Consider the following 144,179-nt stretch of genomic DNA (forward strand, 5'->3'; position numbering starts at 1 on the left):
TTATACCTTAATAAAGTGATTTTTAAAAATAATTTCTTTTTGAGTCATATATTTCATCATAAATGTAACCTTTAGAAAGCATAGGTGGAAGTAGAATATTTTTGCATGTTACATGTAAATGTATTGGTGTATAGTTGAAAAGTCTCCTCCAGGAGAAAGGTTCTTCTTGAGGAGTTGGGCTGATCATGAGGGAGGCAGGAAGCCAAGTAATGTGCCTCAAGCATATTATTAAGTTGTCCATAACAAGTCATGTCCACTATGAAATTTACAGAAGCTAGAAGCATGGCTAATCAAGAATCCAAGTGAATAGATGAAGAGGTGTATTTAACTGGAGAGCTAGAGACATCAGCGAATCATTGCTGATAGGTGGGATATTGGAGTTCAATCTTTAAGAACGGATAGTTGTCACACAACAAGGGTAGGGAAAGAAGTGGCAAGAAACAAAGTAATATGAGGGAATTATATCCAGTTGTTATGGCTCATGCTTATGGAAAAGTGCATATATATAAAACAAGAGAGGAGATAAAAGCTACTAGCTTTGGGCCAGTACAAAATGCTGAGGAATTTATTAAGTTTATAGAGTTGTTTGGATATTTTTATACCATATTTTTCTTTATCAATTTACCTCTTGACGGACACTTAGGTTAATTCCATATTGTGGCTATTGTGAATAATGCTGAAATAAATGTAAGAGTGAAAACATCTCTTCTACATAATATTTTCACTTCCATTGGATATATACTCTGCAGTGGGATTGCTCAATCATATAGTAGTTCTATTTTTTTACTTTTTTGAGATCAATCATACTGTTTTGCATAATGCCTGTAGTAATTTACATTCCCAAAAAGAGTGCAAATGTTCTTGTGTCTCCACATTCTCACCAACACTTATTTTTCATCTTTTCGATACTAACCATTCTAATGTGTGTGGTGATATCTCTTTGTTATTTGAATTTGTATTTCCCTGACAATGAGGGATGTTAAACACTTGTTCATACATCTATTGACCATTGTATGTCTTCTTTGGAGAAATATCTATCAGGTCCTTTGTTCATTTTTAATTGGGCTATTTATTTTCTTACTATTGAGTTCTTTGAGTTCGTTATATATTTTAGATACTAACTCTTTGTCAGAAAGGTGGTTTACAAATATTTTTCTCCTGTTTACTCTGTTGATTGTTCCCTTTGCTTTGCAGAATGTTTTTACTCTGATGCAACCTCATTTGTCTATTTTTGCCTGTTTTTGGGGTTTCATCCCAAAAGTTATTACATACACCAATGTCATGAAGTATTGTTTTCTTTTAGTAGTTTTACAGTTTTAGGTTTTAAGTTTTTAAGTCTTTAATCCATTTTGAGTTTATTTTTGTATGTGGTGTGAGATAAACGTCTAATTTCATTCCCTTGTGTGTAGATAAATGGTTTTTCTAACACCATTTTATAAGACTGTCCTTTCTCCACTATGTGTTCTTGGCATCTTGTTGAAAATCAATTGATAATAAATGTGTGAATTTATTTCTGTATTCTCTATTCTGTTCCATTGGTTGATGCATCTGTTTTTTATTCTAGTAGCATGCTGTTTTGATTATTTTGGGTTTGTAGTGTATTTTAAACTCAGGTGGTATGATGCCTCTGGCTTTTTTCTTTATGCTCAAGATTGCTTTAAGTATTCAGAATCTTTTATGCTTACATGTTAATTTTAAGCATGTTTTCTCAACTTCTATGAAAACTATCACAGGAATTATGATAGAGATTACATTGACTCTGTAGATCACTTTGGGTAGTATGGACATTTAAAAATATTAATTTTTCCAAATGAACATTAAATATTATAGTTTTATTTACTTTTGTCATGAAATATAATTTCATGTACTTGTGCCTTCTTCAATTATAATTAGAAAAGTGACCTGATCAGGTTTATCAACATATCTGTATTTCCTCCCAGGACAAGACTAAATTTTTTTAGGTAGACCAGAGAAACAATGGCATCATGCATAGGAGAAATAATTTGTGTGTGTATCTGCAGGTAGATTAAGTTGCTCCTTAAAAAAATAAGAACCTTGGGGTTCCATGAACATCTTTTAATAAAAGAACTATTTCAGTTTCAGAAAAGCCTTCTAAACTGATGTGTCATATTATGTTCCAGTTTCAACTATGGCTAAAACTTTCTCCTGAGTAAGAATAGTTGGAGGGACTCTGGAAAAAAAATATTATTGTCAGTCATAATGAGGACCTAACTTACTATGTAATTAAATAAAATATTACGCTATTTTCATCTTGAGAAATTTCTTATTACTTTGAGTTACTTATTGAGCAATTAGCTGTCAATGAAAAATGTACACAGTATGGACTGCTAACACTGGAGGAAAAACAACAATAAAAAACTCTTGAATATTACAAATGTGATGAAAAATGTACAAATAGTTTTTGGTGTAAGCAGATCAACACTCCCTATAACTATTCCAAGTTGATAAAATATTAGATTGGAATGTCATATTAGACTTTATATGAAAAGCAAGACAATCCAACTTTACACAAATATTTAATAAACTGTGAAATATCAAAGGATTATTTAACTGAAATTTTCACAAAAAATCATTTAAAATAAAAGATATAATTTAATATGTTGGTGCATTATAAACAAAAGAGGATTTAAGTGTCTTTCATTATAACCTGATCCAAGGTAGGCTCTTAACAAATAACACCTTCATAATGCAAGCCTTTGTTGCTTCTCTGTCATGAGGAACACATCTACTAAATCTGTAATTCAACCTGGCTTCCATGGCTCTCCCTGTTATTATAGCCAAAATTGGAAATATCTATCCTTGAGATTTCTATTATTTGACCTATTAAAGAATTTATTTCTTATATCCCAATGAATCAAGTAAAATACTCCACTTTCCACAGTGACATCTTTTATAAATTAGCAATTTTCTGTATAAAAATGAACGCTAATAGATTAATATAGCCTCTATAATGTAAAATTTGGGTCCACCATTTCTGGGTTCAAAATTTGGCATCATAATTATTTGCTGTTAACCTTTGGCAAGTTGCTTAAGCTCATTGATATTGTCAATAAAAATAACAATATCTAACATGAGACATTTGGGAGGACTGCACAACCCTGTAATACTCTGGAAACAGTGCAATGCACATAGATGTAACCATCATTATCATAATTATCATCATCATTTATAAAGTATTTATCATGTATTGACAAATGTCTTCGTCCTCTTATTCAATGTCCTGAAGATAAAACAATAAACAGAAATAGATAAAACTACTTTCTTCATAAAACCTATATTTTACTAAGGAGGGAAAAAAGACAAAAAAAGAGAGCTATAATAAAATAAATACTATGTAAGCAAGTTAAAGGTACTCTGGAAAAAAATTAGTAGGAAAGAAAGTAGGGGTGTATGCATGTATGTATGGGTGCAATTCTAAATAGGGCAGCCCCACTGAAGTGACATTTAGAAAAAAATAAAACACAAATGAGGTAACAAGCTATTATTGTTTGGCTCTGTGTCCCCACTCAAATCTCATGTGGAATTATAATCCCCATGTGTCAGGGGAGGTGCCTGGTGTGAGGTGATTAGATCATGGGGGTGGATTTCCCCTTGCTGTTCTCATGATAGTAAATTCTCACAAGATCTGATGGTTTAAATGTGTGTGGAATTTCTCCCTTTTCTCTCTCTCTTCTGTCACCATATAAGACGTGCCTTGCTTCCCTTTTGACTATGCTATGATTATAAATTTCCTGATGTCTCCTCAGACATGCAGAGCTGTAAGTCAATTAAACCTCTTTTCTTTATAAATTACTCAGTATCATATAGTTATTTATAGCAGTGTGAAAAATGAACTCATACAAAAAAATTGGTATCAAGATTTTGGGGCACTGCTGTGAAGATACCTGAAAATGTGGAAGCAGCTTTGGAACTTGGCAATGGGCAGATGTTGGAACAGTATGGAGGACTCAGAAGAACACAGAAAGATGTGGGAAAGTCTGAAACTTCCTAGAGTCTTGTTGAATGGTTTTGACTAAAATGCAATATGAACACAGAAGTCCAAGCTGAGGTGGTCTCAGATGGAGATGAGGAACTTATTCAGAACTGGAGTAAAAGTCACTCTTGCTATGCTTTACAAAAGAGACTGGTGGCATTTTGCCCCCATCCTAGAGATCTGTGGAACTTTGAACTTGAGAGAGATAATTTAGGGTATCTGGCAGAAGAAATTCCTAAGCAACAAAGTATTCAAGATGTAACCTGGCTGTTTCTAAAAGCGTATGCTCATATGAGTGAAGAAAGAGATGGTCTGAAATTGGAACTTACATTTAAAAGGGAAGCAGAGCATAGACGTTTGAAAAATTTGAAGCCTGGACATGTGGGATGAAAGAAAAAAAAATTTTCCTGGGAGAAATTCAAGTTGGCTGCAGAAATTTACATAAGTAACAAGGAACCAAATGTTAATAGCCAAGACAATGGGGAAAACGTCTCTAGAGCATTTCAGAGATCTTCATGGCAGCCCCTCCCATTACAGGCCAGGAGTCCTAGGAGAGAAAAATGGTTTCCTGGGTCAATCCCAGAGCCCCAGTGTTCTGTGCAGCCTCTGGACATGGCATTCTGCATCCCAGACACTCCAGCTTCAGTTGTGCCTAAAAGAAACCAAGGTACATCTCAGGCCATAACTTCAGAGGTTGCAAGTCCCAAGCCTTGGCCGCTACCACATGGTCTTGGGCCTGCAGGTGCACAGAGGCAAGAACTGAGATTTGGGAACCTCCACCTAGATTTCAGAGGATGTATGGAAATGCCTGATGTCCAGGCAGAAGTCTGCAGCAAAGGTGGAGCCCTCATGGATAATCTCTACTAGGGCTATGCAAAGGGGAAATGTGGAGTTGGAGCTCCCACGCAGAGTCCCCACTGATGCACTGCCTAGTGGAGTTGTGAGAAGAGGACCACCATCTTCCAGACCACAGAATGGTAGATCTTCCAACAGCTTGCGCCATGCGCCTGGAAAAGCCACAGGCACTCAACACTGGCCCATGAAAGAAGCCACAGAGTCTGTACCCTGCAGAGTCACAAGGGCAGAGCTGTCCATGGCCTTGGGAGCTTACCTCTTACATAAGTGTGCCCTGGATGTGAGACATGGAGTCAAAGGAGCTTTATTTTGGAAGTGTAAGATTTAATGACTGCCCTGCTGTGTTTTGAACTTCCATAGGGCCTGTAGCACCTCTGTTTTGGTCAATTTCTCCCTTTGGGAATGGGAGCATTTACCAAGATACCATTGTATGTTGGAAGTAACTCACTCGTTTTTTATTTTACAGGTTCATAGGCAGGAGGGACTTACCTTGTCTCTGATGAGACTTTGGACTGTTGACTTTTGAGTTAATGCTGGAATGAGTTAAGACTTTGGGGGACTGTTGGGAAGACATGATTAGTTTTGAAATGTGCAAAGAACATGGGCTCAGGGAGAGGTCAGGGGCAGAATGCTATGGCTTGGCTCTGTGTCCCTATCCAAATCCCATGTTGAATTGTAATCCCCACATCAGGGGAGGGGTTTGGTGGGAGGTGATTGTATCATGGGGGCAGTTTTCACCCTTGCTGTTCTCATGATAGCAAGTTCTCATGAGATCTGAGTTTCAAACATGTATGGCACTTCACACTTCACTCTCGCTCTCTACTGCCACCATGGAAGATATGACTTTCTTCCCCTTTGCCAACTGCCATTATTGTAAGTCTCCTGAGGCCTTCTCAGCCATGTGGAACTGTGAGTCAATTAAACCTCTTTTCTTTATAAATTAACCAATCTCAGGTAGCTCTTTATAGCAGTGTCAAAATGGATTAATATGCAAGCCAACTATATTAGTCTGTCCTCATGCTGCTAATAAAGGAATACCTAAGACTGGGCAATTTATAAAGGAAAGAGGTTTAATGGACTCACAGTTCCACATGGCTGGGGAGGCCTCACAATCATGGCAGAAGAAGAAAGAAAAAGTGACATCTTATATGGCAGCAGGCAAGAGAGCTTGTGCAGAGGATCTCCCAGTTATGAAACCATCAGATCTCATGAGATTTATTCATTATTATGAGAAGGGTTTGGGAGAAACTGCCCCCAAATTTCAATTATCTTCACCTGGACCTGCCCTTGACATGTGGGGATTATTACAATTCCAGGTGAGATTTGGATGGGGACACAGCCAAACCATATTACAAACTGAATATTTAGAGAGCAAGTTTTTCATTCAGAGTGATACAACTGATCCAAGTTGAAACTTGTGGGCCTAATTTGTTCAAAGAGTAAAGAAGAAGCCAGTGTGGATAGAATAGATGTAAGGAGAGAGGAGGAAAAGATAAGTTGATAGGCATTTACACAAAATTAGGTCATCTTGGACTTTGTCCTTTAATCTAAGTGGAATAGAAGGTCATCTTGGATTTTGTCCTTTAATCTAAGTGGAATAGAAAGATATTGGAGTCTTTCAAGAGAGGAGTCAATTACATTGTATTTTATTTGGAAAGGATTATTCTGACTACTTATGTGGGCAATATATGATAGGGAGTAGAGGTATGTGGGGTACAAGAAGAAACAGGAAACAACTGCAATAACCAGATGAAAAATGATTGTTGCTTGGATTAGGGTAGCAAAAGTTTGTGATGAGAAGTAGTCACATTCTGGATATGTGATGACAGTGGAACTGAGAGGAATTGCTGAGGTATGTTGCATGGGAGAGAAAGATTGGTATAAGGATTTAGGCCTACAGAACTGGAAGAAATGAGCTCAAATTTACTGAGATATGAAAGACAGATGAGTAGGCTTGAGGCTGGAGGAAAAGAAGAATTTAATTCAGATAGTTAATGATATATAATGCTTAGACACCCAAAGGACAATGTCATACTAAGAAGTGAAGTCTTGAGATTAAATGAGATAGCATGAGAGAGAAGAGGAAAAAATGATAAGTAATGAAGACTGAATTCTGAAGCACTTAACCTATTTCCCATTTGGCCCAAGGATACTCACTGGTGGTTCTGGTGGCTTCAGCATTTACCCTGAGATGGAATGGAGTGACAAGAAGGAGGTCACAATGCTGTCATCACTGCACAATAATACTTTGATTGAAGTAGACAACAGAAATGGAGGGAAAACTAAGGAGCCATGTCTCATTGCGTATTATAACGAGAATCTGGGAGCACTGGACTCGGCTGAGCAGATGCTCACTTCTTATGCACCTGAACACAAAAGGCACAAGGTTTAGTAGAAGAAATTATTTCACCACCTTCTAAACATTACAGTTCTGAATTCCTACATCCTATTCAAGAAGGACAGTCCTGAGCACATGATTAGCCATGTAAACTTCAGACTGCCATTGATGGAAAGAGTACTAGAAAAGCACCACAAGCCAGGGCAGCAATGTCTTCCAGGATGTCTGTGCTCTGATGATGCCATACCTCTTCACTTGCCTAGAAGACATTTCCCCAAGAGCACACCACCAACATCAGGGAAACAGAAACCAACTGGTCATTCCAAAGTTTGCTGCTTTCACAACAACAAGGATCGCAACAAGATCCAGAGAGAAACTTGATATTTTTGTCGGAATGTTGTGATGTTCCTGTTTGTGATGTTCCTTGCTTTGAAAGTTTAACACACATAAAAAATTTTTCAATACTGGTCATCATATACATTTACATTACATTAGAATTAGAGACAAGTTCTGGTTAGAAATAACTCCAATAACTTTTTTTTTGTATTTTATTTTCACATTCAAAGTCAGTCAGATTTGCTTCAGCCTCAAAGAGCATGTTTATGTAAAATTAAATGAGTGCTGGCAGTGAGCTGCACTTTTTTTTTCTAAATGGGAAATTTTAAATGATTAGCATTTTTTGCCATTAGAAGGAAGCAACAAAGGAAACAGAAGTAGGCAGTGAGGAAGCACTGAAATGGAGTATAAGCTGTCCTGAAAGTCAAGTGAAAAACGTATTTTAGGGAGGAGAGAGTAATCAGTTGTATCAAATGTTATTGCTAGTTAAAACAGAATAAGGACTACATGATCACTGGATGAACCCACTGGACATAATCAGTGTTCACTACATTTTTTTTTCCCCGAGACGGAGTCTCACTCTGTTGCCAGGCTGGGGTGCAGCGGCCTGATCCCCTCGGCTCACTGAAACCTCTGCCTCCCGGGTTCAATTGATTCTCCTGCCTCAGCCTCCCAAGTAGCTGGGATTACAGGCCTGTGCCACCATGCCCTGCTAATTTTTGTATTTTTAGTAGAGATAGGGTTTCACCATGTTGTCCAGGATGGTCTCAATCTCTTGACCTGATGATCCACCCACCATGGCCTCCCAAAATGCTGGGATTACAGGTGTGAGACACCGCGCCGGCTTTCAAAGTAAATTAGTGACCTCAATTCAGCAGTTTTGTTGGAATAGTAGGTGTGAAAGTCAGATTGAAATGGGTTCAAGAGGAAATGAGAAGGCAGGAAGTGGAACATCAATGCTTGCTATAAAGAGAAAAGCAGCAGGAGTAACAGGGCAGTAGCTTGAAGGCATTGTGAAATTAAGAATTATAATGATTTTAAAAAGGATGAATAACAGTATGATTGTCGGCTGAGGAGAGTAATTCAGTAGAGAAGGAAAAATTGATTAGGAGAGAAGGGAGGGATGGCCTTCATAGGGGTTAGCATAGTAAGTAGTGCTCTGGTGGAGAGGTTGACCTTAAATAAGATCAAGCTTATTCTATCTATGGGGACAGCACGCTGAGACAGTGAATCGCATAGATAAAACTAAGTGGATAAATGCAGGAGTTGAAGCATGTTGATGTTTTCTTCTAAATTCTCCTGTTTTCTTACTGAAGTAGGAAGCAAAGTCATTAGCTGAGAGTGATGATGTGGAAAAGAGATGTGTGAGGTTGGAAGAAAGAAGCATTGTAGAGCATCGCTAAGAATGCCTGGCATAAATGTGGTATATCATCACCATCTTCTTATTATTGTTGTTGCTGTTATTACTAGAACCACTATGTCTACAAATATGTATTTTTAAACTAAACTACCTGAAAACAGTATTTCAGCTACAAATAATGACTTTAATAATAGTAATTCCAGATATGATGGCAAATATTAGTGGGGGAGATATTTAGAGGACATTTGGACATTACTGCATTTCTGAAATTGTGCCTACTCACAATTTCTGAGAAGACATACTTCTCTTCCTATTTTTTGTTAGCCTACTATTGCTATTGTTTTCAGCTTCTCAAAACCTACCTTGGATGCCTTGAACTGTTTCTACAGGAATAAGTCCTACATTTACATTCTACTTGGAGGCAACATCCTCATAATTGAAAAAAAATTCAAAAATAAATCCAAATTGCGATTTCTTAAAAAAGATGTGTGCTACTCTGAAAGAAGTTGGAAAAGCAATTACTATAACATAAATTATATTTATGTTTTCTGTTAGTACCAACTCTATTTACAAAGTGTTATATTCACTTTAAATAAAAACTTAGAAATGTGTACTTACGCATGCAAATATAACCATATTTTTATTTAATAGCTTAAAATGCACTTGATTTTCCTGTGCTTGTGTAGAATATCAGTCACGTATTTTTCCTTTTTTGCCAAGAAAGGTTAGAAAACAATTTTCTTCAGCTTCCACAGTTCTTTTTTTTTCTGGAAGTAATTTGTGTGTGTGTCTAGAGGGCAAAAACTCTATAGACAATTGGGTCAGTGAATAGATCTGAGTAAATTTAGTTTTTAAAATATCCCTGGTCCCTGGGTTTTAGTTGTTCAACCACTTTCCACTTTCTCTCATGTTTAGGTTGATGTAGGTGGGAGTTACTCATATCTATTTCTTAATCCCTCTTATTTTATAGCACAAATAATATGGAGAACTTCATTATTTAAATTTACTATTTTAAAAACTTACCGCTTAAAAGTATTGAGAAAGAAATAAGTTGTTGGCTAATATTTTTTAATCCTGTTGTTTTGAATTAATATAGGAGTATACAACTTTATCTCCTATTGTCCTTCACATAAATGTTTGTGTTTCAGTATTCCCTATTCCCGCCTAAAATCCCTGCAGAACATGCACACCGCCCCTCAGTTTGAAGGTGGATGCTATGAGAGCCTCCCACTCATTGGAAATACTTCTACAGAGTGCTTCCTATGGAGTTTAACAAATTTTCACGCACTGATATTCTTGTGTATTATCATCAATAGACAATATTTAGACTGCTGTCACTCTAAGTCTCTTACTCTATAATGTGGATCTTTGGCATAGGTGAAGTGAATAGCATTTTTTCATGGCCACAAAGGGTGCTAAATATATGACAAAGATAGAAAGGTGACAAAATTTGTAGTTTCAAGAGATGGTAACAAAAATTTTTTAAAAGTGTACTGGACAGTATTGCTGTGAGGCTGACGGCCAAAGAAATTTACGGTCACATTACACAGGGTCAAGGAAATGTTAAATTTTTTTTGGCTAGTATCAGCTAGCTCTCACATCTCAAATGGTGATACGGCATGAACAATGCCAAACTTTCAGATGGGACAGGTTCTGTAGATCAAGAGACTGCAGAAGTATTTTTAAATACCTGCTAAGTGTTATAGAGAAAAAAGGTTATGTGTAAGAGCAGATTTTCAACATCAGTGAGTCTGGATTGTTTTACAACAATGTTGCAAATGAACCTATATTTCAGGTGATAAAAATGTTGAGACCAGAGGCTAGCAGGAACCTAATTCTGTGTTTTCCTTAGCAAAGTTCAGTATTCACTAATTGAGTGTTTGCAGTGACCTTATAAACGTAAAACTCTGCTGAGTGAGTGTTTCATTCTGTCTGTGATAGTATCAGTGATGATACTGAGAAGTTTTATTCCAGTGTACACAGCATTAATGGATTTCGTTTACTTTATTGTTTTGCAACATGTCAACTTGTCTAGGCTGAACTAAAACCCATGAAATTCCCTTTCTAGGGTGTTCCCAGTTAGCATGGGAAGCAAGAGGGATTCTTCAGAGTTGAAAGGCTGAAGGAATCCATCGGCCGTTTTATATCATACACATATCTTCCCCCAGTTAGTCAATCAAACTTTAGGTGCTACTGGGAAAAGACTTCACAGATGTAATTAAATTACCAAATCCATTGATTTTAGTTAATCGAAAGGGAGATTATCCTGTGCTGACTGGCTTAAAGCTCTTTAAAGGGGGACTAAAATTAGAGGGTCCACACAACAGAAAGAAAGAACACTGTAAAACATTTCTACATTCTGGTACCTCATCCATCACTTAATTTTTGCTGATCTTCTGACTCACATCATTGAACTGCATTAAGCAGCAGCTGGCCCTGCAATTGTTTTTCTTTCCTTTACATCTTTCCTTTCTGACCACCTGCCTCAGAACTTTGGGCTTGCTTTTCCAGCCATCACAATTGTATAAGATAATTTCTGTAATAAAATCATCTATCATCTATCTATTTCTCTATCTACCCTATTGCTCTATCATTCTATCTCATATACAACTCAATCTATATCTGTATTTATAATCTCCCAATAATTTTGCTTTCTCTGGTTAAAGACTTAATAACATAGTTTTCAACCAAATATTTCTTTCCCTATTTCTCCATGTTCTTGCCTGTAATGCCTAGTTTCCATCAATGTCCTTGTTCTCTAAACATCTTGATAAAAAATCTAATTGTTTCTTTCCCTCCTTCCTTCTTTCTCTTTTCTTCTTTCCTTTCTTCCCTCCTTCCTTGCCTCCTTCTTTCCCTCCTGCCTTTCTCCTTTCCTCCCTTTTTCTTTTATGTTCTACAATATCTTTCTTGCCAACCAGTCTTTCTTATTCTCAGAATGACATATCTTAAATAATCTTTCAGATAACAACTCTTTGGCTCAGCAACTGCAAGGCAAAGAATGCAAAATGACTTAATCTTAAATATGTATAAGATATTTGTAGGAAAACAGAGGGGCTGAAGAGAATAGTTAAGATGGCATTTCAGATATTTTCTAAATCATAAAAGCATAAAATATAGCATAATGCATTTGAGAGTAACAGATAACTGTTGTGGATAGAACAAATAAATCTGTTAAAGACAATGGAAAAATATGAAGCTGAAAAATAGAGGGCACATCAAGAAAGACTTTGGATACCAGATATGAAAGGGATATTTGACAATCTCTTTTTATTTTACTCTTCACAGCTGTTTAAGGAGATTTAGAAAGCCTCTTCCTGGTAACCCGAAATTGAGTTTATTTCAAATAATTTTATGCATTAGTGAAAAAAGTCACATATATTACATGTAATATATGTAAACCAAAACTAAAATTGTAAGCCTCACAAACCATCTGAATGGACTCCTCCTCTCAGTCAAGGGCATTCCAAAGTTAACCTGAAAAACTAGTTCAGGCCATGATGGAAAGTGTAGGTTGAACATACCTCATTATTCCCTCCTCCCTTTGGGAATTTGGGCACAGATGACCAACATTAACATTAAAACAGATTTCAAGACTGACAAAGGAGAACTTTTGTAGCAATAAGATATCAGATTCCAGCCTGACTCTAGAATAGCATCACATGGCAGATAGCAGACCCAGAAAGAAATAAAAGTATTTTACCACAAATTATCTTCTTTGCCATATCTGGAAATAGTCCTACAAAGCTGTCTCTTGTGGGGAAAGTCTACATCTGAAGAGAATCTCTTTCATTTTCTAAGCCTTTTTCCTGATCCAGAAAGGATCAACTCTGATAAGAAACATTTACAATCTGTTCTTTCTGAAGCTTTCCAGATAGAGGCTTCCTCTGCATAATGAGAACTTTGGTCTCCACAACCTCTTATCTTAACCCAGAAATTTCCTTCTATTGATTGTGTCTGCATAATGGGAACTCTGGTCTCTACTAACACAGACATTCCCTTCTACTGAATCTAGGTCTTTAGACAATAACTGAACTCATTCAACCACTTGCAAATCAGAAAATCTTTGAATCTACCTATGACCTGGAAGCTCCCCCACCCTGCCTTTCAATTGTCCTGCCTTTCTAGACCAAACTAATGTACACTTTAAATGTACTGATTGATGTCTTTTTTATTTACTTTTATTTTTAGTTTTGTTTTTTGAGACTGAGTCTTGCTCTGTTGCTCAGGCTGGAGTGCAGTGGCGCAATCCTGGCTCACTGCAACCTCCACCTCCTGTTTCAAGCAATTCTCCTGCCTCAGCCTCCTGAGTAGCTGGGATTACAGGTGCCCACAACCACACCCATATAATTTTTGTATTTTTAGTAGAGACAGTGTTTTACCATGTTGGCCAGGCTGGTCTGGAACTCCTGACCTCAGGGGATCTGTCCCCCTTGACCTCCCAAAGTGCTGATTGATGCCTCATGTCTCCCTAAAATGTATGAAACCAAGCTACAGCCTGATCACCTTAGGAACATATTCTCAGGAGCTCCTGGAGCTATGTCATGGGCCATTGGTTACTCATATTTGGTTCAGAATAAATCTCATAAAATATTTTATAGAGTTTGAATCTTTTTGTCGCCATAGATTTCACAAAAAGACAACATAAGTAGTCACTTTTAGTCTGGGCAGTTAAGGACAAGTGTTTTTCATATGTCCTTTATTCCTATTCTAGAGCAATCTTGGAGGACACCAAACATTCATATAGTGTAGCTGCAGATGGAGGAGAGTACTGACCCATGTTGGATTTCTATGAGTGAAAAATGAATGTCTTATTTGGTTAATCCCCTGAGAGCTGGGGTTAATTTGTTAATACAAGGCAACTTAGCTTACTTTGACTAATGGATCATGATAAGATGCTTGGATTTTATCATGTAAAAGATTAGCGACCATTAAAGAATGTTAAGGAGACAGGCAGCATGAGCTACAGCATAATATTTGGATCATTCCGATTTTGAATAAGTCAGTAACAGTAGTTCTATCTCTTTACCATGCACTGATTCAAGAGTATCCTTACAGTTTAGTTCAGAACTGCTCATATGGAGAAGAATTTTCAAAGACATTAGGTTGAACATGTAGCTATCAGTTAGAACATTATTATAAGGTGAGAAATGACAGTGTTTGAATGATGACCACACAAGTGGAGATGGAAGGAACAAAACACGTTGAAAGATATGTGAGAACATAATTGAAGATCCTATCTTAATTTAAATGGCTGAGAAAATTAAGAGTAGACGTCTTCTCCCTGGTATATACAATGATCATCTACTAGCAAGGTAATTTAACCTGTTCACACCTAATGTCCTCCTCATTTTCACTATTTAACTATATATATACATACGTATATATGTGTATATATATATATACATATATACACATATATACGTATTATATATATGAATTTTATATCTATATATATGAACCTATATCTGTTCATAGTAATTCAAATCACACAGTATGATTTTCCAGTAGTGCTTCTCAAGCCCAGAAATGTAATGATGGGCTTTTAGGAGGTGAGACAAATGTCAAAGTGGTAGAACTATGGTACCTCTACCATCTGCTTCAATCAAGTTAATACCTCCATGATATGTTTTTATATATGAACATTTCATGTAAGCTTTTCTTCCTATAACTTCTGTGTCAGTAGGGAGACTCACTTATCATTTTATAATTTTTTTTTCACTGGTGGAAACTAGAAGATATTTGCCCTGTGCTGGATAATTTTTTTGCTTAGAAGTACTGCCAATCAAGAATCTCTAGGCTGGTCATTACTGTGTCTGCTTTTACCTCCTATTTCAGGACATTTTTCTATTCTTTTTGAGTATATCAGAATAGGAGGTTTCTATTTTTGTACTTAACTGTGTAAGTACAAAAGACTACAGTTTATCATATTTTCCAACTTGGGAAGTTACAGAATTTCCCTAGGGGCTCCTCGGGACTCCACGCACAGAAAGGCCTGTCAGAATCTAACCCTAACAAAACTGAAATGCTCAGGTTCCTGGGATGAACAAGCCAACTAGGACCCCCAACAGAGGTTAACACAAACACACACACTTACAAAACAAACTGCTGTTTGGTTGAATCTTCTGTTTATAACACCGGGAACAATGTCTGTTACATAGTAGATCCTAAAGAAATATTTAGTAAACCACCACTTATTTAGCCAATGTTGATTGGGAATCTTCTCTGTGCTAGGCACTGTGATAGGGTGGAGATATTGAAAAGTGATGAAAATAATACAATGCTTTGTCATTTTCATGAAGACTATAATAACTGTTACAAAATGATAAATGCTATAGAAAGTCTGTCTACAGATATCATATACACTTATCTAAGCAAGAAGATATTTGAACCAAAATTTAAAGGTTGAGTAGGAGTTCACAAGATTGAAAGGCACTGAAAAAAAGGTAATCTAGGTAGATTGAACATATGTGAAAAATTGTAGGGTAACAAAAAGAAATGTTAATACTTCTGGATTAGAGATTGAGCACCACATGTACATTTTTTTCCAGGCAGGGACACCTTATCCAACATAGTCTGTGGGATAAAGTTCTGGAAGACATTAAGTAGGTATCTGAAAAGTATTTATATGTTTTAAAATGGAATTTCTGTCCCATATCAGGAAAGTTATCTTTTTCTTTTTCTTGTGTATAGTAGGGCACCCTAAGTCCCTCGTCCTCAAGGGGTCAGAGATAAAAACTATGTCAAGGAGGGGATATCCTCAGTGTGTTAGGGGACTGAATTGGGGCAGGGACTCTGCCAGCTGTGAGCCTCTCTCTTCCTCTCATACTCATGTTGGGTCTGATTGTTCAGGGGGCTCTTATTTCATGGAGGCCAGGTAGGCCACAAGGTCCACCACCTTGTTACTACAGCCAAATTCACTGTAACATCAGGAAATGAACTTAATGATATAGTTGTTGAAGAAAATGCCAGCTCAAACATTGAAGGTGTAAGAGTGGGTTTTACTTTTAAAGCTACAGGAGACAACCTGATCTTCTTCAGCTTAGCCCAGGATACCTTCTGGGTGCCCTATAATTCATGCTTCCCCACCTTCTTGGTGCTATTATATTTGGCAGCTTTTCCAGATGAAAGATCAGATCCACAACCAACACACTGGGTGTGGGGATACAGAAGTGCATGTCAGTGAGCTTTCCTTTCAGCTCAGGGTTGTCTTAGTCCACAGCCTTGGCAACAACAGTATATGCAGGAATGACGTTCGGAGCAGTCTCACAGGTGTCATGCCACCGTTTCCCAGAGTGTCTTCTGGGTGGTAGTAATGGCATGGAATGTGGTCATAAGTTCCAACATAATGCTAAAGTTGTCATGAATGAACTTGGCTAGGGGTGCTAGGCAGTTTGTGGTACAGGAGACATTGCTGAAGATCTTGAGGGAAACGCCATGTTTCTCATGGTTCACACTCATCACAAACATGGGGCATCAGCAGATGAGGCAGAGATGAGGACCGCTTTGGCTCCACCCCTCAAATGATCATCAGTCTTCTTCAAGATACTGAATACCCCAGTGAACTTCACAACATATTCAGCACCAACATCACCCTATTTGATAGTGGGATCTCACTCCTGGAAAATAGACATGGGCTTCCCTTTGATGGCAAGCTTCCTGTTCTCAGCCTTGACTGTGTCATTGAACCTGACATAGATAAAATCATACTAGAACATATAGACAATAAAGTTGAGACCAGTGAAGGAGTCATTGATGGTAACAGTATCCACTGTGACAGTGATAAAAACAGCCCTGGTGACCGGGCACCTGATATGGCCAAATCCGTTTACTCCAGCCTTCACCATCGTGTCTCAGGGCTGCAGTTGGCACTACATAAGAAGTTGCCACTGTCTGTTACACAGGTATCAGCAGAAAACCAGAAAGTAAAGCCTTGAATGACACTGGTGAGCCATATTTGGACTAGTTATTAGGTTTTGTGTAAGGTTAGACTGCCTGAATTCCCTTTCCATTATGTTCATGAAGTCCCCAGTTTAGGTTCACAGTATTTACTTGCTGCAGTTGTAATTTCTTTTTTTTGTTTGTTTGAGATGGAGTCTTGCTCTGTCACCCAGGCTGGAGTGCAGTGCAGTGGTACGATCTTGGCTCACTGCAAGCCCCGCCTCCCAGGTTCACACCATTCTCCTGCCTCAGCCTCCCTAGTAGCTGGGACTACAGGCGCCTGCCACCACGCCCAGCTAATTTTTTGTATTTTTTTTTTAGTAGAGACGGGGTTTCACAGTGTTAGCCAGGATGGTCTCGATCTCGTGACCTTGTGATCCGCCCGCCTCAGCCTCCCAAAGTGCTGGGATTACAGGCGTGATGTAGTTGTAATTTCAAGTACCCTCTTGAGGCTACTGCATCCCCAGTTGTAATTTTAGCCAAATTCTGGCCAGAAGGAAATGTCAGGGTTCTTGTGGGGCTAGGGAAGTGAGGAGGAAAATAGTTTATCCTATTTATCCTATTCAACCATACACGAATGAATGAACCTTGAGTAGCAACATTTATAATACCAGCAAAAGAACATTTACAGTGATTTCAATATTAGATGTAAAAGTATGCTGGCTTTTATTCCTAGCACTGCACTATTAGAAATAATCTGGTCAGATCTGCTCAGCACCAAAAGCACTTGATAATTCTAATTAAGAATGACCAGTTTCCAATCAGATTATTGTATTTAATGAGGCAACTCTTTTATCATGTATTTAAATAAGTCGTTTCCACTAAACAGGAATTAAGACTTTTGGGGTATGTATGATATTTAAACTAACCTCATTAATATTACAAATCATCTCAGCTGCTCTATGAAATATTTGATCTGATTTAGTATTCGCAACAGTGTTATCAACTAGTATTATACTTCTATTTGAGTTACATTTTTAAAAACTGACAGAGTAAATTTACTTAGGAAATGACAAAACCAGAAATACTCCAACCTTTTATTATCAAATACAGAGTTGTATTCACTTTTCCATCAAGCCTTATCAACTGGATTGAAATTTGAAAAGTGGTCCTCAATTTAATGTTTAAAAAACTATTATATTGAAAAATATTATTCATGTTTTATTTGAAATTAATGATGCTAATTCCAATGTTCAACTATCATAATAGTTTTCTCCAACTTATTTATTTTTATAACTAGTAAGAAAGGTTATATAGGATACCATTTTGGAGCCAACATATACAATGTCCAAATAATCACATTTAAATATCTAACCTGCAATTGATTTTTTAGTAGCAATAAACAGTGACTTCTGGTAGCAATTTGTGGACTCTGTGCATAGTATTTAATAGACTTACTGCTTGAAATAAAGCAAAAGGACAGATACGACTTAAGGGAAAAAGAGAATTGAAATGGGAGATGGATTTGGCATTGTTAAGAGTCAAGACAATAAAACCTTAAAGTATAATTTAAATAACAGCTCCAGGTAGTTAAAAAACCTTCAACCTAGTAATCAGATAACTGCTATGATTGTTACTGAGCCTGACAGAATAATTGCCTTCTTAGTCATGAAATACAAGCTTTAACATTTAGTCTTAGGCCCAGAATTGAAAGTAAACATTCTTATGAGCAAATCACAATTAATACGAAGTATTTGCAAACAATGTGTACTCCGTGAAAACAACTATAGATGTTCACATGGTGGTTGAGCTCACATAGATTTCTTCTCTGTACACTTCCCATGCTTCTACCCAGGCAGGGACGCAATTAGCATATGCCTTCCTTCAACTGAAGAAACATTTTAAAGACCCATTAATTATTGTTAAATTTTTCATTATTCTTAAACTCACTGATATAGAGAGATTGGAAGTGAAACTACAATTTCCAAGGTTGAAAGCCATGACTATTTTATTATTTCTGTAGCTTTGTCAGAATTTTAAGAAAAAGTTGAGCCAATTCTGTAATGCATATTTGTGTATTCATAGAAAAGGTTATTTCAATCTTATTTTCACAGTTAAGTTTTATGACTTCATTTAATTTTGTTTTGTTAATAAAATTTTTATTCTTTGGATAGTTAAGAAAGTCACAAATTTTTGTTATTCATCATAATGCCTTTGTTGGTTTTGTAAAACCTGGGTATTAGATACACCAATATTTTAGTCGATTTCATAATTGTTTACCAATTTTTTATAAGCCTACAGCACCCAGTCTCCCATCCAAGTACTAACCAGGCCAGACTCTCCTTAACTTCTGAGTTCAGATGAGACTGGGCACATTCAGAGCGGTATGGTCATAGACAGTAAATTATTCACTTTTAAATGATCATTGATTCATATTTAGAAAACACTCAATTTTGATATTTCAAGTAGTAATCAAATATTACGTGTGTTTTTATAATTTCTTCACATTTACAATGTTGAAATTTACTTGAGCCCTCTCCTCCTGAAAACAATAGTGATTCAGAAACTCCCACCCTTTTGAGTTCCAGGATATAGTTTACTAACTATTTACATTTTTTGCTAGCTTTTAAAATCTTTTGTTGACTCTTTGATTAAATAGGTAGCCAAGTATTTTGTTAGTCCAGAATCCAATTTAATCAAGTTTTCATACCTTCTTACAACTTTCGATATTTTCGCTTTCTCAAATCAAATTCTAAGTGATATCTTTTGCAGATAAAATTGTCTTTGAGAGTTCCCAGAATGCCCTAGGAATCAGAAATGAGTTGTTCTTTTACCTTTTAAAAAGAAAGGTGCTACAAATAATTCAGATTACTAGACATATTATAAGTTGCAAGGGAGCTATTATCAAATCAGATGAGATGGTAAGCATTCCCTTGGTTAAATTTATTGTATGGAGAAAACATTATTAAAATAAGTATTTCAGAAATTGTATGAAGTTCCTCAAGACTTACTGATGCCCTTGCCTTCGATGATATATTTCTATTTTTCAGAATCCTGGTGCTGCTTTGCTTGATATTATACGACAATATAGTGTTATCATTCATACTTGCAGTTATTTATGTTAATTTGGTCTTAGTTTCACTTCTTCAATTTGAAACCAGTGTATTCTGGGCTAATAGTTTTCAACGGGGTATTCAGGTTACTTACCTGTGTCATTTAAAAAAATATATAGATATTTAGGACCTACTTCAAACTTACTAAATCTCTTTGTTTGGAAATATTGAAGTATTCTTTATATATTCTAGCTATAGATATTCATAATGTGTCTCATAATTGTTAGACATTGTATTTGAAGATGTTTTTCTCTGTAAAGAATATATTCATTTTTATAAGTTAGATGTAATATTCACTTTAATTTGAAAATATAGTTGATTATTATGTTTATAGGTATTTTGTCTAAAACTATTTTGGATTGACTTTATTTCACACACATGCCTCAAAAAATATTCTGGTCAGTTGCATTATTTTTTAAAGAACTTTCAATAAATTTTCTACTTCTAAAAATTATCGAAGTTAACCATAACAACTTTTCAGTTTTGTGACACTATAGAAGGATTTTGGTTTTAGTCTGATGCTTACCTTAAAGTGCTTGCAAATCAGATACCTGTCAGAGTGCTTCATTTTTAACAAAGAAAATTGCTGCAGAGACTCATGGAAAGGAATTATGCCAGGTACTCCCAGACATAAGGTTCTTATGGCATTATTTAAACAACTTTAAGACCACACCATTGGACTGAGTCAGGATTTCCAGAATTATAGTGGAGAAGCAGATGGACACATGGGATTGCTAACTGAAGACTGAGTGGAATAAGACTTAAGTACACAGAATTGAATTAAATGATGAAGGATGATTATAGATTTTGTCTGGAATATTGCCAATATTTTAGTGTCCTATGTTCTGTATATAAAAAATATTTTTTTGTTTACTCAAGTTATGTATAACTCATGACATTTGTAGACTATGCTTTTGTACACAGAAACAAAACAAAACGAAACAAAACATTTGTCTTTTCTCCATGACCAACCCCTCCAGAATTCATAAACTTTTTTTTTGTCCAATTTCATTATTTGCAGAGATGCTTGTCAAACAGAGATGATTGGAAACACTGGTTCTATAATCACAGCTTTGTCTAGAAGGCCATATTGGACAATGTTGCTTATCTAATCAGATATGAACAGTTTGAAGGAAATACGGTTGATTTTTTCTTTAAACGGAGCCAAGGTTTACAAAGCTCTTGTATTAGTCAGGGTTCTCTAGAGGGACAGAACTAATAGGATATAGGGGGTTTATTAAGTATTAACTTATATGATCACAAGGTCCCACAATAGGCCATCTGCAGGCTGAGGAGCAAGGAGAGCCAGTCCAAGTCCCAGTGTTTGAGGGCAGGAAGGATCCAGGATAGGAGAAAGTTATAGGCTGGGAGGCTAAGCCAGTCTTGCCTTTCCATGTTTTTCTGACTGCTTTATATTCACTGACAGCTGATTAGATTGTGCCCACCAGATTAAAGATGGGTCTGCCTTTCGCAGCCCACTGACTCAAATGTTCATCTCTTTTGGCAATACCCTCACAGACACACCCAGAATCAATACTTCATATCCATCAGTCCAATCAAGTTGACATTCATTATTAACCATCACAGCTCTCTTCAGAAAATCAGCCTGAAATTTGTCTTACAATGTTCCCAGTCCTACAAATGAGTAAGAATGATAACTTCTTGCAAAACCTGGGAATCTTAGGATATTTTGATGACTTCGGGAATAGAGGAATTCATCCAAATTTATAGCTACTGAAGGTGAAATCTAATGGCAAATTATTGGCTTAGTCCTAACCTTAAGAAGCTTTTAAAAGTCTAATCTGAGATTCCTTATAAGAATTTCCAACAATGCAAACTTCAAAAGGCTTATATAGGAAATTATTTTTGTTGAACTTACATAAATAATCACATCAATTCAGAGACAGGCCTTATTTTGTGATAGAGAAAAATCTTTCTGTAAGATTACATTTGGTCGGAAAGAAAGGGTGATTGTAGAGAGGCATTTTATGTTTTAATAGAAAACTAGAGCTTATAATACTAGGTAATCATATTCTGGCCCTGTTCACTGTCTTTAGGCTATTTTTCCAGGTTTTTGTAAATTGCAAGTAACTGATATGCAAACTCTGTTTCATAGAGATTCAGTTGACTTTTTCTACTGTGAAAAAAACAATTTTGTTACCTACTTATAATTTGGATTAGATAGTGTCACTTGTATAAATTGGCAACCATTATCAAATTCCCAATTATGTCAGTTCTCTTCAATATCTCGTTAAAACCAAACTAATGCTTCCAATATTTCTCCCCCACTCCCAACTTGTCCTTACAGGAAACTAAACCCTGAATGTTCATATTTGTAATGGCCCCTGCAGATAATCAACTGACTATGAAAAAAAAATCCCTCTACTCCACACATAATTCTTTTCAGACTTGTTTACTTGTTCTTATTAAAAAGTCCTTTCGCTCTCATTTTGAGACTCTTGTAAATTTTGAGATCAGAACATTCTCCCTATTGCAATGATCCCTGGCCCCCAATTTCAATAGTCTTTTTGAATAAAGTCTCTCCTTACCCAAGTCTGTATTTATTTTCTGACACTCTCTTCTAGTATGTTACTTTTACCCAGAACTATCTTTTCGTTCACTCTCCTATAGTTGAAATCCTCCACATTTAAAACTTAAATCAAAAGACACATTATTTCTGAATATTGTCCCTATCTGGTAGTCAGAATTAATTGCAAGGTATTTTATTTGAACTTTTATTCATCACTTATTCATCCTCTCTTTATAAGAATGGTTTACCGAATTTTGTCTAAAATTAAATTTTTAGTCACTTAAAAGCAAGAAATCTATATTATTCACTTTCTTTTTTTATAGCCCCTTGAAGAGAATAAATACTCTATGTGTGTCTTTTTTATTTTTTTAATATAGAGTTACCACACTTTTACTATCCCATAGCAAAAGTGGTATTTTAGGCATATTCTGAGCCATGTTTATTCACTAATTATATATATTTGAAAAAATCAAGTTTTCACTCTACAGAACATTAAGTAGAAATCATAGAAGTTACCTTATAATCCCTCATGTAGGTGCCCTTCCACTTTACCTCAATATGTTCACATTAGTTTTGCCATTAACATACAAAGATTGTTCAGAATTTCAAATTGTGTACATAAGATTTTAATTATTTGACTCCAGTCAATTTTTAAATTATATTCTAGTTAACACAAAGTAGGTAATTTTAAACCATAATACAGTATGTGTACATAGACATTTCTTGGTCTTTCCATGCCCCTTTATATTACGTGCTATGATAGAGTAAGAGAATAAACAACTGGCTTAGACTGAGTTCATGTCTGTAATGATCACATCATTTTCTAAGATGTGCTTTGAAAAGCTTCTTATTCCTTTTTCTTGTGTTCCTTATATTTGCTGGCAATAGTTTTCCTTCTATTTGTAGTTTCAGCACCATGCCTAATTATGAGAGTTATTGTTTCAGACTTTAGTTGGTTTCGCTGGTAAATCCACCATGGTTTACAGTTACCAAACAACAAAATCCCTGCCGTGTTCCCATATGCTTGATCATTTATTTTCTGAAAGAATAGAGTAGTAGGCAGGAATGGGATTAAAGGGAGTAGTTGCAAAATAAGCAAAGAAATCACAGGTTATATCCTGTTTAGGCATAGTCCGAACACCAAGAATATTTGACCTAGCTCTTATGCTGTATAATTGAGTGGTCAGGCAAGTTGTTGTAACAAAGAGCCCCCAAACTTGGTAGTAAAAACAGTATAAAAACATTCATCTTGTACATAAAGAACAGAAGTAGTAGGTCCAGATTTGATATGGAGACTTCCATCTTTGTTCAGGTATCTATTTCAAGGGCAGCTATTTTACACCATCTTTAGGCCACTGGATATTAAAAGAAGAGTCAGAAAAGCACACAAGTTCTTCTGCAGGCATACCTTACAAGTGGATATCACTTCTCATATCCCATTAGGCAGAAAATATATATGTTTATAGCAAAACTGCATAGGAGGCTTGGAATTGTAGTCTCTAGCCAAGCCCATTTCTGTCATTAGAAAGGGGAAAGAGGCCGGGCGCGGTGGCTCACCCCTGTAATCCCAGCACTTTGGGAGGCTGAGGAGGGTGGATCACGAGGTCAGGAGATGGAGACCATCATGGCTAACATGGTGAAACCCCGACTCTACTAAAAACAAAAAAAATAAAAAAATTAACCAGGCGTGGTGGCAGGTGCCTGTAGTCCCAGTTACTGGGGAGGCTGAGGCAGGAGAATGGTGTGAACCCAAGAGGCAGAGCTTGCAGTGAGCCGAGATCACTCACACGCACTGCACTCCAGCCTGGGCAACTGAGCAAGACTCCGTCTCAAAAAAAAAAAAAAAAAGAAAGAAAAGAAAGGGGAAAGATAAATATTAGTAGGCAATTATGAATCTCTGTTCCTCAAGCCAAAACAGAGAGACAAAGAACTTGTGATTTAAATCAGTATGGAAGAGTTATGCCTACAAATAATCTATTCAGCATACAATTCAGCTGTGGATCCATGGGAAAAGAAAGGGGTACAGAAAGGTAAGATGTGCAATAGAGGAGGAATATCTTAATCTGCTTTGCTCTGATTATTTGACTATTCAGAAAGGCTTGTGAAAATATACAGACTAGGTTAATTATCTTGGAAGTGGGTGATTTAAGGACATACACACACACGTTTGCGCAAGTGCACACACAATACATGCTCATTACTTTTCTGGTTTTATACTTCATTTCTGATTAGATATACAGGCTTCCATCAGCTCCCAGAGATTAGAACTTCAAACTGAGAGGATTATACAGAATTTATTTTACTGAAAGATGAAACTATGGTAAGCTTGAGTAAAGATAGTTTATTCTTTTAAGTTTGCAAAATCCCACCAGAAATATGGAGATCTAAGTTTGCATTAAAGGTAAAATAGAACAATACTAATCTAATTTCTTATTAAAACTGGGCCCCAAAGTCCAAAAACTATGCTATTAATTAACATTGTGGCTGTGATATCCATTGAGGTAATATCTTCCCTTTAGCTTTATTATTCTATCATAAAATATTGAACTTACATAAATATCTTCAGACCTCAACAATTTCAATATAATACGCTCGAATTTTCCCCAAAATCTAACTAAACTCAAGTGTTAGCCATTAAAACTAAAATTATACTCAGTTGTTCTTTCATTTTATGTGACCTATTTCAGTAATGATTACATCTCACCATTCTTCTTGTCTTCTTGAATACATCTATTAAAGATTACACCAATGAAATGTCAAAATAATCCATTTGGTTAGGAGATAAAATAAGCTTGAAGAAGTTATTGAAAGCGTATGAACACATGTTTAACTTTCTACATATTATTTTGAAGTTCTCTGGAGTATACATACAAATACTCTTAAATTTTCAAAACTTTAAAATAATAAGCAAGTCAGGAGACTTCTGATATTTGATAAAATAGTGACCAGCACATGCTTTTGGTTTTCTCCCATATAATCTACTCCAGAGAAATCACAGAAGCAATACAGAGAATAGATTTGAAGAATTAATACTAAAAAGTGGGAAACCTGGGAGATCAAAGGCTTCTGTGAATTAGTGCATGTAAAAGAGAGAGAGAGCAGAGACAGAAGAGCTAGCATGTGGGTTAGCAGTGTCCTGGGAGAAAGGTGTATTGCAGTGTAAGACTGAAGGGGGAGAAAATTTTAAAATTCTAACCTTAGAACATGATCTTGGTAATGCCATTGTTTGTCATTACCACATTAATATATAGCAACATCCTAAGCATTGACCCTGATGGCCTGAATTGCTGCTGGAGCAAGGTGGCAAGTTAATTGATTCATGTCTACCTTCTTCAAATTCAAGAGTTGGTGACATGGCATTTAGAAAAATAAGTATTCAGAAAAGCCTTCTTATCTAAGAGTATTTTTTAGAAGAAATTACTAACCATCTACCAGGATCCATTCAAAGTTTCTTTAATTATTATTATTTAATTATTTATAATAATTATTTAATTATTATTTAGGCTCTATTGAGCCTAAATTTTAGTAGTGCACAAGTCTTCCCTAATAGATAATGTATTTCTAAGCTTTCTTTGGAACTAAGTGTGCCTATATGATGCAATTCTGGTCAATGGAATAAGTGCAAATTATGTTTACAACTTCTAGATTAAGCCTTTGAAAAGAAAAAAATTATATTTTACTTTCTTTTTAGCATATACATGACAACATCTATAGCAACAAACTTGGACCCAGGAACACTTTTGATCCAGATTCTTTTAATTACTTTTTGGTGAAGAAATATCCTAAGACTTGCCAACTCTGAACAACTACCTTTGAAACTATTAAAAGAAAGGAGAATAAAATTCCATTGAATTTATGTCATCGTAACGATGGGTCTCCTTGATACAGAAATTTAACCCCAGACCATAAGTGCTATGGTTTGAATATGGTTGGTTTGTCCTCACCTAAATTCATGTTGAAATTTGATCTCCAAAGTGTTAGTTTTGGGAGATAGAGCCTAGTGAAGGGTATTTGGGTCATGGGAGAAGATCCCTCATTAATGATGTGATGCTATGTGATAGTGAGGTCTCACTCCAGCAAGACTGGGTTAATTCTACAGAAATAGGTTAGTTGTTATAACGCAAGGCTTCTTTTCCTGTTTGGACCCTCTGCACATGTATCTGCTTCGCCTTTGACCTTCTCCACCATGCAATGACCCAGCACTGAAGTGAAAGCTAGAAACAACGCATGAACTTCTAACTCTGCAGAACCATGAGCTAAATAAACCTCTTTTCCTTATAAATTACCCAGCCTCAGGTATCCTGTTACAGTAACACAAAGCAGACTACGACAGAAAAAGTAGCTCAGAATATAAAGAGGAATCCACTACCAGAGTACTCAGATAGAATGCCAAGGCATGGCATTCTAAATCAAAAGTTTTCTAAGGTTAAGAGTGTTGATTCTGAGTTCATTTCCTAAATATCACTTTGTTTCGCCAAGAAGGACAAAATAAGGACCCACTTCCTATGAAACAATTACCAGAAGAAGTGTAGATGATACCACCAGGTCAAGATAAATGCACAAGACAAAATAACCTGATATCTGAGCAGTAAACTCATTATAAAGAAACATAATAAATGAATGTAACACACAAAGCTATACTTTTGTAACAGACAGAATAAGAATTTAAACTAATTATAATAAATTTCATGGAAGTTTATTATGAAAGAATAGAAGGTAATTTTAAAAACGGAAAAGAAATAATAAAGTAAAAAATGTATGATGGATGAGATAAAATCTGGTTAGAAACAGTTGAAGAATGAACAAGTGATATGGAAAATTATATTTAGAAACTTTGCAGAAGGCAACTGGAAAATATGGAGATGAAGGGTTAGAAATTGGGGGAAATAAAGTAGAATTGCCAGCATTTGGACACAGAATGCCAAAATAGTGCAAATATCTGAGGAAATAGTAATAATAAGCACATAAAATTAATGGAGTTTAACATCTCACAGTAAAAGGACTTACATAATGCCAAACATTCATGTTAGAGCAAATCTATACCTACACGTGTTGCATTGAAATTTAAGTTTGTCAAGGTACAAGGAGAAATTCTAGAAATTTCCAAAGTGGGAGAATTTTTGCAAATGTTTTTCAAAAACAGAAAAAAAAGCTAAAGATAGTAATTTATTTTATGAAACACAATCTCAGACAAGATAGACAATACAATAAAGAAAACTATAGGTTCAAGCAATACTTAAGTGAATCCAACAGTGTATTAAAACTAATGTATCATACTATAAAATTTATCACAAGAAGGCACTGATGATTCAACGTAAAAATCTGGCATTATAATTAATCACATTAATAGACTAAAATACAAATGTATGATTATTAACAGATGTAGACAAACCATTTGATAACATTAATACTTGAAAATAGTTAACAAACAATAAGGAGATATTTCTAATATGGCAAAAGTTATTTGTCAAATACCTATTTAAATACATTCCATTTAGTACCAAGAAGAGGGTAGGGAATTTCATTATCATCACCACTCTTTAAGGTCGTATTGGACGCCCAGGCTATGCTGTAAAATAATGGAAGGAAGGAGGGGGTGGGTGGGTAGATAATGAGAAATAAAAGAAGAAAAGAAAGAAAGGAAATAATTAAAATATAAAGTTTTAAAGGAATTAGATTAAAATATTATTTGCAAATGATATCTACATAAAAATGATAGCATCAGAATTTACTAGAATTAGTAAGATAGTTGATGGTCTACTAGACTCAAAATGAGCATAAAAAATTAGCATTTCTTCTATATGGACAATAAGCTACTAGAAAATATATTTATATGATAAAAACATAAAAGTCTACATTTCTATAAAATTTCTATAAAGTAGGAATTTATAGGGAAATAATCTGCTATAGCTCAATGGACTCAAAGAAAGTAATTAAATACAAGCTTTGAGTTAAAAAAATTCAAGGTTCTTGTATTGAACAACTTAACGTTATATTGGTGGAAAATTTCTGTAAATTAATTTGTAAGTTTATGCAATCCAAATCAAAACCCCTACTCTGTTTTTTGAAGAATTTGATAAATTTATTTTTAAAATAAAGTCTTAGAAATACCTATCAAAAAAGCATAGAAAGGGATTTTTGTACATAGTATTATATAATATATTGCGCCCAGCAGAAAAATGTAATCTAACTGAGAATTGAGCATCAGACAGGTATGTGTCTGATGCACTGGAAAGACCATGTCCAATAGGTGTGACCTGGACAAAACTATACATTTTAGTCTCAGTATAAATTTACTGTAATTTTTATTTCTGTCTGAACTATTCAAAAATTTCTCATTTTTTCCAAATAACCAGAATTTGTTAAAACTTGGCTGTCTGATTATACTCATGAAACATATACTCATTTGACACGTCTCACATTCCTCCTTATATTAATTCACATATTTATTTATTCAATAAGTATGCCTCAGTGGACATTCTTGGACTTGCAAGTTCAAATAGGACCAAAGAGGAATATCATAATATAGAACTAAGATGAAATCCTCATAATTGTGTTTTTTTCAAAAGCTTTATTGAAATATAATTGACACACAATAAACTACACATGGAAAATGGACAGCTAGATAAGTTTTCATATATAGAGATATGGAACTGTGAAATCAACATGACAATCAAGATAATGAATATATCTATCACCACCCAGAATTTCCTCATACAACTTTACACCCTCTCCCTCTCATCCCACTCCAAAGCTCTTCCCTAGGCAACCACTGATCTGCTTACAGTAGCTACATATTTATCATCATTATCTAGAATGTATATATAGATGTAACCATCCAAACTCTTTTTTGTGGCTTCTTTCACTCAGCATAATTATTTTGAGATTCACCCATGTTGTTACATTTATTAATACTCACTTTCATTACTGAGAAATATTCCCTCATATTGATATATCATATATGCCATTTGTGAATCAGGTTCTATAATTTCTGAATTTCAGAGATCCTCTTCATTTTATCTAAGGTGTAAAAACTATTAGGCATATAGTCTTCATCATATTGCCTTATTATGTTTCAGTGTGTGAAGGGGTCTGTAGAGATGCCTTCCCTCCTAAATTCATGATATTAATAATGTGTGTCTGTGTGTGTGTGAATTCCTTATGTACCTGTAGTTCTGAGATATTACTACACTTTCACACTAGGTACATTGGCTTTTAGAAATTTGTTAAGTATTTTAGCTGAATTGTTTTCATTAACTTGTATGTTGTGAGAGGTTTGACCCACATAAGCAAGCATCCACATTCTGTCTCTCCTTGGAATGCAAACTACTTGTTTCTAGGCCAGTTTCTTCTGTAACTTCAGCTCTCTGATGAATTCAAAAAAATTATTTTTTTTTAGATTTAGCATTATTTTGTTATGTTTTTTATCAAAAGCGGGGACAGTGGGAGTAACTTCATGGTTTGTTGCACTTTATGAACTACAGTAAGAAATAATTGACAACCACAGAGTTATACCCAAACAATCTGTTTAATTTTTAAAATAAAATCTCTTTGTAACAAGTTATCTTTCCTTTTCCCTCTTACTCTTCTCATCTGAACAATGTAAATCAAATACTCATGAGTTTTGAGATGCAATAGTGGTCATGTAAGAGATTTTAGCCATATTAAAGATCCAAAGGCAGTGGAAAGCCATCAGAGACTTTTAAGCAGTACATGAAATGAATTGATGCTTTAAAAAAAAAGAGTCAATTTGGCTTCTCCAAGAATGTATTCTAGGTTTAGTACTCTTAGGATGCATTGTATTTATTTATTTATTTATTTATTATTAATTAATTATTATTATAATTTGAGATGGAGTCATACTCCGTCGCCCAGGCTGGAGTGCAGTGGTGCAATCTTGGCTCACTACAACCTCGCATCCCAGGTTTAAGCAATTCTCCTGCCTCAACCTCCCGAGTCATAGCTGGAATTACAGTTGCCCAGCACCATGCCAGCAACTTTTTGTATTTTTAGTAGAGACGGGGTTTCACCATGTTGGCCTGGCTGGTCTTGATCCCCTGACCTCAAGTGATCCTCCTGTCTTGGCCTCCCAAAGTGCTGGGATTACAGGCATGAGCCACCATATCTGGCCTCATTAGCATGTATTTTAAAAATTCATAAAACAGTTAATCCTACCTTGGCAAAAGGATGACAGTGGCTACCAAGGACAGTGTATATATTTGAGTATAGTCAGAGGAAGGTAACTGTTAGGGAGAGAGAGTTTTCTCAGTTCTTCCAGTTTTTCTAGAGAAAACACTACCACTCCATTTATTTTTCCATAGGGAAAATTATAGAGGGAATACTTCCAGCTTCTCACTTAATCATTTTCATTCCTCTTTTTGGGTCTGTCAGCTAGAAAGCGAGAGGCCTCCTAATATGTTTACTTCTTGTGCTAAATTTTGGGTCTGTCAGCTAGAAAGCGAGAGGCCTCCTAATATGTTTACTTCTTGTGCTAAGAGGCCTGTCTTGGAAATCAAGTATATGATTCATCCACAGTGACTGGGTGGTAAGCCTTATTCAATGGTGAAGTATTTGTAAGCTCATTTTGCACACAATTTTAAATCAAATAATTGAATCAAGCTTTTCTTTTTCAGAAAATACACAAATTTTTATATTGCATCTCTCTTTTTAATAAGCTCCTAACTCAGTATGGGACTACGAATATTATTTTGGGATCCTGACACTCCCAATAGTCATGATGCAGTTTGGGATATATGAAACTTCAAATTATCCATGATATTCAATTAGAGATGAAAAGTTGACAAGGGTACATACTGATTTGGAAATTAGAAGACAGTCCTAGGTTTAAACCATAAATATGGGATTTGTTAAAGGAAGAAGAACACATGAATTCATTTAGTGATTTTATGCATAGTGAAAATAGAATAGAAACCAGGACTGATGCCTGAAGACTCCAAAGTTTAAGGTCAAGAAGAGAGGGAGAAGAAACATCTCGAATCATAAAAAGAAATCTGTTAAAGTATGCGTAGAGGTCACATAAGATACAGATAACATGTTTTCATTGTGTCTTCCAATATAAACATCACTTGCATAAATACAAAGCCCAATGTATATTTTTAAGCATTAATTAGTAATTGTTCTACCCTCTCACTGAAAGTCACTGGAGTTGTATGCAATAAAAGACATCAATATAACAAAAGAAATGCCACATCAAGTTAGAAGAAACAGAGCCAAATAGCAAACTACTTGGACTCTACTAAAAATATTAATACCCTACTACTTTGTAAGAATTGGGATTTTAAAATCAATTCGTTTATGCAGAAATTTTGGGATTAAAATTATGGTCAGCTAAGAAAATGAGGAAGCAAGCTTATTTTTGAAAAGAAAGTATTTTGTAGTATAATAATATAAAAGTTATTTTTTTCTGTCTTTATACTAGAACAATTATACTATAAAACATAAGAATAGTGTAATTTAATATATGACATGAAAACAAATAAATATATAATTATGGAGCATTTTTACGACTGAGATAATTAATACAATAAAAGCTATATATGCAAACAGATATATTTGTGTGTTGTAGTTACCAATGAATTTTGAATACAGCTATTGAGTTATTAAAATATCTTTTGTATCCCTGAAATAGTTTGGTTTTAACTGACTTTTTACCCATATGTTAGTCCATTTTTATGCTGCTGATAAAGGCATACTGGAGATTGGATGATTTGTAAAGAAAAAGCCATTTAATGGACTCAGAGCTCCACATGGCTGGGGAGGTCTCACAAACATGGCTGAAAGTGAAAGGTACATTTTACATGGTGGCAGGCAAGAGAGAAATGAGAGCCAAGTGAAAGGGGAAACCCCTTATAAAATCATCAGCTCTCATGAGACTTACTCACTACCACAAAAACAGTGTGGAGAAAACTGCCCCCATGATTCAATCATCTCCCACTGGGTCCCTCCCACAACATGTGGGAATTATGGGAGCTACAATGCAAGATGAGATTTGGATAGGGACACAGTCAAACCATATCACTCCACCTCTGGCCCCTCTCAAATCTCATGTCTCACGTTTCAAAACCAATTATGCCTTCCCAACAGTATCCCAAAGTCTTAACTCATTTCAGCATTATCTCAAAAATCCACAGTCCAAAGTCTCATCTGAGACAAGTCCTTTCTGCCTACGAGCTTGTAAAATCAAAAGCAAGTCAGTTACTGCCTAGATACAAGGGGAGTACAGGCATTGGGTAAATACAGCCATTCCAAGTGAGAGAAATTGGCCAAAACAAAGGGGCTAGAGGACCCATGCAAGTTGGAAATCCAGCAGGTCAGTCAAATCTCAAAGCTCCAAAATGATCTCTTTTGACTCCATGACTCACATTCATGTCATCCTGATGCAAGATGTCAGTTCCCATGGTCCTCGGAAGCTCAGCCATATTGCTTTGCAGGGTACAGCCACCCTCCTGGCTGTTTTCATGGCTGGAGTTGAGTGTCTGCAGCTTTTCCAGGGTCACAGTGCAAGTTGTCAGTGGCTCTACAATTCTGGGGCCTGGAAGACAGTCGCCCTCTTCTTACAGCTCCACTAGGCAGTGCAGCAGTGAGAACTCTGTGTGGGGGCTCCAACTCCACATTTTCCTTCCACACTGCTCTAGCAGAGGTTCTCCATAGGGCCGTGCCCCTGCAGCGAACTTCTGCCTAGAAATTCAGGTGTTTTCATACATCCTCTGAAATCTAGGTGGAGGTTCCCAAACCTCAATTCTTGACTTCTATGTACCTGCAGGCTCAACACCACATGGAAGTTGCCAAGGCTTGGGGCTTGCACCATCTGATGCCATGCCCAAGCTGTACCTTGGCCCCTTTAGCCATGGCTGGAGCAGCCAGGATGCGTGGCACCAAGTCCCTGGGCTGTACATAGCAGGGGGCCCTGGGCCTGGCCAATGAAATCATTTTTTCCTCCTAAGCCTCCAGGCCTATGATGGGAGGGCCTGCCAACAAAGGTCTCTGACATGCTCTGTAGACATTTTCCCCCTTTTCTTGGTGATTAACATTTGCCTCCTCCTTACTTATGTAAATTTCTGCTGCCAGTTTAAATTTATCCTCAGGAAATGGGTTTTTCTTTACCATTGTATCATCAGGCTGCAAATTTTCTGAACTTTTATGTCTCAGAGGGAGATGAGGAACTTGTTGGGAACTGGAATAAAGGTGACTTTTGCTATGTTCTAGCAAAGAGACTGGTGGCATTTTGCCTCTGCCCTACAGAGTTGTGGGACTTTGAACTTGAGCAAGATGATTTAGGGTATCTGGTGGAAGAAATTTCTTTTTCTTTTTCTTTTTTTTTTTTTCTGAGCTAGGGTCTCGATCTGTTGCCCAGGCTGGAGTGCAATGGTGCAATCTCAGCTCACTGCAACTTCCACTTCCTGGGTTCAAGTGACTCTCCTGCCTCATCCTCCTGAGTAGCTGGGTTTAGCTGGGATTACAGGCATGTGCCACCACGCCCGGCTAATTTGTGTATTTTTAATAGAGATGGGGTTTCACCATGTTGGTCAGGCTGGACTTGAACTCCTGACCTCATGATCCACCTGCCTTGGCCTCTCAAATTTCTAGGATTACAGGCGTAAGCCACCACACCTGGCCCATCTGGTGGAAGAAATTTCTAAGCAGCAAAGTATTCCAGATGTGACTTGGGTGCTGTTAAAAGCATTCAGTTTTAAAAGGGAAACAGCTCAGCCTAGATTTCATTGTCCATATCATTGTCAGCATTTTTGTTAAAGCCGTTCAGCAAGTCTCTAGGAAGTTCAAAACTTTCCCACATTCTCCTGTCTTCTTCTGAGCCCTCCAAGCTTTTCCAACCTCTGTCCGTTACCCAGTTCCAAAGTCAATTCCACATTTTGGGGTATATTTACACAGCAGCGCCCCACTCTACCAGTACCAATTTACTCCATTAGTCCATTTTTCATGCTGCTGATAAAGACATACCTGAGACTGGGTGATTTATACAAAAAAAAAAAAAAGAGGTTTAATGGACTCACAGTTCCATGTGGCTAGGGAAGTCTCACAGTCATGGTGGAAGGCAAAAAAGGCACATCTTACATGGTGGCAGGCAAGAGAGTAATGACAGCCAAATGAAAGGGCAAAACACTTATAAAATCGTCAGATCTCATGAGATTTACTATCAGGAGAACAGTATGGGGGAAACTGCCCCCATGATTCAATTATCTCCTACTGGGTCCCTCCCACAACATGTGGGAATTATGGGGGCTACAATTCAAGATGAGACTTGGGTAGGGACACAGCCAAACCATATCAACTTATATTCTACTATGTATCCATCAAGTACTTATGGTTATTACACCATTTTCCTATACTATCTATTGCATACAATAAACATATATTAATAATTTTATATATATTTATATTCATAATGAGTAACAGCTGCCTTGCCTACTTGGTTTATTAGCATATTCACATTAAATTCTTTTGGATCAAACTGCCACATTAGCAGTGAATTTTTCTACCAGGCTGCCTTCCTAGAATTGTCTCAATATCCCTAGAGTTTACACAATTTGAGTTCAGTCCAAATTCTACACACTAGGGAGAGATAGGAAAAAAAAATCTTGAATTATATTGAAAATATTTGCAGCAGGTGTTTAATTCTTTTACTCAACACCCATTACAATATATCTCTACTTTACCTTTTGTATAGTAGTGTCCAGAAAACTAAAAAGAAAAAAAAAAAAGTCTTTAACTTGCTGCTAAGTGCAGAAATGTCATTTTAAATTTCTGGCAATGCAATCATGCAAGAAAAAAGCAAGAAAGAAGAAAGTTGAAGAGTCTCTTCCTTCTGTGTGGCTTTTAATAACAAACTATGGGGTTTTGTATTGGAATTTTAAAGGTTACCTTATTTATACAAAAATCTGAGGTCTACATTACAATTACCCAAGGAAGCATGATGAAACTAACCATTTCTGAAAAGAAGCTCTTTTATAATAAAGTAGTAGAAAATAATGGGTAATGAAAGGGGTTGGATAGCAATGGTGAAGTTTTAGTGTGCTGGCCTTAGTTTCCCAGCTGTTGAGCTGCCAGAAGCAGTGACAGTTGCGTTTTTATTAGAGTGGTACAATGGTGTTTCAGAAATATTTTCAAGCTCTTTTGGCAAGGTTTTGTGGTCATTTTGAAGACTCTGCAATTTATGCAATGTCCCATATAAGATTATTTTCTAAATAAAGCGGAGTCTCTGGTATCTGAAACTAAAAACAGTAAGCAGTACGGTTATTGGTACCATTATTAAAAGCAAGTTATTTGTTCATTATTAAGGACAAGAAAGGAAGGCAAGAAAGGTGGACTACCCTGTCTGAAGCTAACAATGTTGGGAAGCTCAGAGAAAGATACTGACAGCCCCAAGGTGTTATATCCTCAGGCAAACTCAGGGTCAGGAAACTAGGGAGCTCTTTTCTTTTTGTAGCCACAGGATTTACATACTTAAAAACTGGATTCATAGTTTTACCCTGAACCTTCCTGAAATACAAGATACATTGAATTTAAAGCCTCTTCAGATCTCCTACATAAAAAATAAAGACATTGTTTGGGATAGAGGAGAATTTCAAAATTCAAAATGGATGCACTTGGCATAGTTGAAGCAAATCTATTCTCAGGTGACTTTGTGTGTCTAATCAAACACATAGCTATGATATTCTTGGGAGAATTATATTTAAAGTTATGCCTCACTCAGAAAGCTAGTATATAAAATATAAAATAAAAATGTATCTTTACAATTATACCTCTGTGCTTCCTAATTTTATTGCTTTGAGCTCTTTTTACCCATAATATTAATGAGAGTACATTTATATGATAATATTTTACCCTGAAACCTATACATTTAATTACATAAACTATAATTTTACTTCAGTTTCAAAATTTATTTCAGATGTTAAAATGACATATTAACACAGGGATATGTGAGTAATAAAATAAGCATCCAGAATGCAAAGTCAATATCAGTGCTTCATTAATTAATCTACAAGAATGCAAGAATTAGGTTTTAAATCAGAGCTTTTTACTTATATATAGTTATAATAAAACAAATGGAAGTAGTAAGATTATTTCATATATAAACCCTAATTCAACCAAACTGTTTCTTCATCCAGAGGCATGAACATTGATTGGGAATAAGGATGGCATAAATATACTTGAGAAACTCAGTTATATTTTATACTACTGCAATCACCTCTTGCTTGCCAAGCATTAACTCTTAGTCCTTTCATCTACCTTCCAGAAGTACACACCAGAGTGTCCTTTTCAAACATAATTTTAATTATGTCACTTCCATGGTTAATGTTCTTCAATAATTTCCAATTGTTCTTAAGACAACAACTACATTCTTCCTGTGGCCTATAAGGTCTTGCGTGGTCTGATTCCTGCTTACCTATCTAGACTCATCTCTCACTGTTTTTCTTCTTGCTGTAAACTACCGCTGTGCTCCAGTACAATAGGTCCCAACCCCCATGGGGACTTTGTGTAGTGATTTCCTGAAACAATTCCCACTCTCTCCTCAACTTAGGTAACCTATATTCACCCTTTATTTTCTCAGAAAAGCTGTCCCTGGACTTTTGGACTAATTTATATTTCTTTTTTACTTGCACTCATAGCATCATGTGTTTTGCTTTGATGACTTATTTTTTATCTGTAATGTTTGATAAAGTCTCTCCTATTATACTCTGAATTCCATGAATGTAAAAATTTATCCTATTTTTGTATTATTATTGTTAATAATTACAAAGTAAATGTCCATAATTAGAACTGTGCAGAGTTGGTACTTATTTAATGCATTTTGCATAAAGAAATGATTTCTATTACCATTTTATGTATATATTTACTTTTTTCTATTTATTTAGTGCATACAGTGTAGTTTGCTCATGCAGATGTGGTCCCATGAAAAGGTTATGCCCAGATATTGTTCTCATGTGTCCTACCTACTACCTTTGTAGCTCTTAGAAAAGGTTAAGCTCAAATGCAGTCGCTGTTATCCAGTGTGTTCATTTATAGATACAATTTAAGATCAAGATCACTCAATGGAATGCAATTAATGAGAGTATCTTGTGGAACTAATCTAAAGAAATGCTCACTGATGGGGTAACAGTAAACTCATCCCTCGATATTCTCAGGAAACTGATTCCAGAACTCCCCTCAGATTCCAAAATCTACAGATGCTCAAGTCCCTTACATAAAGTGGCAAAGTATTTGCATATAACATATACACATCTTTCTGTATACTTTAAATTACCTCTAGATTACTTTACATAATACAACATAAATTATATGTAAATTATACATAAATTATATGTAAAGAGTTGCTATTTTTTATTTCTATTGTTTAGTATTATTTACATATTTATTCATTTTTGACTACTTTAGAGCTGCAGTTGGTTGAATCCACTGATGTGGAACCTGTGGATATGTAAGGCTGACTATAGGTAGAAAAGAAAGTAAATAAATTCATTTTTTGAAACTAAATAGCAATCAATAAGAAGAGAAAATAAATTCAGCTTATTATTTGATAAATATTTATTCAGCTCTTAGTATGTTATTTGTATCCAGGATCTAGTGGTAAAGAAGACAATTTGGGTCTAATACAAAGTTTAGCTTATTTTCTATACTGAAAACTTGTACCAAATTTATGAAAATAAGCTAAAATTGATATGGATTCTTAGTGTAGATTAAATCAGTAAAATATGTTCAGCAGATTGTAGGTAAAGATCTAAATGGAATTAAATGTATTTCTATTATAAGTAAGATGAACAAAAGCATGTAAATAATTATTTAAGAATCATATTTGTTTTTGTGGGAAGAATAAATAATAAAAAATACAAAGATTAGAGTAAAGAAAATCCACACGAGGACTGCCTTGGAAATTAAGATGGTCAGAAATAGAACAAAGAACGTGGGCAACAAGCAAAGAAATGACAAGGTAAATTTTATATCCACAGATACCAAAGATTCAGTAAAAGAGTTGTAGGTTAATAAATGATGTGTAGTGCCCGAAAATGAAAAAAGATTAAAAATTATTTGACAGGTTAAACTACAATTATTTGAAATGTTAAAACATATACACTCTCCATAATGTATCCTCAAGTCAGATTGCTATGGATAAGAACAAACAAGGAAAAACAGCAAATTTAAAAAATTAAAAATAAAAATGAGACTTGAGCATCTGTGGATTTCGGAATCCAAGGGGTGTTCTGGAAATAAATATGGCTAATAAATTAGAGGTAATGATTTAGATCCCATAATTCTAACACAGAGAGAAAGCCAAATGATACAACTGTAAAAGAAAGACAAAATCTAGGAAATCATTGAGACTTACCCTCATAAATCTACATGTGGGAGTCAGTATTAAAAATTATTACTTAATAGCTTCTGTGCTTATGTTACTAAAATGAGATCAGATTTGAGAAGAGGAGAATAGGAAATTTAGTTAAAGATACTCCTATATCTTTCAAGCTTTGTTGCAGAGAACAGAATCCTTTTTAGCTAGTATAGCACAATGGCATTTTATAAGAATGGCTATCTTACACAATTTCTAGGACATAGAGAGAATCAAACTTATATACTATACAGTCAGGAACAAATGAAGCTGTGTGAAACACTTAACTGTATGCAGAAACAATTGCTAAAGATGCTGCCACTCGCTAGAGACCAGTAACCGGTTCTTTGTCACAGATGCCTAAGAAGAAAAGCCACTCGACAAAGTTCTCTCTGGGAACAGATACCACTTCACGTTGCTCTGCTTTGTCAAAATATCATACTGCAGACTAACTGCAAATAAATCTGGCATATGTAGTTTTTGGCTTTCCAGCATTCATGGTACCAGGAGACATGCTAGAGGGGATTGGAATAGGTGTGGAGATCCAAACTGTTGTATTTACTGCAACCTGGCATTCACTGGCTCTATTCATCAGGATCCCCACATTATAAAAGGAATGTAATATGAAATATATTATGACAGGCATTCTAAAAAAGCTCTGGGGATAGAACTCTAAGGTAAGTAGAGGTTAGCTAAGCAGGACCATAATAGATATGCTTTTAATTATTAGTTTCTCCAAATGGCTGTAGAAAGTAGGGAGGTTAGGAGTGGTGGGCAGGATGGAATATAAAACTGGTATATTTAAACGATAGATGATTATGGTGATCTCAGAATACAAACTGTCAAAAAGTAGTTTAAAAAATATTTGGCCTATGAACACGAGCTATAGTGTGGCTAAATGCATAAGATTTTGATTAAAAAACAATATGCAGATCAGTTAACCTCAAGAGGGTGGTGAAGGCAAAGCTCACAGGGCGTTTATTACCTCACTGAGGTTTTTAATTAACATGAATCAGCAAATTCTATTTGGAATGAAAATCTTGGAAGACAATAATTCAAGAAGATACAAGAGACACAGAGTTTGTGAATTCGGTTGGTAGATGCCAATTTAAATGTAAGTTTGAGAAGGCAGGATTGATTGTATGTAGGAGGAAAATCATCTGAATAGATGCTGGAGATCAGTCAAGGTAATAGATTCAGCTTAGTTTGTTAATTATATATCATGAGGTGCTAGAATAGGTTAAAAACTTTAAGTTCAGTAATCATTACAGAAATACCTCTTGAGAAGACAGGAATAATCCCAAGGGAACATTGAGATGTGGTTATCTTACATTCTTGTGTTAGTCTGTTTGGGCTGCTATAACAAAATTCCCAGACTTGGTAGCTTATAAACAACAGAAAATTATTTCTCACATTTATGGAGGCAGATAAATCCAAGATTATGGCACCAGCAGATTCCGTATCTAGTGAACGGCCATTTCCTTGTTCGTAGATGGCACCTTCTAACTGTGTCCTCAGATGACGGAAGAGGCAAGGCAGCTCACTTGGGCCTCTTTTATAAGGGAACTAATTCCATTCATGAGGACTGTACCTTTATTACCTAATCGCTTCCCAAGGCCTCACCTCCTAATAGCATCATCTTGGGGGTTAGGATTTCCCCATAAGAATTTTGGAGTGACAACTTTCAGACCCTAGCAAAGACATAACATAGGTTGCAGGTGAGTCTCAATGAGATTTGAGGTTTCTGAAGTGCACCAAGAAACTGCAGATAACACATTCTATTCCAGAAAGTGATGGTAGATATTAACTGAGAGATAACAAATTATGTTTCTGCAATGTTCACATGTTTTAGAAAGGCTAGTTCACAAACCTAATGTTTCTTGGAGTCTTGGAGTCTTACTAATTTTATGTAGCCCATTATAAGCTACAAATTCAAATTGTTCTCATAATAGCAGTTTACACAGATATGATAACAGAGGGGACTCTTGAAAAACTATAATTATCTTAATTATAGCAAATTGATTCATTTCTTCAAGAAATATTTAATGACTGCCACATTCTAGACACTGTGTTACAACAGTAAGAAAAAAAATATCTCTGATCTTCTAAAACTTTTAATCTGGAGCTCCAAGACAGATGGCTTTATGTGCTATGAAGAAAAATAAGACAGGATAAGGGAGATCGAGATTGGAGTGATGAGAAGGGGATTTATATTCCATATAGAGCATTCAGTCAAAGTCTCAGGAACACTGTAGTAGGAACCTAAAAGATGGAGTAAGATGTGGTTGTTTAAGAGATGAGAATTCTAATTAGAATAAAAATCAGGGTAAATGACTTGTGACAGAAGCATGATTTTTATAATCAGTAAGAAAGGATACTTATCTGCCTGGAATGGAGTATAAAAGGAGAGAAGAGAAGTGAAGTCAGGAGCTAGAAGGCCAGTTCAAAATGTGTTGTCCATGGGAACAGAGTTCTGAAATGAGTTCTAATTTTATCATACATATACTTCTTTTTAGAACAATTTTTTCTTAAATGTCTGACATATAACAGAAATGTAGAAATTTGTAAAAATTGCTTTTAGATTTATAATAGTTAATGAAAGTATTAAATGTATTAAATAAGGTCTAAAAATTGTTTTGCTTGTTTTTTTAAAGAGTGATAACATATTAACTTACTCAAATATAAAATGTAAAGTATTTAAATAAGCTTGACACTAATGGGGAATGGAAAATTCCCATAAAATAAAAAAAAAAAAACTAGTACTACTACAACATTTGATATTGATTTAGTAACATTATATATTGTGTTAAATATTGGCCATATGATAAAAATAAGCACAGTATGCCTTACAAGTATGTAAAGTCTTTTATATGCAATACCACAATAACAAAATATGAATAATAGTAGTCAGAATGGGATAGGACCAAATTTTGGTTTCTGTTGAAAATATGGTGTCTGTGGGAGCAGAGTTCTGAAACAGGTTCTAATTTTAACATACATCCCATTTTCAGCAGGAGAGCACTAACTGTATTTCATCCTCTATTTTCTACTGTGCAAATATGCCTTTTACTTTGAATGCTTGTCCGTCGAGTTGGAATATAATCTGCCTCGCTCAGACACCCGCCATTTACAATGTGCTTTCATTTACAATGTTCCAAAGGGGTTCTTTTTAAAGCAAATGTTTGCTGAAGGCTAGCATTCATGTAGAAAAGTTCACAAATTCTAAGTCTAAAGACTTCATGCATTTTTGCAAAGTGAACCTATCATGTAAATGCTACTAACATAAGGATAGTGAGTAGGTGGTCACTGAAGCGTGTGGCCTGGAATTTAGAATTTGATGAAACACGGTACAGGCAAGCAGGGGGCTCTGTGGTAAGCATCACAGAACCTGAAAGAACACCAAGATCACAGAACTTATTCGCCTCTTGAAAACATTTTAGAGAGTAAAACACATAATATCACTAGTATACCAGGTATAAACAATAAAATAGAGGTAAAGTATCCAAGATCCTTAGAATTTGATAGAAGTGGTTAAAATAGTTCTTAAGAAAACATAATAAAACAATGTAATATCTAAAAGAACAAATTTTTGAAAAGTGTAAGGCAAACCTTTCTCTTATTTTCTTCACATTACTATTACTGCATAAAATGGGATTTTTAAAAATAACTTTCCTACTTTGGGACAGTACCTGTGAAGCCTAATCATTCCTTCACACAGGAAAATAAGCAACATTTCAGGAGAGATTGGGGAGCTTATTATGCATTAAGTTATTTTATTCTGGAGGTGAGGCTTCAAAAAGCAACCTGATGGACCATTGGCGTGCTACAGAGTAATAGGTTATGAGTTCCCAAGATAAAGACTTTCTGCCAGTATGAACTAATTTAATTTATTTTCAGGGGAGAATACATATTTGTTTGAGACAGAAGGCTTAAGTCTTGTATAGGTTAAAGTTAAATATGAATAAAGTGCTTGAAGCCTCCACACGCTAACAAGTAGAAAAATGTATAGAGTAACTACAGAGACTTGGAAAAAAAATAAAATGTAAGCCCAATGAGTCTCAGTTTTTTTTTCTCAAAAGGCTCAATAATCCATACCTCATCTAACTATTTTTGTCTTACAATTGTGCCTTTGACATTCTCTTTGACACATCAACTAATCTGACTCCATTCTTGTATTCCTCTGTCTTTTTCACCCAAACTTTTTTTCTGTTTCTATCTGAAATTCCTACTTTATTATCAAAAATGCATCCCACCTTCAATTTCTTTAATGATTATTTCCTGCTTCTTCCATTCTTAGGAGAAACTAGCTTCCTCTGTAGTACTATCAGGTAGCAACTGATCTTTTTCTAATAGTTTGTACACTGTACTGTGTAGAAGTGGAACTCTTGTCTTCCTCCCTCTGAGTCTCTGCTGAACAAGTAAGATTCTGCTAACTTATAAATAGGCAAAATAAACAACAAAACCAACAAATATGCACATGCACACATACAACTCAAACTTCTTTCTTGAGTTTTGTCTACTACAATCGTCTAATTTTGACTATTATTTACAAATATCCTGATTGTGCCTCCTCATTTGCTGAAACAATTGGATCCTGTTGAGTCATGCAGTTGCTTTGGCCCACACAACATGTTGAACTCAGTTCGCAGAGGTCTCATCATCTTCAAACATCCCCTCTATTTCACTCTAACTTTTCTCCATAGCTATAATGTGATATTTACCTTAATCTGCTCTACTTTTCAGTAATTTGAAATCCTATTCTGTGAATGAATTTCCATTTCTTCCACTTTACTCATTAAATACTCTCATCTAAAAACCTCATGTGTACCTCTAATACGCACACATTTCTGTTTATTTGCTGACAACCCTTAAAATTTTGATTTCATGAGCCAAGCTTTCTCATTATTCTCTTGCCATTATTTTAATCCCCTTGATTCTTAGTCTCTTTATTATATTTATCCATAAAAACTATACTTGAAGACAAATCAAACTTTTTTTTTTTTTTACATTATCTCTGCTCCATGGACATAATCATAAAACAGGGATGCCTGGTTTTAGTATAAATTCATGGTCACCAAACTCAAACCACCACTTAAAGCTGCCAAGCGCCTTTATTTAGTTCCCTTTTCCCATATCCTAAAAAAAACTATTTCAAACTTTCACTCCTCTCAGATCTCTGAGTACCCCCCCACATCTCATCCACGGTCTTCAACAAATAACTTTGTATCCTAAAAGAAAAAAAAAAAAGTAAAAGAAGAATGGAAGGAAGGAAGGAAGGAAGGAAGGAAGGAAGGAAGGAAGGAAGGAAGGAAGGAAGGAAGGTCCAGAGCTTATTCAATTTCTAACAAAAGTATTTACAAATATTTTTGCTTGGAAAAATCATAGTTTATTCCCTTATCCTAAAACACAGCATTTTTTTCCTCTGCTGAGATCAATCCCTTCACTTATTTTTTACCTTTTATGTATGCACATTATATTCTAATGGTCTCTCATACTTCTATGTTCTCATCCTATTCCTTTGTACTAATATCTTTCCATCAATATGATCAGATCACCATGTCTAATGGCACTGCCCAGACCTCACTAGTATCTCTTTTGTTTTACAATGAATATTTTGAAAGTATGGCTCTTATTATCTGTTTCTATTTCTTATTATTTTACTCATTTCTCAACTGACTGCAACTTCCACCCGTCCATATCACGAAAACTGCACTTGCTAAGTCACACATGGAATCTATGTCTCCAAAACAAATAGGTGTTTTTCTAACCACCAAATTGGTCACTTTAGAGGTATTTTACTTACCCCTTTGTTTCTGAGACACTAATTATTTCTGGCATTTCTTCTATACATCTGTTTGCTTCCTTTCAGGCTTTTTTTTTTTTTTTGGTCAGTTTTTTTTTCCCCTCGTTTCTTGATACTTTACTTACCCCATACTGTACTTTTAGTCAGTCCCACACGTCCAAACTTATAACCTGCATATTTGTGACTCTCAATTCTGTACTTTAGTTATAGCCATCTGTTTGTACTTCCAAATCTATACACAATATTAAAAATACCTTGCACGTTGTATATGTCAAGCACTGTTTACAGTAATTTGCATATATTTTCACAGTATCCAATGAGGTAGGTATATGGAGTATTCTCATTATTATATATAGATAATAAAATGGAAACAAAGAATACAAATAACTTACTCAAGTTTACACAAGTTGTGGGAATGAAATTTAGATAATCCAGTTAGTCTCCAGCCTATGTTCTCGACTACCACACTACAGTACTTCCCCAACTTGCCTAGCTGATATTCCCATATGGATGTCCCCAAAGATTATCAACTCAACATGTCCAATGTTGAATTCATGTTATTATCTAATATTAATCATTTTGTAGTTGTTCTATTATCAATAAATGACATTTTCTATTTAGCAGATAAAGAGAAAAACCTGGATTTATACTTCACACATTCCTTCCCAGGACAATTCATATTCATCAATCCATTGTGTTTTAATGATTTTAGAGTTTAACAACTCCTTTAGTGCCACATTACCACGACTCAAAATAAAAAATCTCTTGCCTAGGTTGCTATAATACTTTTCTAACTTGCTTCTTTACATCCAGCCTTAAACACCAATTATTTTCCCTTACTGGAATATTCAAATCACATGCTATTCCAGTGCTAACAACTTATTAAATTGCCTCAAACTATTTTTAAAATAAAGTCTAAGGTTCTTTATATGGACCACACTTTACTCCTTTATTGACACTAGACAATATTCCACGTGGTAGACTCTCTCTCAACCTAGATATGTGGGTAAATATATACAATAAAGAGTCCTCTCCCCTTTCTTGAGGTACAATTTAACCAAGAGAAATAAATTTGAATGTATATGTTTTGATTTTGTTATGTTGACTATTATTAATACATAAGCCTAGGGAAATCTGATTAATACCCTGTACTCCTCCTCAGTAGTTGGCACCTTGAAATTATTTGATTATTTGTAAATTTTTATTTTAAAATGTATCTTGCTGGTAGACCATATCTTGATGGAGAGAGAAGTTTTAACAGTCCAACTTACCCCTGTGCCTAAATAAAAATAAATAATAGACAGTATACGTAGATAGTGTATATATTTTTATATTATAAAAGTACGCACATATGTGTGTGTGTATGTGTGTGTGAGTATTATATATATAAAGTCTCTGGCCCCATTAATCTTATACTCAAAAGAAAAAAAACAAATATTACCATTAATGTGCATGAAGTTTAGGTGCCTGATAATAAAATGGAAATGAATATACACTGCAGATAAGCATCAATATGTTAGAATTTTCCACCTCACTCATTTGCCTTTTCATAGTTTGTAACATAAAGACCTTTAAAAATATTGTACCTTATTATGTTTATACATTTTCTTTCTTAAAATCTTTAAGCAGAGAAATTTCCAAAATTGTGAATGAAAGTAAGTTATATGAAGTTATATTTTACAGCATTATGTTATTGCTGATCAGAGACAATGAAGAACATTTCCGGTATATTTTTTACTTTATATTATTATTTTCTTATTCTCTCACTTGAGAACCTAAGTAAGATGATGTTCTACAGTGCTAGAGAGGTCACATAGAGGAAGTGAGAGTTCAACTAATATGTAAAAAATGATATGGAGTTGGACAGGTAACAACAGCATACATGAAAGTCTAGAAATAGGGAGAGATTGACATTGTTGAGAAATTTAGATATTAACAATATAGATGGATTCAAACTGTGAATGTGCATGGGAGGCAGGGGAAAGGGACAGAAAAGAAGATGGAGAGACAGAGGTAGGTTACAGATAAAAAGGGACATACAATCTACACTAATAAGTTTTGTTTAAAGGAATATAAAATCTTTGGAAAGTTTGAATAATGAAATGACTGTTTCATGATTTGGGCAAACATAGCTAAATAAAACCAACATGATCTTTAATGTAATGAAGTTAATGGTACAGTCAGACTCAAATAAGCAAATTATAGTTCCAGTTCAAAAGGATCATTTTTGATGATTTATAGGGTATTCACCTGTACAGTAGAGTTTTCCAGAGGCTACATATAACATGTGATATTATAATACTTTAAATATCCAAAATGAGACTCCAACTGGTTCCATTAAGCCAGAAATTGAAAAGATTTGAAAAAATGTAAAAGAACTATTCTCACCAATTGTTTGCTATGGAAATACTTATTTCTCATAAAATATAATTTATGTTAACATACAATTGGCTTATTGTTTCATAAATAAATGAATTAAAGTTATTAGTCTCAATGTAAGATAAGTTAATTATAAATGGAAATAATTTACATAAAAGATCGTGGTGACCTCAATGATTGTTAAGGATGGCAAGGGATCCTGAAACCAAAACTTTTGAGATTCATTTTTCTATCGGGTAGAGAATTTAAGCTTATAATATTTTCCTTTTTAAAATTATTATCTGTGTCCCTCTCCCTTTTTGATTGCCTATGCAATCAATGATCCCTAATTAGAGAAGGAGAAACTACTTTTTAATTTATAAGAGATTCTCCAAAATACAGAAAAAATTTAAGCAAATTTACTTTTCATTTTATAGAGTCTGTGCTATTTGTTAAATATGCATTACATATATTTAGCAAGCCAAAAATAAGATTGTCTCTAGAATTTCTAAAAATGTATGATGCCTTGCTAGCTCTCTAGAACATCTACTGTCTTACTATTTAACAAATACTTTTTTTCCCATGAATCAGATTGCATGAATATCTAGAAAATCATAACTTCTGCAGAGGTTTTCTAACAGTTAACATATTGAAATAATATCCCTCCTCAAGGATAGAACATATATTTTAGACATACCTATATGTAGGAAAATTTATGTCATATAGGGATGTTCAAGTCAACCGAGAAAAGTAAAAAAAAAAAATTAAGTAGGAGACAGAAAAAGAAATTCATTAATGTGCATATATATCAGTGCACGTTTTATATGACCCAATTACCTGTCTCATTCCTTTCTCTTATCTCTTATGTTTTCCCACAGAGTAATTGATATGTAATTATGGTTTGGAAAACTGAGACAGAGTCTGTGAAAGTCTTAACACTTGAAGTTTTATAATGTTCTGTTTCAACTTAAAGTTTAGAGAGACATTCTTAACCCAAGTCTGTCTCTTAAAAACTCTGGTTCCAGGATAACTGGACTATAAGAAAGAGCATGTATGAGAGATGCAAAGAACTGGGAAGTAGCCTAAATTGAGAGATTGAAGACACAGGATTGGGATTATTTCCTTCTTCACAGCCAATAATCAATCATATCCTGAGTATTTTATAATAAAAAGAGAATTCCAAAACTACTATTTCCTGTAGTTTCAGAGGCAGCAAGGCATAATATAATGAACAAAATCTTGAATGTTTATTCAAACAGACACAATTGCTAATTAAATTTTGTAATTTAATTGGTGGGTGAATGTAGGTAACTTATCTATGTGATAGTCTGATTACTCATTAGGAAAATGAGCATAATGTTACCTTTCAGGGAATTTATGAGTTTTAATGATAACAAGTATGGAATTGTTAGAACAGTTTATGGCATACAATAGGTATCTGAGAATTTGTTTTTCTGATTTTGTCATAAAACATTCTTGTATGAAATGCCCAAGAACATGTGGTTTCTTCTGCAATTTGAAGCATTGTTTTAATACAGATTAGATATTTAACATATATGAAGTTTAGTGCTAGTCATATTGATAAATTATTTGAAAAAATAACTCCCCCATTACTAATCTTTGTGATTTACTTTGATGAATCAAAGTTTGTACTTTGGTGAAATTTTTTAATCAAGTTTTAGTATCTGATAAAAATATAGTCAACATAAATTATGCTTTCCTTTATACATGAGAAGACATCTTTTTTGAATAACATTTCGCTACAAATGAGATTTATTTTATGAAATAAATCTCACTTTAGGAGCAATGGTTATTTATATAAACTTCCTTCAAATGTGTGTGTGTACATATATATATATATATATATATATATATATATATATATACACATCACATTTTTCTACTGCCTTGAAATTCTTAAATAAGTAAATAATTGGTTAATTTACTTTTCATGATTAAGCAATATGCATTCCTTTTATAATAATGCATTTAGCAATATTCAACTTGGGCTATTTATATTCAAGTTTTGGACTTATAGTCACACATAAAATTTGATGGTTAAAGCAAATTTTCTAATAATGTGACCCTAAATCAATCTGTGTCTTGTCTAATTTGGCTTTGTGTGAAAGCAAATAAAAACTGGTTGTTTTAAAACTATGTCTATTTAAATCTTAGAAGATATGGCACAATTGTGAAACACAACAAACGGCCCTAGAAGAAGATATAAAAACTAATTCTGGGGCATTTATTTTACAATTTGTTTCCTTTGTAATTTGATAGTATCCACCGTGTGTGTGTGTGTGTGTGTGTGTGTGTGTGTGTAAATATATAGATATTATTGAGTCATATTAAGAAATTATATATATATACACACATACACGGAGAGACATACGTGCAATTTAGACTTGTAAAAAAAAGAAGAGAGGAAAAAACAAAAGAAATTCATAAATGTGCGTATATATCAGTGCACATTTCATATGATGCAATTACCTCTCTAATTCCTTTCTCTTCTTTTTTTCCACATAGTAATTTCTCAGTAATTAATGCTCACACACACAAACACACACAATTAAGTCTTGTATTACCTAAATAAATGTGTCAACATATCTCTGGAAGTTTGAGATAGCATATGAGGCAGTGGGTCAAAACAGAGAATAAACATGGAGCATGTTTTCGGAAGTTCAATTTACCTTGAAACTTTTAGGGAAAATATTATTTCAAAAACTATGGACATATTATGGTACATCATGGAATTATGAGTTTTTAAGATAAACTCAAACATTTTTTAAAAAGATTTCCTCTTAAAGGGTTTCTTTGGACTATGACCTAAGACTACTTTGATGTTAGGAGCGTATCAACAGAAGTATGGAGAAGTATCACTTTTAACTGTTACATTGGTTTCATGTTTCCCATTATAGATAGCTAAATGATTTTATTAATTCTATTGACAGAATGTGCTGATGAAAAAATTTAGTTTCACATAATTTGCCAAATTGTACATTAACTTAGCCCGGCCATACATGGGCTCCCAGAACATGATTCCACAATAATTCTCTGACTTTAATTTCCATGTCATTATTGCTATCCTCTAGTTTGATGCTCTTTAATATGCCTATATGTTATAGATAATTAAAAAGCTGAAAAGAAAATAATTGGTCTTATATGTCATTTTTATTTTATACATATAAATTAAACTTTAAGAAATAAAGGCATATTTTCAATGACATAACTGAAGTTGATGGTCTAGCCAGATCTAGAATCCAGGTCTCTTTTTACTCTAAACTCTGTCATCCCAGTCATGATAAAGCCCCTGCCATCCTTAACATGGGATGTCCTTTTCTTTCTTTTATAATCCCACAAATATTTTAAGGTTATGAAACTGAAACTTTTTTTTACTAAGTAGATTCTGATGAATCATGTAATGAATTTAATTGATTTTTTATGCAAAGAAAATAGCTACCTTAAATTTCAGCTCTTCAAAGTACTGCTCATTTGTATTATACAAATGCATTTACTCTTCTAATTTATTAATATTTTGATGAGAATTATCTAAATGTTCTCAACAGTATGAATGAATACAAGTTAGGCAAATTGATCATTTGGGAGAAAATGCCTTTTCAATCACTCTGATTTCAAAACTGAAGAGTGTTTGAAAAATTAGTGCAACTTTTAGTCATTACATATAACCCTAATTATTTGTACTTTTACCCTTTCCTGATGAAACAGAACCCTTTTCAAATAAGAATATAATGTTAATGAAACAAATCCCACTAGTTCTTAATGGGCATTTTTCACTTAGATTGGTCATAATCTCAAATTACTTTTAACAAGCTGTCCTGATAAAGATACATCGAATTTGGTATAGAAAACAACACTAAAGGAAGCACAGAATGATTGAAATTGTTTTAGAGACTGCAAATCAAGCATTTTTACTTTCATAGTCAAGTACAGTTTCTTTATTGTAAATCAAAGAAATTTCTGGTTGACTTTAATTGGTAGAATACATTCATTATCAAAAGTTTCTTTTCCAAGGGTATTATATAATGTGATTGAAAAATGACTAGTAGGTAATGTGTAAATTTTTAATTAGGTGGCTTCTGCCATCCCTAAGACTTTATAGAAGAAAATTGAAGTAAAATAATTTTAATGAAGAAAATAATGTTTTTCTTAGAGGCCTATGATTTATTCCTCCTTCACTATCTCTCTATGGCTCTTTTTCACCCCTGCAGTTAATTAGAAGTACTCCAAATTTAATTGCCTTTTCAAAAATTGTGCAACTCATCACTTTGCCTGATTTTAGTCCTGAACCCTAACTTCTCTGTACTTATTATCATTGATGACCTCTTTGACCACTCTGTGTAGTTCTCTTTCCATGTGCTGGTTTGATGTCACTATCATTTGACCTCTCACAGGGCCTTTCACCCAGTTAAGTAAAAATTTACAACTAGTTGGTGAGCCTCCATCCCTTACTGCTAATTAGCCTTGCTCTTAGTCTGTGTTGGCATGCCTTGCCATGTCTGTAGTACTAATTATGAAATGAAGGGATGCAATATATAGATGGAGTCATTTTAAAATTTGACTTTACATCAGATATCCAAGTCATTATTCTTGAGGCAGGTAAGTCATGTCTCCTCGTCTTTTGTTATTAATTATATATATATATATATATATGATTCAGATTTATTGCATTTAATGGTCTGTGGACTCAAACTGTGATGAGATGGTTACAGATACCACAAAGTTGAATCTATGATTGAATTCTGCTACTCAATCAATATGACAAAGAAAGGAATAAATTAAAATACCTGCAATTTTATAGGGGGAAAACTCACTGAAAATAATTGGTATTGATAGCATCGAGTTCCAAATTACATTCAACATCTATAAGGTGGTGCCCTGCAACCACTTAGATAGATAAGAGAATTTCAACTTTGCTTCTTGCGCAGAAGCATTGAGGTACTTCTGACCTTAACCTAATATGGATCTTGTTCATCCATTACCATATATAGTTTAATAAATGAATAGTTCTGTTACCAGTGGAGGGTGTCCAGGTTCTTGGCGTTTTGAACAAATAATTGGAGAAAATGCACAAACAAAGCAAGGAAAGAATGAAGCAGCAAAAGCAGAGATTTATTGAAAATGAAAGTACATCCCACAGGGTGGGAGCCGGCGAGGCGACAGTTGAAGGGCCCCGGATTCAGAATCTTCTCAGGTCCAAATACCCCCCAGAGATTTCTCATTGGCTACTTGGTGTTCACCCCATGTAAATGAAGTGGTGGCCTGCAACCAATCAGGAGTACTTTCAACTTTCCATCTGCTGTGCAGAAAAGGTGGGGGTTTGCAAAGGGAGTAGCCTCCGGTCCTTTTGTTACTTAGGAATGGAAAGTTAGGATTTTCCTTTCAGTTTAGTTCTAGGAAGTCAATGTGAAACGGCTTCAGGTTCCCTGACTCCAGACCCTATTCTCTGGCCTCAATTCTAGTGGTTGTTATTTTTAATCGTTTTCTCAGGTGATCCATGAGAGGTTTTACATCAGTGAGGAAACAAATAACCTATTTATTTTCATTATTCTGATTTTCTTTTCCATTAAGTAGCTGGAGATACTAAAGAGAGGAAAAATCGAATTTCCAGTTGTATGAATTTGTAAAATATGAATATATTAGAAACAGAATAATGAGATATTAAAGTTGTGAAAGATCTATCACTTAACACAGAGTGAGGAATATTATAGACCTTCAGAAGATGTTTTGTATGGCATGTATAATCTAGCAGACCCTTCTGTTATTAAATATGTATTTAAACAATTATTCTGAAAATTATTTATACTTAAAATATTGAAACATAATTAATAAGCTCACTGTGTTATTTCATGTATGTTACATTACATATTTTTTCTCTGAATGTAGGTGTTATACATGGGTGTGCCCTGTTGATACCAGGAATTTTAAATAACTGATTAATATGGTAAGGTCTCTAATAGAAAAAATGCACAATGTGAAAAAACAGGTGAGTAATATAAGCAAAGTGATGGAAACAGAATCAAAACGAAATGCTAGAAATCAAAAACACTGTAACAGAAATGAAAATGCTTTTCTTTTTTTTTCTTTTTCAGTCTCGCTCTGTCACCCAGGCTGGAATGCAGTGGCACGATATCAGCTCACTGCAAGCACAGCAACCTCAGCCTCCTGGGTTCAAGCGATTCTCATGCCTCATCCTCCAGACTAGCTGGGATTACAGGCATGCGCCACCACACCTGACTAATTTTTTTTTTGTATTTTTAGTAGAGACGTGGTTTCACCATGTTGGCCAGGCTGGTCTCAAACTCCTGACCTGAAGTGATCCGCCCACCATGACCTCCCGAAGTGCTGTGATTACAAGGGTGAGCCACTGCGCCCGGCAAGAACGTCTTTAGTGGACTCATAACTAGACCGGAAATGGCCAAAGAGTCAGTGAGCTTAAAGATATCTCAATGAAACTTTACAAACTGAAGTGCACATTTTAACTTCTAGCATATTATAATACACACTTTTAAAACACTAAAAAAGATTCATTTCACTGTGTTTAAAGCCATTGCAGTTATTTTGCTCAATTAATTTGAACACATATTGATATTTGTTTGGGGACAAAATAAAAAGCATCTTATTTTCCCAAAATATTTCAAAGTAAACATGCAAGCTTCCTATTTTTTTCTCACAGTGTTTTTTGTTGTTGTTTTTTGGTCCATCAGCTAGGTAATTTAGCTAGATCACACCAACGAACAGCAGAGCTCTTTTAAAAGTTAGGTCACACCAATTTCACAGCTTTATGTGCTAATTACTATAGTGTGTAAAAATAATTCAATATTAAAGATGTGATTTAATAAAATATAACAGCTGTTTTACACAAACTCAAGAAATTTATATAATCAAGTATAATGAATAGTAATCTATGTATAAGAGATATAGTTTGCCATGGAATTTAAGAAAAACTTAAGTTCTGATACTTTCAAAAAAAAAAAGAAATAAACCTGAAAATAATGAAGAATTTTTAAGTAAAAATATAGGCTGCCCCAATGTTAATTTGTATATTTTAAGTAGTGACCCACTTACTTTGAAAATACTGTAATGTTTTACACATGGCATTGTGCCTCTGTTCCTTGCCCTTCCACTATGGCTGAGCATTATTACACAAAGTGGAAATGGTGATAAGACCTATATTTTACCTTCCCTGTAAAACATGTAGTTTTTTTTGCTATTGGTAGGTAACATACTACAAAAAAATCCTAATCTTTGAAAAAAAAAAATCATGACTGTCTTTTTGCTAAATCATAAGTGAAAGCTCCAGGAAACATAAATTAGAGTCTCTGTTGGTCTTTCATCTCTAGCGGTCTCCTGAGTAGACAGGAGGTGTTGATAAGTGCAACACTCGCTGCTTCCTCAGCTCTCACTTCTGAGTTGTGTTATCAGCTGTGGGGCTTTAATCTTCTTTTGAGTACTCATCAGTTTCTTCCTTTTTTATTTGCTCTTCTCCCTGCCCTACACACCCTTCTTGATAGCATCTGCTATTTTCACTATCTCCATGTGATTAGCTTGCTGTCCCACAGTGTTCAGCTCACTGTGTATTCCAAATGATTCCAATTTGCTTTTGATTTTAAATTAAAATTAAAACAGCTGTTTTCAAATAAACACCTCCTATATCCCAGGGTTTGTGCTTGAACCTGTTGGATATTTAGAAAAATATATAGATTCTCCTCCCATTACTGAATACAAAGCATAAAGGCAAGAGAAAATCCTCTTCCTTTTTTAACTCTAAAGACGTCACTTGGACTGAAGAGCTTAAATTCTTGAAACTCCCTCTGTCCCATTTTTACAGTGATTATAGGCCAATATCTTATGCAAGAGTTTCATCATACCTCGGGGCTAACTTAAGGAAATAAAAAAATATATATCATGTTTAAGATTCTGGTGAGTCTTGGTTCAGATGAGGCTGATCACCCTCAAGGAGAAGATTCTTGTGTAGTATTTTCTATGTTCTGCTTCTTAGGTGCTGCTTACTCCCTGAGGCATAGTCTAAGTGTAAGACAAGAATTCAAGGAATTTCTCCTTTCCAGAAACGTCAAGCGTTATTTCGCTATGGGTCAAGATAACCTCTTCACATTATGTTGTATGTAGAAAAGAATTTTTCTTCCTCACTAAAAAGGGGGGCTGTATTGCTTTCAAAAATTAATCTTATGAATGAGGTTTGTATGTATGCCCATGCTTTGCTTTAACAGCTATCTTTTAGATACCTAGAACAGAAAGTAAGAGAATCTTGCTATGGGATTAACTATTTGATGTTCTTTTGTTTGGACTGTGAGGGCAATTGTAAGAAATAAGCCATTTTATTATTTTTTCTTTCCAGGGTATTAAGTCCCTCCAGCTAACCACAGGAGAGAGTGGAGAGCTTAGTGAGGAGTTAGAATAATGAAAAGAGCATGTCCTGCCACTCAGTCACTGTTGCATGAGTGCTGGATGTTCAAGACACACTGTTTTACTTCATATTCTCAAGGCTAGTCATTTTCCAAAGCAGAGCCAGATGCGATGGTTGCTGATGCTGGAAGATAACTTAAACCCCAACCCAGGAATCAGGTTCTATTCTTTTCTCCATATTAGCAACTTGAATTATTTTTGTTCCCTAATCCCAACTATTTTTCCAGTTAGGAACCCAGTTGGGTCTTTATAAAGACCCAAAATGATCAATCTCCTCTCTGAAGACTATCTTTGTAAAACACATTGGTCAGGCAATGTTTGTTGATAAGATAAAAAAAGTTCTTATTTCATACTTTACCAAGGCTAATAGATGTCTTTTTTCACATGTTGGTATAATCAAAAGATGCCTCAATGGAACCATTGAAAAACAAGACAGAGATTATACTAAACGCAAACAAACTGCATATGTCATTTAAATGACTGAAGTCATTAAACTTATTTATAGAGCATACAAATTATATATACTTTATCAAAGATCCCCCTTACATATAAGGATGAAAAAAAGTTGAAAGGAAAAAGTATTAACATATGTGAATACGAATGATAACCTGGGTATACTGATGTACATATTAAAAGTTTGCAGATTAAGGCCGGTCACGATGGCTCACACCTGTAATCCCAGTACTTTGGGAGGCTGAGGCAGATGGATCACTTGAGGTCAGGAGTTTGAGATCAGCCTGGCCAACATGGTGAAACCCCATCTCTACTAAAAATACAAAAATCAGCCAGGTATGGTGGCACAAACCTGTAACCCCAGCTACTCAGGAGGCTGACGCAGGAGAATTGCTTGAACCCAGGAGGTGGAGGTTGTAGTGAGCTGAGATCACACCAGCGCACTCTAGCCTGGGCAGCAAAGCAAAACTCAGTCTCAACAACAACAACAAAAAAAAGGTTGCAGATTAAAAAGAGAAATCGAATTTTAAAATCATGCTGGAAGATTTTATCACACATCTTTTAGTAGAAAAATATTTATCAGAGAAGATTGAGAAGAGTTAAGCAACACAATTAACAAATTTGACTTAACTGACATACGATGTCTCCAAGAACTGCAGAGTATGCATTTCTTATCAAGCATATATAAAGTATATTCTGGGCCCTGTATTGAATCTCAGTGAACTTTGAAGTATTGAAATCATACAGAGAACAACTTCAGAGAACAATAGTACTACATTGGAAATCAGTAATAAATGGGTACTTTTTAAAATGTACCTCCATGTTTCTAAGTGATTAGTAATCAAAGAGGAAATCATAATGGGATTAAATACATGTTGAACTAAATATAAATAATAAAACCTGGTCTATTAAAACTTGCAAATTTTAGCTATAGCTAGACTTCTATTAAGAACTAAAAAATTAGGACCAGGCAAGGTAGCTCATGCCTGTAATCCCACCACTTTGTGGACCCAAGATGGGAGAATTACCTGAGCTCAGGACTTTGAGACCAACCTGGGCAACATAGCAAGACCTTGTCTCTACTAAAAATCAAAAAAAGAAAAAATAGCAGTGTGCGGTTGGTACACCTGCAGTCACAGCTAAGTGGGAGACTGAGGTGAGAGGATCACTTGAGCCTGGAAGATCGAGGCTGCTGCTGCACCCTAGACTAGATGACAGAGTGAGACCCTGTCTCCAAAGAGAGAGAGAGAGAGAGAGAGAGGGAAAGGGAGAGAAAGAGAGAGAGAGAGGGAAAGGGAGAGAAAGAGAGAGAGAGAGAGAGAGAGAGGGAAAGGGAGAGAAAGAGAGAGAGAGAGAGAGAAAGAAAGAAAGAAAGGAGAGAGAGAAAGAAAGAAAGAAAGGAGAGAGAGAAAGAAAGAAAAAAGAAAGAAAGAGAAAGAAAGAAGAAAGAAAGAAGAAAAGAAAGAAAGAAGAAAGAAAGAAAAGAGAAAGAAAGAGAAAGAAACATAATGTTTTAGTTTTCTGTTGCTGCTGAGAAGCTACTAAACACTAAGCAACTTTAACAACACAAGTCTATTATTTCATAGTTCTGAAGGTCAGAAATCTGAGCAGGTACTAACTGGATTTTCTGCTCAGTCTCACCAGGAGGAAATTTAAGCCTGATTTCTCCCAAATTTTGCGGTGCTCTTCTGAGCTCACTGGTTGTTGATAGAAATCAATTCCTTCTGGTAAGTCTGAGGTCTTCAGCTCCTACAGGCCATCCTCCATTCTCTGCCAAATGGCCCTCCAGACAACATGATAGTTTTCTTTCTTCCATGTCAGTAATCGAAAATCTCTGTCACTTCACCATTTTTAATATGCCTTTCATAATAGTCCAGGCCCACTCAGAATAACCTTCATTTTAATTAATTCAAAGTCAACTGACTAGTAGCTTAATCATAGTAGTGATATGCCATCATATTCTCCTCTCTTGATATATTACTTCTCCCATCCACACTCTACAAAACTATATGTGACCTGTACATCAGGGAGAGGAATCTTGGGGAACACCTTAAAATACTGTCTACATAGGGACAAAAAGATGTCCTATGCTATCAACAACTTTATTCTAATCTATTTAAATAGAGAAAATGAATATTTAAAAAAACATAATTTGCCAAAACCGATAGAATAAATTAAAAAATTAAAACATTCCTATAGCTATGAAAGTAACAGGTTTTGTGATTGATTGATTGATTGATTTATGAGACACAGTCTCAGTCTGTCACCCAGGCTGGAGGGCAGTGGCATTATCTCAGCTCACTACAACCTCCATCTCCTGGGTTCAAGTGATTCTCAGGCCTCAGCCTCCTAAGTAGCTGGGACTATAGGCACGTGCCACCATGCCCAGCTAATTTTTTGTATTTGTAAATAGAGACAGGGTTTTGCCATGTTGGCCAGGTTGGTCTCGAACTCCTGATCTCAAGTGATCTGCTCGACTTGGCCTCTCAAAGTGCTAGGACTACAGGTGTGAGCCACCGTGCCTGGCCTCATAATTTTTTTTTTTTTTGAAGTTCCACAATAAAAAAAAATCCTTGCCAACATTATTATTAAGTTTTTCAAATATTTTAACAAGTAGATCATGAATTCTGAACCATATTTTTATACCAATATAAACGAACTAAAATAAGACAAGATTATTAAAATAAAAGACAATTGCATGGCAATATCATTCATGAATACAGATATAAAAATACTTGACAAAATATGAGCAAAACAAGTCTAGCTACAAAAAAAATAGATAATATATCATGATCAACTTAGGCTAATTCCTGCAATGAAATGTTGGTTAACATCTGAAAATCAATCAACACAATCCTACATTGTTTCATTTATTCTAAAGGAAGAAAGCAATATAATTACCACCAGGAATCAGGTGCATACATCCACCAACTATTCATGATGAGAATTCATAGCAAATGAGAAATAGGAGTTATCTTAGGTAAGTACCCTAGAAAAAACAAGAATCTCTAAGACTTGTTTCTAATACATAATTCATATGCATATGCTTTATTGAAAACCTGTTCTTCCAGGATATACTATAAAGGAGAGAACAAAAGCTGGGGAAAGGACAGAGCAAAGATGAGTTTTCTGTCAAAGATTAGCTTTATTGTCATTCATAGGTAGCATCTAGAACATAAACAGCCAAATTATTTTTCTCTCTTGAAACAAGATAGCTGGGCTTCGAATCTTTATATCACTGAGTTTTCTGCTATCAAATGGAGTATAACCTTGCATATTTCTGTATGCAAGCAACCTTCCCTTAGCCAAATGCAATGTTCTGGAGAAGATCTCAGGATTTAGCTATTAGCCACAACACTCGCAGCAGCAAAAATAATATTTGGACCATGAACTAAGCATTCATTCTTGTAAGAAAACATCTTTAATGTGATAAAGTTTATCTACAAAAAAAATCCCTCAGCAAATAACATATTTAGTTGGCAAATATTTTAAGTTTCACTTTGGGATCAACAATACACCTATCATCATATACTCTATATTGTATAAGAATTCTAAGCCGGTTAAATAAGAAAATAAAAAATTTTCTTTTTATTTTTGTTTAAGTTGTAGATTTGTATAAAGTTGGGAATATGTTTGTTACAGCTGGTTAATATATATTATTTTTCTAAATCATATTTCAGAGGAACTATATCCTAAAGTAATATCATTGTATAAATTACTATCAAATCATGTAATGATAACTTAAAATCAACAGACAAATATGACTTCTGACAATTTATAATAAGAAAATGAAAGTTCCTCATTAATTAAAAAATATATTATATATATACATACACACATATGCACAGATATTAGTGTTGTGTGTATGTGTATTTGTGTTTTTTTCTCCAAATTTTAAATCCTGATAAAAAAGAAAAAATACAAACTGAAATCAATTATATCTAGTATTTATTATGGACTAATTTATGCAATAAATAGAAGTATCATGTTTCCTATAATTTGCTTTTTAATGGTTTTATTAAATTTTACAAATATGTCACAGAATGTTTTTATTGTAATTTATTATTTATTTACTTTTTTTTTTTTTTTGAGACAGAGTTTCTCTCTTGTTGCCCAGGCTGGAGTACAATGGCACAATCTCGGCTCACCAAACCTCCACCTCCTGGGTTCAAGCAATTCTCCTGCCTCAGCCTCCCAAGTAGCTGGGATTACAGGCATATGCCACCATGCCTGGCTAATTTTTTTTTTTTTTTGTATTTTTAGTAGAGATGGAGTTTCTCCATGTTGGTCAGGCTGATCTCGAAATCCTGACCTCAGGTAATCCCCCCGCCTTGGCCTCCCAAAGTGCTGGGATTACAGGTGTTAGCTACCACGCCGGCCTTTTACTATAATTTTTTAAATCTAAGGAAATTAGAGAAAGAAGCACTTTTCATTCAAATTCATACTGAAATATATCTTTTTTTACATTTAAGCTTTCTTGTTAAAACATGCTTTGCACATATAATACTAAACTGAACCACCAGATTGAAATGAATATTGGATTTAGCATAGATTTATATTTAAAGTTTTTTATAAACTAAGCCTAAGGAAATTCTGGAAACATTTGATTATATTTCATGTAATATCTGAACTTTCTTAGATAACTGAAAAATGATAAAATAGAAAGCTGTGTTACAGAATATATTCAAATAAGACAATATTTGGCTAAATAAAATTGCAGACTTCTTTTTCTAGTCATAATATATGTATTCATACATATATATGCATGCATATATGTATCTGTGTATGTATGTATAGCTGCATATCAACACATAAATGTATACATACACACACATAAGGGGGAGATGGTTCAATTTTGCTACCACTTATTTTTTCTCAAAATTTACTAACAAAACATAATACAAATAATACATTTAGAAAATTTAAGCACAAAAATATTGAAAGATACAATTGACAGCAATTTTAGTTCTTCATTGCTGCTGTAACAAATTAGCACAAGCAGTGATTTTTAAACAACGTATTTTATTATTTTACAATTCTGACATAAGTCATTTGAAAGGGCTAAAATCAAGGTGTCAGCTGGCCCAGTCCTTCAGAAGGCTTTATGGTCTAATTTATTTCCTTGCCTTTTCCAGATTATAGATGCTACCTGCATTCCCTGGCTCAAGTCCTCTTTTTCCAACTGCAAATCTAGATACATAACATCTTTTCTTTTTTCTGACCTCTGCCTCTGCCCTTCTCTCCTTCTCTCTCTCTCTCTCTCTTTCTCTCGCTCATCCCTCCCTTTGCCTCACTTCTCTGCTTCCATAATCAAATCACCTGTCATGTATGTGATCCTCCTACATATGTCTTATAAAGATCTTTGTGATTGCATTGGTCCCAGCTAGATAACCAAGGATACTACCCCCATCTCAAAATCCTTCACTTAACCACATCTTCAAAGCCTTTTTGCAATGTGTGGCAATGTATTTACAAGTTATTGGGATTAGGACATAAACATTTTTGTGGGGAGGCTGTTATTCAGTCTGCCATAGCTATATGACAGCTATTTCTAAGAAAATAATAGTCATGCCAAATAGAAAATTAACTGTCAGTCCTATGGGGAAAAAAAACTTTCAAATGATTTTGCAAGAATTAAATGAAGTTCCTAAAAATGACATATTTCTTACACAAAATCTTAATGTTAACCTGATGTCAATCTACTTAGAAAGATAGAAGCCTTTATAATAGTATTTCTATCCGTAAGCTAAATTACTAAAATAAATCGAAAATTAAGACATGAAATTAATTAAACTTACTGGTAGAAAGTAAAATAAGTGAAACATCTATAGAACCAAAGCAAGCTCAATAAAAATTCAAGTTGTTTTGTGGATATTAACAAAGTAGTTCCAAAATTTATAAAGAAAGACAAAAAAACTCAGCCAAAAACAACATTAAAAGAAAATGACATCAGAACACTGAGACTACTCAACTTTAAAACTTACTATAAAGCAATAATAGTAATCAAAACAGTGTAGTATTGGCAAAAGAACAGATAAATAATTAAAAAGAACCAAGTAGAAATTCTGGAGTTGAAAAACACAATTGACAGAGTAAAAAATGCATCAGAGTCTCTTTTTTTTTTTTTTTTTGAGACAGAGTCTTGCTCTGTCACTCAGGCTGGAGTGCAATGGCGCAATCTCAGCTCACTGCAAGCTCCACTTCCCGGGTTCACACCATTCTCCTGCCTCAGCCTCCTGAGTAGCTAGGACTACAGGTGCATGCAACCACGCTTAGCTAACTTTTTGTATTTTTTAGTAGAGACAGGGTTTCACCGTGTCAGCCAGGATGGTCTCGATCTCCTGACCTCATGATCCACCCACCTTGGCCTCCCAAAGTGCTGGGATTACAGGCATTAGCCACTGCGCCCAGCTCATCAGAGTCTCTTAATAGTAGAATTGATCAAGCAGAAGAGAGAATTAGTGAGCTTGAAGACTCACTATTTATTTATTTATTTTCAAATAGCCTAAAGACCATAATGACACTGAATATAAATGTACTAGACATTCCAATCAAAAGACATTGAGCGGCAGAAGACAGGCTGTTTGAAAATAAATGGTTAGAGGACACAAAATAGAAAAGACTAAAAAAGAATGAACCATGCCTAGAGGGTCTAGAAAACAGCCTCAAAGGGCAAATCTGAGAGTTGTTAGCTTTAAAGAAGAAGTAGAGAAAAAGATAAGGGTAGAAAATTTATTCAAACGAATAATGACAAAGAACTTCCCAAGCCTAGATAAATATATCAATATCCAAGTACAAAAAAGTTACAGAAAACAAAGCAGATTTAATCCAAAGAAGATTGCCTCAAGGCATTTAATAATCAAACTCCCAAGGTCAAGGTTAAGGAAAGGATCCTAAAAGCAGCAAGAGAAAAGAAAAAAAAATAATATACAATGGATGTCCAATACATGTGGCAGCAAATTTTTCAGTGAAAACTTTACAGGCCAGGAGAGAGTGGCAAAACATATTTAGTGTGCTGAATGAAAAAAAACCTTTTAACCTAGAAGAGTATACCTGGTTAAAATATCCCTCAAACATGAAGGGGAAATAAAGACTTTCCCAGACAAAAAAAAAGCTGTGGGATTACATCAACACCAGACCTCTTCTACAAGAAATGCTAAAGAGAGTACTACAATCAGAAAGAACGGTTTATTAATGAACAATAGGACATCCTGTGAAGAAAGGCCAGGCGTGGTGGCTCACACCTGTAATCCCAGCACTTCGGGAAGCCAAGGTAGGTGGATCACTTGAGGTCAGAAGTTTGAGACCAGCCTGGCTGACATGGTCAACCACCATCTCCACTAAAAATATAAAAATTAGCCAGGTATGGTGGCACACACCTATAGTCCCAGCTACTTGGGAGGCTGAGACATGAGAATCACTTCAACCTGGGAGATGGAGGTTACAGTGAGCCTAGATTGCACTACTGCACTCCAAGCTGGGAAACAGAGTTAGACTCCATCTCAAAAAAAAAGAAAAAAACGCATTATGTGAAGGTATAAAACTCACTGGAAATCAAGTTTGCAGAAAAACACAGATTATTATAACACCATAAGGGTGGTATGTAAACTACTTTTAGCCTAGGTAGAAAGACTAAAAGATGAACCACTCAAAAGTAGTAACTCCAACTTTTCAAGACATAGACAGTATAATAAGATATAAATAGAAATAACAAAATGCTAAAAAGCAGGAGGATGAAGTTAAAGTATACAGTTGGTATTAGCTTTCTATTTGCTTGTCAGTTTGTTTATGCAAGCAGTGTTAAGTTGTTAACAGCTTAAAATAATGGGTTATAAGACAGCATTTGCAAGCTCCATGGTAACCTCAAATCAAAAAACATACAACATATACACAAAAAATATAAAGCAGAAAATTAAATCATACCACTGGATAAAATCACCTTTACTAAAAGGAAGACAGGAAGAAAGGAAATAAGTAAGAGAAGACCACAAAATTACCAGAAAACAAATAACAAAGTGGCAGGAGTGAGTTCTTACTTATCAATAATAACATTAAATGTAAATTGACTAAATGCTTCAATCAAAAGACGTAGAGTGGCTGAATGGATAAGGCAAGATCTAATGATCTGTTGCCTACAAGAAACATACTTCACCTATGAAGAAACACATAGATTAAAAATAAAGGAATGGAAAAAGATATTCCTATTTCGTGCCAATGAAAATCAAAAAAGAGCAGAAGTAGCTATACTTAAATCAGACAAAACAGATTTCAAGCCAAAAACTGTAGGATAAACAAGGAAAGTCATTATATAATGATAAAGGGATCAATTCAGCAAGATAATATATCAATTTTAATTATATATGCACCCAACATTGGAGAGCCCAGATAGCAAAGTAAATATTATTACAGCTAAATAAAGGTATAAACCCCAATGCAATAATAGCTGGAGACTTCAATACCCAACTTTCAGCATTGGATAGATCTTCCAGAGAGAAAATCAACAAAGAAACATCAGACTTAATCTGCACCATAGACCAAATGGACCTAGTGAATATTTACAGAATATTTCATCCAATGGCTGTAGAATGCGCATTCTTCTCCTTAGTACATGGATCATTCACAAGGATAGACCATATGTTAGGTCACCAAATAAGTCTCAAAATATTCAAAATACTGAAATACTCTCAAGCATCTTCTCTCACCACAATGGAATAAAACTAGAAATCAACAACCAAGATGAATTTTGGAAACTATACAACACATAAAAATTAAAAAATATGCCGCTGAATGACCAGTGAGTCAATGAAAAAATTAATAAAACTAAAAAAATTTCTTGAAACAAATGATAATGGAAACCTGATATACCAAACCCTGTCAGATACAGCAAAAGCAGCACTAAGAGGAAAGCTTATAGCTATGAGTGTGTACATCAAAAAATAAGAAAAACTTTAAATAAACAAACTAATGATGCATCTTAAGGAACTAGGAAACCAAGACTGAAACAAACCCAAAATTAGTAGAAGAATAGAAATAATAACAATTAGTGCAGAGATAAATGAAACTGAAATGAATAAAACAATATAAACTATTAATAAAATAAAAAGTTGTTTTTTGAAAAGATAAAATGGACAAACCTTTAGCCAGAAGAGTTAAAACCCAAAAACTAAAATCAGAGATGAAAAAATGAGGCATTACAACTGATATGACAGAAATTCAAAGGGTTATTAGTGGCTAATTTGAGCAATTATATGCCAATAAATTGGAAAATCTAGAAGAAATGGTTAAATTCCTAGACACATACAACCTACTAACTTTGATCCCTGAAGACATCCAAAACCTGAACAGACTGAAAACAAGTAATGAGATTGAAGCTGTAATAAAATATCTCTCAGAGACAAAAAGCCAAGGTTCCAATGGCTTCACTGCTTAATTCTACCAAACATTTAAAGAAGATCTAATGCCTACCCTACTCAAATTATTCTATAAAATAGAGGAGGAGGGGCTACTTCCAAACTCATTCCACAAGGCCAGTATAACCCTGATACCAAAACCATATAAAAAGAGACATCCAAAAAAAATAAAAATAGAGACCAGTATCACTGATGAATATATTGATGCAAAAGTCCTCAACAAAATATTAGCAAACAATTCAACAATACATTAAAAAGATCATTTATCATGACCAAGTGGGATTTATCACAGGGATACAAGGATATTTCAACATACACAAATTAATCAATGTGATGCATCGTATCTAGAGAATGAAAGACAATATCCATATGATCATTCCAATTGATGTTGAAAAATCATTTGCTTGAATTCAGCATCACTTCATGATAAAAACATTAAAAATTTTGGTATGAAGGAACATCAATCAACATAATAAAAGCCATATGTGATAGACTTTTAGCTGCTATCATATTGGATGAGGAAAGGTTGAAAGCCTTTCCTCTAAGATGTGGAATGCAAGGATGCCCACTTTCACCACTGTTATTCAACATAGTACTGGAAGTCCTAGCTAAAGCAATTCAGACAAGAGAAAGATACAAAGGGTATCCAAATTGGAAAAGAAGAAGTCAAATTATCCTTGTTTGCAGATGATAAGATATTATATTTGGAAAAACCTGAAGACTTCACCAAAAAACTATTAGAACCAATAAACAAATTTGGTAACGTTGCAGGATACAAAATCAATATACAAAAATCAGTAGCATTAGTATATGCCAATAGCAAGCAAATTGGAAAAGAAATCAAGAAAGTAAACCCATCTACAACAGCTATGTATAAAATAAAATACTAGGCAATTAACTTAACCAAGAAGAGAAGATGTCTGCAATGAAAACTACAAAGTATTGATGCAAGAAATTGAAGAGGACACAGAAATAATGGAAAGATATTCATGTTCATGGATTGGAAGAATTAATATTGTTAAAATGTCTATACTACCCAAAACAATCTGCAGATTGAATGCAATCTTTATGAAAATACTTGTGATACTCTTCACAGAAATAGAAGAAACAATTCTAAAATTTATGTGGAACCACAAAAGACCTAGAACATCCAAAGCTATCCTAAGCAAAAGAACAAAACTGGAGGAATCACATTATATGACTTGAAATTATACTATATAGTAACCAAAATAGCACAGTACTGGCATAAAAAGACACATGGACCAGTGGAATAGAATAGAGGACCCATAAATATATACATACATGTATTATAAACTCATTTTTGACAAAGGTGCCACAAACATTGGGGAAAGGACAGTCTATTCAATAAATGGTGCTGGAAAAACTGGATATTCATTTGTAAAAGAATGAAACTAGACCTCTGTCTCTCACCATATACAAAAATGAAATCAAATTAAATTAAAAACTTAAATATGAGATCTCATACTATGAAACTACTGTAAGAAAACTGTGGGGAAATTCTCCCAGACATTGGACTGAGAAAATATTTATTGAGTAATAACCCACAAGCACAGGCAATCAAAGCACAAATGGACAGATGGGATCATATCAAGTTAAAAAGCTTCTGCACAGCAAAAGAAACAATCAACAAAGTGAAGAGACAACCCACAGAATGGAAGAAAATACTTACAAACTACCCATAATAAACAGAATATATAAAAAGCTCAAACAACTCTACAGGAAAAAAATCTAATAACCCAATTAAAAATGGTCAAAAGATGTGAATAGTTATTTCACAAAATAAGACATACAAGTAGCAAACAGGTATATAAAAAGGTGCTCAACATCACTGGTCATCAGAGAAATGCAAATCAAAACTACAATGAGATATCATCTCACCCTAGTTAAAATGGCTTATATCCAAAAGACAATAAATAACAAACACTGGTTGAGGATGTGGAGAAAAGGGAACACTCGTACACTGTTTGTGGGAATGTACATTAATACAACCATTACGGAGAACAGTTTAGAGATTCCTCAAAATCTAAAAATAGAGCTACTATGCAATCCAGCAATCCCACCCCTTGATATATACCCAAAAGAAAATAAATCAGTATATCAAAGAAATATGTGTACTCCCATGTTTACTGCAGCACTATTCACAATATCCAAGATTTGGAAGCAATCTAAGTGTCCATCAACAGATGAATGGATAAAGAAAGTGTGGTGCATATACACAATGGAATACTATTCAGCTATGAAAAAGAATGAGATCCTGTCATTTGCAACAACATGGATGGAACTGGAGGTCGTTATGTTAATTGAAATAAGCCAGGCACAGATAGACACATTTTGCATGTTCTCACTTATTTATGGGAGCTAAAAATTAAAACAATTGAACTCATGGAGGAGCTAGAGAGTAGAATGATGGTTACCAGAGGCTAGGAAAGGTAGTGGGCAGGTCGGGAGAAATGGAAATGGGGAATGGATGCAAAAAAATTAGAAAGGATAAATAAGACCTAGTATTAGCTAGCACGACATGGTGACTATAGTGAAAATAGTTTAACTGTACATTTAAAAATAACTAAAAGTATAATTGGACTGTTTGTAACACAAGAGATAGGCGCTCGAGGTGATGAATATTTTGATGTGATTATTTGAATTTTGATGTGATTATTACACATTGCATACCTGTATCAAAATATCTCATGTAATCCATAAATATATACATCTTCTATGTACCTACAAAAATTAAAAATTAATAACAGAGGAAGCTTTGAGTGGGGCACAAATGAGACAGTAAATGGAAACTGTGATTTATCTTCAATTTATCTGTGATCCTTAAACTGATATAAAGAAGAAAGTATCTTAACAAAAAACACAACAAAATATGAAACATGTGGGTGGCGTTAAATTTAATAAAAAATTTTACAGGTTCCCAATTTTACATCTTTGTTCCTAATGGGTATGGACAGCAGTGTCTTGGCTTTCCAGTACTAACTGCCAGTGTATGTGATTAAATCCTCCCTCCATTCTATGTGATATTCCCTAGTTAAGTATTTTACCTTTTGGAAATCTCTCAGTTTTGTCTGCTAAACAAGACTCCTGCCCCTCCTTAATGTTTTTATACATATTTATGTATTATTTGCTGTTCAACATTTATGTCAAAGGGTCAATGTATGAAATATATGTAACATTGTGACTTAGTATTCACGAGCACACATGCATGCAGACACTCAAATGAAACACAAGTCTGTCAACACACTGTTTAATCCTATTATGACGCTTTCTATTCTATTGCATCATTATCTTGTAGCTCTTATTCTATTTCTTACTGTGAAAATGCTGGTCCTAGAGGTAGACTGAACTGATTTCAAAATCCACTGAAAGTCATGACCAAGTATATAAAAACTGTATTATATAAAAAGAGCATTAATTTTGAAAAGTTTACTGCCGAGATATTACAGTCATCTCTTGAGATCTATGGGGGATTTGTTCCAGGGTCCCCGGTGGATAACAAAATCTCCGTATGCTCAAGTCCCTTAAATAAAATGGCATAGTATTTGCATATAACCCGCACATTTCCTCCCATATACTTTAAATAATCTCTAATTTATTTATAATACCTAATGTAGTGTTTACACATCATTGCGTAGATTTGACATAGTAATCAGCGAGCTATGAATTCAAGTTTTGCATAACCTCCTGGGATTTGTTTTCTGAGTATGTTTGATTTGAGACTGGTTGAATACATGGAAGTGTAACTCAGGGATATATAGGGCCAACTCTATTTCCATACCTCTAATCTCATTCTCTAAATTAGAGTAAGTTTTCTTTAGAAACTCTTCTCTTGAATGAACCTAACAGTCTCATTCCCAAATCTCTCCTTAAACTTTCTGCACATTGGACACTGTTGACTTCATATCCTTTTTATTAATTTTTTTCCTTCTCATCCCATTGTAATTGTCATGTTTGATTGTTCTGCTTTAACTCAACCCAAAACTTTCTGGCACTTTATGCTCCCATTTTTTTTACATGGAGGCATAAACAATCATATTAATCCCTCTGTTACTTGAAATTCTAGCTCTTTTCCTTAAAGAGTCCATCTACATTCATAGTGCTAAATATCACACTAAAATTGTAGCTGTAAAATGTTTGATTCTTGCCCTAATGTTTCCTTGGAGTTTCATCTTCACATTCTACTTATTTGACATTTTCCTGTTAATGACCATACGTAATTTCAAATTCTCCCTGTATTAAGTCAAATAAATTTCTTTGCCTCAAAACAAATGGTTTCATCTTACTTCCCTGTTTATCTACTATGATAAATCCTCAAGTTAGACATTGATAAATAAAGGTGACTTTTTTCCTTCTCTTTTCTCCAAGTAACCAATCAGGACATTTAGTTTGCTGTTTTTCAGGATATTTCTCAATCAATTTTTTCCAATTCCCACTGCCACTTTCTTGCCTATTAACTCATTATTCTATGCCTGGATTGCTGAACTGGTTTTCTGAATAGTCTTCTGACTTTCAATTGTTTTCATTACTATTTGTAATTCAGACAGCATCTAGACCAATCTCTAATAACAGATTAGTCTAGCAAGCTTCTTAAATGTATCAGTGGTCCATTGCTAAGATAGTCTTAGAATTGAAATGAATCAAACCTTTCACAAATATTTCAAATGCATTCTTAAAGCCATCATGAAATGTATGATATTTTTATTCTGAAATGTTCACCCTATTCTTGAAAAACTACAAATATGAAGAAAAGAGTTTTTAATCAAATTTAAATTCAGATTATCTATTTTTATTTTCTCATATTAGGTTTTCTTTTTCAATCAACAGACATGTTTTCCCTCCTAGTTTAGTTCACCAGATTTCATTATTCCTTTTAGACTGTGTTGCAAGCATTATTATCAACATGTCTTCTCATTCTAAATGCAAATCGACATACCTTACATTTAAGATGAATTCTTTGTTTACACTTGTACTTCTGTATTCTAATTTTGCCACCTTAATTAATCTGAAATTACTGACTAAGGAGTTGATTTGAATCTTTTCCTTGTCAGATAAGCAATTTGGTGAACATGAGTAGGTTAATAAATATTTAAAATGCAAACATAACCAATTTTAAAAATCAAAATTATATTTTTTATAAATGGATAGCAAAACTAAAAATTGTGTAGCTAAGCAACACATGTTTAAGTAAAGATCATAATATTCTATGGACTTCATACAGAAATTGCCATGAACATTTTATGCACTTTAGCAGTTTCTTTTTTAAATGATGAGAAACTTCTTTTGGAAGTTAACCTTTAAGAAACTGCATTGAATATAGCTAAATGAGAATGTATTGTAACTTATCATAAATAGCATTACTTCATAAGACAACATACTGCTGATAGAGTTTGGATATTTTTCCCCTCCAAATCTCATGTTGAAATTTGGTCCCCCTAGCCTGGGCAACAAAGTGAGACTCTGACTCTACAAAAAAAAAATAATAATAATACAAAAAATTAGCCAGGCATGGTGGCACGAGCCTGTAGTCCCAGCTACTCTGGAGGCTGAGTTGAGAGGATCACTTGAGCCCCTGGAGGTCAAGGCTGCAGTGATCTCTGATTTCACCATTGCATTCCAGCCTGGGTGACAGAGGAAGACTCTGTCTCAAACAAACAAACAAAAAAAGAAATTAAAGATTTTCCTAAATGTAAAATTGATAATGCTCATTGTAGAAAGTTTGCAAAACAAAAGAATTTTTTAATTAAAAGTAGGCTACAATCACAGCACTCACAGGTGATCACTGTTAACTTTCTGATGTGTTTTCTTTCAGATATATAGTCAGTTATTTAAGTTAATACATTTGGAACGTTGTAAAGAAAAAAAAAAAAGAAAAAGAAATTTGGTCCTCAATCTTGGAGGTGGAGCCTAAAGGGAGATATTTTGGCCATGGAGGGAGAGCCCTAACGAATGGCTTGGTGTCATCCTCATGATAATGAGTGAGTTCTTACTCTATTAGTTCATGTTGGAACTGGTTGTTTAAAAAGCCTGGCACCTCTTGCCTCTTTCTCCTCCCTCCTCTCTTGCCGTGTGATAGCTGCTCCCCTTCCCCTTCTGCCATGAGTGGATGCTTCCTGAAGCCCTCACCAGAAGCAGAAGCTGGCACTGTGATTCTTGAAAAGCCTGCAGAACCCTTAGCCAAATAAACGTATTTTCTTTATAAATTACCCAACCTTGGATATTTCTTTATAGTAATGCAAACAAAGGCAGCTGCCCAGAAATGTCATTTCTGAAAAATAAAAATTGGCCTTATCAAATATTTAAGAAATAATATGTCTTTTCAGCAATGAAATTCATTTAAGCTTCACGGTTTTGTAATACTAAATGTGGGATAAGATAAATGCATTAAGATAAAGGCAAATGCATTTATCTTAATAATATTTAAATAGGGAAATAATTTCATAAACCTATAATTACTTGATAAATATACAGATTATTATCATTAAATATAATTTTGCAGGGAACCAAAATAATCTAAGTAAAATATAACCCTTATATCCTCTTGCTTACATTCTAACAAGAGCTAAATTTTCAGTGGGATGGCATAGTTCAGGGATGGCATAGAACAAACAGTGGAGATCAACTACATAGGAAAGAAGTAGACTAGGTAAGTTTCTTGCAGACAGGAATAAGAATTGGAGGCAGCCAGACAGCATCAGGGAGCTCCAGGTTGAGAAACAGGTAGATATTTTATTTAAGTGAGTATTGCATAGAGAAGGAGGCCTGCTGAAAGACAGTGTTCCCTTAATGAAATGCCAGAAGGGCAAAAGAGATCCAGGCACCAGGACTATCTTTAAGAGTGACAGCATGACTGAACCCTGAAAAAGAAACTCAGTAGGAAGAAAGGATCTAGAATGGAGCATGAGGATCAATAGTTTCTTATTGCCAGCCGTGTGCTAAACATTGGCCTAAGTATTTTGAAAAAGTCATTTCAGTTAGTTAAAAATGCAAGGATTTATGTTTTTGTAGTATTTAAAACTAAAAAATAATAATTAAAGCTCACACAGAAAAAGGATAGTGTGAATATATTCTATCTTTTTCTTGTTTCCCCTCTGTTCACCGCCAGCAGGTGGGACCAAGCTGTCACTGCAGCAACCCAGAGCTCTCCAGGACTGAGGCTGTGGGCTCCTTGGATGTCTCTCAGCAGAGCCTCTTTCTTCCTTCCATTTTCGTTCAATTTTTCCTGACTTGTAAATAAACAACGGAGGGGCTGTGGAGTGCATGCCACTTCCCAGTTGCAAATCCTCCTTTAACTTGTGCACCTTATTACTGGCCACCAGCCGAGCCTCTGCTGTCAGGGTAGCTGCCCACACAGGAGCCAGTCTGTCTCCACCACTAAGCACCCGGCTTCCTTGCTGATCATTTGCAATTTTATACCCTCTGTCAGGCTAGACAAGCCTGCTGGATTCTGGAGCTTTTGGGGTATCTCAGCACTCCGGGGCAGTCTGCAAGCAACAAGCAAGGGGGCAGCAGAGCCCCACGTAGACTCCTGAGGCCATCGCTGGATCTCCCTGTCAGTTTCATTTTCCCAGTCCATTTCCTTGGAATCCTGCTGCCCACGCGATTGCTTCATCCCATAGACTGTGCAGCAGGAGTGCACAAAACTGAAACTCAGAGGCAGAGAAATTCTCACAAGGGAGTGTCCCAAACAGAACTGAGATGGGGAGGTTGGGATTCCAAAGAAAGAAGCACTAAATGCCAGGGTGATCAGTCCAAACAAAGCATTTATTAGGAGCACTTATGTGGAGAGTGGCTGCAGCAATGCTCCTGACAGACAGGGGGAAAAAAGGATGTTCTCCCTAGGTATGTCCACAGTAAGGGGGGTCACAGTATGGAGTTTACATGAGGGCTTAAGGAATTTGGCTCAGGGATGGGGCCAGTTTCTCTCTACTAAGCCTAGATTTCTTTGTTAGTGCTTGAAGATGTTCAAGACTGCTGAAAAAACCTGCAGCTGGCTGGGTCACAGAGTGGTTATGACACTGTGATTCTTCGTCAGGACACAGAAAGAAAGTGGAGGGATCTGGGAGGACTTATATCTTCATAACCATTCGCCTCTTAAATTAAGGCATGAGATTTATTGCCAGAGACAGTAGAGGGTCTCTGTATCAAGGCATTATATACTCTATGGCAGACAATTTTTATTTTTTATTTTATTTATTTATTTTTTTTTTGAGACGGAGTCTCACTCTGTTGCTCAGACTGGAGTGCAATGGCGCGATCTCAGCTCGCTGCTGCCTCTCCCTCCCGGGTTCAAGTAATTCTCGTACTTCAGCCTCCGGGGGAGCTGGGATTATAGGTGGGTACCACCACGCCTGGCTAATTTTTGTATTTTTAGTAGAGAAGGGATTGCGCTATGTTGGCCAGACTACTCTAAAACTCCTGACCACAAGTGATCTGCCCGCCTCAGTCTCCCAAAGTACTGGGATTACAGACTTGAGCTACCACGCCCTGCCAATGGCAGACAATTCTTTTGAGTTCTATCTATAGCAGTGCTGCTCAATAAGACTTTCTACAGTTGTGTAAACTTTAATTTTAAGTATTTCTAATTTAGTCACATCTGGCTAGTGGTCACTGTATTGGAGGGCACAGCATCGTATACAGAAGGTTTTCCTGTCCGCTGTTAAAGTTTAGACACGAAATTGATATCATGAAAAAGGTTAATACGACATTGAGGAAGCAAAAGGAAAACTTACTAATTCTGAAACTAGAGACAGTTTGATGGAAGAAGAAAATAAATCTCCCTCACTAGATTTGGTCTAAAGAGGGATGTATATTACATAAATATGGGAAGATTTGTATAGAAATCCTTTGTACCCCAAATCTAATAAGTGTACCTTTGATGTCGTCCTCAGATCATATGTGGTAGAACTATAGCAAAATAATATTAGTAGTAATATTTGGTCCCTGTGATTTCCCTCCGATATTTTAATATGGTCATTTGGAAAGCACGTATCTTGAAAGTCTCAGACAGGACTAGGCTTAACATGTGGGGTGATGTAAATTGTTAGTGGCGGCTCAACGTGCTTCACCTAGGTGAAGATTTCTGACGAGGGACACTACTGATACTTTGGGCTGGACATTATTTATTTTATGGAACTGCTCCTGTGCATAAATGTTATTTAACACCATATTTTTAGGGACTAAATTCATATGTACGAATGTATATATATGAATATACCAACGTTCTGTTCAATCCAGAAAAAAACTAGGTAAGAAATTACCAACTTTGGCATCAAGTGCCAGTACATTGCCCAGCAACAAAGATGTACCAGAGGACACAGTCAGCTACCACCACAAGTTAATTTAGCCTACCTACATTTAGACTCTCTACTCTCATATACCAAGACACAATATTTTAGAAAGATGGAGCGAGTAGATAGAAATAATAACAAAGATTTTTTTCCCTTGACAACACAGAGCATTTTCTCAATTTAAACATAAAGAACTAAAACCTCATATTTCTACTACCCAGCATGTAAGAGCTCATGAATAAGATAAAATTAGTTATTTTATTATCTATATAATCCAGATCAGATGCCAGCAAACTATAGCTTGAGTGTCATATCTGGCCCACTGCCTATTTGTGTAAATAAAGTTTTATTGAAACACAACCCAACTCATTTGTTCATATATTACGTATAGCTGCATTTGTGCTACAAAAGCAGAGTTAAGCAGTTGAAAAAGGGACTGTAGAGCCCACAAAAATCTAAAATATTTATCATCTGGCCTTTTGCAGAAAAATTAAATTATACTGCATAACAACTAGCCCACAAATATCAGTAGCTTAATGCAATACCACTCTACATCTTGCTAATGCTTCATGTCTATTACAGATTGATGGGATTTATGTTCCAAACCACTGATCAAAAATCTAAGCTGATGGAGCTCAAGCCTCACTGTATATAACCCATGATCATCTTGAATGACACAATAGAGAAAGAAAGAGCTGGAGGGTTGCATAATGAGTCTTCAATATTTCTGGTTGGAAATGACATAATGCACTTTCATTCACAATCCATTCCCCAGAACTAAACACAGAATCTGCCTAACTATAAAGGGAATAGGAAATGTTGACGAGCTTATGAATATTCAGAGAATAGTAAATGGCTCTGTAAAAGTTATAAAAAAAAATCGAAGCTATATTTTTCTACTCTTCTATTTGATATGGAATAAATTTCAGTCCTGACTGCATGTCATATTCTCTCTGAGATATTTTTCAACTTTATTGTATTAGATTTTTATATCTTTTTTAATTGGAAGGCTGTTTTATATATTTTATATAAATCATATATACCTTATATAAGATACACTACATATTTATTTATGAACTAGATATGTAGATATATAATAGATATTTGTATATATGTATATATGTGAATGTATAAAAAAATTTTTTTGAGACAGGGTCTTATTTTTTCACCTCAGCTAGAGTCGAGTAGCAATCATGGCTCACTGAAGGCAAGACCTTCTAGCCTCAAACTATCCTCCGGCCTCAGCCTGCTGAGTAGCTGGAACTATAGTTATGTGCCAGCATACCCAGCAAATTTCTATTTTATTTTATTTTACTTTTTGTAGAAATAGGGATGCAGATATACTACTTTCTTGACTTTTGTGTTCTTAAAACACTTTTTACTTTGTTAGTTATTTCTATGAATAACATCTTCTGAGTCAGAGATGGCTATTCTAGGTTTCCAGGATTATTTCAATATTGCCTGTCTTTTCATGCAAATTTCAATTAAAAAAAAAAGTCAGATCTCAAACTCGCATTCTAATCTGGATGCCCCAATGTCTTTGTGCAGACCTAGCTCTGCTGGAATCATTTATTAACATTTGGTAAAACAGCTGGGCCTTTGTTTTGAAACCATCTTCTTCCTTGTCTAGAGCTTCCCAAGTTCTTTTGATTTTCCTCTTCTCTCTCCATTCCTTCATAGACATTATCTTATTATGTCTTAAGGTAATTGGTCACTTCCTTTCCAACTACTGTGAACCCTGAATATCTGAGAGAGGTCTCAGTTAAGTTAGAAAGTTTATTTTGCCGAGGTTGAGGATGTGTGCCCATGACACAGCCTCAGGAGGTCCTCATGAAATGTGCCTAAAGTGATCAGAGCACAGCTTGGTTTTACACATTTTAGGGAGAGAAGAGACATCAATCAACATATATAAGATGAACACTGGTTCCATCCAGAAAGGTGGGACAACTTGAAGCAAAGATGGGACAACTTGAAGTAGGGAGGAGGCTTTCAGGTCATAGATAAGATTTGTCAGATAAGAGACAAATGGTTGCATTCTTTTGAGTTTCTGATTAGACTCTCCGAAGGAGGCTACTGGATATGCATTTACCTTAGTGATAAAAGAAGGAGGCAACTAGATATGCATTTATCTTAGTGATAAAAGGGGTGACTTTGAATAGAATGGGAGGCAGATTTGTCCTGAGCAATTCCCAGCTTGACTTTTCCCTTTAACTTAGTGATTTGGGGGCCCCAAGATTTATTTTCCTTTCACAGTTTCCCCCTTTACTTTTTAAAAATTTTTTGGAGAAAGCATTTTAGAAGAGAATGAGTCTCTTGTCTCAGGTTTCATCTGATCTCTAATTGCTAGGACAGTTAATTCATAGATAAGTGGGTCCTGATTTATTAGGAAAGGTCATTTTTAGCAGGTTATGAAATCTCATGTCTTATGAAGAGAAAATAGGAGGAAGAAGGGAGGAAAACAACAACAACCAAAAGAACATTCCTGGAAAATCAATATAGGCCACATTACTCTGAAGTCCATAAATCATTATGGCTTCAGGTATGAAAGTGGCTTGTGTATGTAAATAAGTTGCTGTTACTTTCTTCTGAAGTCTAACTTTTCTAGCTTCAGTTCACAGGGCTTTACAAAAGCACAGCCTAGCTTTCAGTGACTCCAAATTAGCAAAAATGTGAGAAAAAAGAAGAAAAATAATAAAAACATTGTTTTGAAGATTTGTAGCCAAGAAAAATTAGAATTCGGGCCAAACTGTAGAAAATAATAAAAATTGAAAAACATTAGGCAAGACAAGACTCTAACAACAGGTGTACTATAGGTATTTGGAACATAATTTTTCTGTCTCCAGTTTCCCATTTTCCCTGAAGACAAATCATGCTAGGACTAACTGGCTTTATTATACTTGGCTTCATTATTTATATACATGTATCAAGAATAATTATTTATTTACATAGGCTTTTAAATTGACTTTGATGGAACTTGGTTTTATAGAAGGAATCTCAGGTAAGGCTTTCTTAAAGCCAAGCCTAATTATAGATTTATACTATTAAATACCTACAAGTTGGATCAGACTTGGGGCTCCTGAGCCTGTCAGAAAGTGACATTTTTACTTACCGCAGGTCAGGAACTCTTTACTGGGACTGTATAGACAAGGGATGAGTCCAGCTTTCCAAAGAGGCTTTTATTGGCACAAGTCAAGATTGATACCATAAAGGAAAGCACACCATTCCAGTCAAAGCCTTGGTAAGATAACCAGTATTTCCAATTGTGTACTGTGGCAAATAAAAACAAATTCTATACTGTGGCAAATAACATAAGTTATTTGCACTTATGCAAATAACTGTATTGCCATAAATTAAGAATAGTCACCAATAGTTTCCAAATTCTGGAGAAATTAGGTAGACAGAAACGAATATGTTCTACTTTTTGTTCATAGGAGTATACTAAATTTGTAAAAGCTGTTAATAGCTCCAAAGAAAAGTTTCCTTGACTTTGAAAAAACAAAACAAGGGATCAGCAACACTGTAAGCAGAATGTCATAAAGATTTCTTCAGTCATCTATTAGTTCAGTCATATAGCTAATTCCTGTTCTGCTTGATACTCATGAAAATTTGAGCTCTCCATGAGTCCTGAAAGTTGTTCTCCTATTCTGATGTCACAGCCTCCAAAGTTATCAGAAACTTGTATTTAAGAGCACCTGTTAGAGTTTTATAGCTGATTGTAAATCCTCTAAAGAGGAACAAAACAGTGATTGTCAGTGGTTGACAGTGATTGTCAGTGGGTGACAAAAAGTTTTAGGGCAGCTGTAGTCAAAGACACAATTAGCAAATAAATTTGTTACTTCTGTGGCAAACAACAATTTAATATAAGAATTGTAATTATTACTGACAATGTACACTAAGTCATATCAGAATTACAGGAGTCTCCCATAATTTTAAAACACATACCCAATAACATATTTATATAAACAGCCCAAAGACAACCAAACATTATATTATATTTGGCAATGTTTCTTATATAACTTTTATATCAAATAAGCCAAATTATGTCATTTTTTAACTTTAGGGATCCTAGTATCTAAAAGGATTAATTAGGAAAGAAAAAGACATAATTTATAATTTCATTTGGAAAGTTTGTCAAATATCAAAAGTTAAAAACACCTGATATCACAGGTCATTATAAAACAAGTCATTCATTTGACCAAAGTGACAACTCAAGAATTAATTAAAAAGGTCAAATCCTTCATTCTTTGAGAGAGGAGACTTAATTTTCCAAAAAATAAGCACTAATAAAACAGCATGAAATTAATTAATTTTATTTTTCAAAATTTTATAATCTATAAAATATTAATTTTGACCATAAGATATAACTTCCATAAGCCTTTTATAACCTTTAATATCTTTATTTTTTATCATTTTTTTTTTTAGACCAAGCCTGCTCTGTTGCCCAGGCTGGAATGCAGTGGTGTGATCTCAGCTCACTGCAACTTCCACCTTCCAGGTTTCAGCGATTCTCCTGCCTCAGCCTCCCGAGTAGCTGGGACTACAGGTGCCTGCCACCATGCCTGGCTAATTTTTGTGTTTTTTAGTAGAAACAGTTTTTCACCATGTTTGCCAGGCTGGTCTTGAACTCCCAACCTCAGGTAATCTGCCAACCTCTGCCTCCCAAAGTACTGGAGTTACAGGCATGAGCCACTGTGCCTGGCCCTTTAATACCTTTATTAAGGAGTTGGTTAATGCTTCAAAAAAAATCTTGTTAACCTGACAGTGGGGTCCATATGCTGGCCTTGCATGAGTGTCCTGTTGACTTTAATGATGAATTTATAGAGAAACTGAACTTGTTTTATCTTTTAAAATTGGCCCTTACAGTCTCACATGCCCACCTCTTCCATGATAGTCCCTGGGCCTTGAGTGGTTGCATAGCTTTAATTCCTGGCCCTGTGTCTTAGGAATGCAGTTTATTTTTATTGGGGTCTCCTACCGGGTCTGAAGATAAGGCTTTAATTGCTATCAGTGTTTAAGATTTATTAGGACTTGGCGTCCTTTTTCCACCCAGGAGTTAAAGCCCTGTAACTGAAAGTCACAGGGACTTTAAAAGCACATATAGAAAGATACATGAATGTAATAACCTTAATATTTTTAAAAAATTTTAATCTCAGTTTTTTTCCTAAGCAAACTAAAACTTAATAATAATGGCATGGAAATTGTTTCAATAAACCATAAAATCCATTAGACCAGTTACCAAAGCCAAAAGAAAAGACCTTCTTCATTGCACAATATATTAGGTTGGAAGAAAACATTTCCTTTAGACCTTTAAGAAAACATTGTTAGCATTAAGCCACAACATACAGAACTCGAGGAAAAAACTTACATGAGCTAACAATAAGTTGAAGGAGAGCATTACTATTTTGAGCTGTTTAAAAGGGGAGAGAAAACCAAAACCAGTGAGATGCAATAAAAGTTGAACTTTGGGTTAAAAAAGTTGAAAATATCTTATAAATTATTAAAAGTAAATCAATCCCTTTAAAAAGTCATTGTTCTAACCAATTATTTAGTGTATATACATATATATTTTTTATATCAAGCCCAATCTTTAGAAAGACCATTATAATTTTCCTTTAATAATAGACAACTTGATCATATAAAAGGGTTTTGTTTTTTTTTTTTTTTTTGTCTAAATCCTCTTACTGTGACTTACACTGACCATTCATGATATGCTTCAACTTTCTGGTTTGTCCTGAACATCCCTCTTTCTTAAATAACCAGTCATTTTATTCTAGGACTAAATTTACCACACAAGCTTCTTCTTTTACATAAAATTATTTGTCTTTAAACTTTCTTAAAAAAAATTAGCCCCTCTTTATTATTATAATTTTCTTTACATATCTCTTATTTCCTGATTCCTTTTACCTTGTTTAATACATAACCTTTAAATATGTTTTGAATTAGACCAAAATTGTTCACCTTTTTAAAAAGGACACATTTATTTTTAGAATGAATGTCTTTCTACAAATAGACTTTTATTAGAAAATACCCAAATAATGGAATATCTTTTGTTCAATTTAATATATCTTATGATTCTAAACTATGATGAATTTGACTACAAGTATTTATCCCATTATATTTACCCAATTATTTTATTTTAATCATTTACCTAGATTATTTATGAAAATTGCTGTAGTCATCATTTAAAGTTATGGAAACACCATGGCAAAATTATAACTGAGACAGTTAAAAATATCTGGTCTAACTGACTCCATGTTGCTTTTAACCTCCAAGATGTTCTTGTTCTTCCCTAGGTGTAGGCAGAACTAACTTTGGGAGGAACTTAGCTTATAGTTTAGCTTTGAAAACAATATGATAACCTTCCTTTTCCAAAACAAACCTTACTGCTTGTAGATAGAATGCCTAAAGGGACAAGATTAAAAGTTATGGTAATTTTACACAATTCAAGCAGTAGCTATTCTCATTAAACCAATATCAATGTCTTATTTATTAAAAAATTACAGAAGCAAAGATTATTTGTTTGGGGCTTGGTTTATAGTTTTGTAACCGTTATGCTGAATTTTAACACCTTATAGCATTTTATAGGGATAAGTATGAAATTGCCTGATTGATAAATGCAAACAAAAATGTATTCTGGCAATTCTTAAGACATTTTTAATATTATTGTACTTTACCAATAGTTTTAAAGCTAGCTTACTTGTTAAATATTTTACTTGTTATGTAAACTTGAAAAAGCATTTGACTAGTCTTTTCTTTTTTCCTGATAAACTATTTGATTCTAGCACTTTTGTTTTCTTAAGCCAATTAATTAGAGCTCTTTTATATATTTTAAGTAGTGAAACATTGTGTACACAACACATAAATAAATAGACATATTAGGCATGCAGATAGAAGTAAATCTTAAAGATTTGCTTTCCATTTTAAACTTTCAGAATTCATGATAACCTGTTTAAATAGGTAACCTGTATCAATTCTTGATAACCCTAGGCAGTTGTCAGCTAAATAGTCTTAAGTTTGCATATTAAAAGAAATAACTCGGGTGAAAGTAAGATAGCAAAATTTACATCACAAATTACAGAGAGAAAAACTTTGGTATGCTAGAGGGAAATTAAAATGGATTTAATTGCCAATTAAACATGAAATTATAAAGTCTTTCTAAATATAAACACATACATACACACACACACAGATCCTACAGCTTTTACTTCAGAACTTTAGCCATGAGATAAATACAAATTTACTGACAGAAAACCTGTTGGATCCAAAATGTGGTTTTCAACTTAATAGAAAAATAACGCCAAATTTAAAGCAGGCAGAAAAGAAAATAGAGAAAAAAAGAGAACTTACGAACTGTAGAGTTTGCAGGTTGACCTTAGGCCTCTTTTTCCATAATGTAAATGTGCACCAAGACCATATTACTTCCATTTTACATAAACTCTGGAAGTAGAGGTGTCATAAAACCTACAGAGTGCTTGAAAGGGGGTCATTCTCCATGTTTTCTCCTCATTCTTAGATTATTTGTTTCCCACATTTTTATTTCTTAAAGGGAGGAACTGAGCATGGCCTAGGGTTTTTGTGTGGTGGATCAGTGTTTGCTGCTTGTGGGCAGGACTCCACAGTGTGTTACCACTGAGTTGTTTCTACCCTCTTATGTGTAGAGGGTAGTTTCTCTCTCCAGCTTCTCTCTCCAGAGGTCTGTGCTCTGAGAGGGTTGAAAACACCAGGTGATCATCCCTTATATATGTTTCCTGAAGGAGCCTTTTTTAAAAAAATTAATTTTTGTTGGGGATTTCCCTGTGGGGCCACTGCACATCATGGGGGGTCAACCCTCCCGAGACACTCCCATAAGGCCCCTGGTCACCCAGGGGTGCCTATTGTCTGGGAGGAGCAAAATGCCCTTTCTCTTCGGAGCTGAGAAAACTCAGTCTCTCGTTTACCTATGAAAACAACAGTTGAGCTCCTCATGCAAATGCACACAGACAAGCCAAGTCAAGATTAATTTTACAAGAAAAAGCAAATAGGGAAGACCCTTTAGAATGCATCTCATAACTAGAATTAGGATCCTTAAACAACGACTTCCTAGGAGGGGGAAAAACAGCCAAGACCACTTTCTGTAAACTGTGCTCAGCCACCCACTACTTTATAGCTCTCATCTGCCACTACACACACCAAGGTCAAATCCTCTCACAGTACAAGGTCATCTGTGAATACCCCCAAAGCCAAAGAAGTCAGGTAATGCAATACAGGAAAATAGAGCTTTAGACCTAAAAAGAATCTGCCCAGGACACTTGAAACTCCACAAAGAAAACAGAACACTCCAAAAGGGGTGAGTGGTGCCTTTGTTTTGAATTCTTTAAAGGGGTTGAAGTCATCAGAAACGTTGAAGTCATCAGAAACCTTCTCTAGACTTTTGGTACTACAGATGGCAAAAGAGGGAAGGAGGTATAAGGTGGAAGAAAAGTAAACAAAAGAACATATGTATTTTTTTTTTTTCTGAGACGAGAGACAAACCCAGAAACCAACCACATGGTTTTGGGGTTTTGTTTTGTCTTTGTTTTTTTTTTTTTTTCCTCTTTTGCAGCTGTAAGAAATTATAACCAAAATAGAGAAGCTTTGTTACCCATACTTTGGAACTGTCACTCAGATTTGACAAAGTCAGGTAGAATTGGTTAAATCTGATGGGAGAAAGACCAGAACAAACAACAACAAAAAAACCCAACAATATGATTACTGAGCACGCTAATGGTAAGGAGAAATTTAGACCAGCTGGTTGCTAAAAAGTTACCCAAGACAAACCCATTCAGCTACTTACCTAGTGATGGGTCTCAGGCTGAAAACTGCTTCCCACCATCCTAAAAGCAGAAAAAAGAACTCGAAGTCATCTTCCCTGCTGGGAGCGAGCTCAAACTCCATAAAGGAGTTACCTGCCTTTCATTGTCATGGAAACAGGAAATCTTGCCTTTCTTACTGGAAGCAAATAAAACTCCCCCCCCCCCCACCGCCCCACTCAAAAAAAGGCAAAATAAACTTTAAATCTCGACCAAATTTTGGGAGATCAGGGATTCTCTGGAGGGGGTGCTTCCAGGCTTTAGCAAATTATCCTATTGGTTTGAGCCATAAAGTTAGCTTATGCTGGTATCAAGCACTGCTAGGAGATTCGTCAAAGGTCAGCGGTACCTCCACTCAGAATCCCTTCGTGGTTACCAAAATGTGAACCCAAAAATCTGAGAGGGTCTCAGTTAACTTAGAAAGTTTATTTTGCCAGGGTTGAGGATGAGTACCCATGACACAGCCTCAGGAAGTCCTGACAATATGTGCCCAAGGTGATCAGAGCACAGCTTGGTTTTATACATTTTAGGGAGACATGAGACATCAATCAACATATGTAAGATGAACATTGGTTTAATCTGGAAAGGTGGGGCAACTTGAAGTGGGGAAGGGGCTTCCAGGTCATAGATAATTAAGAGACAAAGGGTTGCATTTCTTTGAGTTTCTGATTAGCCTCTGCAAAGGAGGCAATCAGATATGCATTTATCTCAGTGAGCAGAAGGGTGACTTGGAATAGAATGGAAAGCAGGTTTGCCCTGAGCAACTCCCAGCTAGGCTTTTTCCTTTAGCTTAGTGATTTGGGGGCCCCAACATTCAATGTGATTATTATCCATTGAACGTACCAAAACTCTAATTTGCAATCCACCTTTGCATAATATTTCTATCAAAGCCCTCATGCTCCATTTCACAACAAAATTTGTTGATACTATTTTTTAAATATCTCTGAAATATACATTCTCTCCTTTATCGTCACTGAATCGTGTTTTAGTTTAGATAATCAGTGTTTTCTTCCTCTGTTACCACAACTGCTTCCTAGATGACTTTCTAGCATTTAGTCTGGTAATGCTACAAACCATTTTTAAAATCCTACTTGTCAGAATTGTTTCTAAAACTGTTTTCAAAGCTTCAAAGTCATTCTGGAGTTTACTAATGACTTAAAGAGAAAATGAAGCACATTGACATGATCAATGTAACTCCGTTTTTATTGCCTGCGCCTCTGCTCCTTACATGAATGGTTATGCTCTCATGCTCTATGCTGTTGTCTCTGGCCTAAATATGCTCATAATCTGTTCTACCTACCTAATGCCTATTTGTCACACAAGACTGATCTTGGATGACACTTCTTTTGTTAAATATTTCTGACTAATTTCCATAAGAGTCATTATATATATCTATTAAAGCATGCATTATACTACATTTCAAGTAGTATTTTGTAAATGTTTTCTATAACAAAACTATCAATTCTTTAGGGTATTAATTTTGTTGGGTCCCTAATGTCAGGCACAGTGTCTGACACAGAGATATTCTACAATTTATTTAAATAAAAAAGATAATAATTGAGTTTATATAAGGAATGAGTGACAACATAAGTTTTCCATAAAGTAATTTTTGATAGACATATGATGAATGTAGGAATTAAGGAAAAATCAGACAATGAAAATATTTGTTGAAACTAAATCTCTTCTAAGTTGCAATTCTACACATAGCTCCTCTGCATGGGTAACTTAAATACATAAGTATGATTTGTTTTGTATCTAAAATGTAGTTTTTCTAATTTGCATATTATTATTATATAGTTCATATGTTTTAATAGTTTGTGATACAAATCTAATATTTAGTAGTCATAATGCTAATCAAATATAATAATGTCAGTAATTTAAAATTGGTGGTTAGATATTACTACTTAATAGATTTTCTTACCTGCAGTTTCCTAAAAATATGCTGATAATTTGTAGTACTTGGAAAGATCTCTACCGATCTTTAACAGGGAGCCAGATGGCCTTTTACCATGACCTTTGCCCAATACTATTAGCATCCAAGGGAGCTGAGAAGCTCTGGCTCATTATCCACAACCAGATGTTTTCTTCTTCTTTATCACTGTTGCTAAGTGGCAGTTAATGTCTGGCACATTGGGTATTTGCTTGAACCTATGAACCATAAAATTCTGCTCTTAAAATACAAATACCACCCACTAGCAGAAATTTCTCCCTTTGCATTTTAATCCAATCATTCTTTCTTAGAAAGCCTGCTATAGTCTTGTAGACACTTTATTTAATTATCTTCTGTCTTTCTCAGCTGACAGTGAATTTGCCTTTGCAAAAATTATAACTGAGACTATTATTACAGTGAGAGAGATCTGACATAACCAGCTCCATCTTGCTTCTAACCTCCAAGCTGTCCTTTTTTATTCCTGGGCATAGGCCTTACTAACTTGGGGAGACACTTAGTTTATAGTGTAACCTTGAAACAAAGACAATAACAGCCCTTTCCCCAAACAAACCCCCTTCTTGCCTGGGGACTAGACTGCCTTTGCAGGACTAACAAATTGGCCACAGGATTAGAAATCATGGGTTAGGAGTCATGAAGCTGGAGGCTGCAAGAGTCTGACCCTCCCCAAATAGCTCCTAGGGATAATATCACTACTGTAAAATCTATGGATCAGCTGACACCACCCAAATCAATAAATTGGTTCATCTGGTCTTATGGTCCCCGCTACCCAAGAACTGACTCAGCAAAAGGGGACTGCTTCGACTCCCTGTGATTTCATCTCCTACCTGACCAATCAGAACTTTCAATTCACTGATCCCCCACCCACCAAATTATCCTTAAAACCCCAATTCCTGAATTTTCTGGGAGACTAATTTAAGTAATAATAAAACTCCAGTCTCCTGCACAGCCACCTCTGTGTGAATTACTCTTTCTTTATTGCAGTTACACTGTCTTCATAAATTAGCTCTGTCTGGGCAGCGGACAAGGTGAACCCACTGGGCAGTTACATCAGTAAGTAAGGACAGTCTCGCCTAAGAAAGAATAACATTATACATTTGAATAATCAGAAATTACTTCTGCATATTTATTGGTTGTTTCATATAAATTATCACTTATCATGATTTAGTAACCCTATAAACACTAAACAAACTTCTAATAACTCTATCAGTTCCCAAAGAGCCTGATACTAAGAAAAGGAGTGAGGACTACTTCAGTAACTAGAATGCTTTATGTCTGATGGGTTAAACAATCAGTTTTCTCTGAGTTTAGCTAATGAAAGTTTGTCTTTCGGAGTCTGTTCTACTCTAGGTGAACTAATATAACTGAAATTATAGATAGACTTAAATTATAGGTAACAAAATACCCTAATCTAATTAGGATGTTGAAAGTGGTGTGAATTTATCTTACTTTGTGCCAATCCATTGTGGGAGATTAAACTATGTCACCTCAAAGTGTGTTTCTTTGGTATATTTTGAGATGGCTATCGGGAGGGGTTGTAGACACAGGAATAGCTCTGAGAAACTGTCCTTTTGTGGGAGAGATTTGCATGCACAAAGGAATGCATTTACATTAGTAAATAGCCAATGTAAACAGGTTTTCTCTAAGGCTCCCTTATTCGCATTATCTGGATTTAGAAAAGATCCTATTAACACCCCTGTTCAGAGATTGCCACAGGATGTCACATATTCTTCTGAGAGCTATTACCTGACAGTCTTATTATCTGCTTAATAAGAGGACAATGTTTATTTGTAGTAAATTTCCTCTCCTTACCCGCCAATGGTTTGTCACCATCATCTTCCATGAACTCCTAGCCCCTATACTTTTCTGTATGGTACAGAAATTTCTGTCATCTGTCCCATTTACAAGTCTCATATTTTATGTGGCTTCCGTATATATGTGCACATACTACACTTCTATGCCTTTTCTCTTGTTAATCTGTCTATTGTCAGTTTGTTTTATTGACTCAAATTATTGAGCCTTCAAAGCGAGAGAAGAAAATTTCCTCTTCCTGTACACCACAACTGCTTCCTAGATGAGTTTGTAGTATTTAGTCTGATAATGCTACAAACCATTTTTAAAATCCTACTTGTCAGAATTGTGCTTCTAAAACTGTTTTTAAAGCTTCAAAGTCATTCTGGAGTTTATTAATCACTTAAAGAGAAAATGAAGCACAATGACATGATCAATAAGGATATAACTCCCTTTTTATTGCCTGCTCCTCCTCTCCTTACATGAATGGTTATGCTCTTATGCCCTACGCTGTTCTCTCTGGCCTAAATATGCTCATAATCTGTTCTACCTACCTAATGCCTATTTGTCACACAAGACTGATCTTGGGTGACATTTATTTTGTTAAATATTTTTGACTAATTTCTGTAAGAGTCATTATATATATCTATCAAAGCATGCATTATACTACATTTCAAATAGTATTTTGTAAATGTTTTCTACAACAAAACTATCAGTTCTTTAGGGTGTTAGTTTTTTGATGACTTGTGACTTTGTCCCTGCTTCTCCCCAGCTCCTCAGCAAGTTTAACGTTCTCTTCTTGCAACGCTGAAAGCTGCTGGGACTTCTGAGCTGCTGCCTGCTTTTAGGGTTTCTCTGCAAGGTATAAAATATATTTTGTTGTTTTTGTGAGTTATCCAGGGTTCTCTTTTAATTGTGAAGTCCTTTCACAGTATCTACTCATCCAGGAGTCCTCAACTCTGGGCCATGGACCAGTCCTGTTAGGAACCAGGTTGCACAGCAGGAGGTGAGTGGGGGGCAAGTGAGCAAAGCGTCATCTGTATTTACAGCCACTTCTCATTGCTCACATTACCACCTGAGCTCTGCCTCCTGTCAGATCAGCAGGTGGCATTAGATTCTCATGGGAGTGCAAATCCTGTTGTGAACTGCACACGTGAGGGATCTAGGTTGCACGCTCCTTCTCAGAATCTAATGCCTGATGATTTATCACGATCTCCGTAAACCCCCAGATGGGACTGTCTGATGGCAGAAAAACAAGCTAAGGGCTCCCACTGATTCTACATTATGGTGAGTTGTATAATTATTTCATTATACATTACTATGTAATAATAATAGGAATAAAGTGCACAATAATATAATGTGCTTGAATCATCCCATAACCACCTTCCCTACAGTCCATGGAAAAATTGTCTTCAACAAAACCAGTCCCTGGTGCCAAAAACGTTGGGTACTGCAGCAGTCATCTATAATGCCAGAAGTGGGAAGAAGCCTGAATGTTTCTTACATCAAAAACTTTACCAGAGATTTCTGTAATTTTAATTAATTGGTGAGATCTGCCACAAAGTTAGTTCTTCTTCACAAAAGTATTGGCCAGCTGGAGTATTTAATGGACCACAGACCAATGATCTGTCAAATTTCATTTATAGATCCAATTAAGTATTTCTTATGTGGCAGACATTATATGACAAATAGTTTGTATTGGTAAGCATTCAAGGTCCAAAGCCTTATATGGAAAATTAAGCAAATGAGTTTTGGAGGAAAGTATTTCTTACTGATTTTATCCTTCTTCTCACTAAAGCATGGGGCTACTGTCTTCAAAAACAAGTTATTTTAATTGCAGTTGATTATCTTTTAAAAATACTACAACTGGCTGCGTGATAAGATTGTATGATTAATTTTCCCTTTGGAATTATTTGTGCTAAGAATTCTAAATTTAATTTTTTACATAACTATATAGGTAGATAAAAGGCAAGTCCACAGATAGGGGTGTCAATATCTCTTATCAAGTGCATTTAATAAACGTGCCTTTTCCTCTGAAAAGATACAGCTATAAACTGATGCTAAGGGCTTGATGAGCAAGTTTAGTTGAGGCTGGGTTTTAAACTCTATTTAATTCCTAGATTGGAAGACTTTGTGCAAAATATACTCATACAACCACATGCAGAGAAACTGCCCTTAACGTGATTGTCTCATAATTTAACCCTACTAGGAATGCTGTTTTAATAAAGCTTATCTTTGTTTTGTTTTGTTTTTTTTAAAAGAATGGGACTCTTCTTTAGACAAAAAATAATGTCAATATAAAAATTGATTTTATTTTAACTCTGACTGTAGTAAAAATGTTGGTTCTCAAATGGTAAAATTACGATCTTCACTAAACAAAGTTAAATATGTGTATTAAGCCAGGTCTTCTGGAATCACAGCCAGAGGCAAGATTTAAAGTGCTAATAATTTGTTTAGGAGGTGGAAGTCTTGAATGGTAACATTGAGGATTAAAAAGAAGAAAATATATTCAGCAATATGGTACTATATCTTGCCTATCTTGCCTGCCTGGTCACTACATGACAATGAGCTACCAAAAGGCATAGGATGCTATTTCTCAGATGTGTTTGCTCAGCATGTTGGCTGATCTGGAAAGTTCGGAAGGAGAAACTACACCTGACAGTATTCCATTTAGAAAAAAGAGGAGGGTAGCATATTAGCCCCTGTCGTCCATGATTTCTCTTCTGCATTAGTCAAAGTTGTAACATTGGAAGCTAGCTTTCTAGATGTTACCATCTTGACCTTTAGGGGCTGGTCAAAAAGCCAAAGTGCATATCCTGCAGTAGAACATTTTATTGAAATCTAGAGTTGGATGAGTAATTTTTTAATTTTTATGTAAGCACACCAGGAAAGAAAGAAAAAGGAAGTGGGTGGTAAAGGGAATCTGAGAATGTACATGGGGCTAGAAAACAATACGGAAAAATAAAGTGTTCCGAAGCAGCCTTAGAAGCAAAAGTTATTCTCTGAACTTCTCCTGCCCTCCTGTATCTCAGTCCTATTTTCCCGCAATGCCAGCCATAGAAATTAGAATATCTCCTCTTCAAGGCAGGTCATAGAAACCAGAGACAATTTTGTTTAAAGCCAGTCACAAAACTTAAAAATAGTACTACCATTGTCCCTATACCTTACCTGTGTCAAAAACTGGCCATAAAGGAATTATCCGATCTATCTTGTTTGACTATATGTTAAAAGACCCCCATTCCAGAGAGGGCCATGCCCCATACCAAAAAGGAAGTAAGGCATGCACAGAGAGGCAAAGAAGAGTCTAGACAGAAGGGCCTTGCTGGGTTTCCCAACTCAGTCTATCACCATTAAATCATACCATTTTGTCCAATCACATTTCTGTATGGCTGTCCACTTTGTTGAACCTAAGGATAAAGATGGACAATTTCCCCTCTATCTTTGGGTCTTCATGGTGAAGTTTCCTATGTACACACGTTAAATAAATTTGTATGCCTTTTCTCCTATTAATCAATCTGCCTCATGTCAGTGATGTTCAAACCGCCAGGAGACAAGGGCCTTGGTTCCTACATACAAATGTGTGTGTCCAATAAACATTCTTCCCAGTGTTTCCATAGTACTTAATTCTAATGCCTAAAAGCTACAATGGGTATCAGTTTTTAATATGCCTCTATCTCACACTAGACTTCAGGCTCCTTGAAAACCTATACTGTTTCTATTACTGGCCTCATCCATGTTTTGCATGTTGCATAATATAATAGGTAGAGAATAAACAATTATTGAATGAATGGTTGTTAAGTGAGGTAGAATCCAAAGAGAGAGAGTAATTCTCACATAGGATAAAGTTTAAATAGTGAAAGAATGTAGGGATTTCATCCTAAAACATGGCTCCCTGGTGTAGTGAGTATTTAGAGTTAAAGGACTTAGAAGTCAACAGACACTGGAAGAGACTTTTTCCCTATCTAAATGAAGACCACATCAGATGGACCCCCTAAAGAGAAAAATTTTTTTTCTTACCCTACCCATTATCCCATTATCTATTATAGAAAAGAAGACCAAGAAGGTAGCATATAACCACACCTGAAGAGACCCTTTTATAAGATACAGTTTATTTCTCAGGCCCCTTCAGATTCCAGAAAGAACTATTTACAAGTTAATCTCTGTTCCCCATCTATTCATTCTCCCTAGAAATTATTTATTGTACTTCAACAGAATTCCTTTTCCTTTCGCTCCCATAACCTGTTTCACCAGGATCCAAGCTTCTCTTCTTTCTGTAAACTCAAGACAATATATAAGCTTCTGAACCACACTGGGGGAGCAGGGAGTATGGATAATTACTCTGTGGTTCTTCCCCATGTGCATGTTAATAAATTTCTGTGCTTTTCTCTTATTAATCTGCCTTTGTGAGTTGATTTCTCAGCAAACATTCAGGGGACAAAAAGAAAGTTTTTCCCTTGGCCCCTATGGTAGCAATCGAATCTAGCCAATGTTTTTAAAAATCAAAAAAGAGTGAATATTAATTGCTCATGCCTTAGACCAGAGATTTACTGCTGGTTTGTCACTAAAGGATTTTCTGCTCTTCAAAACATTTTCTCTTTTCCATTTTATTCAGGAAGCCAATGGAAATAAGAAAATAAAATTATTAAGGGTCTATTTATCACTAGTTGTGAAAATTGGGTAGGGTCCTGCAGTGAGTGTGAAAGCAAGGGAAAGATTCAGATTCTATTCAGAGTCTTAGTGAGTTGAGCTAGTCTTACTGTCCTCTAATTAGAACCATATAAATCACCTATTTATGAAAAACCAACCAACTAATAGACATTCCACACCTGCTCATGAAAACCTAGTAGATTCATGGGTGAACAACATAAAACAACAATGCAGTATTTCTGTGTTTTTAAAATACCTCTCCCATTGTTAGCAGTGGTAAATTTGTATGGGTCTGCAACAACCTCAATTCTTGGATCCTTAGAAGAAATAATTCGACCGAGGGGGCATAAGGCAAAGTGAGACACTGAGGCAAGTTTTAGAGCAGAAGTGAAAGTTTATTAAAGAGTTTTAGAGAAGGAACAAAAGGAAGTAAAGTCATTTGAAAGAGGGCCAAGTGGGTGACTTGAGAGATTCAAGTGCACTATTTGAGCTTTGACTTGGGGCTTTATACATTGGCATGCTTCCAGGTTTTACATCTCTTCCCTCCTGACTTTTCCCTTGGGGTGGGCTGTTCCCACGTGCAGTGGCCTGCCAGCACTTGGGAGGGGCCGCACACTCAGTGTGTTTACAGAAGTTGTATGCATGCTCACTTGAGGTGTTTTTCCCTTACCATTTGAGTGTTCCTAGAGGAAGAACACATACCAGTTAAACTCCACCATTTTGTCTCTTGGTGTGCATGCTTGAGCCCACTTGCCTAACTCCAGAGATCTTAGCAGGAAGCTGTTGCTCACCAGCTTTAGATGTTTTCTATCTATTAGAAGACTGCCTTTCCCTGGTGCAGGCTGCAACCAATTATTATTTTAGAGAGATATTTTAACAACTGCCTGGCCATCATCTAAGGTCATCAAACATTCCTGGTAGTGAGGGAGCCCTCTCCTGCCCTGCTTATGTCTGACTACCTACCTAACTGTGAATTATCAATTCAAATTTTAGGAGTCTCAGAGGCAGTGTTGTGTTGCTGTGACAAATTACCTCAGACCATGTGATTTATTAAGAACAGAAATTTATTTTTTCACAGTTCTGAGGCCTGGACAGCCTACAGTCATATTCTGGAGGCTGGAACATTCAAGATCAAAGCAGGTATGGTAGTCTGGCAAGGGGTACATCATCTAGAGGAGAGGAATGCTATGCCCTCACATGTAAAATGGAAGGACGAACTAGCCAAATGTGTGAATCCTTTTATGAGGGCCTTAATCTCATTAACAAAGGAGAGACCCTCATGGCCTCATCACCTATTAAAGACCCCATCTCTTAGTACTATCACATTAGTAACACCTAAATTTTGGAGGAGACACATCCAAACTGTAGCAGCAAGTGAGGGTAGACCTATCTCAGGGCATAGTTTGGGGGACAAAGAGTGAATAGAAATAAGGAGTCAGTTTTAAAAGCATTTGATTTCTAGCCAAACACAGGGTCCAGCTATCTATTGACAATTCCTCTTACATATTTAATAAATATCTCAAATTTAACATATACCTTCAAACAAACCTAATCCTAAATTATATGATTCTCCCTATAATATGGAAGACTAATTTCAAAATCAGAGAAACCTTTTGAAATTTAACATATTTAATTTTATTAAAAATAAAACAACAGACCAGGCATCATGTCTCATACCTTTAATCCCAGTACTTTGAGTGGCTGAGGTGGGAGGATCACTTGAGGCCCAGGGTTCTAGACCACCCTGGGCAATATAATGAGACTCCATCTCTATAAAAAAAAAAAAAAAAAAAAAAAAAAGCCAAGTGTGGTGGTGTGTGTCTGCAGTCCCAGCTACTCAGGAGGCTGAGGTAGGGGGATTGCTTGAACCCAGGAGTTTGAGGCTGCAGTGAGCTATGATTGTACCACTGCACTCCAGCCTGGGCAACAGAGAGAGACTGTCTCTAAAAAATAAAACAAAACATCTTTTATTTTTTGGTCTTTCTAATTTTATGACAAGCAGGTAAAAACTTTATCACAACTCGTATCATTAACTTTGGGAATCACTAAATTAATCCATACTTAGTATTTACTATGGAAGAGACATAACATAAGAACATGTATGAAGTGTTAAAAAATAACATAGCTAGTGAGCAATAAAACCAAAATAGAAAGCTGGCTTTCTGATATTTATTATAGTATTTTCCTACAAACTTATCAATTCTAATTTCAGGTAATCTTGGTGTTCTCTTCCTGTCTTCTCTTTTAACCCTTCCCTATTTTCTTAAGTCTTCTCTACAGAGACTTTCAGGTTCTTAGCTAATGGAAATTTGCTGAGGTAATGAAGAAACAAGAGTTGAATGGTTTAGTAAAAATCCACAGTACTTGTGAGAACAGTACAAACACTATTTGTATATAAAGCAAATTCTGAGAAAATAATGTATTAACAGAAAATGAATTAAAATGAAACTCTTTCATGCATGCCGTGTGAAAAGTCTGTAAAAATCAGTTCTATGACAGGTACATCTATAGTACATGGATCCAAGATTCATCATTTTGGTATTTTTCCCATGGCAATACAATTTTAGGTGTTAAATAGATCGTCAGATTACCCAAGATGAAAAAAGTACCTAATAACTGTTATCTCAGTGTTTACTTTGCATTTAGAAGAAGAGAAACATTGCTATTGACAGGCATCAACAGACTCTAACAATAGGTGGTTTGTATTTCTCAGTGACAGACCTTTTTAATTGGAAGGAGAAATAGAGTCCAATAGAGATATGAGTGTGATGTAGACGGAAGAAATTTGTTTCCCTTCTCAGCACTAGCTCTCAAGTATATTTTTATCTTTTTCTATTCACTTTGGTCACAAATGTTCTCTTCTTCACAACTATTACATGTGGTCAAACTACTATGAACTCTTTCCTACTATATTGAATTTATCTGTTTTGTATGACTAGCGGTCATAAGAGTGCAATAGTTCTATTTATTCAAGCATCCATTTTTAATTTTCAGAGGATCAACTGATAAAACTCAGGGGAATGAAGGTCACCAATTACTGGAACATAATCTGTCCCTTTGTCTGTCTATTTGTATATCAATCTTATCAGCTCTGACATAAACATTTAAATTGCATTTACCATCCTTGCTTTCCTACATGAAGTTCACACATAAGATGATCCTTTAACATCATTTAAAGACATTAGACTTTTATACATTCACAGACTATTCTGATGGATTTAGAAAGGTTACAAAGAGATGTTAAAAGGTAATTTTTAGAAAAAGATAAAATTGTGACTTGCATACAGCATAATAAATAATACATATTAAACAATTTATTTCCTCATATAATATGAGGTAACCAGGTAGATGTTACAGCAGTACAAAAAAAATTAAAAAGCACAAATTTCCATGAAGTAAAGGAATGTTGAGGTACATTGTGAATGTGGACAAAACCAGATTTTCCATGGTGGAAGGAAGTCAATTATGATCAGTACCAGACAAGATGGAATTTACATATCTATCAGAAACAAAATTATTTAAATAACTAAAGTAGAGTTTAAATAATTTATTTAGCTGACATGCATCAGGTAGCACCTGAAGACCCAGAGATTCCCCACTGAAGGGTCAGGGTTTTTATAGCAAGAGGAAAGTTAATGTATTGTCTTTGTGGTTTTGGCTTAAGCAGCAATTTTCACTTTAGCTGAAACTTACAGTTGAAAGTTGGTCCTAAATTTAGGCTCTTTGCTTGGGGCCATTGGTGCAATCCTGAAAAACATCACCACAGTATTTTTTGGAAATTGTTTTTTGCCAGCTTGAGAGAATTATGGGCTAGTGTAAGTTAATAGGGTGAGGGAAGTAAACAGCAAAATATAAAAAGAGAAGCAATAGCAGAAGGCTAGGGGAAAACTGGGATGCTACTAGCATGTCTATTTTAGTCCTTTTACAAATCCTGTATTTGCTCAAATAATATTGATATTATTACTCCCTTTCACACAAGAAAGTTAAAGAAGTTCAATAATAATTCCTTGAATATAGTCTGCTTTCACCAGTGGATACTGAACTGCTCCTAAAGAAGAAGGCCTAAAAAGAAAATAAATCTGAACATAATTTGCTTGACCTCATAGCCACCCGCCTAATAAGGACCACTGTAACAGTGAAAGCCTGACAACAGAAAAAAAGGAGCCCAATTACCTCTACTTTTTGTAAAGTAGCTAGCTACAGAAAATCTTCCACTCTTAACATGGAACAATCCTTCCTCTTTTGAAGCATCCTTGAAAAGCTCCCTTGCCTCCTTGCAGCCAACCAGGGACTGCCAAACGTAACTGAAGAAAGCTGCCTCCACTTCCAAAACTTGCATTTTAATAGAATGCTTGCCAATCAAAGACTGTCTCAATCTTTTATCTATTCACTCTATAAAATGTATTATTCTTTCCCTGCTGAGCTGTATTGGCACATGGGCTCTCTTGTCTTAATTTTATGAATAAATAGTTTTTGTTAATTTTGTCTCAGACTTAATTTTACTCTGACAGAACATTAGGAGACATTTTGTTGTCTGGCTAATATGGAAATATTTCATGAAGAGAGCCTCTTGAAATCCTCATGAATTCACCATTTTCTACCTGGTTCATTGTAAAAGCCAAATGGAAAGGTATTTTGTAAGACGTTTGCTGGAATAATTTTTCTACTTCATCTCCTTCTATTCTGAAGTAGTTACTTTAGCAGGAAGTCAAATAATCATGGAGTAAGTAAGGCAGAGACTGATGACAAGACAGGAAAATCAGCATCTAGTCCACGACTGATCTATCCCACATGTTACACAGGAATAATTTTTATATCAATGAGGACAAATTTATCGAGTTAACCTAATAATACCCAAACTAGATACCCAATACCCAAACTAAAAATTTCAAGGTCTGTTGTTGGAATCTGGAAGTACTATTGTGGCATTCAAAGAGAAAAAATTACAATCTGTTTAGTACACTATTTTTAAATTTATTTTTTATTTCAATAGGTTTTGGGGGAAGAAGAGGTGTTTGGTTAGATGAATAAGTTATTCAGTAGTGATTTCTGAGATTTTGGTGCAATCATCACCCAAGCAGTATACACTGTACCCAATGTGTAGTCTTGTATGCTTCATCCCCTCCCACCTGTTTAGGATACTTTCATAGGAAACAAAGAGACAATGAGTAATACAATGCATATTTTTTAAAACCCAAATTTAGTAGTCAGAAGAATTGACAATTATTTAGACAAAAGTTTTAATTTTAAAATTAGCGTATAATGGCTTGATTGAACAATTCACATTTTGTAAATCAAGTTCAACCATGCGTAAGAAAACATATTTTTTAGACCCTTATAATTTATGTTTACGTACTTTTAAATGTTAAACAATATATTCCTAAATCAATAGCTTCAGTTTAAACATCCCTTATTCCCTTATTTTGTAGGCTTTTCTATGGTAAGTGTTCATTTAGTTATTTTAGATCTTCATGATTCCTCTGATACAAAAGAGATTCTGAATCATTTCTATTAAAACCATGCATAAATTGTAAAAAAAGCTTCCTGTGGAGGAAGTGCAGTGGCTCTTGCCTGTAATCCTAAAACTTTGGGAGGATGAGGCCGAAGGATTCCTTTAGCCCAGGAGTTCAAGACCAATGTAAGCAACATAGCGAAACCATGTCTCTACAAAAAGTGGGGAAAAAAATTAGCCAGGCATGGTAGTGCATGCCTTCAGTCTCAGCAACTCAGGAGGCTAAGGTGGGAGAATTGCTTGAGGCCAGGAGACCTAGTCGTTAGTGAGCTTGTGCCACTGCACTCTCTGCTGCAGAGTGAGACCCTGTGTGAAAACGAAGAGAAGAAAAACTTTGAGGCAACTGAAATTGCATGATTTTTTTAAAAAAACGTATCAGTTCATGGATAGTCTGACTTCATTATTTCAAGAAAATTGTGACTATATTATGAGTTTACATTTGTATGCCAATAATGGCAAGCTAAGAAATCAGGATTAGCATAAAATACTTAATTAAAGATAAATGTGACTGCGATGTGACAACTTACAAGTTAAATTCAGATCTTTTAGAATAAAAGAAATAGTAGCTAATTACTGCTTTCTCCTTAACAATTCTTAAATAGTGGTGTTGGCATTAGCAAAAGTCACAGGGTGGAGGGTAAGACTGCCTACTGAATTTTATAGAGAAAAATAGTAAATTAATTACTCTTTACAAAATACTATTTTGGGATTGTTGTTTTCTCACTTCTCTGAAACAAAGGTTGGCAAAATGGTCCTTTTCAGGTGCATAGATCTGAAATTGATGACCGATTAAATTTAACTGATTAAAAATGTTAGACTATAGCACAAAGCCATTGCCTTTTTTATTTAATTAAGATTTGTGCTTCAAAATGTTACAAAAGTAAGAGAAATATGTAAAATATTTTGATTTTGGTACAAAAATAGCAGATTCAGAGTGATAGATTGTTACCATTAGGGTCTGAAAATGTATTTCTCCCCACTAATTGTAAAAGTAAACAAAACAACTAAATCAATTTTACTATGATTTTAAAAAATTGGAGTAATTTCAGGCTCAGATACATGTATTTACTGTCCTTTAAACCTATTTACAAAAAAAATTGCATTACAATTTTAGTAGAATAAAATGCATTCAAATACTATAATTTAGAACTTAAACCAATTTGAGCTAAAATTTATATTTTTAAGTTGTTGAACATCATTTATTTTAAAATACTAAATATTCTTTAAGTGTTTCAGTTGTAAAAAAATTATAACTACATTAACTAAACAATTCATTAAAACAAATTTTAAAAATGTATAGTTTTTTTAGTTATGACTTTATAAACACAAAATTAACAAAATCAAATTGAAGTATCTATTATTGCATATCTTCAGAAATACATTCTTGCTTTATTATTGTTATTATTATTATTATTATTTTGAGCCACTGTCTTGCTCTGTCACCCAGGCTGGAGTGCAGTGGCTGTCATGGCTCACTGCAGCCTCAACCTCCAGGGATCAAATGATCCTACCACCTCAGCCTCCTGTGTAGCTAGCTGTAACTACAGGCCTGTGCCACCATGCCCAACTAATACATAATTTTTTTTTTTTGAGGAGATGGAGTCTCAGATTGCTTTTTGCTAGCTCATACTCATTGGTGGTAAAAGTTATATAGCTTCACCGCTATTAGAATTAAATAAAAAATACAAAATAAAACCTTTATGAAGTGATGTGGTTTGGCTCTGTGTCTCCATCCAAATCTCACCTTTAATTGTAGTAATCCCTATGTGTCAACGGCAGGACCAGGTGGAAGTAACTGGACCCTGGGGGCAGTTCCTCTCATGCTGTTCTCATGATAATGAGTGAGTCTCATAAGAGCTGATGGTTTTTTTGTTTTAGTTTAGTTTTGTTTTGTTTTGTTTGAGAGGGAGTCTTGCTCTGTCGCCCAGGCTGGAGTGCAGTGGCGTGATCTCAGCTCACTGCAAGCTCCGCCTCCAGGGTTCACGCCATTCTCCTGCCTCAGTCTCCCCAGCAGCTGGCACCACACGCCCGGCTAATTTTTGTATTTTTTAGTAGAGACGGGGTTTCACCGTGTTAGCCAGGATGGTCTTGATCTGCTGACCTCGTGATCCGCCCGCCTCGGCCTTCCAAAATGCTGGGATTACAGGCATGAGCCACCGTGCCTGGCAGGAGCTGATGGTTTTATAAGCATCTGGGATTTTCCCTGTTTGTACTCATTCTCTCTCTTGCCACTCTGTGAAGAGATGCCTTCCGCCATGATTGTTCCCTCGCCGCCTCCCCAGCCATGAGGAACTGTGAGTCAATTAAACCTCTTTTCTTTATAAAGTACCCAGTCTTGGGTATTTCCTTACAGCAATGTGAAAACAAACTAATACATGAAGCAAAAGTATAAAATACTTAGTGATTATTTGCTAATAAAAATGATTCAAACAATCAGTAAAGGGGACATTTGAGGTTATTTTTATTTCTAACCTGTATGTATCATATTTTATGGGTTCAGTTTACAAATCACTTTATAGATGAGTTTTTCATGATGCCCTGATTGTCTTCTATTGCCCAGAAGAAGGTATTATAAATCATGGTAATATCTATACTGAATTTATAATGAACACTAATATTATATTCTATTTTTAGCTACTATTTTTAATTTTGCTTACAGTTGGAACTCAGAAAACAATGCCCCAAAATGAAGGCCTCAGAAGCAGCCTCAGAAACAAAAGGTTTTCTCTGATCTTCTGCCCTCCTGTGTCATATTCACATTTTCCCCTGAGGCCAGCCGTAGAAACTAGAATCCCTTTTATCCATGGTATGTCGTAGAAACCAGACCCCTTTTCCCCAGAGCCAGCCATGAAAGCTAAAAATATTAATCTAACTTTTCCTCCACCTTTCTGTGTGAAACCTGGCCATAAAGAAATTGTCTGACCTATCTTATTTGACTGTAGGTCATAAGCTTTCCATTTCTTAAGGAGTTCTGTCCCATATCCAGAATGAAGAAATGCATGCTCAGAGAGGACAAGAAGAATCTAGACAGACAAGTTTTGCTGGGTTTCCCCACTCAATCTATCTGCATTAGATCATACCCTTTTTTGTTCAATTACATTTCTACATAGCTGTTTATGGTTTGTTGAATCTAGGCATAAAAATGGACAATTTCTCCTGTATCTTTGGGCCTTTATTCTGAAAGCTACTGTGTACTCATTAATAAATGTGTATGCCTTTTCTCCTGTTAATCTGCCTCTTCTTAGTAATTTTCAGTGATACTTCAGAGAGCAACTGGAAACTTTTGCCTCGGCCTTTACAGTACTCTTTAACCAGCTATTCATTTCTTATACACACCAGTATATTTTATTTCTGTCTTTTTAACTAATATTTTAAAATTTCAACTTTTATTCTAGATACAGGGGGTACACGTGCAGATTTGTTACATGGGAATAATGCATGTGCTGAAGGTTTGGAGTGTGGATCCTGTCATCCAGGTAGTGAGCACAATACTTGATAGGTAGATTTTTCACCCACCCTCCCACCCTCTAGTAGTCCACAGTGCTTGTTGTTCCCATATTTATGTCCATGTTTAGCTTCCACTTATAAGTAAGAACATGCAGTATTTGGTTTTCTGTTCCTGCATTAATTTGACAAGAGTTATGGTCTCCAGCTCCATTACTGTTGTGGCAAAGGACAGGATTTTATTATTTTTATGGCTGCATACTATTCAATCGTGTATATGTACCACATTTTCTTTATTCAATCTACCATTGATGGACACTTGGGTTGATTCCATATCTTTGCTACTGTGTATAGCACAGTGATGAACATATGAGTGCATGTGTCTTTTTGGTAGGATGATTTATTTTCCCTTGAATATATACCAAGTAATGAGATTATTGGGTCAAATGATCATTCTGTTTTACATTTGGGAAATCTCCAACTGCTCTCCACAGTGGATAAACTAATTTACATTCCCGCCAATGGTGAATAAGCAGTCCCTTTTCTCTATAGCCTTGCCAACATGTGTCATTTTTTGACTTTTTAAAAATAGCCAAGACATTGGTGTGAGATAGTATCTCATTGTGATTTTGATTTGCATTTCTCTGATGATTATTGAGATGTTAAGCATTTTTTCATAAGTATGTTGGCAACTTGTATGTATGTCTTCCTTTGAGAAGTGTCTGTTCATGTCCTTTGCCCATTTTTTATTGGAGTTATTTGGTTTTTGCTTGTTGAATTGTTTAATTTCCCTGTAGATTCTGGCCTTTGTCAGATGATAGTTTGCAAATATTTTCTCCCATTCTGTAGGTTGTCTACTTACCCTGTTGATAGTTTCTTTTGGTGTGCAGAAGTTCTTTAATTTACCTAGGTCCTACTTGTCTATTTTTGTTTTTGTTGCAATTCCTTTTTTTAGACAAAAAAATTATTTGCCAAGGTAAATATCAAGAAGAGTATTTCCTAGATTGTCTTCCCGGAATTTTATAGTTTAAGACCTTGCATTTAAATCTTTGATCCTTTTTGAGTTGATTTTTGTATGTGGTGAAAGGTAGAGGCCTGGCTTCAATTTTGTGCATATAGATAGCTAGGTATCCAAGCACCATTTATCAAATAGGGAGCTCTTTCCAACCATTGCTTCTTTTTGTCAGCCTTCAAATTTCATGTTGAATGCCAGGACATTCCCCATAATCATTAATATGGAAAAATACACTGTCAGCAAATGGTAAATATTATGATTATTCTTTGAAAAATATTTATAATGTGCTATTTCTACTGAGAATGAAAGGTATATAAATATAAATTACTATCAAACATTTATTTTGATGTACTGAAATTGATCCTGTTATTTAATGGGAAATGCATATTTAATATATTTTAAAGAGTTTCTCTCTCGAGTGAAAGAAACTAAAATATTTTACCCTAAAATATACTTTAACATATTTTGAGATGGCTACTTAGAGGGCCTTCCAAAGAAGTAGCACTGAAAATTTGCCTTTTGTGGGAGAGATTTACATCTGCAGAGGAAATCTGCACTGATGCAGTTAGCCCTTCTCTGAGGCCCTTCTTTGTCCAGATCCAAAAAGGTTAACTGATAATCTGACACCTTTAAAGGTCTGAAAGAAACATTTACCATCTACTCTCTTTGAGTACTCCTAACTCTGAGGTTTCATCTACATAACAAGACCACATTTGCTAGCCAGGCTTCTTCTTCTCTCCCCTCCATAACCTTTCTTGATGCTATAACCTGATTTACCACCATAACTAATTTTTGCCATGCTCCCAAGCTTAATTTCTTTCTGTAGCCTCAAGATCATATATAGCTTCTGTAATTGGTGGGGGAGGCGGTAATGAATCTGTAGTTCCTTGTTGATAAGGTTTGGCTCTGTGTCCCCACCCAAATCACATCTCAAATTGTAATCCCCATGTGTCGAGAGAAAAACCTAGTGGGAGGTGATTGGATTATTCAGACAGCTTCCCCCAGGCTGTTCTCATGATAGTGAATGAGTTCTCACAAGATCTGATGGTTTAAAAGTGTTTGACACTTCCCCCTTTACTGTCTGTCTCTCTTGCCACCATGAGAAAACATGTCTAGCTTCCCCTTCACCTTCCACCATGATTGTAGTTTACTGAGGCCTCCCCAGCCATGCTTCCTGTTCAGCCTGCATAACTGTAAGTCAATTAAACCTCTTTTCTTCATAAATTACCCAGTCTCAGGTAGTTCTTTAAAGCAGTGTGAAAACAGACTAACACACTTTTGCACATTAATTAATTTGTATGTCCTTTTTCCTATTAATCTGCCTTTTGTCAGGTGATTTTTCAGCAAACCTTCAGAGAGCAATGGGGAAGATTTCCCTTGGTCCCTAAAAATATTTGTTTAGAAAACATACTACTTACACAAAGCTTCCAAAAAAAGGTTCTACTCTTTCCATTTTCACTGATTATTTATACATTTAACAAATTCATTGTGTTTATATACAATAAGCAGGACACAAATCTATGAGTTGAAGTATTAAAACTATTTTTAAAAACTCACCACCATTTACACAAAATAAAAAATACGTAAAAGATTATTCTTAAGTGTATAACAATTCTTTTTAAAATATTGTATAAAAACAGGTATGTATTGTTAATTTTTTATTAAAAGCTCTCTTATCAGGGCAAAGGTCAATTTTGGCCTCACTAAGGTCATGTATCATAAATATTATATAAATTGAACCTCAATTAATTGATTTTCCTAAGTACAGCATCTGAAAAAAATATTATCTACTTCTATTTATTCACCAAAATCCTTGCTTGTCACCTTAATCCTAGAGTGTACCAATATGGATTATTGTACTTTACAAATGATCAGATTGGGAATGAGCATATTTAGTTTTTGTTCACTCATCCAGTCAACAATTTGTTCATTTAAAGCATGTTTTGAATCCTATTTTGTATGAGGTAATTTGCTTTGTTTTGGAGTACAAAATGGAACAGATATCACTACTGTCTTGAAGGAGTTTATAACATAATAGCACATCAGGCAAATAAAGTTTTATCAGAGTTAACCAAATTTATAGAAAAGTGGAAAAACAATGGAAGCCATGGTCAATTCAAATAGAAGAGACCATAGAAAGGATTTCCTAGAGGATGAATATGTGCTATGTAATCAGGAAATCAAGGTTATAGGATGATCTTTATATTCATGGTGATGGGAGCATCACTGAAGAAATGTAAGTACTAAAGGAAGATGTATCAGTCCACTCTCACACTGATATAAAGATACTACCTGAGACTGGGTAATTTATAAACAAAAAAAAACTTTTAATTGACTCACAGTTCCACATGGTTGGGGCGGCCTCAGGAAAAAGAAGAGGAAGCAAAGCACTTCTTACATGGTGGCAGGAGAAAGAGAGCATGGAGGAGGAAGAACCACACACTTATCAAACGATCAGCTCTCATGACAACTTTAACACGAGAACAGCATGGGGGAAACCTCCTCAATGATCCAATCACCCCCCACCAGGTCCCTCCCTCAACATGTGGAGATTACAATTTGAGATGAGATTTGGGCGGGGACACAGAGCCAAACCATCTCAGAAGATAAAGCCTGAAACAGGCTAGTATGTTCAAACTGCATCAAGTATGTTATTATAGAGCATACAGTACCATGCATGCAAAGGATCATGTTGGAGCAGTATGAAAATGACAGATAATGGTGACCAGAAATGCCTATGGTGGACAGAAAAATTGGCAATGTTTAAAGTAGCTAGGCTTGAGGAATTTAAAATCATAGAATAGACCTTAAATAAAAAATATTTTGATACTTCCTTCTGGTTGACCTCTCCTTCCCATCATGGCTTTAAGTAGTTATTCAGTTTAACTTTGGAACGCCCTTGGCTGAGATGGGGGCCATTCAGGTGGCTGAGGGCCTTAGAATTTCATTTTTAGTTTATAGAAACAACATTTAAAGTAACCTGTAATTCTACACCCAGCAAATAAGCATTTCAAAACTGAACACGAAATAAGGAGTTTCACAGATGTATATAAGCTGACAGATCATCATGAGAAGATCTATAATACAAAACAATGTGAAAATGAAATTATCAAATAGAAGTAAAATGACATCAAATGGAAATATAAAACCACACAATGGAATGATAAATACAATGGTGATTACATGTGTAAATATGATTTTGTTATTAAAATCTATCTAAATGTTAATTGTCTACTTAAACAGAAATAGTAACAAGTGTTGCAGGATATATATATACACACATACATATATATATATATACACACACACACATATATATAATCACTCAGGAATGAAAAACTAAAAGTATACTACTAATGGAAGCTTCTTGTATTACAAGTAGAGTGGTATAACACCACCTGAAGGTAGGCAATAATATGTATTTATTATAAGTCTGAGACCAACCACTATAATAACAAAACAGACTTATAGCTAATAAGTCAATAGAAGAAATAAAATTAAAAATAAAGCAGAAAAAAGAGGAAAAACAGAAAAAAACAGAAAAATAAGAATAGAAACATGGCAGCATTAAATCTAACCATATCAATAATCATATTAAAAATAAATGGTCTATAAACATGGGAGTGTAAGTATCCCTTGGAGATAGTGATTTTATATCCTTTAAATGTGTACTCACATGTGGGAATGTGGAATCATACAGTGGTTCTATTTTCAGTGAGCAGAGATCATGCCACTGCACTCCAGCCTGGGCAATGAGAGCAAAACTCCATCTCATAAATAAATAAGTAAAGTCACACCTGAAATTAAGGTTGCTGATCAGCTGACCTTAAAATAAGAATAGTACCATAAGTTATTTGGGTGGTCCAATGTAATCACAAGGGTGCTTAAATGTGGAAGAGACAAGCAGAAGAAGAGTAAGTATTAGAAGGATGCAATGAGATAAAGACTTGAATGTCCATTGTTGCCTTTGGGGAAAGAAGGGTTCTACAAGCCGATGAATGTGAGCAGCTCCTAGAAGCTGAAAAAATTAAATAAATGGATTATCCCCTAAATAAATGATTCTGATGACTTCTTAATTTTACCCCAGTGAGACTCATTGAAAACTTTTGACCCTCAGAACTGCAAAAAAATAAATTTGTATTGTTTACACTTATTCAATTTGTGGCAATTTCATTAGCAATGGAAAATGAATATAAAGTTTAGTACCGGGAAGTGCTGCTTTAACAAATAACTAAAGACACAGAAGTGACTTTTTAATTGGGTGGTGTGCAGACACTGGAAGAATTTTTAGGAGCATGACAGAAAAAAAAGGAGCGACATTACCTCAAATAGAATTTAGAAATATGCATGTTAACGACTATGCTATTGAAGACTTGAATGTCAGGATCATAGAAGATAATATGCATGTATCTTCTTGGAAACTAAGTCATAAAAAGCAGACTATATCGTAAGAAACACTTACATTGAAGATACTGCTAATGAGGGCTCATATGGAAATGACAAATATGTTCATGGTAACTGTAGAAATGGGGATCCTTGTTATATAGTGACAGAAAACAGAGCTGAATGATGTCCTGCATTCATGTAAAAAACAAACTTACAAACAATGAACTTCGATATTTAGCTGAGGATATTTCCAGGCAAAATGTTGAAGGTGCAGTCTGGATTGTCCTTGCTGCTTCTCATGAAATGTGAAAAGAATGAAACTGATTGAGGGAAGAATTGGTAGCAAAAAGAAACCAGTATATGGGAAATGTTTGGATTACAGAAGTCTCTAAAATTAGGAGATTCACTGTCAGGAAAATTTGCTCTTGAGAGACAGTCAAGGGCATGTCTACAAAACCTTCTCAAAAGGATCAAAAGTTCAGATTCTTAGTAACACAGAGGGCTCCTTGAGTAGATTCTATATGTGACTCAAGGATCTAGTTAGCTATCTCAGCCAAATCCAGGGATAGAATGATTACTCAGAAAAAATCTGTTAAGGGTCATCTGGTTTAATGGAGTGCATCCCCAGGACATATACAAGATACCTGCAATTAAAAAGGGGAAAAAGATGTGAATATACACTCCATCAGAAAAAAACAAAAGAATAGAAAATAAGTAGACACAAACACGACACAAGTCACTAATCATTAGAGAAATACAAATTAATATCTAAATGAAATATCACTTTACTCCAATTGGAAATGTTAAATTTAAAATTATTGAACAAATTAAGTGTTGATGAGGTGTGTGGAAAATGAAACTCTCATACTCTACTGTTGTGAATGTAAATTATTAGAACATATTAAAAAGTCACTTGTCAGATTCTTAAAAAGTTAAATATATATGTCTCATATGATCTAGCCAATCCAATGCTAGGGCCTTAGCTAAGAGAAAAAAATGTATTTTCATCAAAATGCACATGAATATTCATAAAAGCTTTATTTGTAATAGCCATTACTGAAAATGGGCCATGCCTGATGGTTCACACCTGTCTTCCTATCACTTTAGAAGGCCAAGTTGAGAGTCTCTTGAGTTCAGGAGTTTGAGACCAGCCTGAGCAAGATGGTGAGATTTTCGTCTCTACAAAGCAGTTTAAAAAATTAACTGGTGTGGTGGAGCATACCTGTAGTACTAGCTACTTGGGAGGCCAAGGCAGGAGGATCCCTTGAGCCCAGGAGTTTAAGGATGTAGTGAGCTGTGATGACACCACTGTACCCCAGCTTGGGTGAGACAGTGAGACTTCATCTCTTAAAAACAAAACCAAAACTGAAAACTGTCCTAATGTCTATCAGAGGATAAATGGATAAAGTGTGGTATATCCATACAGTGTAATACTACTCAGCAATCAAAATAAGTTAACTACTGATACACGTGATAACTTGGAAATATCTCAAAATAAACTATTCCAAGTGAGAAACCAGACAATGACAGGGAATATACAGTATTATTTAATTTATGTAGAATTATTTAAAATGTAAACTCATGCATACTGACACAAAGCTGATTTGTATTGCCTCTGGGGATTAGGATAAGGAGAGGCATAAAGAAGAGTTAACAAAGGAAGATGAAGCAGCACTATGAAACTTGTAGGTATTGGTTGTGAACATTTTCTTCATCTGTGGTAATGATTTAGTGGATATATACATGTGTCAAAACCTATCAAATTGTATACTGTAAATACATGCAATTAATTGTATTTCAATTATATCTGAAGAAAGCTGTTAAAATTATCAAAAAAAATCTTGTTCCTAATAACTCAAAGTCTCTGGAATCAGTTATCATTGTGTTTACTTTATTAGTTGATTACTTGGATTAATTCAAGGTTATACTCTTCCTCTTTTCTCTGTGTGGAACGTTTTTCTCTAAGACAATTTCATGCTTTGCTCTCTCACTTTATTTAAGTCTTCTGGTCAAATGATACCTGCATCAGGAGCCTAAACATGCCCATTCTGTTGTGTTTTAAAGGAAATTCTGAATAAATAACGCTCACTCACGAAAAGTATCTAAATTTTTCTTTGAGTTTAGAGCTTGAACAAAGACACTGTGTCTACTATAGCGTAATAATAATAATGCATTATTGTTAATTGACTCAAGAATAGCTTTCTGAAATGCACTAATAGTATACTCATTAATTACCATGTCAAAATTATTTACTTTATACTATTTACTTGATACTGTTATATTCTTAATATTATTTAATTGATATATTATACTCTTAGTTTTTCAAATAAGAAAACTAAGCAGTCAAGGGGTTAAATAAATTTTTTTAAAGCACAGAATTAGTGTCAGCTAAAGATTGAACCCAGGTTCATCTGACTTTAAAACCCAATATTTTAACTACTCTCATATATTTATCCTAGAACTAAGATATCTCATATTTACACAATGAATTAAAAACAACTATTACATTTTTTTCTTTTTACCATTTTGCGCTCTCTGGAAATTGGGAATATTTGTGAAATAAAAAAAGAAAAAACTTCTTTTCGTCTACCCTAAAGATCATATCCATTTTAAGACAAAAAAATGAATTAGAAAACTAAGAGCCTGTTAGAAAGAAGACATTGTATGTTATTATCTTCCAAGAAAGGACTACCAAAGAAGTACAATGTTAACTGGCAAATGTAAAGTGATTCATTAATGACAGAGCAGGTACTCTATCACTCTGTCATTTAATTAGAAGAATGCTTGCAAAGGTAGGAGTTACCCTGAGTGATTGAGGTCTTAACCTTTTTAAAGGCAGGGGGTTGTACTAACAAACTTTCAAACGACCATTTCAGTTTCTTGCTTTGAAATTTTTAAATAATAATTTGACTTTTTTCTAATTGCACATAAAATAAAGGATTACTTACTTTGAAACTTTGAATTTTATACTTTCCCTTTAATTTTTAAATTAAGATTGTTTTTCTGGATTCCCTAAAAGATTATGTTGATATGAGTAGAACATTTGCATCTTGTACTTGTGGGGAAGAGTTCTACTAGTGTTAGCTGATGGGGGAGCTTTTCAGGAGATGGTAAAGGAGAGGGAGTATAGTTATGTTTTTGAGTTAGAAACTGACAAGGACATACACACAAATATATTAGAATTAGAGAGTTTAGGCTAAGTATTAGGGGGAGGAAATATTTCCAATGTCCCTGAGTGCTATTAATATAAACATATCCAAAATACCTATACTTATATGTTCTTATCAAATAGTTATTACATTGAGAAGATACCAATGATACATTTATGTTTTGGTTAAAGAAAATACACAGACACACACAGGCACATTTCAAACACTGAAAGTCATTTCTCCAAATTAATACACATGTAATGGTCAAGCTCTTTATTCATTCCAATATTTATTCTCAATATTCGTTGAGAACCTATTTGGTATCAGGCACTATTCTAGTGTTTTACTTATCAATGAGGCAAAGGGGCAGAATGCTCTGTCTTTATAATGCTTATGTTGCAGTGGACGTGTGGTAAGATAGAAAATCAACAAAATAAACAATGACATGCCATATTAACTGGTGATAACTTATGGAGAAAAACAAAGCAGAAATCAGGATAGAAATTGGGAGATAGGGTTCAGTTTTAAATAGGATGGACTGGCAAGACCCCACTGAGGAGACATTTAATTAAGTGCTTAATGTAGATGACGAAGGGAACCATATGAATTTCTAGAAAGAAAGGATCCTGGCACAATAAACAAGAACAATGGCCTGAGGCAAGAGAAAATATCCAGGCTAAATTCCAGAGAATTTGAACAGGCCACTGTGTCTGAAATAAATGCAAAAAGTGGAGCAAAGTAGAAAGATATTGGACAGAGAGCAGAGAGTGGATATTGCAAGTTCTTGTGATCCCTTCAATGACGTGTTTTTCCTTAGAGTGAGATGGTAGCCATTGTAGGATTTTTACAAATGGCTTCTCCAAAGGAAAAACAAAACAAAACACATGTTACTGACAAATTGTAATATGATCATTTCAATTGCTATGTTGACTAGGACTAGAGATGAACAAGGATGAAAGTAGGGAGACCTGTTAGAAATAATGGTAATTGAAACAAGCTGTTGGCTCTTTTATTAATTTTTGCCACTGTGAAGAGTTCACCACTAGAAATATTAACTAGCTAATAAAATATCATAAAGATATGCTCCTTGGTGCTGAATCAACCTCAAAGAATCAACTCTTGGACATAATATATTATAGACTTTTATTTCCCAAGAAAGTTTACTAAAAGTTTTATTTGAAATAGTTTGAACGAAATACAAATAAAACCAGCTTTACTTCAGAGAATTGTACATTTTCAAGTGCATAAGCTTGTGTTGCTTTTGTTATTTATTGGACTACAATGTTTTTGCTTGTTTGCTTACATTATTTTGCCTCGAAATAGTGATGTGAACAGATACAAGTGGGTGCATATGTTAGTCTGATGTCATGTATTTGACAGTGAGTTGTGGATGGTGCTCATGTTTATTCACGATATGCCTGTCACTACATTTTGTTGTTTATAAATTGAACTGGCTGGACACGTGATCTCTTCAAAGCTCTAGGGACTACTTGTCCGGAATTCAAGACAATTTCATTTTGAAGAACATATTTTGTGTTAACCTGCATGGGCTGGTTGAAAGATTTTCTTTTTTAAATTGTTTCAGATAACTTTACAAAATGAACCACTCCCTATAAATGAATAAAGCCCTTTACAGATTCAACCTCACAATTTTATATTCATAATTTTAAAAGAAACCAAATTTGGAAAAAGGTTTTTAAAAAGTAAGGTAACAATCTGATACTTAATTTCTTCCAGTTTTTCCCAATTGCGTTTATCTAATAATATACACATTTTCTCCCTATCTTAAATTCCCAATTTTACTAGAAGCCAATCTACAGTTACTGAATCTTTACAGTAGCTTCTAAGATGGCTCACAATTATTCCCGCCTCCTGGTATTCATGCCGTTGTGTATAAACTGAGCTTAGTGACTTATGACAAATAGTACTGCAAAAGTAGTAGAATGTCACCCTAAGATTAGGTTACAAGGAAAATGTGACTTCTTCCTAGTTCTCCCTAACCACATTCTGAAGGAAGGCAATTAGGGAAATGAAGATGGCCTCCAGCTACTGGTTAACGAGAAACTGAGGTCCACAGTTCAACAGCCAACGAGAAACTGAATCCTGCTAACTGCCATGTGAAATATTAGAAGCCCATCCAAATCCAGTTGAGCCTTGACATGACTACAATCCAAGTCAACACTTGATAATAGCCTCATGAGAGACCCTGAGCCAGAGGACCCACATCAGCTGTGCCAAGATTCCTGACTTACAGAAATGCTACAATAATAAAGGTTTGTTTCTGACTGCTAAGTTTTGAGATTATTGCTTTTTTGCACAGGAATTGATTTTATATATATATATATGTGTGTGTGTGTGTGTGTGTGCTTTAACACAATATAGGGCTCCAATGATTATATAAGCATATTCTTTTAAAATTATTATAAAAAAACAAAGTTTTGAAGCAATCTGCAATTTCACCTAAGCATAAAAAGTTAAACACAGAAGTAAAACTATCTCCTGAACATTGTCATTGTAGTTATTATTAGAATATTAGTCTTGTTATAATAAATAAATATAACAACAGAGAATATAATAGAATGTAAGGATTATAGATGTAATTATTGTATTCTAGCTAGAATGTAAGATAGTGATTTATTTACGTAATTATACTAGTGTCTGGATACTATCCTGTTCACTTTATGTGAAAAGCTCTAAGTACTAAATATTATTAATTTAAAATAACACTAAATCCATACCAAAATCTCTAATTCAAAGATGTTTCTGTCTCTATTGCATTCTTTAATCGGCCAAACACTCTGCTAAACTTGTGCCCCACAGAACATTAAACCTCCTTCTTAGCTGTCTTAGTTGTCTGATAGCGCAGTACCAGCATCTCTGAATTTGGTATTTGGTTAATAGCTCTATTACCTTTCATGCTGAGTCCAAAGCTTTACCTCTCTCAATCTTTACTTTCGCCAACTGGAAAATTTTCCATCATGTCAAGAAAACCCACTGTGCAGTGTGCTTAGGGAATGGGCCCTCTCTTGCTGACTGACAGCTATTCAACAGAGAAAAGAGCCACAGAGAGATACCGATACGTATTAAACTCAGTGAAGAGAACAAGCTTTGTATTTCAAAATGTCACTTTTCTTAGAGTTCAGTGGGAGTGAGTAGCTATAAGGTAATTTCTAGAGGGAACCATACTGTAGTTCATTGTATAAATAATTGATTTGATCAGCTGAAATTATTGTGCCTAGTCCTGAATGACCTTTCAAATAAATTGCTGGTTTTTCACTACAAAAGCAAATAGAGCTTATAGTAAGATGTCAAAGAAATCCATATACAGTAGTTTTCTATAGAAAGAAAGGGTATTTACATGGCATTATTTTTCTTAGAATAACTAAAATATGATCAGCTCTTTTCTTGTGTACAAATAGGGACAGCATACCTTGGTTTTATTCATATGTTCAAGGTCGAACACTAACTGAATTATTTCAACTACATCTTATGTATGAATGTTTTAGATGATATATTTTAAAATGAAATAGATAAACAAAACATACCTGTGAAGAGACTACAGGGAAAACATTCCCCTTTACAGTATGCAGAATGATCATTGTATCTTAAGACAATGGTTTCTATTAAAAAATTAACACACTTGAAACTCTACAGAACAACGATCTTCAGTATCTCACTATGGATTCATCCTTTACTGTTTTATGCCCCAGTGCTTATTATAATGCATTACTGATTTTTATTCTTATTATATTACTGATTCTGTATATTTTTTTTCTCCTTAGAAATTTTACATAATCAGTTATGTCTGTCTTTCATATGTTCATTTAACACATTTGTTTATTTTAGATTACACTATTGTTATTATAATGTATTACTGATTCTTATTATAATATATTACTGATTCTGTGTATTTTCTTTCTCCTTAGAAATTTTACATAATCTATTATGTCTGTCCTTCATGTGTTCATTTAACACATTTGTTTATTTTAGATTATAGTACATTATTGTTCATAGTTAAATATTACTAAAATAATACAGAATGTAGATAATTGAAAGATTGAAGCAACCTTTCCCAATTTCCTTAATCTCTGTTTCATACTTTGACTCTGCATGTATAACCATAGTCTCAGTTTGTGGTGCATTTTCTCAGATACAGTTTAATACACACATAAGCAGATATATTTTTAGCTCTATTGATCTATTTACATATATTTATTTATTTATTTATTTATTTATTTACTTTTTTTTGAGATAGAGGCTCATTCTGTTGCCCAGGCTGAAGTACAGTGGCCTGATCTCTGCTCACTGCAACCTCTGCCTCCCGGATTCAAGCTATTCTCCTGCCTCAGCTTCCCGAGTAACTGGGATTACAGGCGTGTGCCACCACACCTGGCTAATCTTTTATTTTTAGTAGAGATGGGGTTTTATCATGTTGTCCATGGTTGTCCAGACTGGTCTCCAACTCCTGACCTCAGGTGATCTGCCCCCCTCAGCCTCCCAAAGTTCTGGGATTACAGGTGTGAGCCACCATGCTTGGTCTATATATTTATTTATAAAAACATTCATAAATACATGAATATATTCATGCATATCTATATTTATAAATATACATATTTATAGCCACCTATCTACATGTTTACATATATATTCATTTTAACACAAAAGGGATCATTCTGAATGTACTTTTCATAATTTCGAAAACCTCTTATACATGGCATTTTTTTCATAATACAGTTTTTAATTACAAAAGTCACGTATGCACAAACTAAGACTTCTGACAGTATAGAATGCAAATACAACTTTAATATCCTTATAATATAATGCCATTTAACAACAATTCCTCTTTCATAATTTTTAAATATGCCTACCTAATTCTTTTTAATTGCTGCCCAACGTTTTATTGGTGGTTGCATTGACCTTGATAATATAACTGGTCATATTCTTTTTCTGTTTTCCTATTTGGTCATGTATGGGTTTTCACTAATTAGCAAAATAAAAAACAAAAAACTATTCTACCTACATCCTAGGTACTAACATTTATAGTTAAAATCAGGCTGCAAAAAGCATACTTATAGAGCTGATGTGGCCTGCCTCCAGGAGACAGAATGAGGATTTAGCTGTTGAATGATTGGTACTTCTTGCTATGATTACAGTTCAATGTAAGACTGTTTCCTACAATACTGACTGTGTAAATGTCTAAGTCTACTTTATTCAACAGTATCATATTTGCTTACTCTTTTGGGCCCTAGGAGCTCCTAGGGTTGTCTACGTTTGATGGCATGAGTTTGATGGAAAATATGGGTGTAATCAAGACTAGAATTATTCAGTAGATTAATTTTGGGAAGAACCCAGGGACACATATTTAGCATTATCTGCGGGAAAAAAAAATGTTGATTTTTTTTGTTGTTGTTATTGCTGTTGTTGTTGCTTTTGTCATCTTACATGCCTGGTTCAAGTTTTTAACTTTATCTGAAAAGGTCTTTGCCGCATGAATTTGAGAAAGAGAATTAATCCTGCATAGTCGACTGTAGCTTATTATTTCTCACTGTAGTTAGTGAGAAATTTAGTCAAACACAATTTTAATGAGAGCTCTTTCCTAAGCTTTGCCTCTGTTTTATATAGGTAGTTTTTAAAATTCTTCACAAATGTAACCTGGCCCTACTTCACACCCTCATTTTAAGCCACAGTGCTCTATCTGTACTAATGATCTAGCATTTACTCCAACAAACAAAGTATTTTTCTCACTGCAGGCCTTCAAATAGGTTGCTATCTGTTGCAAGGGCTCCCCATTTAACCAATGCCTTTCATTTGGCTAAACCAGTTGTATCTGTAACCCATAGTTATAAGATTAAATCTGAGTACAGCCCTTCCTCTGCTAGCAAAAATCCTACACATGAATTGTGTGAACTATAAGCTCTATGAAGTGATAGTTGTTGTTATGTAGCCATCATCTGGCACAGTGTCATTCATATGCTAGGTGCTCCATTAATATATTTTGGTTGAAATAAGGAAATAAAAGTGGTAAAGTGGAAAATATGAAAGGAAGAGTGACAACCAGATATTGGAGTGTGTAATTATGGCAGCAAGAGACTGAATATACAAATAGACAATAGTCAGACGATATACAACGGAAATCTGATTGAGAGGCCCAGGAGGTCAAACCACTATGCTACAGTAATCAGGCCAGAAAGTCAAATCACAGCCTTTATCACAATGTCCCTAGAACAATCAAGACTTGGTCAACAGCTGCTGAATTTCCTGTGTTTTGCCCTCATTTTCAACCCAGAATAAACCAGAGAAAGCCTAACATGCATTTTTCTCCCATGGCAACAACCTCCAATCAGTACATACTGAATGAAGCCTTCCCCTTTTTTCGCTGTAAAGCTTTCCCATTCCTCTGCCTACCTATAAGTTTGTGCAAAACTCAAGTGATGCTGGCTTATCACTTGCTATAGAAGGACTAAAGAAATAGCCTCTATTTATCCTCATTTGGTTGGACCTATTTTATTTACTTTTATTACTCACAGTAGGAGTATAATAAATAATTCGTTTGGAATATATATATAATATTGGAACATGAGTTAGTTTGATACACCACGTAAGAATAATTTATGTTATAACAAGAAGGGTAAGTTAGTCAAGTTCCACATTGAATAACTCATAATGACCTGTTGGTAGTAGGCAAATATTTGAAAAATTATTATTTTTAACATTTAAGAAATACATTTTTACTTAAATAGTAAAAAACTATTTATTTCATTAATACTTTTCCAGATAATTGTTTTATTTTAGTAGTCATGATCTAAATAATAGTGGCTCCCGTTGCTTTAAAAGTTCTGCTCAAAGATTATTACTATTATAGTGTTCATTAGCATGTGTCATCAGTAGTTTAATATATTAGACAAAGTTAATAACTGTCCCAAATAGCCAGTTGTTCTTTTTTATAAATTTATTCACTGAAATTTTCTACATGAGCACCCCTTTTAGTAAATTTACACTGTAATAAAGAAGATAAGATATGCATGAGAAATGCATACATGATAATTTTACTAATGAAAGTGTAAACAATCTGTGCAACTTGAAATAATATAATACTTCCTGGTAGGGCCAGTAAATATGAAATTATGAATGAGGTGGCATTTAATCTGTAGTCTCAAAAATAAGCTTTCTTAAGTTGATTAGTAGAGCCTAAGCAGAAGAAAGTAACAGAAAAAACATAAAATCAAGAACAAAATCACAAAAAAGTAGGTATTTGGAGGAACTTGGTGAGTGTGCAGAGTAGCTAAAAGGAAGTCTTACTAGAATATAGGTCTCATAAATGAAAAAGTGTATCTAAAAGCCTGAGAATATAGGTTAGAGTCAGATTGTAAAGGTAAGGGATTATTATGAGTTATTGTAATAGATTGGCAGGCAGATACCGCCAAGTGGATCATTCTATTCTATTACACCTCTATTGTAACATGTACTCCTTCATATTTGAATTTATAAAGCTAAAGACTACATTTCCCATACTCACTTATTTCAGTTCCAACTTTGACCTAACTTACCCTAAGGAAAAGTAGCCGTATAAATTTGAAGGTTTGAAATGGGACAGAGTAAGACATTTTCTCTTCTGCTGGTAAGCCCACATGTGGAGATAGCTTATTTTTTTTCTCCATAGTGATATTATACAAGAGATCCTAATGTATTATTTCTGGTTTTGTAGCTGTGAGAGGCATAACATGGATTAGCTACTTTGCTATCATGAATCAAGGCTGAGATGGAATGGCCTTGACCTAGCACTTTGGCCAGTGATTTGACTTACCAATTTTCAGATAATGAGAGATACCAAATCCCTAGTGGACAAGTTTTGCTGCATTGTTTTAAGAATCTTTTCTGGGGTACTGAACCACCTTCCAACAATTATACATACATTGCAGTAAATATATTTTTGTTTAAATTAACTAGAGCAGCTTCCATTATAGGCAACAGTGTGCTGTGTGAAATACATTAAGGAAAAAAAAAAAAAACAGGTGTTTCTCAGTTTCTCCTCACTCTGGGCCACTGGCTTTCAACATGAGATGTTTTACCTCAGAGGACATTTGAGTTGTCACAACTGGGAAGCTTCTAGTGACATCTATTGGGTAAAAGTCAGGGATGCTGCTAAACATTGTATGATGCATAAGACAGGCCCCACCACCACCACCTGCAAATAAATTACATAACCCCAGTGGTGACAAGACTGGTAATCCTTGACATTGATAAAGTTCTAGGAATTTGAGGGTAAGGTAGGTAAGAAGAGTATGTAAGAAATCAGTTAGAACTAAAATTGATGATACAATTAACATGAAATACAGATGCCAAGAAAAACAGGTTTTGGAAAGAACATAATTAGGAAACATTTAATGTTTTTACTTTGACTTTGTAAAAAACTAAATGCATATATAGAGTCTGGCATGTGTTGCATACCTCTTCTAAGTATAATTATTAACATATGTAATTCTCACAACTCTATCGAATAGGTAACGTTATCATTCACAAGTAAGCTAACTGTTACATGAACTACCCCCAAATATCAGTGTTTTCACAAAATTGAGGGCTCTTTTCCCCATGTATAGCAGAGTCCAAAGTGACTTTGCAGTGCCCTAGTTCATTTTATATTATGGCTTTTTTCAGATTCAAATTTTATGAAATTAGCTTTTCTAGAGGGAGAGCATACATTCTAACCCTGATTCTTACATATAAACTGGAGAACAGCCTCTGAGGTTCTGGAGGCCCACTGGTGGCAGACTGCAATGAAGTAATCTAGGATTAGTCATTTACTTGTTCTAAGTCCTTCATTAATCTTTCTGAATACAATTCATTGTGGGTGAAATTTTTTTATTACAATCAGTGCAGTACATCCTAAGTGCTCAATATATACTTTAGAAGCGGTGATGGTGGCAGTAGGGGTGGTGGTAGTAATTCAGTAATTTCCTTTGAGGAGAAACAAAGACTTCTGTTTTTACTCAGAGCCATTTAAACTTGCTGTAGCCAAAGTTGTGAAAATAGAATTCATCTGTGGCGTTCTTGAACCATTTAGCATTTCTGATACAGCTACTAATTCCTCTTTTTTCTGCACATAATTCTGACCTGAGGAGGTAAAATGGTAACCTTTGACCACTATTAGAATGCTAAGAGAATTGTAAAGCCATAAGAGATGGCATCTTGAACTTTTAGTAATTCCACCAATAACTAACTTGAGGAAATTTATATTTTAATCCACTCTTGTCAAATGTTTCTGCTACTTCCAGCTGAATGTATTCCTAATGAATATATTCCTTTCCCATTTAATTTCTCTACTTACCACTTACTAGTATGTTAAATTTTCTACAAATACATACATATGAATATATGTATAGATAATTTATTTAAATTTTATAAAATATATATTTATATTCACATGCATTTTATGTATGTGTGTGTGTATATATACACAAACCTTGCTAATTTTATGACTGCCACCAAGATATTTCTATGAAAATGGGGATTTTTATTTTTGAATGTGTCATTCTCAGGGCCAAGAATGGTCCTTGGCACAGATTATTGATTAATAAATATTTATTAAATGAGTGAATGAACAAGAAACATTTTTTGTCTAATTTTTCATATAAAGATAATTCTTCAAATATAAGAAAATTTCACTGTAACAATTTTATGTTGCTGTACACAAAGACTAATTCACATACCTGGATGTAACAGGATATTTTAAATTCTTGCTATTTAAAGAACATAGAAGAAAAACTAATCCCAACAGAACATTATTCATAAGAAAAAGTCATATTATTTATTTATTCATTCAACAAGTATTTATTGTGCACCTATTCTATGCCAGATGATATTTTTAGCCTAAAGTAATCAACAGGATCAGAATCCAATTTAAAGAGTTTATTCAAGCAAAAAGCTGGACATGGTCATCCGGGAGACAAAGACTCCAGATAAACGTGGGCAGCACTCTAAAGTTAAATGACAAGTTTTTGCTTATATAGTCAGAAAACAAAGTTTAGTAAGATTATAAAATTTTCTATATGAGACTATAATATTATGAGTTACATTTTAGTTGCCATTTGTTTCCTTTCCTTACAGCTTGTTTTTTTTAATGGCTTTTTTTTTCATTTTTAAACAGTGTATTTAACATTCTATTTTAAGACAATGTGATAGCCATGAAGTCTTTGTGAGAGAAAAGTAAGAGGGAAGTTAATCTATAATGAGGATCAACAGTGAAGAGGGAAGGAGTCTTCCCTGGTGCCCTTTAGTCATTTGCAACATTATAGAAAGTAATGTAGGTAAGAAAGAAGGCTAATCTATAATCAGAGGAAGAAAGGTTACAGCTGCCTAGGTTACAGCTGCCTATCATGTGACTCAGGCCCCATAATCATATTCCTTTAAGGCTCAAAATAATTAGGAGTTCTAACAGTTTAGATTTTGAATTGCTTATTTTTCACAGTACGCTAAGCACTAGACATATTAACAAGAAAAATATATGTCTTGGTTTTTAGTTCCACCGCTTTACAAAGGAGACCATCTTATAAACAAAAAATGTCCACACACTTATCTGATTGGCTAGAAAGAAAAACAAAACCAACAATACCGACTTCTGGCAAGGATGTGAAAAAATGGGATCACTCATACACTGCCAGTGGGAATGCAAAATGGTACTGCCATTGTGGATATCAATTTGGCAGTTTCTTATGAAACTAAACATGTAACTACCATATGACTCAATAATTATATCCCTTGGAATTTATTAACCCCAAGAAATGAAAACTTGTGTTTGCACAAAAATTTGTACATATTTACAGAATATATTATTATTATTTATAATAGCCCCAAACTGGAATCAGCCCAGATAACCCATAAAAGGTAAGTGGTTAAAGAAATTTTGGTACAGAGATACCATGGAACACAACTCCACAATAAAAAGAACAAACTGTTCATACAGGCAACAACTTGGGTAAAACTCTAGGGAATCCTCCTGCCTCAACCTCCCAAAGTGCTAGTATTACAGGCATGAGCTGCTGACAAAATTTTAGAAGTGGAGAAGAGAATAGTGATTGCTCAGGGGTTAAAGACATGGCCAGGGGCATGAGGGAGGTGGTCATGGTCATAAAAGGGAAACATAAAGTCTCTTTTTGGTGATGAAACTGTTCAGTATCTTGGCTATAGTGGTAGGCACATGAAAACACAGATATGATAAAAGTGGATAAAAGTAAAAAATATACACCCAAATAAATATAGGCTAAAGTAAAGTGTTGAAACTGGAAAAGATCAGTGGATTGTATTAATTGTATAAATTTCAATATCCAGATGGGCCATTTTCATCAAGAGCAGCAACTTTCAAAAATTGACACAATCCTTCTCATATGATGTCTCACATTTTTATCTATGGTAATTAGTACTTTTCTCTTATCACTTATCAGAAAAACTTTCTGGTCTTCACACTCACTTCCACATGTCAAATTACAGATCCAGGTAGAAAATAATATAATCTAAATTTACTATTTTTTTAATTGTTTGAATTCCTAAATTCTAAGGTTATAAACCTTTGATTTATGTAATGTCTCTTTTCAATGTATTTCAACTTTCTTTAAAAGAGAACTCCAGGCCGGGTGCGGTGACTCATGCCTGTAATCCCAGAACTTTGGGAGGCCTAGGTGGTTGGATCACGAGGTCATGAGTTTGAGACCAGCCCGGCCAATATGGTGAAGCCCCATCTCTACTAAAAATACAAAAACTAGCTGGGTGTGGTGGCACGTGCCATAGTTCCAGCTGCTTGGGAGGCTGAGGCAGAAGAATCACTTGAACCCAGGATGTGGAGGTTGCAGTGAGCCGAGATCGTGCCAGGGGCACTCCAGCCTGGGAGACAGAGCGAGACTCTGTCTCGAAAAAAAAAAAAAAAAGAGCGAACTCCAAAATTGTCCCTGTCAGACAAGCAATAAGTAAATGATGCAGATATTATATCAGTTGGAATTTTTAAAGTGACAGTTTACTTTTTATAGGTTTTAACCAATGCATATAAACAATACTCTCGTGATATAAAATTTTTAAACTGTTTCACCTCTGAACAATGATTTTCCCCTTATTTTTTATCCTTTTATTTATTGGTATCCTAAGTGTGTGCTCAATCTAACTATTAGGTCATTTAGCATTAAGTCTTAAAGATAAACTAAACTCCATAAGTAATGTTGATTATATCTATGAGACAAATCCTTTAAAAATAATCATTTACATCTGAGTTTTAACTTAACAATAGATTCTACTCATTAAAAATAATAAAATTATTAACACTTGTTTATGATAAATAAAATAATTTTTCAATGAAGAAAAGTTGAGAAAACAGTTTTTGAAAGACTGTGTAATTATCAGGAATAAGAATAATAAGTGCCCTTTCCAACTGGTCAAGATAGTCATTTTGTTATATAATTAAAACACTCATTAGAAAAGCAATAGTCTCTACTTGCTAGATAACTACCAATGTCATACAAAAGTGCTTATTGAAAATATGTATCACACTAAAACCAAAATGCTTTTCGAAACCTAAGATAATGTTCTTTCATATAGACTTTATTTTTATAATAAAATAATATTATATCATGGGAAAATATGGTCCTGTATGAAGCAGGTGGTTAAGGAGCAAATAAATGACTGGCAGATTCCTAATTATAATATACTTTTAGTCTTTTATGATAAACGACAGATGTATGTTTACAAAAATACATTATAGTAGAATCAGGTCAATAGAGTCTAAATGAAAAAGGCTTAATTTATCTGTACTCCCTTTTGAATTCAAAGGGATGGCCAATTTAAAAGAGCCACCATTTAATATAACGTGAGTTCAAAGGAGATTTATTTAAATAGGCCAATGAATACTTTTTTCTTTGATTTTCCAAATAGAAGACAATTTCAGAGTTCAAGTAGACACAGGAGAAAGTAACAAATCAAAGCAAAACAAAATATTAGAGTGGACGCAAAAAGAGTCTATTGCAAAATGATAGAGAGCTAATAAAATCATTGTATTTCCTAAACACTGCTAGTACATTGAAATATTTCACCAATGATTAGACTTTTTTACTAAAAATTAGTAGTGTTATCATTTGTCATCATTAAATCTCTACATTTCAAAATTTTTGATAAAGAATAAAAATAGTGCTTAAGTGCAAATCAAGTAACAAATAATTTAAGCATTAGAATATTTTCCACATTTATATATATATACTAGTAAAATTAAAAAGATAAATTTGGAGTTTAAATATGTGGCTGTGAAACACAGCATTCTTTTTAAATAATTGTGTTTTCAAAATCTAACTAGATATAATTTCAAACCCTATAATGGAAAATGTACCATGAAAAGGAAACAATATTTAAAATCATTTCAGCATTAATTCATTCTTCTGTATTAGTTATTTACTGCTGATGTGTTTTAATGAACTGCATTTATGCCATCAATATATAGTATTATATAATGCAATGACTTGCTCAATTACTAATGGTTAATTTAGGTCACATTTATATGTATACTCTTATCTTTCTAACTCCATTTCCTATGTAGTGTTTTCAATGGTTTATCGAATTCTTTCATTTGAATTAACCTATTACACTGTTACGATTATTTAGTATTAATACAGTGAAATGAAATAAACTCTTTGATATGGTCTGCCTTCTAAGAACATATAAATAGAAATATTTGGCATTTGCACACATAAAATGCAATGACAGCAATGGACAATGGTTGTTGAAATTACATTTACATGCTTTAGAGGTTTAAAAATCAAGGAAAACCCATGTGGAGGGAATTCTTATGCAAAGGTTTTGAGAGAGATAGGATTTAATCTTTATTTTTTTCCAGTCATCTATCGCTGCATAACATACCACCTCAAGGCTGGTGGATGAACAAAACAACCATTTTATGATGCTCACAGATTCTATGAAGCAAGAATTCAGACAAGGTGCAGTGCCGATGCCTTGTCTCTGTTCCATACTACATGAGATACGGGGCCCCTCCTTGGAAAATTCATATAGCCAAGGATAGATCATCTGGGGTTTCTTTATTCACATGCTGCTGCTTAGTGTCATTCAGCAGCAGTGAGGCCTTCTTCACTCACATGTTGCTGCTTAGAGTCATTCACAGTGCCTACATTGACTTCTCCATTTGATGTGAGCTTCTTACAGTCTAGTGTCTGGTTTCTGAGAGAGATCCTGAGCAGGAGAGTCTGCAGAACAAGCTTTCCTAGAGACCAGGAGACAAGCTGTGTGGCCTTTTATAGTATCAGAAGCCATATAACACCACTTCTCCTATTATCTGTCAAAGCAGCCACATCTTCACCCAGATTTGATTCAAGAGTATGTTAAGTTAGAAACTATGAAGGATCTGAGGTCTTACCCGACTGTGATATTAATAAGCCAAAGATGATCCTTGTACATTGATTATCCCTATGATTCCTTCTTCACAGCAGGCTGGGACCCATTAGGTCAAAAGCCTACCAGTGCCAAACTCAATTGTTTTCACAAACAATATTTTTTTGAAACAGTGTCTCACTCTGTTGTCCAGGCTAGAGTGCTGTGGCATGATCACAGCTCACTGCAACCTCCACCTCCCAAGCTCAAGCAATCCTCCCACCTCAGTCTCCCAAGTAGCTGGGATTACAGGCATGTGCCACAACGTCCAACTAATTTTCATATTTTTTTGGTAGAGATGGGGTCTCACCATGTTGCCCAGGCTGGTTTTGAACTCCTGAGCTCAAGCCATCTGCCCACCTGAGCCTCCCAAAATGCTGGGATTACAGGTGTGAGCCACAAACAATTTTTTAAAATATAGTCCAAGTAAGCAGATCTTTAGCATTTTGAACGGGTCTACTTTTCATATCCGGTGAAACTGTCCCCAAGACCTACTAGCCATATGTATTAGTCCATTTTCATACTGCTATGAAGAAATACCCAAGAGTGGGTAATTTATAAAGAAAAAGAGGTTTCATGGACTCACAGTTCCACACAGCTGGCGAGGCTTCACAGTCATGATGGAAGGTGAAGGGGGCACAAAGGCACATCTTATATGGCAGCAGGCAAAAGAGTGTGTGCAGGGGAATTTCCCTTTATAAAGCCATCAGATCTCGCGAGACTTATCCATTATCACAAGAACACCATGGGGAAAACCACCACCATGATTCAATTACCTCCCACTTGGTCCCTCCCAGGACATGAGCTACAATTCAAAATGAGATTTTGGTGGGAGCACAGCCAAACCATATCACCATACATAAGATAAACCCCAGTGCTATAAGTAACCCCAAAATGTTGCTGCCCTTCAAAGTTCTCTGATGTAGGAACTCCTCATCATGCTGCAGAGACACATCATGTAGACTTGTAAGTCCCTTCTCTGGTTTTCCTTATTCCCAGGGGTGGTTTTGCCTTCCTCTCTTTCAAGATAGTGGCCCCTGTGGTGTATCTTTTGAAGGTCTCATCCTGAGGGAGCTCTCCACTTCCCATACAAACCTGCCAAAGTGCCACCCAAAGAAAGTTCATTGTGCTATTGTCACTTAATGGTCATATATTTTCTTCTTCATCAGCCCCCAAATTTCTCATACTCACTACACCTATTTGCAAACAAGCCTGCCCCTAAGTGTGTGTGTGTGTGCGCGCGCGTGTGTGTGTGTTGCCAGGAGACACAGAGAAATAGGCTTTCTGGATCACAGAAATAGATACTTTATTCATTGTAAAATGCAGCAGCCAGAGCCCCAATCCCCACCAAGCAATATAATGAGAGCCAGATGTTACCTCCATATGAACTAGGTTTGTGTCACAAGGAAGAAACTCCAAAATTATAAGAATCAGAACTTATGTAAGGTCTGCTGATACACCTGCCTATCTTCCCATCTGAAAAACAGAGATTATTTATTAAGCACATATCCTTGAGGTAAGATGGGGATGAGAGGGGGTCCCTGGGCCTGGAATATAAACAAATTTTTCCAGGAAGGAGAAAGAAAGGCATTACGCCTTTATATCTCTCAAGGAGTTTCTAGTGTTTGAGACTTTCTATAGCTTCCAAAGCTGCTTATTATGTAAACATTGTTTCAGTGCCCTTTGCTCACAAGACCTGGACCATACAGAAACATGAAAATATTTAGAGAGAACTATCCCCCAAGAGAGTAGATGCCCATATCTTGAGAAAGTGGTCCAGAAGATGTAGCTTGTCTCCACTCCTCAGTGTCTAAAGCACTGGCTAGGAGTACAAAGGCTTTGGCTAAGTCCTTTTGCCAGGAACTGCAGTCATCTGGAGACCTCTTCACCCACATGTCATGGAACGGAATGGCTTGAAAGGCTTCTTCATCTGGAATTGTTGACCTGAACTCTGACACAGGGCTCCTCCACAGGCATTGGACTTCTCACATCTAGGTATGTAGGTCTAAAAAAGAGCATCTCAATAGAGAGCTTGCCACCAGCAACGGGTTCAAGAGAATCAGTTAGAAGTGGCATGACTTTTCATGACAAACTTTGGAAATCACAGAATCACATTTGCTGAACTTAATTGATTTGACAGCAGTCACAAGGCTGATTATGTACTATGGGAGGGGATATAATTCTCACTTGTCAATGGGAAGAGTACCAACGTATCTGGGGCCATGTTTTAAAACCACCACAGTCTTGAAAGACATTGGGAACATCACTCACAGGGAGCATGTGAACAAGGTTCCAAAGGTACATAGGCAAAACAGGCAAAAGCCACAGAAATGTCCATTAGTTACAGTGATACTGAACAAGGGGACAGGTATTAGGATTGAAACATTGAATGATAAAATAATAAAAGTAGGTTGGGCTGAGCTCAGTGGCTCACACCTGTAATCCCAGCATTTTGGGAGGCTGAGGCGGGTGGATCACCTGAGGTCAGGAGTTCAAGACCAGCCTGGCCAACATGATGAAACCCCTTCTCTACTAAAAATACAAAAATTAGCTGGGCATGGTGGTGGGCACCTATAATCCCAGCTACTCAGGAGGCTAAGGCAGGAAAATCACTTGAACCCTGGAGCTGGAGGTTGCAGTGAGCTTAGATCATGCCACTGCACTCCAGCCTGAGTGACAGAGTGAGACTCCGTTTCAATAATAATAATAATAATAAAAATAGGTTGAACAAATGATGAATATTCCTGAATTTCAGGATAAGTAATGGGTTTTTATCTTTTAGGAAATAAAATATGATCTATCAAAAAATTCTTATTGAGAAAATTTAAACTTTGTGAGATTACATATAATTTATGATTTATACTGATTTATTTTTATCACGTATTAGGATTTAACATAATCTTTACCGTGTCTTTCCTGGCCTTTATCATGCCTGGACTTTTAATAGTCTTTCAAAAATTAAATGTATCTTATGGCTAAAAATACAATTGTTGAAGAAAATATTTTGTAGCTAATAGATCTATACAGAAAAATCATAAGTTTTTAATTCAAAGACATAAAATTATAATTGACTATTCATGTATAATTTAATTTACTGATAAATCAAATGACTGAGAAAAGTTGTTTTTATTCTAGGGGATTTCCAATCTAGAAAAGACGACTTAATATATTTTTGTGCCAGAAGCCAAGTCAGATGCTTCATTTAAAAGCATTAATTTAATTCAAAAAAAACCATCCCATACATGATTTCCCTAATTTTAACACCTAAGAAATAGACTTACAAGCAGGAATCTTGAGGGACTTATAAAAGACTTATACATAGTCTCACTGATAGTGAGGGTAGAGTCATTCAGAATTCTGAGAGTTTCAGAATTGGAACCTAGGACCCCCTAGTTTAAATCCTCAGCTTTTCCTACCTCACTTGTCTATCTGATACATCTCATTGGGAAATTCAGTTGCCACACATTATTTCTTAATGCATTTTGGAGTGATCAGCGAAAAGTAGGTCTAAGTTATGTAGTTACATGTTATATGTGCTGGTTCAAAAAATAAAAGTTATTATTCTTACTGTTTTTCATTTTAAGAAGTTATATTCCTCAGAAAAAAATTGTATTTTAAGATACAGACTGAATGCAAGATGATCTAGTTTTCCCAAGTGATCATTTCATCCATTGGTTGTGTGTCAATAAGACAGAAGAATACCTTCAAATAGAGATATTTAAAAATATGTACATATATATAGCTTGCATTCAGAGACTCCAAGGGTTTTAATAATAAATAGTTTCTATATTGGGATATTTAGCAAGATAAATTGCATAATTGTAAAATTTTATACAGAAATGAAAATAAATACAACAAAATGTTTTAAATAAAAAAGTAAATAGATTCACTCTTACTAGGAGCTTATCATCCAATTAAACTTATTAAAATAGTTTCCTCATTATAATTTTTATTATTAGTCAACTTTTCTCTGTCTTTGTTGTAAACAAGCCAAATGCCTATGAGTGCTCAGGGAAGCTGTTAAAAAATTGTTCTTTTATTTCTTGACCATAAAATAGAAATTATAACATATTCATACAAATAACTAGACTATCATCTAACTTTCTTCTTCATGAAGCTGATGCAGATGCATGATAGGGTATATTTTGCATTTTACAGAAGACACTTTTACTGTGATTGCAGAATAGTCTATTGGGACATAATGCTTCACATCTTTATGCACTGTCTCATCACTGGAAACCCATGGATGCTATACTATGGCTCAATATAACTCAGCCTAAGTGTAGATACATGGAAACAATTTACTCATGATTCAGTGGAAAACAAAAATCTCTTTATAATTCTAGGGAAAATATAACAATAGAATTGACAAATATAAAAATAGTAAAAGAAATTAAATTCACCAGGATCTCAGCAAAAGTACATTATTTTGAAAATTCTCCAGGAAAAACCATATATATAAACTGTGAATGAGTTGGAAGAAGAGAAAATTCACTTCTTAATAATCCCTATCCTCAGGATCTACTTTCTCCTTGTCAGAAGAAACCACAAGAGACAAGAAGAAATGTGTATCTTCTTTGCCCACTATTATACCTATAGAAAGGTTAGATAAGTAAGTTTATGCATAAAGGAATGAAACAGATTAAAGAAAATGCATACTTTTAGGTATGTAGATAAGATATTTTACAGAAATCTGATTGAGAAACTGCAGAGTTTAATATGGTGTGATGATAACGCAATTTTTACAGATTTCAGAGGCAAAATGACATTACTTTCTTGTTTATCTTTTAAAGAAAATAAGGCATTTTCATATTCTTCCTCATGTTGCTAAAATAAAAGTACTTAAAAGAGCTAAATCCATGAAGAAATCACCAGATGGAGGGGGAGGAGAAGTAGCATATTAGTTTATATATTAAACTTCCAAAGATTTTTATTTTCCACTTTGATTCATTTTACTTATAATACTAGATCAATAATATAAGCAGTGACACTTTTAAGCTTTAATTTTTATCTCAACAGAGATCTCATTGACTTCTCTAAGTAAAGCTGAGGAGACTTTCTCATCTGGTAATAAATACATGCTTATTAACAGAAAATAACAGCTTCTACTATAATTATATTTGTACTTAGCTATAACATTTAAATTTTTTCAGATTTTTTTATCTTTAAGGTAACTATGAAAAGTGGCTAATTATAATCTCAGTAAGGCTCATCTAGCAGGTAAAAATATAAAAATAATTTTTGATTAGTTCTTATATATGAAATAAGTTATACTTGTTCTATATGGCCACATGTCTAATTTCCTATGAATATTTTAATAAATTATAAATAGTATATACAGAAGATATATTTGAATATACTAATAAGTCTAGTAGTTGCATGCATTGAACTGTTCGTAAATAAATCTATATCTTTTCATACCCATTGTTACTTGCCTAGTTCAGGCCATTATCATCTCTGGCCTGTAATAGTACAATAGTTTCAAGTACTGAACTCTTTTGATTGACTTTCCATACCACAGAGTAACTTAATTAAAATTGAGGTTCAATACCTCCATCTCTTGCTTAAAAATACAAATGGCTTCCCATTGATTTCTGGATTAAGTATGTGTATTAATCCGTTTTCATGCTGCTGATAAAGACATACCTGAGACTGAGCAATTTACAAAAGAAAGAGGGTTAATGGACTAACAGTTTCACATGGCTGGTGAAGCCTCACAATCATGGCTGAAGGCAAGGAAGAGCAAGTCATGTCTTATATGGATGGCAGCAGGCAAAAAGAGAGAATGAGAGCCAAGCAAAATGGGTTTCCCTTGATCAAACCCTCAGATCTTGTGAGACTTATTCACTATCACAAGAACAACATGGGAAAGACCTACCCCCATGATTCAATTATCTTCCACCGGGTCCCTCCCACAACACATGGGAATTATGGGAGCTACGATATAAGATTTCAGTGGGGACACAGAGTCAAACCATATCAGTATATAAACTCCTTTTAGCACAAATTGCAAAGTCCTTCATGGTTCAATAACTTCACGTTCTTCTCTCTTTTCTCCACTCTTCTCATGCAACAGTCCAGCCCCATGGACATATAATGGTATCTTCCACTTTGGAGGCTTTATCTACCTAATTCTCCTCATTCTTGAAAATTCTCCTCATTCAATTTAGGCATCCTTCTAGGAAGTCACCACGAACTCTTCCGTCCACTCTGACTTGGGTATCCATCCTCTAGGCTGCCATGTCACTCTAATTGCTTATATATTTGTGCAGATCTTATTGAACTCTAAGTCCTAAGAGATTGGGAGTGTGTCTGTCATGTACCCTACTTGCGTATCTGGTGACTGGCATAAGAGAATGAAACTGCCCCTCATACTGTAGATGCTCAGTGAATATTTATGGTACTAGAGACAGATACTAAAGTTGCATGCACAAAAATGCAAATGTTGCTTTTTTCAAAGTTAATAAAGTTACATTTTGTAATATTCACATTATCTGCATCTTAAAAATAACATTTTTTTGACAAATTTAGATCTTAACCTTATTGAACACAAAATACTTTTTTTTTTTTTTTGAGATGGAGTCTCGCTCTGTTGCCCAGGCTGGAGTGCAGTGGCACGATCTTGGCTCACTGCAAGCTCCACCTCCCGGGTTCACGCCATTCTCCTGCCTCAGCCTCCCGAGTAGCTGGGACTACAGGCGCCCACCATGACGCCCGACTAATTTTTGTGTATTTTTAGCAGAGACGGGGTTTCACCGTGTTAGCCAGGATGGTCTGGATCTCCTGACCTCGTGATCCACCCGCCTTGGCCTCCCAAAGTGCTGGGATTATAGGCATGAGCCACTGCGCCCGGCCACAAAATACATTTAAAAAATATCTCTGGTACCCTAAATAATTCCCATTTCAATCCTGAACAGAATAGGTATTCAGCTTTTAACTAAATCATATATATTTTTTTAAAATATGTAAATCATGTCTGTCCTTATCCTGAAAGTACTTATTTCATTATCGTTTAGATAGTTTTCGCCATTGACTTCACATCTTCATCTTTCTCAATATCCCAAAGTACTTTGAATTATTTTGCTATGTTTAAAAAAATTATTATAAAGAGAACAAAATGGTTTTTCATTTATTGTAATTTTCATTAATTGTTTCACATAAATGTATTTTTAGGACTAGTGATTCTCTAATGGTACATTTATTTATTAAGATAAAGAAATAAGTATAGAGGGTTTTCATAAATATAACTGAGAATTAAAAAATTAACTGCAGGAAATTCTTTAGCAATTAAAAATTGGAGAATGTCTATAAAATATATGAACTCATAGGTAGGATAAGTTTTATTTTTAGTATAACAAACCCATGTTTTTGAACACTGTGATTGATGATATAAAGGATATAACTTACAAGAACAATTGAATACTTTGACCATTAGGTGGTTTCTGATGAAATCTATTATCCTTTTATATTACAGATATCATCAAATAAAATAAAATAGTGTGATTTTGGTATAACATTTCTAAAAATACAGAGGTCATCAAATGACCTCTGATCTAAACATTTATTATGACAAAAAGGAAAATAACTATATTTTCAAGATTATTTACATTAAGTATTATTTGGTAGGTGTGTATTCATATGATGGATCTCTGACTAGATCAGTTTGTATGTAAATATATTTGAATATAAGCATACACATAAATACATATGTATATATATGCACACACACATAGATACACATACTCCAATGCACCAAGACAAAAAGAAAAATAAAGCAAATGTTAATTTTTTTCTAAACAATTACTGATATGGTTTAGCTCTGTGTCCCCACCTAAATTTCATGTGGAATTTTAATCTGCACATATCAGGGGAGGGACCTGGTGGGAGGTGATTGGGTCACAGGGGTTGATTTCCCTTATTCTGTTCTCATGTTAGTGAGTGAGTTCCCACAAGAGCTGATGGTTTAAAAGTTTGGCACTACCCTCCTCAATCTCTCTCTCCTGTTACCATGTGAGACATGTCTTGCTTCTCCTTCACTTTCTGCCATGATTTTAAGTTTCCTGAGGCCTCCCCATCCTTGCAGAACTGTGAATAAATTAAACCTCTTTTCTTCATAAGTTAACCAGTCTCAGGTAGTTCTTTATAGCACTGTGAAAACAAACTAATACAATTACCTACTGCTATTCTTTGCAGTTTCCTTAGATGCAACATATTGGATATTTGTTGAATAATATTTGCATATATGTAAGCATGGAGCATTAAAAATTGGAAACGTCCCTTTTTATGGCTGCATAATGTTCTGCAGTGTATACGTACCACATTTTCTTTATACAGTCTTATATGGTTTGGCTGTGCCTCACCCAAGTCTCATATTGAATTGTAGTTCCCATAATTCCCACGTGTGGTGGGAGGGACCTGGTGGGAGGTAATTGAATCATGGGTGTGGCTCTCTCATGCTGTTCTCAAGATAGTGAGTAAGTTGTCACGAGAGGTGATGGTATTTTTAAGGGGCTTCCCCCTTTGCTTGGCTCTCATTCTGCTCCTTCCTGCCACCACGTGAAGAAAGACATGTTTGCTTCTCCTTCTGACATGATTGTAAGTTTTCTGAGACCTCCCCAGCCCTGCAGAACAGTGAATCAATTAAACTTCTTTACTTTATAAAGTACCCAGTTGTGAGTATTTATTCATAGCAGCATTAGAAGGAACTAATACACAGTCTATTATAATGGGCATTTAGGTTGATTCCATGTCTTTGCTATTGTGAATAGTGCTGCAGTGAACATACGCATCCATGTGTGTTTATAATAGAATGATTTATATTCCTTTGGTATATACCCAGTAATGGAATTGTTAGGTCAAATAGTATTTCTGTCTTGAGGTCTTTGAGGAATCACCACACTGTTTTCCACAATGGTTGAACTGATTTACACTTCCACCAACAGTATATAAGCCTTCCTTTGCAGCCATAAAATAAAAATGAGATTATGTTCTTTGAAGGGACATGGATGGAGCTGTAGGCCATTATCCTCAGCAAACTAATGCAGTAACAGAAAGCCAGATACCGCACTTTCCTCCTTATAAGTGGGAACTATGTGATAAGAACACACGGACACACAGAGGGGAACAACACACTCACTGGGGCCTGTTGAAGGGTGGAGGGTGGGATGAGGGAAAAGATCAGGAGAAATAGCTAATGAGTACCAAGCTTAATACCTGGGTAAGGAAATAGGCTGCACAAAATCCCCCATGACACATGTTTACCTATGTAACAAACCTATACATGTACCCCCCAAGTTAAAAGTTAAAAAAAAAAATAACACCATACTGCTTCATAGTGTAGTAGTACAGTTTCCTTATTTAAAAAAATTGGAATTATTTTTGCCTTTATATATGAATTGTATGTATCTACTCATTTTTTGGAAGAAGTTTGCCTCTTTTTCCACAGCATTGTTTGTGGCAAGTGGTAGTAATGTTATATAAAATGATCAATTACATTTAATTATCTCTCTTTGTTTATATTCTCACGAAAATTGAAATATGCAATCATGGGAATTTTGTCTATATGGCATATGGTATTCAATAAAGACAGAACAAACACCTTTTTAAATTACTCAGCCATGACTTTTGCAGCTTTGCTTTATGAATATATTTATAAATCAAAGATCCTATTTCTTAAGATGATGAATGCTAAATGTTTATTTAAATTCTGGACTATTTACCAACACACACCTCAAAAGTTAGACATTACACAATTATAAAAGATGACTTTCATAACTCCATAAACCAAAGAATCATATATTTATTGCTTATATACATATCACAGGGAAATGTATAACAATTTATAAAAATGAAAAATAATAATCACTTTTGGTTTATTTAAATCTTCAAAAATGCAAGTTTTAAAACTCTTTTTTGAGATTTTATGTGCTTGCTTAAGAAAATCTACAGTTAGTTTTAGTTCACACTTGCATATTAATAATGCTCTCAATGACTGCAGAACTTTTTATTGTTTCATGAACTGTTTAGTTTCTTGATCAAATTAACCAGGGTTCCTCCAGTCTTGTTTACCCAATTAACTTATTTTTGCATACTATTTTAATTGACAATACAAAGACAAAACTTCATTTTAAACTGTGGCTCTCTGTAATTTCTCAAAGTCTGCCTACCACACATGGATTTTCTTATCCATAGATTATATTATATAAATTGTAACCTTACTTGGGACTTAAATGTGAGAGTGAATTATTATGATAACTCTGAAAATCAGACAGTAATTTCAATACTAATGCTCAGATTAGTTGTATATGTTAAAAATCAATTCAAGAAAGTATTCATTAAGCATCTCTTATTCCTTCTTCCAAGGCAACAGTCAATGAAACAGACAAGATTATTTTTTCTTAAAGCTTACATTCTAGTAAAATTGAAATATAATCAGTAAATGCAATGGATTAAATATTCCTGGAAATTCTCTGCCACTACTCTCATAAAGAGATGAATATTATTCTCTGTCTTTTGAATCTGAGTAGGCCCTGTGTATTAGTTTGTTCTCACACAGCTAATAAAGACATACCTTAGACTGGGTAATTTATAAAGGAAAGAGGTTTAATGGACTCACATTTGCCACATGGCTGGGGAGACCTCACTATTACAGTGGAAGACGAAGGAAGAGCAAAGGAACATCTTACATGGTGGTAGGCAAGAGTGTGTGCAGGGGAACTGTCCTTTATAAAACCATCAGTCGTCATGAGACTTATTCATTATCATGAGAACAGCACAGGAAAGACCTGCCCCCATAATTCATTTATCTCCCACAGGGTCCCTCCCATGACACATGGGGATTATGGAAGCTAAAATTCAAGATGAGATTTAGGTGGGGACACAGACAAACCGTATCACCCTGTGACTTGCTTTAATTAAAATAATGCGGAGAAAATGACATTGTCTAATTTCTGATATTGGGCCAATAAGATATCAGCAACTGGGGCAAAACCTCATCCAACAGGAGATGTCAAGGTAGAAGACTATGGAGATACTCTTCTGGAAAGCTTCAGCTGAGCTCCCAACTGGCTGTCAACAATCGCCAGTTTTGCAAAGGAATCACCTTAATGTTTTAGCTGGTTGAGCTGCTACATGATTGTAGCTCCAGCCAAGACTACACAGAGAAGAATGACTTTCTTGTCAACACTTAGTATCATAAGAAATAATAAGTGATTGTTGCTGTGTAAAGCCATTACATTTTTGAGGTGCAAAGGAAAACCAAAACGGAAGGCATATTTAATGTTTTTGATTATGTTTGTTAGAAGAGGAAAAGTATGTGTTAATTATAAAAATAAGGCAAGGAAAGGGAGAAAAGGAGAAAAAGGCTTACAATTTTAGCTAAAATGGGTAGGGTAAGCCTCCTCATTAAGAATGTAATATTCAAGTGAAAATTCTAAGATTCCCACTATTTTTGGAATATAAAACATTTGTTTTCTAGAATTCTGATGCTCAGACATTTTTATGGCTCTAGATGCTTACCACAATAGTTTTCAATTATTCGACAGACACCTGGCATCAAAAATTCCTGAGGTTCTTTTTCCTTCTCATCAAAAGTTGAAAAATAGTTAAAATAAATTACACTTAGGCCTTTAACGTATTCACAATGAAACCAAAAAGAGCCACTCAAGATAATTTTGCATTAATAGTACATTCAATTAGAAGATTATTGTTTAATTTGTGTAAATGGAGAAATCAAAAAGTACACTTACTTGGAGTTGGGACAAGCAGGTAGGTGACAACTGGGCCAGTAAGACAAGAATTAAAGTGACTGGCCATAAAGCTCATAAAGGCAGTAAAGCTAATCCAATTGGTATACAATTTTTACATTGAAAATTAATAAATTAATTTTGGTCTATATATACATATTTCTCAGGAATTTGGCTGATAAAAGTCATTACCAATAAATTCAGCATCCATTAATAAAAATGAATGTATAGTTCTGTAGATCTGAGGGCACACATCATAGGCCAGGAATTCCCAATTCTGCTTGACTAGTAAAGGCATCTGAGTTACCACCACCACCTGCAGCAACAACAACAATACCTGAATCCCATTCACACCAATTAACTCAAAACTTGTGAGGATGGTTGTGAAACACAGATTTATTTTAAATCACCCTAGTTTATTGGTTAATTTTAATATGCAGTCACATTGAGAACTACTGCTATAATCAATGGTGATTCTCTCCTATTACAATGCTGACGTAAGAGTTCACTAAAACAGCCAGATTCTCCAAGAAACATCTCTCTTGTCATGTTCTTAACTTACAAAATAATATCTATATGAGATTTTGCAGTGATAATGTTGCATAATTAGCAACCCTCAAATCAGGGGATTTCAGCAAGCTTATTGCTTTCTTGCTTAGTAGGCTGGGAGTTATATGAGGCTTTAAGGTGCCTGTGGGGTCAACTCACCTTGTCTTCAGACTACAGACCACAGTTTGTGTTCAAGACTTTACCTGTCTCATTTGTTGACCCATGCTAAAGAGTCAATGGATCCTTATGATATGGTCTTTTCATAATGGATGGCAGGGGATAAAGAGGATTTGTGGAACTCTCTAAGCCTCTTAAGACTTGTGCTCAGAAATGGTGCTGTCACTTATGCTTATATTCTAATGGACAAAGAACTCCCTACACAAACCCAATGTTTATAAGGCAGAGAAGTATACTCCATCCACAGGGAAGATACAGCTGTGACAGAGAGTAGAGGATGCATCTGGAATAAACAGTACTATTGACCACACTGCTCATTTATATACTGATAACATGGTGTACTTGCAGCTTCCAGAAAAGGAAATACAGAAATCATTTTACTTTGCAAGTGGCTTTCTACATCTCTATCAAGGTTACTGATAACTCGCTTATATTTGACACAGGTTTGACTAAAGATAACTTACTATCTAATATACACTGAATAGGAGAATATTTTAATATATTTTCTCAAATAATTGAATATATAAATATGCTTTTATTTTTGTGCTTTATATTATCACTTACATTGTAATATAAAAATATGTGTTTCATATGCTTTTGAGTATGTACTGAAAATGTGGAAAATGAAAAATCCCTATAGGATAAATGTAATATTCATTCATGGCATATATATTTATAAGTCTATATTTTGTAGTTTCTATTGAAAAAGCTAATTTTTTAAGTCATTTATACATTACTGCATTCTTGCCAAACTTTTGAACAGTTCCAAAAATCTTGCTGCCATAATTTTACTAAAGTAAAGAATAGCAGTCATATTTCTGTATTAAATATTGAAAACTAGAAAATTAGAATCAATGTCTTCAGGAAGAGTTTTATTTTTTTAAAAAATTTATCTAGATTAATCAATTTAGTTGTCTAAATAGCTGAGGTATTCATTCTCTGTTACAATGTATTATGTAGTTACTGTATTAGATTCTCTATAGACATTGTTTTAACGAGTCACCACAATAAGAAATTATTATACCAACTTTATAGAGAATGACTCTGAGAGCTTCATAATTGGATAAGATAAAGTATGAAATTGTAAAAAGTAATTCAATTGGATGGTGTCTTTTACCATTATAAAAAATAATTATCACCCTCAGAAGAGTTGCATCAAGTTTAACTCTGTTTTATCTGTTCAGATCTACTAAAGATAACAAAAAGTTCAGTTATAATTTCCAATTCACCTGAGAAATTTATAATTCAAATCAACAAAGATTAAAATAATTTAAAGTAGTCAGCAAACAACTTATTAATTATATTACTAAGGATCTAAAATTAACTTGCCAGAAATCATATTAAATAAATTAATGAAAGAATTCACTTAGGTGCACAGGCGACAGGAACATTGAAGGACAATAAAGATTTGTGTGCATAGTTAGTGGCCAGATTTCTCAATCTTTCAAGTGATTTGGCAATTACTACTAAATTAAAATATAAAACTAATTTAAGTATGTGCATATTTGATAAGAAATGTCATCACATAGAAAGTTTATTTTTATAAAATGAATATTTGGAATGACCACAAAATTCATGTCTACACTATTACGTGTGAGCTATAATTTATGTTTGAAAGTAAAGTAGGCTTATGACCAAAAATATATTAGAGCATAATAAGTTCATGTACATAGCTGAGATTATGGCTTTGTTTTAATAATATGTTGCATTTATATAGCACATCACACTGAATAAAGTATGTTAACACACATTATTTTAAGGGTTATTTGGTAAGGATTCAAAATAAAATGACATAGATTTTGTAGGGTCATTCAAATTTGACAAATAATGAACCTGGGCTAAGAAAGTTGACTAAATTATTCAAAATTAGACTATAGTTAAGTGGGAATGCCATGAGTCTAAGCCAGACATTTTGATATAGGTCCAATATTCTTTACACTATATTAAAGAGACTGAATATTTATTGTCTAGCTAGTTCATCAGTTTGGTTTTTATCAAAGCATAATCCTATACAAAATTTATCTTTTTAAAATAAATTAGAAAACGGAATTTTAAAATGTGAAAAAAACTTGCAAATATTTAATGGAAACAATTTTAATTTTAAGGTATCTTGCTCTTTTTTATTGCATCTTGCCCTAAGCCTAAGGATACCTAGCACTTAAAAATTATGATAGGACTGTAAAATATTGAAGCAGGAAGGCAAAGTGTAATGTAACCTTTTACTTTATTTCTTTCCTTTTCTCTTCTCTTTCCTTTTTAATTTTTTAATTTACATTTAATTTTTTTATCCTCTTTTCCTTTCCTTTTGCTTTTACTATTTCACATTTAGTGGTAAAAATCATTAAAAAAATAAAATCTCCTGTAGTATATCCTGTACAATTAAATGGTCTGTTATGCTGAATAGGAATGGTCAGCTAGTACAGTTGACACATTTACCTTTCTCCCTGAAGAAACCTCTGAGATGTTCTCATAAACAATAGAAAGTAAAAGTGACAACATTTTTACCAAAGAGGCTTGTGTTATACTTGTTCAGCTATATAGCTTCGTTGGGAGATATAGAAAGCAAGCAAAGGCCAGACATAGTAATTTGGCATACCATGAGTATTAGATTTGGAGGCAGAGTGGGAACCAATTATTAAGAAAAAAATGTAAAAATATAATTGCTAATAATTTGTGAAAAGGTCTTAAGATTGTACCATTCGATTACATTTCAAAGATATAAATGAATGATGAGAGAATGTATATACCTTGGCTAAAATCATGTGGTAGAAAGGAGCTTGGAATAATCACCTTGGCCTCAGCTGTAAAGACAGATTTTAGTTTGATGGTTTTATAATAATGCTTCCTTATAAAGTAAAATGACAATATCAGAAATATTCTCAAGTATTTGAAAATTAAACTTTATACTTCTAAATAACACATAGACTGAAGAAAAAGTCTCAAGTGAAATTAAAAAATTAATTTGAACTAAATGAAAATAAAAATGCAACTTATCCAAATTTGTGGAACACAGCTAAAGATACTGTTAAGAGAAAGAAATGTCAGATAATTCACTTAGAGAAAATATTTGCAAACCACACATTGGATGAAGAACTTGTACCCCAAATGTACAAAGAACTCTGAACACTCAACAATAGGAATGCAGCCTTTGAAAAAACAATCTAACTATATTACCGCATACAAATAATGCAGCGATGGAATTAAGCGGAAAAAGTGCAATCCTGAGTAAGTCTAGAAATGAGGAGAGACTGTATGACTGAAGGCAAAAGAAACTGTACATATGCACTGTTTTATAGCTTTAAAGTAGTTATCTACATTTTTTTCCTTCATTTGTAGGGACATGGATGAAATTGGAAATCATCATTCTCAGTAAACTATCACAGGAACAAAAAACCAAACACCACATATTCTCACTCATAGGTGGGAATTGAACAATGAGAACACATGGACACAGGAAGGGGAACATCACACTCTGGGGACTGTTGTGTGGTGGGGGGAGGGGGGGAAGGATAGCTTTAGGAGATATACCTAATGCTAAATGACGAGTTAATGGGTGCAGCACACCAACATGGCACATGTATACATATGTAACTAACCTGCACATTGTGCACATGTACCCTAAAACTTAAAGTATAATAATAAAATAAAATAAAATAAAAAATAAATAAAAAAATAAAGTAGTTATCTACACAGGACAGAATTCTGATGCTACTAGACATGTATTTTGTTCATTTGTTTTGGAAAACTTGACAAATAAGTCAATAGTAGAGAAACGTATGTTTCTCACTGTTGGAGTGGGGTATTATATACAAGGCAGGAATGCTAGAATGATCTGTATGGTACTGCAGTAGAGCTGGGGAGACCAGTATGAACTAATGAATTGCTTAATGCAGTTGCAGATAGATACATACAGAAATATGTATACCTCTGTGTATAAACACATCTATTTCCTTGCTCAGATAGCTAAGATATCTGAAATAAAAACATCCCAGGCATATTCGAATTGGAATTCGAAACCAGTATCTGGGCACTGAAATTGTGCAGACATTGGTTTCTAATTCTAATTCGAATATGACTCTTCAATAAAAGAACTGTGTCTTCCTGAAGAAAGGGTGAATTTCAGGGAAAGGATTTTGCAATATGAGTTCGTGACATTCTGTAGTTCCAGAAAGTAAGGAAGTAATATGTTCACACACACACACATGCAAAGTTGAAGGGATATATAAACAACTGAAAGAGCCCCCAGAGGCCAAAGCTAGAACAATTTGAGACATAAAATAATAAAGCAGTATTAAATAATAACTCAAATTATAAAATAAATACTCATAAGTCCATACTGATATAAATATATTGTTGAATAAATACATAAATGGGGCAAATAGGCCAATACCTGTGCAGAAGAATTCCAGATACCCTGTAGAAATACTCCCCATCAGGAAAGATGAAGCATAACTCCTTATTCCTTACATGTATACCTCACACAGTTACTTCTTAAACAAAGTACAGTGTGAAGAGAGGGAAAAAAAGTAGCCTTAGAGTATTAAACCTGACAAAGACTACCTTAGCCAGGTAGGTGATCATGGTTATCATCAACAATGGTAACATCAACAGTTGACAGCATGTACCCTTGTAATGAAGAAACAAGAATGGCAATTTATGTCTGTGGTGTTCCTTCCCAAAATACATAACTCCATTCTAATCATCAGAAAAACATCAGAAAAAATCCAATTGAGAGGAATTTGACAAAGTACCTGACCAGTATTCCTCAAAATTGTCAAGATCATTAAAAGTAATGAATGTCTGAGAAATTGTCATAGCCTAGAGAAACTTAACCACATATGATGACTAAATGTCACACAGTAACCTAGTTGAGATCCAGGAATAGGTAAAATGAATTACATGAAAACTAAGTCAATCTCAAAGTGTAGATTTAAGTTAATGATACTAGTGTATCAATAATGACTGATTTGTTCTGATAAATGTATCACACTCTGGTAAGCTGTTAAGCATAAGGGAAACTGGGTATGGAGTATATGTCAACTCATATTATCTGTGCATTATTTCCACTAATCTTAAATATGCTCTATTCCCATAAATCTAGTCTTGGATGTATATATACACACACATATACACCTATGTGTTTATATATAAATCTAAAACACATGTGTGTGAATATACATATATGTGTTCATGTATATGTGTCTGTGTGTGTATATATACATATATATAAAAGCATTAAATAGATTGACTAAATGACCTTCCCTAAATAGGTTGTATAATCATCACTTCTGTTAATTGTAGTTATGCAGTATGAATAAGTCTAGGTATCTATTGTACAGCATAAGTATAGTTAATATGTACTGTATACTGAAAATTTGCGAAGATAATAGATTTCAGGTGCTCTTACCACCAAAAAAGAGAGAAAATCTAGACAATTTTCTTAATCCATTAAGAAATACATTTAATCTTATATTAATCTCATTATAGAAGCATGAATTTAATTCCAATGTAGTTTATTTAAGAGAAATATACTTAGTTATGCATAACAGTAAATTATAAGAAAACAATTTTCTTTCAGATAGATAACAACTGTGTTTTACCTGAATTGGCTGAAAAGGACTATAGGAAGACTGCTTCCATAAAAGTTAATATGGGACAATGCAGGAAAATGGCGGACAGGAGGCAGGCCTAACTTTCAGCTCTGACTCAGACGACAGTGTGTAGGCACCCACATCGTGAACTTTTGCACCAACAACCACAGGAACATACCAGAAAGCTGTGACCACACAAACCCTTTGAAGGTGGTGGATTGCCACTGCAGGCTCTGTGGGACAACAGAGGAACGGTGAGTTGGCTTGTTTTCTCAGCTGGGAGGCATGTAGCTGGGAACAATTTTTCAGCACTGCTCAACGGCTGCCTGGAAGTGAACTTGGTGCTGTTGAGGGGGGCACAGTGGGAGTGAGACCAATCTTTTGGGCTATGGGCTGCATGGGAGCTGGATAAGGCCTACGGCTGCCAGCTTTATCTCCCTTCCCTGGTTACCCGTGTGACACAGCAGAGGCAGCCCTAATACCCCTGGGGACATAGCTCCACTGGCCTGGGAACTACACCCTTTTCTCCCACAGCAGCCTCAACAAGCCCTCCTCAAGGAGAGTCTGAGCTCAGATAAGCCTAACCCCGCCCCCACCTGATGGTTTCATCTACCTGCCCTGGTAGCTGAAGATAAAGAACATAATCTCTTGGGAGCTCTATGGCCTTGCCCACTGCCTGACCCTCCCTATACTACTGCAACTGATGTGCTCTTGAAATCGCCACCTCCTGGCTGGAGGTCAACCAACACAAAACCAGCGCAGTTAACAAAAATACATCCAAGAACCTTCGCAGAGTCCACTTCACTCCCCTGCTGTCTCCATCAAAGCAGGTGCTGGTATCCATGGCTCAGAAGAGACCTGAAGACAAATCACATCACAGGACTCTTAGAAGACACTCCCCAATACCAGCCAGGAGTCCAGTAGCTCTGCAGGTTGTCTAGATTCAGAAGAGAAACAGCAGCCACTGTAGTTCACCCCTCAGGAAGCTCCATTGATAGGGGAAAGAGGAGAGCGTTACATCAAGGGAGCACCCTGTGGGACAAAACAATCTAAACTGCAGCCTTTGAGTCCTGGATCTTCCCTAACATAGTCTATCCAAATGAGAAGGAACTAGAAAAACAATTCTGGTAATATGACAAAACAAGGGTCCTTATCACCCCCAAAAGATCACACTAACTCACCAGCAGTGGATTAAAACCAAGACAGAATCCCTGAATTGCCAGAAAAAGAATTCAGAAGGTCAACTATTAAGCCAATCAAGGAGGCACCAGAGAAAGATGAAGTCCAACTTAAATAAATTTAAAAAAAAAGAAACATGATGTGAATGAAAAAATCCCCAGTGAAATGTATAGCATAAATAAAAAACAATCACAACTTATGGAAATGAAAGACACACTTAGAGAATTGCAAAATGCACTGGGAAGTCTCAGCAATAGAATCAAACAAGTAGAAGAAAGAAATTCAGAGCTCGAAGACAAGGCTTTCAAATAAACTCAATCCAACAAAGACAAAGAAAAAATAACTAAAAAAATAAACAAAGCCTCCAAAAAGTTTGGGATTATGTTAAGCAACCAAACCTAAGAATAATTGGTGTTCCTAAGGAAAAAGAGAAATCTAAAAGCGTGGAAAGTGTTTTTGAGGGAATAATCCAGGAAAATTTCCCTGGCCTTGCTATAGATCTAGACATCCAAACACAAAAAGCTCAAAGAACACCTGGGAAATTCATCACAAAAAGATGATCACCTAGGCACATAGTCATCACGTTACCTAAAGTCAAGATGAAGGAAACAAGAGCTGTGAGGCAAAAGTGTCAGGTAACCTATAAAGAAAAACCCATCAGATTAATAGCAGATTTCTTAGCAGAAACCCTGCAAGATAAAAGGGATTGGGGTCCTGTCTTTAGTAAACAGTGTGACCATTGACCAAATTGGAGCATAAAATTATTTATGTTCTAATAGTTGTTATTATAAATATCCTGTGCCTCAGAGTTTCCAAAAATTAAAACACTGAGAAAAAATGTCATTTATTTTTATTTCTGAAAAATTGTCTTAGCTGATACATATAAAATCCTTGCAGTTAACAATCTACATCACTTTCCCATTAATGACCAATTGATAAGAGGATATTGAGATCATATGAACTTGGGTATGCACACATACGCATACACATCCTATATTGTTAGTCTGAATTCTGTTCTCACAAAATATAACATTAAAAATGACTCAGTACCAAATAACTCTTAGACCTCAAAAGGTCCTCCCAAGCAGAACCCAAGGTGTGATGATAATTAGAGGCCCTTGGTGAGGAGGAAAAAAGTAGATCCTTAGTAAAGAGACTGGAACAGTGAAGGAAAGACAGACTACTCTTGAATCAGTGCCCTGTTTCAAAAGTACATCACTGATTGGATGAACAGAGAGAGATCATGCCCACAGAATTTGT

Source organism: Gorilla gorilla, chromosome 3, assembly GCF_029281585.2.
Source record: "Gorilla gorilla gorilla isolate KB3781 chromosome 3, NHGRI_mGorGor1-v2.1_pri, whole genome shotgun sequence".
Lineage (NCBI taxonomy): Eukaryota > Metazoa > Chordata > Mammalia > Primates > Hominidae > Gorilla > Gorilla gorilla.